The sequence below is a fragment of the Odontesthes bonariensis genome, chromosome 9 (assembly GCF_027942865.1).
Source record: "Odontesthes bonariensis isolate fOdoBon6 chromosome 9, fOdoBon6.hap1, whole genome shotgun sequence".
NCBI classification, from domain to species: domain Eukaryota; kingdom Metazoa; phylum Chordata; class Actinopteri; order Atheriniformes; family Atherinopsidae; genus Odontesthes; species Odontesthes bonariensis.
Window position 1 is genome coordinate 1,632,561 of NC_134514.1, and position 121,896 is coordinate 1,754,456.

Sequence of the window (121,896 nt, forward strand, 5' to 3'; positions counted from 1 at the left end):
CATCGCCGTCATGTACGTTTGGTGCTTCAACGTCTCCTAGAAAACAGACTGTTTGTAAAGGCCGAGAAATGTGTCTTCCATAAGCCTTCAGTTACATTTCTGGGTTACATTCTAGAGAGTGGGAAGGTGGGTTCGGATCCTGACAAGATCAAGGCGGTTCTGGACTGGCCCATCCCAGACAATCGTAAGTAGCTCCAGCGCTTCTTGGGCTTTGCCAATTTTTACCGCCGTTTTATTCGGAACTATAGCCAAGTAGCCGCACCCTTATCTGCACTCACATCTACTAAGAGAACCTTTACCTGGACACCAGAGGCTGATACGGCATTCCAAATTCTCAAGAACAGGTTCTCCCAGGCTCCCATCCTCACTCACCCAGCTCCGGAGAAACAATTTATTCTAGAAGTGGATGCCTCGGACACCGGGGTGGGAGCAGTTCTTTCTCAGCGCTCTGATCAAGATGGTAAGCTCCACCCCTGTGCCTTTTTCTCTCGTAAACTGTCTTCCACAGAGAGAAACTATGACGTTGGAGATCGTGAACTGTTGGCGATCAAGCTGGCCTTAGAAGAGTGGCGCCATTGGTTGGAGGGCACAGAGATCCCGGTTCAGGTTTGGACTGATCATAAAAATTTATCTTGCATATCATCTGCCAAACGTCTAAATTCCAGGCAATCCCGTTGGTCCCTGTTCTTTTCACGCTTCAACCTACATATCACTTTTCGCCCAGGTACTAAGAATACCAAGCCAGATGCCTTATCTCGTCAATACTCCCCAGATGAGACGGACAATAAACCCACTACCATTATTCCACCCAGTTATATAATTGGCTCATTAACCTGGGAAATCGAGAACCAGGTCCTGCAAGCCCAGAAGGACGAGCCAGATCCGGGTTCAGGTCCTCCCAACAGGACTTATGTTCCCTCCACGGTTCGCTCCCGCCTTATCCACTGGTTTCATTCATCCAAGTTCTCCGCCCATCCAGGAACTAGTCGCTCCATAGCTCTGATCTCCCGACACTATTGGTGGCCATCTCTGCACAGAGATGTTAGGGAGTATGTTCAAGCCTGCTCCATTTGTGCCCGAAACAAACCTTCACATAAACCTCCCTCCGGATTACTGCAACCTCTCCCCATTCCTAAACGGTCGTGGTCACACATTGCTCTGGACTTTGTCACTGGATTACCACCTTCTCAAGGTATGACCACTATTCTCACAATCATCGATCGTTTCTCTAAAGCCTGTCATCTTGTTCCCCTCAGAAAACTTCCGTCAGCGTTTCAGACAGCGCAACTGCTTGTAAAACACGCCTTCCGGCTTCATGGTATTCCTCTGGAGATCCTCTCGGACCGTGGTCCTCAGTTCACCTCTCAGGTCTGGAAACAGTTCTGTCTTGCTCTCGATCCCAAGGTTTCCTTGTCTTCAGGTTATCACCCTCAGACCAATGGTATCACAGAACGCATGAATCAAGAACTGGAATCCACCCTCCGCTGCTTCACATCGTCTAACCCCTCTGATTGGAGTAAGTTTTTACCCTGGGTGGAGTATGCGCACAATTCCCATGTCTCTGCCGCCACAGGACTATCTCCCTTTGTAGTCTCTCTGGGTTATCAGCAGTGTTGCCATAGTTACTTTGAAACAGTAATCTGACTACTGACTACTTCTTTAAAAAGTAACTTAGTTAAGTTACTGACTACTTGCTTTCAAAAGTAACTAAGTTAGATTACTTTTAGTTACTTTCAGCAGAGGCTGATTCCCCGCCCCTATAACATGAAAATGACTACCAGTTCTGCCAATACTCACTTTATTGACATGTATTTTAACCGGAACATCAAAAATAACACTGGCATTTGCAAACTTTTTCTTGAAATAGGCTTACATGTTTTTTAAATAAAAAAAAAAAATAAGACAGTCTTTCTTGACTTTACTTAAAATATAAAAAACCTCTTACGAAAAAAAGTAATACATAATACCTATATTGAACATCCCTTGAACCTGTAGTTGTCTAACATTAGAGCAGCAAGAAGTGGTTTTATGAAACAAAAACAGTATAAAAAAAAATCAAAATACTCTTTCTTCACTTCATTTAACTGAAATACTTATTACAAATTAAATGCTTTTTTGACTTCATTAAATCTAACTTAAATACTTCTTATAAAAAATAAAGTAGCGTTTCTTGACTCAATTTAACATAAACACTTCTTTTAAAAAAAACTAAATACAATAGACATTCTTGCATCTATCCATATGAATTACGGTAACACTTAAGTTATATTGAACATATTAATGAACCTGTAGTTGTCCCGCATCAGAGCAGCAAGGAGTGGTTTTACAAAACATCAGTCATTCACTCGCAGCGATGCAGACAAACGGACGGTCATAACAATATGACCTGCTGATAATTATGGGCCCAAGCCAGTATGACAGTCAAGTTTTTGACCGAAAAATGTCACGTTTATCTTGCTGTATCCACTCGTTGACCAATAAAAGTTTAAACAAACCTGATTGATCGTCAGACCCGTCGCTTTGCAGAAATGTTTGTGTGCTAGTCGCCTACAACTGCAGCTGTTACTGGATTACCCAAAGCTACAACTGACGAAGTATACATATAGATAAACATCCGTACACTCATTCAGATATCGTAGAAGATGTAATACAGTACAAAGACGTTAACAAGTCATCTTTGAGTCATCAATTGCAACCAGGTAACTAGCTAGCCCTCTCCATAGCACTGCCTGAAACGTAGGCTATATGTTATAAAGTTAGCACGAATAGCTAAACCCATCAACTATCGTCTGTGACAGGCACTGATGAAAACTGTGGTTTAGATTGGTGTATTTATTTAAAATGATTAGGGAAAGTGAGTAAAATGTAACAAATGATATCGCTGGTGTTTAACATTTTAGTGGGACAGATCATGTAAAATAACGAGTGACTTCAGGCGAACCCCGCTCCCGTCGCGGACACTGATATAACTCATAAGAAAACAAAATTATCCCAAATTATTTCAATACAAATGTATGGTTGTAATAATCGTGAATATATGTTGACAAAAGTCAAATATATGTTCCCCTGAAATGCAGAAATAGTAACGCACGATGTTTTAGATAAGTAACTTCAATCTGACTACTAGTTTTGAAATAGTAGTTGCGTTAGACTACTCGTTACTGAAAAAAGTAGTCCGACTACAGTAACGCGTTACTTATTAACGCGTTACCGGCATCACTGGTTATCAGCCACCTCTTTTCCCTTCGGATGAAAGAAGTATCTCTGTCACCTCTGTTCACCACCATATCTGTCGTTGTAAACGCATCTGGTCTAACACTATCCTCGCGCTTCAACACACAGTCAAACAAAATCAAAGATTTGCCAACAAGAAACGGACACTCGCTCCTCAGTATTCTGTCGGTCAGAAGGTTTGGCTCTCCACTAGGGACATCCCATTGAAGTCTATGTCCAAGAAATTATCACCTCGCTTTATTGGTCCCTACGAGATAACCTCCATCATCTGTCCCACTGCAGTCCGTCTCAGTTTACCAGCCAACCTTCGCATTCACCCTACGTTTCATGTATCACAGCTTAAACCAGTCCAAATCAGCCCTTTGTGCCCTCCGGCCAAGCCCCCTCCTCCCGCCCAAGATTTTGAGGGGCATCCGGTAGATTCAGTCCGGCGAATCGTGGACTCCCGTCGGCGAGGGCGTGGATGGCAATATCTGGTTGATTGGGACCGATCTTGGGTTCCCCGCTCTTTCATTTGTGATTCCTCCCTCATCACGGACTATCTGGCTTCGCTCCCGTCCACCTCTTCTCGGCCGCCAGGAGGCAGCCGTTGAGGGGGGGGTGATGTCAGGGTTCTGGCTGTTTTCTGTTTTGTCCTTGGCTGCTGCTTCCTTGTCTACCCTGAAGATGGCGTCTGGTCTCCTGCTGGGTTCCTGGGCAGGTGTTCTCCATCAGAGCTCATCAGTGGACAGCATAAAGGAGAAGCTGCTGCCAGGAACTCACCGTCAGAGTGTTGACTCCTATGGTACGTTCGTTACCTCTAGGCTAAACTCTAACCACCTTAAAATCAAACTTTGTTACTTACCTTGTTCCAGGTGATCCTTGCACACCAAGAGGGAAACCTTCCAGATGCTCGCTTTGCTATCTACCAAGCTACCAAGACGCCAAGTCCGGTTCTACCTCCAAGTCATCAGGACGCCAGCCCGGTTCTAACTCCAAGTCATCAGGACGCCTGTTATTCCTGCTTCCAGGTTTTTGCTAATAAAGACTGTTAACCTTCTCCCGTCTTCCGAGTGTAATCTGCATGTGGGTTCAAACTCTCGCGAAGAATATGACACCATATTGTTGTCCATTCTTTAGAGAGACTTTTGGATCTAATTCCAGGCCTGAATGAGCAGCTGGGTGTTACTGTATTTTTTATAAACAGTCACCACATTTGGTTTTATTCTTTTAAACATTCATAACATCCTTGTAATTAGATGTTTGTTCTTTTTTGGCTGATGCTGTGGGTCAGATGACCCCATCTATCTCCTGTTGCATTAATGCTAACAAGCTGAAACATGCTGGTGTTAAATGAAAAGCATTTAAATCAGTTTTAAACTGTTTTACACATCCTGCATCTGTTCCATCAGCCTGGCTTGGTAGTAGCAGACTGAGCTGAAAACACTGAACACACAACAAAGAGCCAGGAATCCTCCATCAGACAGGAATGGGACAGCCTTCCTCTGCCAGAGGCCCAGCAGCTGCTCTGCTCAGGTTTTCTCTGTTCTGTGGGACTTAAATGGGAATCCTTGCATCCTGTTTACATTTCACGCAGCATTACACCTTGTTGGAGTTTTAAAGTAATGAAGAGCGTGTCATGGTTGGTGGGTTTTTGGTTTTTGGATGTTTTCTGTCTCACCATTTACTGTTTTACTGTGGCAGATCCTCCTTCTTTAGTTCCCTCCTGTCAGTTTTACAGCTTCTGTGTCACACCTGGTTTTAATTACCGACTGCCTCACCTTTTTGTATTTTTGTCCTCTTTCACCCAAAGTCACACTCATTGAGCTCTGCCACACATATTTCTTACAAATTGCCTCTGAGCCCAGAGGTTGCCTCTCCATTTCCATCATAAAGGCCTAAAGTCATAAAAATTCATGAGAAAAATGATTTTAAAACTGCCATAAGAAACGAGCCACACATAGTAGCCGAATGAAAATTAGACCGCTGGCTTCTGCCGTCTCTTGGGGCGCTGATGGTTCAAGAATTATTTGGACACGACTTTTACTTTTCGAACAGCGACCGTTTGTTCGAGACAGTCGACTGCAGTCAAAATTATAGTGCAATTTTAAGAAGCCATAGTGAGCGTACATGTCAGAGACACAGACGAGCCGCACCTGCTCCTGTTACCGGGGCAACGCCTTGTTAGCCTGCTCTGTTCTAAGACTGATTATGAGGGCAGAGCCAAGATGGCTGCCCTGTTATAACAGCTTCATGTTATAAATCTGATCTGCTTTTCTCCTTTAAACTGATAGTGAGGGGAAGTTTCAAAATACCCACAATCCAATGGGAAAATGCATTGAAAAGCACTTAACGATTCTTCCGGTTTGATGGCGTGCTAGGTGGATGGTTGTCTCGTCCCTCCGTAAAATTCGGACAAATTTACTGCAATAAACTAAACTGTTTGACACCTACAGGAAGCAGAATAGTGGCTATAAACTCCTTGATGGCAGCTTCGCAAGGCAGAGGTAAAGGTCGCGGCAAACCTTCACAGCCTAAAATAGAATTCACTCCGGCTAAACAAAGTGGTTCGGCTACAGCTAACGCTAGCCCAATGGCGGAGAATAATGCTAACGTTGACGAAGTTGGAGGAACAACCACTCAGCCTATCCTTGAAGCTATCAGAGACTTAAAAACTGACTTCTGCACCAGGTTTGATGGAGTCCTGTCAGCAATTGACGGAGTGAGGAAAGACGTTGGTGAGTGCTTGGAACGCGTTAAGAATGCAGAGACCCGCATATCTGAGACAGAGGATGCTGTTAGCAGCCTCGTGGCCAGGGTACGCAACCTCGAGGATAAAAATAAAGTTATGGAGGACAAGATTGTCGACCTCGAAGCAAGATCTAGAAGATCCAACCTAAGGCTGGTTAACCTCCCAGAGGGTGCGGAGGGAAATGATGCCTGCTCTTTCCTCGAGGCTTGGATTCCGCAGGCTCTCGGCTTAACTTCAACTAACGCAAAACTAACCTTGGAGAGAGCACATCGTGTGGGTCCGAGAAGTGGAGCGTCTGCATCACCAAGAACACTGATCATGAAGTTTATGAACGACAGAGACAAGATGAGGGTTCTGAATGAGGTCCGAAACAAAAAGCAGATATTCTACAAAGACAGAGCAGTTCGGTTTTACCCCGACCTGGCGTCTGGGATACACAAGAAGCACAAGGCTTTTGACGCCGTGAGACAGAGGCTTCGCAGCATGGGAATAAGAAATGGAATACGGTTTCCTGCAAAATTGCTGTTAACCCACAACGACAACACACGGTCTTTTGATAAACCTTCTGATGTGGAGGACTTCATCAGAAGCATTCAACAGGAGGAAAGACGTGATGAGTAATGGGTTAATTTCTTTACTATACTGGTTAGCATAACAACTTAGCTTCTGTTGGCAGTCGGAGTTAATGTAAACAGTGTCTGAAAACGCTCATTTAACAGACAATCAAGTACGTGTTAATCTCTCTGTTTCAGCTTAAGACGTCCAACTTGGTTAGCGGGTCTCATAGTTGCACCTTAAAAAAAAAAAAAAAAAAAAAAAGTTTGTTAGAGTTACAGCTGGTGCAGATTGTAAAAGTTTGGCCGGGCTTTTTCTAAGGTCTGGCCGTGTTATGAACTCAATCTCCCATAAGGCAGCTGGGAGGATCTGGGTATATATGTACAAAACTGATACTACTTGGGCAAATACTTCTAAATAACCCGATCCATCTATTTACTACTTAGTATTTGTTTCTTACTTTTTTTCTCTTAATTATTTATTACTTTTCACTTTACTCTCTTACTCCCGTCACCCATTATGGTGCTGTCAAGAATGTGTAGTTTTTTATTTTTGCTTCCCTTTATACAAGGTACGAATAATAGTTTGGTTTTATTTCGTTATTTTTCATTTGACAAGCGGAGGGCGAGACCACCTATTAGCGATCGAGTGGACAGTGACGCCTGACCATTCCTCAGGGAGTGTGGTGTGGTCATCGAGTCTACTGGAGTGTACAAGTTGGGGGGGGGGGGGGGGCGTCCCAAGCTTTGGGACTCCGGGTTTTTGTATGTTGTTCAAGGGGTTCTTTATTGTTGTTTTGGCGGATCAAAGTCATTCCTTTTTACTTGATCATGAGTAGTCCACTACTAGTGAAATATTATGTCCAGTGGGGTAGCAATTAAAGTCACTTCCTGGAACTGCAGGGGATTGCAAAAACCCAAAAAAGTAAAGCAAGTAATGGGGAGATTAAAAGATATTCAGTCTAATATCATTTTCCTACAGGAAACGCATTTGGCAAAGAAGGAGGATTCTAGAATAAGGAGGAGGTGGCGGGGGACAGTTTTTTCGGCACCTTTCAATTCTCAGGCGAGGGGGGTCATGACTCTCATCCATAGGTCTATTCCACTGATTGTCACTAAGGTAATATCAGACAAATGTGGCAGATTTCTGATAATTCAAGGTACCCTTTACACAGAATGTCTCAATTTTGTTAATATTTATGCCCCAAATAACGATGACCCAAATTTCTTTAATAACTTGTTTCTGACCTTAGCATCACTTAATGGACAATACATTGTTGCTGGGGACTTTAATTGTACACTTGACCCCAACAAAGACAGATCATCACATTCAAACCCATCCCATAGCAAAAGCAGAAAAATTATTCATCAATTCATTAAGGATCTAAATCTGAGAGACATCTGGAGAGATAGAAACCCTGATGCAGCAATGTACTCTTGCTTTTCCAAAACTCACCATTCGTACTCACGAATTGACTATTTTCTTATTTCAGCCAGTTTAACTGGCAAAATCAAAGACTGTAATTATGACAGTATTCTAATTTCAGACCATGCCACAAATAACCTTATATATTTGGGTCCGGGACGGCGACATGACCCCCCCAAATGGACATTTCAACACAAATGGCTCCAGGATACAGAGCTAATAACTTTTCTTGGAAAACAAATAGACGATTACTTCATGATTAATACTTACGAGACATCGGCATGCACCAGATGGGAAGCCTTTAAAGCCTTCCTCAGAGGCCAGATAATTAATTTCACTAGCTCTAAATCTAAAAAAGCCAAACAAAAAATTCTGTTATTAGAAGCAAAAATTAGAAATATGGAGGACATTTCCTTTAAAAACCCCTGTTCTAAGATTCATCAAGACATTTTATTATTGAGAGCACAGTATAATGAAATTTCGGCTTCCAAGGCTGCTGCTAACCTTTTAAAACTTAAGCAAAGTTTCTTTGATCAAGGAGAAAAAGCAGGTAAAATCCTAGCTTGGCGCTTAAAACAACTTCAAGTTGAAAGATCTATTACCAATCTTAAGAATGAAAAGGGGAGTGCATCGCAGACCCGGTGGCCATAAATGATAAATTCAGGGACTTTTATGAAAGACTCTACAGCTCTGAAATAACTGGAGGACAGGTGGATGGGAGTTCATGGTCACTCTTAGATAATCTTAATTTTCCCAAACTAGAGGAGGGTGAGGGGTCAGCGTTGGGGGCTTGCATAACAGTAGAGGAAATCACGTCAGCAATAAAATGTATGAAATCTGGAAAAGCAGCAGGCCCTGATGGTCTGCCCATAGATATCTACAAAAAATTTGAAACAAAAATTAAAATTCCCCTCTTGGAAATGTTTTTAGAATCCCTTCGAAATGGGATACTTCCTCCCTCCCTGAGAGGTGCTCTGATTACTCTTCTTCCGAAACCAGGTAAATCTAACGATAAGTGTGAAAATATGAGACCGATCAGTCTCCTGAATTCAGACTTGAAGATTCTCTGTAAAATTTTGGCAAAAAGACTAGAACCTGTGCTTCCAAGTCTAATAATGGCAGATCAAAGTGGTTTCATGACCGGGCGTCATGGCTTTCACAACGTGAGAAGGGTCTTGAACATCTTACACAATCAGAGAGGGGCACCGAGCACGGCTTTTTTGGCATTAGATGCCGAGAAAGCCTTTGATCGGGTGGAGTGGACTTATTTATTTGAAATTCTTGGACGGTTTGGTCTAGGGGAGGGTTTTTGCAATTGGGTTAAACTTCTGTACAATGATCCCTCAGCAGAAATGATCACAAACAACAATATTTCGAAAGCGATAAAAATTAAAAGCGGCTGTAGACAGGGTTGCCCACTGTCCCCCTTACTTTTTATAATTGCAATTGAGCCGTTTGCCATTGCTGTGAGAGGACATAGTGGAATTACAGGTATAGGTATCGGAGATCTTGAACATCGTATAGCTCTTTACGCTGATGATGTCATCCTGTTCCTCAGTCACTTAGCTAGGTCTATTCCATCCCTCCTGAATCTCATTAAGTTATTCGGCAAACTTTCAGGCTATAAAATCAACAACTCAAAATCCTCCGTAATGCTTCTAAACTCGAAGGAGAGGTCGGATCCACCCACTTATGTTCGCCATTTTAGAACAGTGGACTCCTTTACTTACCTAGGTATTCAAATTGTTCCTAAACTGGAAAACTTAGTAGAAGCTTACTACAGCCCTATGTCGGCACATATTTCCAAATCTTGCATGGGATGGTCCGGTCTTCCTATTTCTCTGATTGGAAAAATTAATATACTTAAAATGAACATTCTCCCCAAACTTTTATATTTATTTCAGAACACCCCTCTGCCGCCTCCTCCAAACGTTTTCCCCAGATTGGAAAAAATTTTCAGGAATTTTCTATGGAATAATAGACGCCCTAGGCTTCGCCTGTCTTTGCTATACCTTCCATACGACAGAGGGGGGTTACAGTGCCCTAATTTGCGGTGGTACTTTTGGGCAGTACAGCTAAGAATGTTAATGTTCTACTTCAACACAGATGGATCACTGTCATGGAAGGATATTGAATCGAGCTCCCTAAATCTCCCATTTCCCAGTTATCTATACTCAGATGAACCTAAAAAACTCAAAAGATCATGTTCCAATCCTATAGTGAAAAACATGATTGGAGTCTGGCAAGAAGTCAGTAAGTACTTAAAAGTCCCCCCCTCCCTCTCTTACTTCAGCCCAATCTGGGGCAACAGCTCCTTCAGACCAGGGAGAGCTGATGCAGGTTTCAAATTGTGGGCAGATAGAGGGATAAAACAAGTAAAAGATATTTATGGTAACAATGGGAATTTTTTAACCTTTGAAGAATTAATTAGAAAATATAACATCCCTCGCAAACATTTTTTTAAATATCTTCAGCTAAGGTGCTTTATCAAAACAAACCATACCCATTTTATGTCTTGCCCTCCATTATCCATTCTGGAAAAATTGTTTACAAAAAATCCTTTTGTAAAGGGCATCATCTCTGTGTTTTATAACTTACTGAGGGACTTTTCCCCTGATTCTGCTGACTCTAAATTTATTGCATGGAAATCAAATCTACAGGGGGAACTATCACTGGAACATTGGCGTAACGCATGTAAAGCAGCCCACACAGGGACGTGTAATACTCGTCTAAGACTCCTACAATATAATTGGCTGATGAGGGTGTATATTACTCCAGAAAAATTAAACAAATTTAACTTGAATATTCCAGACACCTGCAATAGATGTGGGGTAGATAAGGGCACCTTATTTCATTGCATCTGGCAATGCCCAAGAGTGGGGGAGTTCTGGCAGGAGGTTAGACTGACTATACAACAGATTCTCTCAATTAGACTAGACCTGGAACCTAGGCTCTTTCTGCTGGGTCTTTACCCAGAGGGTTATAGGATTAAGCGCCATGAAAAAATGTTTATAAATATGTGCTCTTTACAAGCAAAAAGAACAATAGCTTTATCATGGAAAAGCTTTGGTAAACCTGCTATTGCTGTGTGGTTTAGGGAACTATCATCTTGTTTACCTCTGGAAAAAATCTCTTACACTCTCAAAGACAGACAGGAGGTATTCCATAACGTTTGGGGTCGCTTCATCAATTATATGAAGGACAATGACTTGTCACATCTGATGGACGGGCCTGGAACAGTATAGCAACTTCTGTATGACCCAGTTCTTTCTTCCCCTGCCCCTCTGGACTATACGATATAATATATCTTCTGTGGACTCATGAATATGCACCTTCATAGAGGAGGCTCTCCGACCGCCATGTTTGTATTTCAGTCTGTTGGTACTGTTGTACGGATCAAGTGTGTACTGCTTGAAAATTGGACCTGACGATGTATGTTGGAACACTTTATTCATTATTTTACTCTCTTGATCGTTGTTTTTTTGTTCTTGTATGTCTTTTTTTACAAAGAAAATTCAATAAAGATATTGTTAAAAAAAAAAAGAAAAGCACTTAACGAGGCCATTTTGAAAATGCCATAAAAGCTGCAATTTGAACAGGACCTTGATAAAAATGACATAACTGTTTACAGCACACCTGTCCTCTCCATTTTGGGACTCGCAGAGGTGCAAAATGCAATGGGAAAATTGATTGAAAAGCACTTAACGAGCCCAAAATGCCAGAAACTGCCCTATTTTGGAAGCCTCATAACTCAGCCATACGACATCGCAGAGACCTCATTCAAAGTTTATATGTGACAGGAGACTCTCAGCTTCAACTGAACTAAAGGGTTTGTTGATAGGGCGGGCAGTAGATTGGCACCCATCAGAATTTCTTCAGAAATTTTGTAGTTAACACCGACAGGTAGACGGGTCGTCGTCATGGGGACAGCATCTCGCTGCTTCAGTGTTTTTTTGTTCAACTTGTGAGACGAGCTGACGAATGTTTGGAGTGATTCATATAAACTGTTCTGCTGACATCCAATCAGAGAGAGCGTTCCTCAGAAGTGAGGGAAACCTGTGTGTGTTTGGTCAGTAAAAACAGGATGATAAGTTCCCATGAATTAGGGAATTTGGCTCAAAGAGCCAAACGGTTTGACTGAAGGAGCTGAAGTGGAGCATGAACGGGTTTATTTAATTGCTGAGGAGTATTTTATTCAAAGCAACAATGAACTTTAAGGCTCCAAAGTAAAGCTAAAAAAGCTAAAAAAGCTTAAAAAAAAAGCAACATAAAGTCCCAGCAAAGCCCAAATTGCAGCATAAGAAAAGTTCAAACAGACCAGAAGAAGTCCACATGTCTCTGCTTTGTCCCCTCTGGGCTCCTGTAGTAATATGGTGGGAGGGGGGGTGGCTCAGTTTTATATCTAATCATTCATAATTATATGAATGAATTGGATTATTTTATGAATAATTATGATTACAATGAATGGAATTCCAATTGGCTTGAATTGGACTTTATTATCTAAGTGCCTTGAGATGACATTTGTTGTATTTGGCGCTATATAAATAAAAATGAATTGAATTGAATTGAATTTCATTATTTTAATTCTACACAACTGCAGTCTGAATATTTCAACTGATGCAACAAACAAAAAAGCAGACTCTAAAGAACCAAGAATACAAATAAGAATAAATACATTTTCTGTTTCTGTTCAAAAATCTGAATTATGGCTTCACACATCTGTCTGTCTCCATGGTAACACACATCTGCACACACACACCAGGATAACCTGATCACAGAAACTGATCATGTGATCAGTAAATCAATCTGGAATCAATGCAAACCAACTTTCTGATCAACACTGTGAAAGAGTTTTTACAGCATCTTACTGTAAATAAATCTGTAAATAAATCTGAGTTCATTCAGCCAATAAATCCATAAACCCATCAGCAGACATCTGGTCCCTGACCCGGTCCCCTGACCCGGTCCCCGGTCCCGGGGGGATCACTCACCTGCTTCGCGTGTCCCGCAGCCACACACCAACACGCCAGAAGACCCAGCAGCAGCGGGAGGGTCCTCCGCCTCAGGCCGGCCGCAGGCTCCATACAGCTGCAGAGAGCCGCTGAGAACACACTGACTCCGGGCTGCGCTCCGCGGCTCAGTCCGCTGGAGGTCTGTGCAGGTAATCCTGGCCGCGCACCGCAGCCCGCGGAGGGATGGAGGCTCAGGGCGCTTATCGCGTGGGGAATCAAACCTGCAGCACTCAGCACGCGACTTCCGGTCCCGCTTATCAGAGTAAAAGCCCAACAGAAGGAAAGTTAAGGTAGAGCAACGCTGCCCTGCAGCCCGAAGGGAATCAGTTCTGTCCAGTTACTGCACTAAACGTTTAGTTTAAAAGGCTTTTTAGTTTGTGTTCCACCCCTCAGAGGCTCCGAGGACCTGGTGCCCCCCCTGCCTCATATGCCCCCCCCAACCTCAGCCCACCAGGGTCCCCAGCCTCATCTGCCCCCCCAGTGCAGCCCCCGAAGCGATTCCTGCTCGGCCATCTTTATTGGTCCCCCCAGGAGTTCCTCATCTGCCCCCCAGGTCCCCCCAGGTCCCCCCAGGAGTCCGTCGGGTCCCCCCAGGAGTCCGTTGAGTCCCCCCAGGAGTCCGTCGAGTCCCCCCAGGAGTCCGTCGGGTCCCCCCAGGTCCCCCCAGGAGTCCGTCGAGTCCCCCCAGGAGTCCGTCGAGTGCTCCCAGGTCCCCCCAGGAGTCCGTCTAGTCCTCCCAGGTCCCCCCAGGAGTCCGTCGAGTCCTCCCAGGAGTCCTTCGAGTCCCCCCAGGAGTCCGTCGGGTCCCCCCAGGAGTCCGTCGGGTCCTCCCAGGAGTCCTTCGAGTCCTCCCAGGTCCCCCCAGGAGTCCGTCGGGTCCCCCCAGGAGTCCGTCGGGTCCCCCCAGGAGTCCGTCGGGTCCTCCCAGGAGTCCTTCGAGTCCTCCCAGGTCCCCCCAGGAGTCCGTCGGGTCCCCCCAGGAGTCCGTCGGGTCCCACCTGCCTCGTCTGTCAGACTACAGCATGCCCTAAAGACATACAGACCTGCAGGACTCAGACCTTTCTGCCTCCAAAGACAAACTGAAGTCGGTATCTTTGGACCTGAGCGCTTCAGGGAGAAACTGGATCCAAATGTTACTGAAGCTCAAATCCTCCAAAGAAAAAGCTGTTTGCAGGAAAACTGTTGGTGATGCTTCTGCTCATCAGAGGATGACATCATCAGCCCACCTTCAGCACAGGTGTTTTTTTTTGGGGGGGGGGCAATGTTTCAGCTCATCTCTGGCCCCTTCCTTTGCTCTGAATAAACTGGATAAAAGAGGAAAACTTTAAAAGCTTTTACTCTCTCAGGACAGCCCGGGAGCGGAAGTGAGCCGCCGGTGTGAACGCGCACTTAACCTGGGTCAGAGTGCGTGCGTGCTAAAGACAACAGAGTGGAAGTGGAAGCTGTGCATGATGAGCAGACGCGCTCTGTCCGGTCCGGGTCGCAGGATTCTGTCGGGCTGTCTGTGAAACTGGACCTAAGCGGATCTGCAGGTAAGAACTCACCTGCGGGGTCCGGGGGTCGCGTGCCGGCGGGAATCAGCTGCTCAGAGGGTCGGTCAGGTGTGACGTCAGAGGGTTAATTACCGTTAATGAGCTGCAGAGGAGCAGCTGGGTGCTGCTCTTTAAGACTTAACAGGAGCTGGAACTTCGGTTTCAGGTCAGATGTTCTGAAGTGTTCAGAAAGCAAAAGTTCTGTGTCTGCAGCGCGTTAAAGTGCGCGTGCAGAGGGAGAATGAGCGCGCTCTGGCGTGAGTTTAAACACTTTAATCTGGTTAAACTACAGGGGGCTGCAGTGAGGACAGATCATGTGTTTACCCATGTGCTCCCTGTTCTGGTTCTGGACCTGTTCTGGATCTGTTCTGGTTCTGAATCTGGTTCTGGATCTGTTCTGGTTCTGGACCTGTTCTGGTTCTGGGCCTGTTCTGGATCTGTTCTGGACCTGTTCTGGATCTGTTCTGGTTCTGGACCTGTTCTGGATCTGTTCTGGATCTGTTCTGGTTCTGGACCTGTTCTGGTTCTGGACCTGTTCTGGATCTGGACCTGTTCTGGACCTGTTCTGGTTCTGGGCCTGTTCTGGATCTGTTCTGGACCTGTTCTGGATCTGTTCTGGTTCTGAATCTGGTTCTGGACCTGTTCTGGTTCTGGACCTGTTCTGGATCTAGTTCTTGATCTGGTTCTGGACCAGTTTTGGACCTGTTCTGGACCTGTTCTGGGCCTGGTTCTGGATATGGTTCTGCATCTGGTTCTGGACCTGGACTGGTTCTGGAGGATTGTGCTTTTAAACTGTGCATGAAGTAAAGAAAGTACTCTTTAAGGAGACAAGTCTGCTTCATGTCTGCTTCAGGTTCACGTCTGCTTCAGGTTCACGTCTGCTTCAGGTACATGTCTGCTTCAGGTTCACGTCTGCTTCAGGTACACGTCTGCTTCAGGTACACGTCTGCTTCAGCTTCAGGTCTGCTTCAGGTTCATGTCTGCTTCAGGTTCATGTCTGCTTCAGGTACATGTCTGCTTCAGGTACATGTCTGCTTCAGGTACATGTCTGCTTCAGGTTCACGTCTGCTTCAGGTTCACGTCTGCTTCAGGTACATGTCTGCTTCAGGTTCACGTCTGCTTCAGGTTCACGTCTGCTTCAGGTTCACGTCTGCTTCAGGTACATGTCTGCTTCAGGTTCACGTCTGCTTCAGGTACACGTCTGCTTCAGGTACACGTCTGCTTCAGCTTCAGGTCTGCTTCAGGTTCATGTCTGCTTCAGGTTCATGTCTGCTTCAGGTACATGTCTGCTTCAGGTACATGTCTGCTTCAGGTACATGTCTGCTTCAGGTTCATGTCTGCTTCAGGTACACGTCTGCTTCAGGTACACGTCTGCTTCAGGTACATGTCTGCTTCAGGTTCATGTCTGCTTCAGGTTCATGTCTGCTTCAGGTTCATCTCTGCTTCATGTCTGCTTCAGGTACATGTCTGCTTCATGTCTGCTTCAGGTACATGTCTGCTTCAGGTTCATGTCTGCTTCATGTCTGCTTCAGGTTCACGTCTGCTTCAGGTACACGTCTGCTTCAGGTACACGTCTGCTTCACGTCTGCTTCATGTTCATGTCTGCTTCAGGTACATGTCTGCTTCAGGTTCATGTCTGCTTCATGTCTGCTTCAGGTTCACGTCTGCTTCAGGTACACGTCTGCTTCAGGTACACGTCAGCTTCAGGTTCATGTCTGCTTCAGGTCTGCTTCAGGTACACGTCTGCTTCAGGTACACGTCTGCTTCATGTCTGCTTCAGGTTCACGTCTGCTTCAGGTTCATGTCTGCTACATGTCTGCTTCAGGTTCACGTCTGCTTCAGGTACACGTCTGCTTCAGTTACACGTCTGCTTCAGGTACACGTCTGCTTCAGGTTCACGTCTGCTTCAGGTCTGCTTCAGGTTCATGTCTGCTTCAGGTTCATGTCTGCTTCATGTCTGCTTCAGGTTCACGTCTGCTTCATGTCTGCTTCAGGTACACGTCTGCTTCAGGTTCACATCTGCTTCAGGTACATGTCTGCTTCAGGTACATGTCTGCTTCATGTGTGCTTCAGGTTCTGGACCAGTTTTGGACCTGTTCTGGGCCTGGTTCTGGATATGGTTCTGCATCTGGTTCTGGACCTGGACTGGTTCTGGAGGATTGTGCTTTTAAACTGTGCATGAAGTAAAGAAAGTACTCTTTAAGGAGAGGAGTCTGCTTCATGTCTGCTTCAGGTTCACGCCTGCTTCAGGTACATGTCTGCATCAGGTTCATGTCTGCATCAGGTTCATGTCTGCATCAGGTTCATGTCTGCTTCAGGTTCATGTCTGCTTCATATCTGCTTCAGGTTCATGTCTGCTTCAGGTACACGTCTGCTTCAGGTACACGTCTGATTCAGGTTCATGTCTGCTTCAGGTACACGTCTGCTTCAGGTACACGTCTGCTTCAGGTACACGTCTGCTTCAGCTTCATGTCTGCTTCAGGTACATGTCTGCTTCAGGTTCATGTCTGCTTCATGTCTGCTTCAGGTACACGTCTGCTTCAGGTACACGTCTGCTTCAGGTTCATGTCTGCTTCAGGTACATGTCTGCTTCAGGTACATGTCTGCTTCAGGTACATGTCTGCTTCAGGTACACGTCTGCTTCAGGTACACGTCTGCTTCAGGTACACGTCTGCTTCAGGTACACGTCTGCTTCAGGTTCATGTCTGCTTCATGTCTGCTTCAGGTACATGTCTGCTTCAGGTACATGTCTGCTACATGTCTGCTTCATGTCTGCTTCAGGTACATGTCTGCTTCATGTCTGCTTCAGGTACACGTCTGCTTCAGGTACACGTCTGCTTCAGGTACACGTCTGCTTCAGGTACACGTCTGCTTCAGGTTCATGTCTGCTTCATGTCTGCTTCAGGTACATGTCTGCTTCAGGTACATGTCTGCTACATGTCTGCTTCATGTCTGCTTCAGGTACATGTCTGCTTCATGTCTGCTTCAGGTACACGTCTGCTTCAGGTACACGTCTGCTTCAGGTACACGTCTGCTTCACGTCTGCTTCAGGTAAATGTCTGCTTCATGTCTGCTTCAGGTACATGTCTGCTTCAGGTACATGTCTGCTTCAGGTTCATGTCTGCTTCAGGTACACGTCTGCTTCAGGTTCACGTCTGCTTCAGGTTCGCGTCTGCTTCAGGTACACGTCTGCTTCATGTCTGCTTCAGGTACACGTCTGCTTCAGGTAGATGTCTGCTTCAGGTTCATGTCTGCTTCAGGTTCATGTCTGCTTCATGTCTGCTTCAGGTACACGTCTGCTTCATGTCTGCTTCAGGTTCACGTCTGCTTCAGGTTCATGTCTGCTTCAGGTACATGTCTGCTTCAGGTTCATGTCTGCTTCAGGTACACGTCTGCTTCAGGTTCATGTCTGCTTCAGGTACACGTCTGCTTCACGTCTGCTTCAGGTACACGTCTGCGTCTGCTACATGTCTGCTTCAGGTTCACGTCTGCTTCAGGTTCACGTCTGCTTCAGTTACACGTCTGCTTCAGGTACACATCTGCTTCAGGTTCACGTCTGCTTCAGGTACACGTCTGCTTCAGGTACATGTCTACTTCAGGTTCACGTCTGCTTCAGGTTCACGTCTGCTTCATGTCTGCTTCAGGTACACGTCTGCTTCATGTACACGTCTGCTTCAGGTTCATGTCTGCTTCAGGTTCACGTCTGCTTCAAGTACACGTCTGCTTCAAGTACACGTCTGCCTCAAGTACACGTCTGCTTCAGGTTCATGTCTGCTTCAGGTTCATGTCTGCTTCAGGTTCACGTCTGATTCAGGTACACGTCTGCTTCAGGTACATGTCTGCTTCATGTGTGCTTCATGTCTGCTTCAGGTACATGTGTGCTTCATGTCTGCTTCAGGTACATGTCTGCTTCAGGTACATGTCTGCTTCAGGTACATGTCTGCTTCAGGTACATGTCTGCTTCATGTGTGCTTCATGTCTGCTTCAGGTACATGTCTGCTTCAGGTACATGTCTGCTTCAGGTTCATGTCTGCTTTAGGTTCATGTCTGCTTCAGGTACACGTCTGCTTCAGGTTCATGTCTGCTTCATGTCTGCTTCAGGTTCACGTCTGCTTCAGGTACACGTCTGCTTCAGGTACACGTCTGCTTCAGGTTCATGTCTGCTTCAGGTTCATGTCTGCTTCAGGTTCATGTCTGCTTCAGGTTCACGTCTGCTTCAGGTTCACGTCTGCTTCAGGTTCACCTCTGCTTCAGGTTCACCTCTGCTTCAGGTTCACGTCTGCTTCAGGTTCACGTCTGCTTCAGGTTCACGTCTGCTTCAGGTTCACGACTGCTTCAGGTTTACGACTGCTTCAGGTTCACCTCTGCTTCAGGTTCACGTCTGCTTCAGGTTCACGTCTGCTTCAGGTTCACGTCTGCTTCAGGTTCACATCTGCTTCAGGTACACGTCTGCTTAAGGTACACGTCTGCTTCATGTCTGCTTCAGGTACACGTCTGCTTCATGTCTGCTTCAGGTACACGTCTGCTTCATGTCTGCTTCAGGTACACGTCTGCTTCAGGTACACGTCTGCTTCAGGTACATGTCTGCTTCAGGTTCATGTCTGCTTCAGGTTCATGTCTGCTTCAGGTACATGTCTGCTTCATGTCTGCTTCATGCACATGTCTGCTTCATGTCTGCTTCATATCTGCTTCAGGTACATGCAGGGCTGTAGTGGTCAAATTAGAGGTGGGTAAACTATGAATTTTTTGATCAGACAGACCGTGACGCGACGTGACGTGACGCGACGTGACGCGACGCAACGTGACGCGACACAGCACAAAGCAACGCAAGGTGTCGCAAATCTGTATGGCTGTCCTGGCCAAATTCCATGACGTTATCAGTTAAAGTCATATTAAATCAATGACAGTCAACAAATGTGTTTGTAGTGTGTAGTTTATTAAATTTCAAATTTCAACAGTAAAGAAAAGTATGTGTAGAGTAAGAACTATCTACAGTAGATATGGTGTGTGTGTGTGTGTGTGTGTTAGTATGCATGCTTTTTAAAGTAGTGCCCAGAGGGCCTCCTTGTCCGCTACGTCAGGTTCTGCCTTGCAGGGGCGTGTTCTGGGGTCCATGGCTCCCCTGTGCTTCACCAGCCAGGACTTCATTTCCAGGACACCAAATTTATTTTGGATTACAGTGAACCCTCGTTTTTCGCGGGGGTTACGTTCCAAAAAGAACCCGTGATAGGCGAAATCCGTGAAGTAGAAACCTTTTTTTTTTTACAATTATTATACAATGAAATACTGTATAATGCACTGAAACCAAAGAACAAAGCCTTTTTACAGGCCCAAGCATTTGTTTAACAAATAAAAGTACTGTATAAACGTTTTTTTTTTTTTACAAATAACTACTGTAGCCTACTGTAAAATAATCATTTTCATCATCAATACGAACTGAAGGCTTCAAATTGCGGAGATCAGCACCGCCCCACCGCGACCTGAGTCATTGGATTAGAACGGGAGAAAATTGATTGATTTTGAAAAAAAAATACAAAGTACAGTGGGACAAATAGTGACTCACGTGTATTTCACTGCTCTTCTGACTGAGCCGCTGCATCCTGACTCGGCTCTGTAGCGTTTTTTTCTTCTAAAGCCCGCGGTGCAGGTGTGTTTTTTTCGAGAGAAGAATATCGGTAGTTGTTGTCGCTCTTTTTTCTTCTGGGCAAAAATATTTATATATACCGACATGCCACCATCGATTATGTTTGAGAACTGTAATGAACGTGTACGTGTACATATTAAACCACAACATTATTGACACACAGGTAGAGAAGAAGCGGAGAGACTGTTTAGCCAATCAGAATGCAGAAGACAATGCACGATGCAAATCCGTGAAGCAGCGAGACCGTGAAAGGTGAACCGCGTTATAGCGAGGGTTCACTGTATTCCAACGGCAGATCACAAGGCGCAGGGAACTTTGACGTGCGTAATTGCCATTAGGAGCTGCGTAAACGCTATTTAGAGGTGGGTAAACGCTATTTAGAGGTGGGTAAACGCTATATCCTAAATTCCAGAGGTGCGTAAACGGCGTTTACGTGCGTTTACCCTCCACTACAGCCCTGGGTACATGTCTGCTTCAGGTACATGTCTGCTTCAGGTACACGTCTGCTTCAGGTACACGTCTGCTTCAGGTACACGTCTGCTTCAGGTTCATGTCTGCTTCAGGTCTGCTTCAGGTTCATGTCTGCTTCACGTCTGCTTCAGGTTCACGTCTGCTTCAGGTCTGCTTCAGGTTCACATCTGCTTCATGTCTGCTTCAGGTACACGTCTGCTTCATGTCTGCTTCATGTCTGCTTCAGGTACACGTCTGCTTCAGGTACACGTCTGCTTCAGGTTCATGTCTGCTTCAGGTTCACATCTGCTTCAGGTACATGTCTGCTTCAGGTACATGTCTGCTTCATGTGTGCTTCAGGTACACGCCTGCTTCAGGTTCACGTCTGCTTCAGCTTCAGGTCTGCTTCAGGTTCATGTCTGCTTCAGGTTCATGTCTGCTTCAGGTACACGTCTGCTTCAGGTACACGTCTGCTTCAGGTACACGTCTGCTTCAGGTTCATGTCTGCTTCAGGTCTGCTTCAGGTTCATGTCTGCTTCACGTCTGCTTCAGGTTCACGTCTGCTTCAGGTCTGCTTCAGGTACACGTCTGCTTCATGTCTGCTTCAGGTTCACGTCTGCTTCATGTCTGCTTCAGGTACACATCTGCTTCAGGTACACGTCTGCTTCAGGTTCATGTCTGCTTCAGGTTCACATCTGCTTCAGGTACATGTCTGCTTCATGTGTGCTTCAGGTCTGCTTCAGGTTCATGTCTGCTTCAGGTACACGTCTGCTTCAGGTTCATGTCTGCTTCAGGTACACGTCTGCTTCAGTTACACGTCTGCTTCAGGTTCATGTCTGCTTCAGGTACATGTCTGCTTCAGGTTCACGTCTGCTTCAGGTACATGTCTGCTTCATGTCTGCTTCAGGTACACGTCTGCTTCAGGTTCATGTCTGCTTCAGGTTCGCGTCTGCTTCAGGTTCGCGTCTGCTTCAGGTTCACGTCTGCTTCAGGTTCACGTCTGCTTCAGGTACACGTCTGCTTCAGGTACACGTCTGCTTCATGTTCATGTCTGCTTCAGGTACACGTCTGCTTCATGTTCATGTCTGCTTCAGGTACATGTCTGCTTCATGTCTGCTTCAGGTACATGTCTGCTTCATGTCTGCTTCAGATACACGTCTGCTTCATGTCTGTTTCAGGTACACGTCTGCTTCAGGTTCATGTTTGCTTCAGGTTCATGTCTGCTTCAGGTTCATGTCTACTTCAGGTACACGTCTGCTTCATGTCTGCTTCAGGTTCACGTCTGCGTCTGCTACATGTCTGCTTCAGGTACACGTCTGCTTCAGGTACATGTCTACTTCAGGTTCATGTCTGCTTCATGTCTGCTTCAGGTTCACGTCTGCTTCATGTCTGCTTCAGGTCTGCTTCAGGTTCATGTCTGCTTCAGGTACATGTCTGCTTCAGGTCTGCTTCAGTTACACGTCTGCTTCAGTTACACGTCTGCTTCAGGTTCACGTCTGCTTCATGTACACGTCTGCTTCACGTCTGCTTCAGGTTCATGTCTGCTTCAGGTACACGTCTGCTTCACGTCTGCTTCAGGTTCACGTCTGCTTCAGGTTCACCTCTGCTTCAGGTTCACCTCTGCTTCAGGTACACGTCTGCTTCAGGTTCATGTCTGCTTCAGGTTCATGTCTGCTTCAGGTTCATGTCTGCTTCAGGTACACGTCTGCTTCAGGTACACATCTGCTTCAGGTACACGTCTGCTTCAGGTACACGTCTGCTTCATGTCTGCTTCAGGTACATGTCTGCTTCATGTCTGCTTCAGATACACGTCTGCTTCATGTCTGTTTCAGGTACACGTCTGCTTCAGGTTCATGTTTGCTTCAGGTTCATGTCTGCTTCAGGTTCATGTCTACTTCAGGTACACGTCTGCTTCATGTCTGCTTCAGGTTCACGTCTGCTTCAGGTACACGTCTGCTTCAGGTACACGTCTGCTTCATGTTCATGTCTGCTTCAGGTACACGTCTGCTTCATGTTCATGTCTGCTTCAGGTACATGTCTGCTTCATGTCTGCTTCAGGTACATGTCTGCTTCATGTCTGCTTCAGATACACGTCTGCTTCATGTCTGTTTCAGGTACACGTCTGCTTCAGGTTCATGTTTGCTTCAGGTTCATGTCTGCTTCAGGTTCATGTCTACTTCAGGTACACGTCTGCTTCATGTCTGCTTCAGGTTCACGTCTGCGTCTGCTACATGTCTGCTTCAGGTACACGTCTGCTTCAGGTACATGTCTACTTCAGGTTCATGTCTGCTTCAGGTTCATGTCTACTTCAGGTACACGTCTGCTTCATGTCTGCTTCAGGTTCACGTCTGCTTCAGGTACACGTCTGCGTCTGCTACATGTCTGCTTCAGGTACACGTCTGCTTCAGGTACACGTCTGCTTCAGGTACATGTCTACTTCAGGTTCACGTCTGCTTCAGGTTCATGTCTGCTTCAGGTCTGCTTCAGGTTCATGTCTGCTTCAGGTACATGTCTGCTTCAGGTCTGCTTCAGTTACACGTCTGCTTCAGTTACACGTCTGCTTCAGGTTCACGTCTGCTTCATGTACACGTCTGCTTCAGGTTCATGTCTGCTTCAGGTACACGTCTGCTTCACGTCTGCTTCAGGTTCATGTCTGCTTCAGGTACACGTCTGCTTCACGTCTGCTTCAGGTTCACGTCTGCTTCAGGTTCACCTCTGCTTCAGGTTCACCTCTGCTTCAGGTACACGTCTGCTTCAGGTTCACGTCTGCTTCAGGTTCACGTCTGCTTCAGGTTCATGTCTGCTTCAGGTACACGTCTGCTTCAGGTTCACGTCTGCTTCATGTCTGCTTCAGGTACATGTCTGCTTCAGGTACACGTCTGCTTCAGGTACACGTCTGCTTCAGGTACACGTCTGCTTCAGTTACACGTCTGCTTAAGGTACACGTCTGCTTCATGTCTGCTTAAGGTACACGTCTGCTTCATGTCTGCTTAAGGTACACGTCTGCTTCATGTCTGCTTCAGGTACACGTCTGCTTCATGTCTGCTTCAGGTACACGTCTGCTTCAGGTACACGTCTGCTTAAGGTACACGTCTGCTTCATGTCTGCTTCAGGTACACGTCTGCTTCATGTCTGCTTCAGGTTCTTGTCTGCTTCAGGTACACGTCTGCTTCAGGTACACGTCTGCTTCAGGTTCACGTCTGCTTCAGGTTCACGTCCGCTTCAGGTACACGTCTGCTTCAGGTACACGTCTGCTTCAGGTACACGTCTGCTTCAGGTACACGTCTGCTTCAGGTACACGTCTGCTTCAGCTTCACGTCTGCTTCAGGTACATGTCTGCTTCAGGTTCACGTCTGCTTCAGGTACACGTCTGCGTCTGCTACATGTCTGCTTCAGGTCTGCTTCAGGTACACGTCTGCTTCAGGGACACATCTGCTTCAGGTACATGTCTGCTTCATGTCTGCTTCAGATACACGTTTGCTTCAGGTCTGCTTCAGGTTCATGTTTGCTTCAGGTTCATGTCTGCTTCAGGTTCATGTCTACTTCAGGTACACGTCTGCTTCATGTCTGCTTCAGGTTCACGTCTGCTTCAGGTACACGTCTGCGTCTGCTACATGTCTGCTTCAGGTTCATGTCTGCTTCAGGTCTGCTTCAGGTTCATGTCTGCTTCATGTCTGCTTCAGGTTCACGTCTGCTTCATGTCTGCTTCAGGTCTGCTTCAGGTTCATGTCTGCTTCAGGTACATGTCTGCTTCAGGTCTGCTTCAGTTACACGTCTGCTTCAGTTACACGTCTGCTTCATGTACACGTCTGCTTCAGGTTCATGTCTGCTTCAGGTACACGTCTGCTTCACGTCTGCTTCAGGTTCATGTCTGCTTCAGGTACACGTCTGCTTCACGTCTGCTTCAGGTTCACGTCTGCTTCAGGTTCACCTCTGCTTCAGGTACACGTCTGCTTCAGGTTCATGTCTGCTTCAGGTTCATGTCTGCTTCAGGTTCATGTCTGCTTCAGGTTAATGTCTGCTTCAGGTTCATGTCTGCTTCATGTCTGCTTCAGGTACACGTCTGCTTCATGTCTGCTTCAGGTACACGTCTGCTTCAGGTACACGTCTGCTTCAGGTACACGTCTGCTTCATGTCTGCTTCAGGTACACGTCTGCTTCAGGTACACGTCTGCTTCAGGTACACGTCTGCTTCAGGTATACGTCTGCTTCAGGTACACGTCTGCTTCATGTCTGCTTCAGGTACATGTCTGCTTCAGATACACGTCTGCTTCATGTCTGTTTCAGGTACACGTCTGCTTCAGGTTCATGTTTGCTTCAGGTTCATGTCTGCTTCAGGTTCATGTCTACTTCAGGTACACGTCTGCTTCAGGTTCACGTCTGCTTCAGGTACACGTCTGCTTCAGGTACACGTCTGCTTCAGGTACACGTCTGCTTCAGGTACACGTCTGCTTCAGGTACATGTCTACTTCAGGTTCACGTCTGCTTCAGGTTCATGTCTGCTTCAGGTCTGCTTCAGGTTCATGTCTGCTTCAGGTACATGTCTGCTTCAGGTCTGCTTCAGTTACATGTCTGCTTCAGGTCTGCTTCAGTTACACGTCTGCTTCATGTACACGTCTGCTTCAGGTTCATGTCTGCTTCAGGTACACGTCTGCTTCACGTCTGCTTCAGGTTCATGTCTGCTTCAGGTTCACCTCTGCTTCAGGTACACGTCTGCTTCAGGTTCATGTCTGCTTCAGGTTCATGTCTGCTTCAGGTTCACGTCTGCTTCAGGTTCATGTCTGCTTCAGGTACACGTCTGCTTCAGGTACACATCTGCTTCAGGTACACGTCTGCTTCAGGTACACGTCTGCTTCAGTTACACGTCTGCTTAAGGTACACGTCTGCTTCATGTCTGCTTAAGGTACACGTCTGCTTCATGTCTGCTTAAGGTACACGTCTGCTTCATGTCTGCTTAAGGTACACGTCTGCTTCATGTCTGCTTCAGGTACACGTCTGCTTCATGTCTGCTTCAGGTACACGTCTGCTTCAGGTACACGTCTGCTTAAGGTACACGTCTGCTTCATGTCTGCTTCAGGTACACGTCTGCTTCATGTCTGCTTCAGGTTCTTGTCTGCTTCAGGTACACGTCTGCTTCAGGTACACGTCTGCTTCAGGTACACGTCTGCTTCAGGTACACGTCTGCTTCAGGTTCACGTCTGCTTCAGGTTCACGTCCGCTTCAGGTTCACGTCCGCTTCAGGTACACGTCTGCTTCAGGTACACGTCTGCTTCAGGTACACGTCTGCTTCAGGTACACGTCTGCTTCAGGTCTGCTTCAGGTACACGTCTGCTTCAGGTACATGTCTGCTTCAGGTCTGCTTCAGGTCTGCTTCAGGTACATGTCTGCTTCAGGTCTGCTTCAGGTACATGTCTGCTTCAGGTCTGCTTCAGGTACATGTCTGCTTCAGGTACATGTCTGCTTCAGGTTCATGTCTGCTTCATGTCTGCTTCAGGTACATGTCTGCTTCAGGTTCATGTCTGCTTCATGTCTGCTTCAGGTTAATGTCTGCTTCAGGTTAATGTCTGCTTCAGGTTCATGTCTGCTTCAGGTTAATGTCTGCTTCAGGTTAATGTCTGCTTCAGGTCTGCTTCAGGTTCATGTCTGCTTCAGGTCTGCTTCAGGTACACGTCTGCTTCAGGTACATGTCTGCTTCAGGTCTGCTTCAGGTACATGTCTGCTTCAGGTCTGCTTCAGGTACATGTCTGCTTCAGGTTCATGTCTGCTTCACGTCTGCTTCAGGTACATGTCTGCTTCAGGTTCATGTCTGCTTCATGTCTGCTTCAGGTTAATGTCTGCTTCAGGTTAATGTCTGCTTCAGGTTCATGTCTGCTTCAGGTTAATGTCTGCTTCAGGTACATGTCTGCTTCAGGTTAATGTCTGCTTCAGGTTAATGTCTGCTTCAGGTACACGTCTGCTTCAGGTCTGCTTCAGGTACACGTCTGCTTCAGGTTCATGTCTGCTTCAGGTCTGCTTCAGGTTCATGTCTGCTTCAGGTCTGCTTCAGGTACACGTCTGCTTCAGGTACATGTCTGCTTCATGTCTGCTTCAGGTACATGTGTGCTTCAGGTCTGCTTCAGGTACACGTCTGCTTCAGGTTCATGTCTGCTTCAGGTCTGCTTCAGGTCTGCTTCAGGTTCATGTCTGCTTCAGGTCTGCTTCACGTACAGGTCTGCTTCAGGTCTGCTTCAGGTTCATGTCTGCTTCAGGTCTGCTTCAGGTCTGCTTCAGGTACACGTCTGCTTCAGGTACATGTCTGCTTCAGGTCTGCTTCAGGTACACGTCTGCTTCAGGTACATGTCTGCTTCAGGTCTGCTTCAGGTACACGTCTGCTTCAGGTTCATGTCTGCTTCAGGTCTGCTTCAGGTACACGTCTGCTTCAGGTTCATGTCTGCTTCAGGTTCATGTCTGCTTCAGGTCTGCTTCAGGTTCACGTCTGCTTCAGGTTCACGTCTGCTTCAGGTTCACGTCTGCTTCAGGTTCACGTCTGCTTCAGGTTCACGTCTGCTTCAGGTTCACGTCTGCTTCAGGTTCATGTCTGCTTCAGGTTCACGTTTGCTTCAGGTCTGCTTCAGGTTAATGTCTGCTTCAGGTTCCTGTCTGCTTCCGGTACATGTCTGCTTCAGGTACATGTCTGCTTCAGGTCTGCTTCAGGTTCATGTCTGCTTCAGGTTCATGTCTGCTTCAGGTACATGTCTGCTTCACGTCTGCTTCAGGTACACGTCTGCTTCAGGTTCATGTCTGCTTCAGGTTCATGTCTGCTTCAGGTCTGCTTCAGGTTCACGTCTGCTTCAGGTTCACGTCTGCTTCAGGTTCACGTCTGCTTCAGGTACACGTCTGCTTCAGGTACTTGTCTGCTTCAGGTTCATGTCTGCTTCAGGTCTGCTTCAGGTTCATGTCTGCTTCAGGTCTGCTTCAGGTTCATGTCTGCTTCAGGTACACGTCTGCTTCAGGTTCATGTCTGCTTCAGGTCTGCTTCAGGTTCATGTCTGCTTCAGGTTCACGTCTGCTTCAGGTCTGCTTCAGGTTCATGTCTGCTTCAGGTTAATGTCTGCTTCAGGTTCAGGTCTGCTTCAGGTTCAGGTCTGCTTCAGGTTCATGTCTGCTTCAGGTCTGCTTCAGGTTAATGTCTGCTTCAGGTTCATGTCTGCTTCAGGTTCATGTCTGCTTCATGTCTGCTTCAGGTACATGTCTGCTTCAGGTTCATGTCTGCTTCATGTCTGCTTCAGGTACATGTCTGCTTCAGGTTCATGTCTGCTTCATGTCTGCTTCAGGTTAATGTCTGCTTCAGGTTAATGTCTGCTTCAGGTTCATGTGTGCTTCAGGTTAATGTCTGCTTCAGGTTATTGTCTGCTTCAGGTTCATGTCTGCTTCAGGTCTGCTTCAGGTTCATGTCTGCTTCAGGTTAATGTCTGCTTCAGGTACATGTCTGCTTCAGGTTAATGTCTGCTTCAGGTTCATGTCTGCTTCATGTCTGCTTCAGGTTCATGTCTGCTTCAGGTTCACGTCTGCTTCATGTCTGCTTCAGGTTCATGTCTGCTTCAGGTTCATGTCTGCTTCAGGTACACGTCTGCTTCAGGTTCACGTCTGCTTCATGTCTGCTTCATGTCTGCTTCAGGTACACGTCTGCTTCAGGTACACGTCTGCTTCAGGTACACGTCTGCTTCAGGTACACGTCTGCTTCAGGTACACGTCTGCTTCATGTCTGCTTCAGGTACATGTCTGCTTCATGTCTGCTTCAGATACACGTCTGCTTCAGGTTCATGTTTGCTTCAGGTTCATGTCTGCTTCAGGTTCATGTCTACTTCAGGTACACGTCTGCTTCACGTCTGCTTCAGGTACACGTCTGCTTCAGATACACGTCTGCTTCAGGTACATGTCTACTTCAGGTTCACGTCTGCTTCAGGTTCATGTCTGCTTCAGGTCTGCTTCAGGTTCATGTCTGCTTCAGGTACATGTCTGCTTCAGGTCTGCTTCAGTTACACGTCTGCTTCAGTTACACGTCTGCTTCAGGTTCACGTCTGCTTCATGTACACGTCTGCTTCAGGTTCATGTCTGCTTCAGGTACACGTCTGCTTCACGTCTGCTTCAGGTTCATGTCTGCTTCAGGTACACGTCTGCTTCACGTCTGCTTCAGGTTCACGTCTGCTTCAGGTTCACCTCTGCTTCAGGTTCACCTCTGCTTCAGGTACACGTCTGCTTCAGGTTCATGTCTGCTTCAGGTTCACGTCTGCTTCAGGTTCATGTCTGCTTCAGGTACACGTCTGCTTCAGGTTCACGTCTGCTTCATGTCTGCTTCAGGTACATGTCTGCTTCAGGTACATGTCTGCTTCAGGTACACATCTGCTTCAGGTACACGTCTGCTTCAGTTACACGTCTGCTTCATGTCTGCTTAAGGTACACGTCTGCTTCATGTCTGCTTAAGGTACACGTCTGCTTCATGTCTGCTTCAGTTACACGTCTGCTTCATGTCTGCTTCAGGTACACGTCTGCTTCATGTCTGCTTCAGGTACACGTCTGCTTCAGGTACACGTCTGCTTCAGGTACACGTCTGCTTAAGGTACACGTCTGCTTCATGTCTGCTTCAGGTACACGTCTGCTTCATGTCTGCTTCAGGTTCTTGTCTGCTTCAGGTACACGTCTGCTTCAGGTACACGTCTGCTTCAGGTACACGTCTGCTTCAGGTTCACGTCTGCTTCAGGTTCACGTCCGCTTCAGGTTCACGTCCGCTTCAGGTACATGTCTGCTTCAGGTACATGTCTGCTTCAGGTACACGTCTGCTTCAGGTACATGTCTGCTTCAGGTTCACGTCTGCTTCAGGTACACGTCTGCGTCTGCTACATGTCTGCTTCAGGTCTGCTTCAGGTACACGTCTGCTTCAGGTACACGTCTGCTTCAGGTACATGTCTGCTTCAGGTACATGTCTGCTTCAGGTCTGCTTCAGGTACACGTCTGCTTCAGGTACATGTCTGCTTCAGGTCTGCTTCAGGTACATGTCTGCTTCAGGTTCATGTCTGCTTCATGTCTGCTTCAGGTACATGTCTGCTTCAGGTTCATGTCTGCTTCATGTCTGCTTCAGGTTAATGTCTGCTTCAGGTTAATGTCTGCTTCAGGTTAATGTCTGCTTCAGGTTAATGTCTGCTTCAGGTCTGCTTCAGGTTCATGTCTGCTTCAGGTCTGCTTCAGGTACACGTCTGCTTCAGGTACATGTCTGCTTCAGGTCTGCTTCAGGTACACGTCTGCTTCAGGTACATGTCTGCTTCAGGTCTGCTTCAGGTACATGTCTGCTTCAGGTTCATGTCTGCTTCATGTCTGCTTCAGGTACATGTCTGCTTCAGGTTCATGTCTGCTTCAGGTTCATGTCTGCTTCATGTCTGCTTCAGGTTCATGTCTGCTTCAGGTTAATGTCTGCTTCAGGTTCATGTCTGCTTCAGGTTAATGTCTGCTTCAGGTACATGTCTGCTTCAGGTACATGTCTGCTTCAGGTACATGTCTGCTTCAGGTTAATGTCTGCTTCAGGTTCATGTCTGCTTCATGTCTGCTTCAGGTTAATGTCTGCTTCAGGTACACGTCTGCTTCAGGTCTGCTTCAGGTACAGGTCTGCTTCAGGTACACGTCTGCTTCAGGTTCATGTCTGGTTCATGTCTGCTTCAGGTTCATGTCTGCTTCAGGTCTGCTTCAGGTACACGTCTGCTTCAGGTACATGTCTGCTTCATGTCTGCTTCAGGTACATGTGTGCTTCAGGTCTGCTTCAGGTACATGTGTGCTTCAGGTCTGCTTCAGGTACACGTCTGCTTCAGGTACATGTCTGCTTCATGTCTGCTTCAGGTACATGTGTGCTTCAGGTCTGCTTCAGGTACACGTCTGCTTCAGGTTCATGTCTGCTTCAGGTCTGCTTCAGGTCTGCTTCAGGTTCATGTCTTCTTCAGGTCTGCTTCATGTCTGCTTCAGGTACATGTCTGCTTCAGGTCTGCTTCAGGTACACGTCTGCTTCAGGTACATGTCTGCTTCAGGTCTGCTTCAGGTACACGTCTGCTTCAGGTACATGTCTGCTTCAGGTCTGCTTCAGGTACACCTCTGCTTCAGGTTCATGTCTGCTTCAGGTCTGCTTCAGGTACACGTCTGCTTCAGGTTCATGTCTGCTTCAGGTTCATGTCTGCTTCAGGTCTGCTTCAGGTTCACGTCTGCTTCAGGTTCACGTCTGCTTCAGGTTCACGTCTGCTTCAGGTTCACGTCTGCTTCAGGTTCATGTCTGGTTCAGGTTCACGTTTGCTTCAGGTCTGCTTCAGGTTCACGTCTGCTTCAGGTACACGTCTGCTTCAGGTTCATGTCTGCTTCAGGTCTGCTTCAGGTTCACGTCTGCTTCAGGTCTGCTTCAGGTTAATGTCTGCTTCAGGTTCACGTCTGCTTCAGGTACATGTCTGCTTCAGGTTCATGTCTGCTTCAGGTTCACGTCTGCTTCAGGTCTGCTTCAGGTTCATGTCTGCTTCAGGTTCATGTCTGCTTCAGGTTCATGTCTGCTTCAGGTTCATGTCTGCTTCAGGTTCATGTCTGCTTCAGGTTCATGTCTGCTTCATGTCTGCTTCAGGTACATGTCTGCTTCAGGTTCATGTCTGCTTCATGTCTGCTTCAGGTTAATGTCTGCTTCAGGTTCATGTGTGCTTCAGGTTAATGTCTGCTTCAGGTTATTGTCTGCTTCAGGTTCATGTCTGCTTCAGGTTCATGTCTGCTTCAGGTTCATGTCTGCTTCAGGTCTGTTTCAGGTTCATGTCTGCTTCAGGTTAATGTCTGCTTCATGTCTGCTTCAGGTTCATGTCTGCTTCAGGTTCACGTCTGCTTCATGTCTGCTTCAGGTTCATGTCTGCTTCAGGTTCACGTCTGCTTCATGTCTGCTTCAGGTACATGTCTGCTTCAGGTTAATGTCTGCTTCAGGTTCACGTCTGCTTCATGTCTGCTTCAGGTTCATGTCTGCTTCATGTCTGCTTCAGGTACATGTGTGCTTCAGGTTCACGTCTGCTTCAGGACATGTCTGCTTCAGGTTCATGTCTGCTTCAGGTCTGCTTCAGGTTAATGTCTGCTTCAGGTACATGTCTGCTTCAGGTTCATGTCTGCTTCATGTCTGCTTCAGGTTCATGTCTGCTTCCTGTCTGCTTCAGGTTCATGTCTGCTTCCTGTCTGCTTCAGGTTCATGTCTGCTTCAGGTTCATGTCTGCTTCAGGTTCATGTCTGCTTCAGGTTCATGTCTGCTTCAGGTTCATATCTGCTTCAGGTACATGTCTGCTTCAGGTACATGTCTGTACGGGGTCTAGTAAAGCTGGATATCAATGTGGGCGGGATTTACGGTTGTTTGTTAAGTTGCCTCTGCACTCAACGCCACGCAATAGGATGGCACAACAACCAAACGATGAAGCGATGAAGAAGGATTACGTAGTCAGCGCGACGGAAAGTACGTGGTGGAGTGTAGTCTGTCATAGAGGAAAGAATATCATTTTTCTTTCTGTGTTTTCAACACCAGCACTCTCACTGTTAATGTATAAATTGTACACGAATAATGTGGAAGAATGGAACTAAACGACAGTTGCCGTTTTTGCAAAAAGAATATGAGGATTTCTGGCGTCCTTGTAAATTCAGCTCATATCTTCGAAAGACAGAAAGAAAAACAAACAATTGCCGCGAGATTAACGCAGGTTCGAGTCCCACCAACGGAGCAAGCTGGTAAATTAAACTTTTACCGTACCCGGTGGGCAAAATTCCGAAAACGTCCTTTTTCTTCAAGAAAAACTTAAGTGCATTCATGTGTTCGATTTAAATGTATATTTAAATCTTCAGTCCCTGCCAAAGCCAACTCGAAAGACTGTTGGCTGGGCGCAGCCATTATTTACCTCTCTCTGGAACTACACAGTGAAGCGTCGCACCTCTGTCGTCACTAGGTTGCCCGGCCTCCGACCCCGCTCCTCACGATTTGATTGGCCCGATTAAGTTTCGATTTTCAGCCTCGTAAAACAACCACAACTGACTAGACTAGCCCGGGAGCAAATTCAATTTGCGGTCACTAGGGGCGTCTAGATTTCTAGGATATCAGACTGCAGCAGGAAGAGGAAACACCAACCAGCAGGGAGGATTATTCTGGGGAAACAGCCACAGAAGAATTTCCAGGAGGAAAACGTCATCGTTCAGGTCGACCATAAGCAGATTTCACAGACAAATAACGAGCACCAGAACGTTCATAAACAGGAACGCAGAGGTAAGCCTGAAGCTTAGAAAGGCAGAGCGGTTGTGCATCGCATGGAATTCAGATCGACCTGAACCAGAATGATGGGACAGGGCTCCTGAGCTGAAGCTTCACCTGGATGTCAAATGCCTCCTCCGTATCAAAGAGCCCATTTTCAACACGTTTTACTTCCAAAAATGCCTTAAAATGTTCCCTTAATGCGATATATTCCTTGTCCTTGCCCAAGAAAAAACTAAAATCTCCTCCAGGACTTCCTCACAATGACTGCGACAATGTTCAATGAAAGCTTGAGATGACGTTTTAAAGAAGATGAACCATCAAGAATGCAGTGAACAAATGTCAAATAAATAAGATCAACTGTGTCCTCTCCAGTGTTGTAGGGGTAAAAATAAAAAAAATCTGGACTGATAACAGTTTGGTGAAAGTCGGCGTCCTTCGGAAGATATTTAGATCACTCAAATCGGCGTTTATATCCAGAAAACAGAGAACAGGGCAGAGACAATACAGCCTCTGAATAAGGCTTTATCTGTCTTCATTTCACCGATACTTTAAGACCAAAGAAGGAATGAACGCATACTGTTAGCTGTTAGCTCAGAGCTGCCGTGGTGTTGTTATCCGGGGCTATCAGGGGACTTTCTACACATGCGTCTAATGGGATGACGTCATCGAAGCGCGACAAAGGCTGTGTTCGAAACCGCATACTTGCATACTCATCGATCAGACAGTATGCAGAGCGTTTACCCACAATGCATTTCGCTCCTGCTCGAGCCGAAATCAGCCGCCCTGAAGCTGATTTCTCTTAAGCTCTAAACTCTGTAAACTTTAGCAACATTTGAAACATTTTCAGGTGAGAAAGTAGTCGTTTAGATCCCCAACGTGTTGAAAACCTGACAAAATACCGGCTGTTTACAATTTTGTTCCCACGAATTCGGCGCTACTAAAGCTAGCCGCAGTGAGCTAACGCACTTCCGGTTATTTTCACAAAATAAAATACCCGTTGCCTTTTATCATAGGGAAAGCCATTACCATACAATTGGTGCTTTTGTTTTGAAAACAGGAAGTGAACCTACCCTCGTTGTAGCTAGCTTGAAACTGCCGTTTTGACAGGAAATGACGATCGGCGATGTCACGTTACGTTGCATCTTGGGTAGTTTGAGTATGAGTAGTAACCTCATGATGCATACCCAACATTTCAGAAAATCTAGTATGCATCCGGGAACTTAAAAAAAGTTAAAGTTAGTATGAGTAGTAGGAGAAGTATGCGGTTTCGAACACGGCCAAAGGCTGGAAAACTCTGGTCTGAAATACAGCACCGAGGCACTAATAACAGCAACTCCAGAGCAACAGAGGCCGGGGTCCAGCATACCGGACAGGACCCCAAGTGCAGGCCGTGAAAAGAGGCCTCTGAGACAGTCCAGCACGTAGCACTAAGGGGTAAGATGCAGGCAGGTACGGCACACATGGAACACCATAACCGAGTTGGGGAATGGTGTTCAGGAACATCTGGGCTGAGTTTGGGCTGGAAGTCCCACGGTCACAGTGGGAGATAACTCCAAAGGTGGAGAAAGAGCTGAGATCCTGTGGGACCTCCATACCAATCAACTGGTGATGGCTGACAACCGGGTGATGTCGGGGTCACCAACCGGGCGATGTGGGGGTCACCAACCGGGTGATGTGGGGGTCACCGAACTGCAGCATGGATAGATGTAGTGCTTCCAACTGATGGCAACGCCAAGAACAAGGAAGAAGAGAAGTCTGAATAATACCAAGGAGCACTTTTAGTTCCAGTTTGAGTTCCATCTGTTTCAGTCTCTGATCGATAACGATGAGGTTCCAACATCTGTTTCAGCCTCTGATCGGTAACAGAACGGGTTGAATAGGCGGCTGCTGCCATGTTTCCTGTTGTTCTGATTCAGAGCTCTGAAGGAAATGAGTTTAATCACAGGAACCTCTGATTTACAGCCGCCTCACACAGTTTTTTACACTATAAGGTGCATTTTCTTTATGAGCAGAAGTCATCAGTTTGTTTTTCTGTGACATGATACTGGGGTGCAGGGCTGGAAACTAAAGTTATTTGCTGCAGAATCTCAGCTTTGAGGGCGGTTTCAGTCCAGAGAACAGAGATTAGTGTTCATCGACTCAGAAGCAGATCAGTTCAAGGTTCACAAACTTCTCTGGTATTGCTTTAAAAACTCCCCGTCATCCTTTGTGTGGAGCACATGTCGTCTACCTCTTTGTCCTTCTGCCTTTTTCATCTCAGCCTCTCCTCAGGAGCTCTTTTTCAGGTTAAGATGCTTCTTGGATAACTTTTATCTTTACCGGGATCTGCTTTTTAATTTTCAAGGGAATGCCCACAATTCTTAGAATTTTCATAGGATTTTATCACCAGAAGCAACTCTTTGCAGCCAAGAATTCTTATGAATGCAAAGTCTGATCTCGCCTGAATCTGATTGAGCTGCTGAAGACAAAACTGAGGGCAGAAAAACCCAAACAAACCACAGGAACAAAGCAGCTGCAGACAGCTGCAGTAAGGAGCTGACAAAGGAGGAAATTTGCTCTGAGGGCACGGCCATCTTCCCACTTCATGTTCCACATGTGACAAAGCATTGAAGGAAATTCTTTATGGTTACGGTAATTTATCCATTTACATTCCAGCTCCTGAAGAAGGTTGTGCGTATCAGCTGTAACGCCTCCAATCTGAGTTCAAATACCCTCAAATTAAAGCGATGACTCCGGACTTTGAACATATTTCCAAATGACTTATAACAGCACATATCGTAAAATAATGTCCAATTATTATACTTTATAGTCTTTTTATTTCTAAATATACAAACAAATGAATAAATACTGATTAATTATAAATAACACAATATTTCCATTTCATTATATTGTAGGATTTGTGCTCCAGTGGCAGCCGGTAGCAGCAGCTCTGGGCAGATTGTCTCTTTTTGCATCTTCTAAAGATGCTTTTAAAACATTTTTCTTCTGTTTTGGATGCTGTGCTGCTGGAATGATTTCAGCTTGTAGTTCTGTCACCGTTTAACATCTGTGATGTCATGTGGGAGCAGCTCGCTGAGCTTTCCAAAGCCCAATTAATGCCTGGAATAAGATGAGTTGAAGAGGAGACGTCTAGGAGGCAGAAAGGGGAAAAAATGGAGAAGACAGGTGTGCTGTAGACAGCTATGTCATTTTTATCAAGGTCTGTTTAAAATACAGCTTTTAGAGCATTTTCAAAATGGCCTCGTTAAGTGCTTTTCAATGCATTTTCCCATTGCATTGTGGGTATTTTCAAACTTCCCCTCACTATCAGTTTAAAGGAGAAAAGCAGATCAGATTTATAACATGAAGCTGTTATAACAGGGCAGCCATCTTGGCTCTGCCCTAATTAGCAGTCTTAGAACAGAGCAGGCTAACAAGGCGTTGCCCCGGTAACAGGAGCAGGTGCGGCTCAAGGCGTTGCCCCGGTAACAGGAGCAGGTGCGGCTCGTCTGTGTCTCTGACATGTACGCTCACTATGGCTTCTTAAAATTAGACTATAATTTTGACTGCACTCGACTGTCTCGAACAAACGGTCGAAAAGTAAAAGTCGTATCCGAATAATTCTTGAACCGTCAGCGCCCCAAGACACGGCAGAAGCCAGCGGTGTAATTTTCATTCAGCTACTATGTGTGGCTCGTTTTTTATGGCAGTTTAAAATAATTTTTCACCTGAATTTGATGACTTTAGGCCTTTTATAATGGAGAGGCAATTTGTAAGAAATATGAGAGGCAGAGCTCAATGAGTGTGACTTTTGGTGAAATAGGACAAAAATACCTACGTTTTGAAGTAAAGTTTGTCCAGATCGGGCAGATATTTTGGACATAAGAGACATTTGTTTGAGGAATTGGTGCAGTATCGAATTTAGAGTGAGAAGCAGAGTGGGAGAGACACCTCGGCTGAGATGTAGTCTTCCTAAAACGTAAACTGCCATTGTGTCAAAGCTGTATAATGTATCAACAAACCCTTTGGTTCAGTTAAAGCCGAGAGTCTCCTGTCACATATAAATTTTGAATGAGGTCTGAGTTATGCTTTATGGCTGAGTTATAAGGCCTCTAAAATAGGCCATTTTGGCGCTCAACGAGCACCGATTTACATCGGCCCATTGTCACGATACCTGATCTCAAATTTTCTTCGATATCGGTACCAATATCCGATCCAAATATCGGATCGGTGCATCCCCAGATGTGTCATTTGACTTATTATTATCTCATAATATTGAAATTGATAAGCAGCTTTTCTATAAAAACTAAACCACCTGCGGCTGAAGCAGCCATGTTTTATGGTGATGTTTGTGTGTTCCAGTAGAGAGCAGGGTGGAGTATGTTGGTAATTAGGAAACCTTAAGGATGCTTTTCCCTAAACCCGATATTGTGATGTCAGTGTAATGTAACAACGTTGTTATAATCGTCTCCGTTAGCAACAGCGTCTGTGGCCCCAGAAAGCAAAGTAACCGATGTGTCCTGTGGTTTTCATGCTAGGTCAAGTCGGACGTCAGCACTGCCTGAGCTGGTTAACAACAGATGCTGTAATCCTGGACATGTCACTGAGAAGGAGCGTCTCTGCACTCCAGATGTTGAACTGCTGGCTGTGAGCTTCTGTCCATGTTGTCTGCTGAGAGAGTTCACCTGTTACCTGCTGACGCTGCGTGTGACATCATCAGTTACCTGCTGACGCTGCGTGTGACATCATCAGCTACCTGCTGACGCTGTGACATCATCAGCTACCTGCTGACGCTGTGTGACATCATCAGCTACCTGCTGACGCTGTGTGACATCATCAGTTACCTGCTGACGCTGTGTGACATCATCAGTTACCTGCTGACGCTGTGTGTGACATCATCAGCTAACCTGCTGACGCTGTGTGTGACATCATCAGCTACCTGCTGACGCTGTGTGTGACATCATCAGCTACCTGCTGACGCTGCGTGTGACATCATCAGTTACCTGCTGACGCTGTGTGTGACATCATCAGCTACCTGCTGACGCTGCGTGTGACATCATCAGCTACCTGCTGACGCTGCGTGTGACATCATCAGCTACCTGCTGACGCTGCGTGTGACATCATCAGCTACCTGCTGACGCTGTGTGACATCATCAGTTACCTGCTGACGCTGTGTGACATCATCAGTTACCTGCTGACGCTGCGTGTGACATCATCAGCCACCTGCTGACGCTGCGTGTGACATCATCAGCTACCTGCTGACGCCGTATGTGACATCATCAGCTACCTGCTGACGCTGTGTGTGACATCATGAGCTAAGCTGTTGCCAAGCAACAGAAACACCACCCCAACCCACTGATGGTGACCTCTGAAGGTTTCTACCACACCTTCCTCTCTGCTGCACTTCAGCTTTCTAAAAGTTTGTGAAATGATTTTTACTTTATTTTCTTTATTATATTCTTCAGAAGCTTCACACAGTGTTGTTGAACCTCCAGCTTCAAAAGCAAATCACAACGAGTTCTCAAATGAAGATGAAACAAAAAGATAAATTTATTAAACAAGTTAATGACGTGAAACTAAAACCAAAGAATCGATCAAATGAAGACTTGAACACGTTTCCAATCATGACTTTTGTGTCTGTTTCTAGTTATTTATTATTTATTTTAGTTTATTTATTTCTGTTTCATCTCATTTTTCCGACTGTTTGCGGTCATTTCTCTTTGATTCTCCCTCTGGTCATTTCGTGTCCATCTTTGGTTGTTTTTCCGCCCCTTGTCGTAATCATCTGACCTACTTTCCAACACCAACACCAGTAGCTACACAGGGGCCCCCCTGACCCCCGGGGCCCCTGGGCCTGTGCCCAGTAGGCTCACTCAGTAATCCCGCCATGACAAAGGGACTCGCTCTGTGTTTATTTAAAACTTGGAGCCGAGAATATCCAGTCTTGTTGTTTTTTAGAGATAATTTCAGCTTTTTGTCTGCTGCGGTGCGTTTCCATGTGGGGAACCTGAAGGTTTCTGTAGAGTTCAGGACATTAGGATCGTCCTCCGGTGGTTGTTCTGTAACTTACTGTTTGATCAGAGTAATCAGTGGTTCAGCAGGTGAAGACGTGCACAAACCTCAGATCCCCGTGCACAGACCTTAGATCCCCGTGCACAGACCTCAGATCCCCGTGCACAGACCTCAGATCCCCGTGCACAGACCTCAGATCCCCGTGCACAGACCTCAGATCCCCGTGCACAGACCTTAGATCCCCGTGCACAGACCTCAGATCCCCGTGCACAGACCTCAGATCCCCGTGCACAGACCTCAGATCCCCGTGCACCAACCTTAGATCCCCGTGCACATGGTAGTTCTGCAGTTTGAACAATCGGGACCTGAGAGCAGACCCAAATGTCCCTGCAGGCGGCTCATTAAAGCAACTTTAGTCTGAATTACCGGTGAGAGAAAAGATCTCATTGGTTTCTTCCCCATCCCCTAACCCGAGAACCGCCCAGGAGTTGGATTCCGTGGACTCGTCAATCCGCCTGCCGAACGATCCCGTTTAGAGGCTCTGCTGACGTCATGTGCACGCTTCGTATTTCGGCTCAGAACGTTTCCAACATGGCGGCGAGGCAGAAGCGCTCCAAAGTTTGGTTAAATTTCACCAAAAAGGCCAAAACTCGGGCCAGTTGTTATAAGTAGGGCTGGGCGAGTTAACTCGCTAATTATTTATCGCCGATAAATATTTTATCGCGCATTAATGCAGTTTTTTTTTGGGGGGGGGGGGTTTGTGCCTTTAATAGATAGGAAAGTTCAGAGAGAAGCAGGGGGCAGAGAGAGGGGGAACGACATGCAGCACAGGGCTGTGCGATGCGGGACTCGAACCGGGGGCCAGCTGCAAACAGGTCTCAAGGTGTGCAGCAGCACGGGGTGGTGGTTGTTTCTGAGTTTAGGCTCGCTCCCTCGTCCTTTACACTGAAACTCCTCCAGATTCCCTGAATGCTTCCATGATATTCTGCTCTGCAGAGGGAGAAATATGCAGATCCCTTCCAGGCTTTCTCTGAGGAACTTTGTTTTAAACACGTGTGGACAAACTGGAGCTCCTCTGAGCATCTCTGCTGCTCTGAGCCTCATCATGGAGGCTGCTGTAGGACCAGAAACAGTGTGTGTTTGTGTTTCTGCAGGACGACCACCGGCTCACTGACTGAGAACCAGCTGGAGGCGGAGTCAGAGTGACAGCGAAATGGGCGTGGCTCCGCTCACACCAGAGAGCAGGATGCTCCGGATCTCCCGCCGCTGCATCCAGCTCTGGTAAATAAAACGACGCACCTGAACACACCACATGTGCAGGGGTCCGACTGGAACTGAGACCCTGAGTGGACTCACTGTTAGCCTCTGATGGTGATGTAACACTGGGAGTGTTTGGATTAAAACCACCATTAAAATGATGGAAGGGAGGGATGAAGGTGTCCTCTGTCTCACCCTGTGTGTCTCACCCTGTGTGTCTCACCCTGTGTGTCTCACCCTGTGTGTCTCACCCTGTGTGTCTCACCCGTGTGCGTCTCACCCGTGTGCGTCTCACCCTGTGTGTCTCACCCTGTGTGTCTCACCCTGTGTGTCTCACCCCGTGTGTCTCACCCCGTGTGTCTCACCCCGTGTGTCTCACCCCGTGTGTCCCACCCCGTGTGTCTCACCCGCGTGTCTCACCCGCGTGTCTCACCCTGTGTGTCTCACCCGTGTGTCCCACCCTGTGCGTCTCACCCGCGTGTCTCACCCGCGTGTCTCACCCCGTGTGTCTCACCCCGTGTGTCTCACCCCGTGTGTCCCACCCTGTGCGTCTCACCCTGTGTGTCTCACCCTGTGTGTCTCACCCGTGTGTCCCACCTGTGTCTCACCTGTGTCTCACCCGCGTGTCCCACCCGCGTGTCCCACCCGCGTGTCCCACCCGTGTGTCCCACCTGTGTCTCTCACCTGCGTGTCTCACCTGTGTGTCCCACCTGTGTCTCACCTGTGTCTCTCACCTGTGTGTCTCACCTGTGTATCTCACCTGTCTCTCACCTGTGTGTCCCACCTGTGTGTCTCACCTGTGTCTCTCACCTGTGTCTCTCACCTGTGTCTCTCACCTGTGTGTCTCACCCGTGTGTCCCACCTGTGTATCTCACCTGTCTCTCACCTGTGTGTCCCACCCGTGTCTCTCACCTGTGTGTCTCACCCGTGTCTCTCACCTGTGTGTCTCACCCGTGTGTCTCACCTGTGTGTCTCACCCGTGTGTCCCACCTGTGTGTCTCACCTGTCTCTCACCTGTGTCTCTCACCTGTGTGTCTCACCCCGTGTGTCCCACCCTGTGCGTCTCACCCCGTGTGTCTCACCCGCGTGTCTCACCCTGTGTGTCTCACCCTGTGTGTCTCACCCCGTGTGTCTCACCCCGTGTGTCTCACCCGCGTGTCTCACCCTGTGTGTCTCACCCGTGTGTCCCACCCGTGTGTCTCACCCCGTGTGTCTCACCCCGTGTGTCTCACCCGCGTGTCTCACCCGTGTGTCTCACCCCGTGTGTCTCACCCCGTGTGTCTCACCCCGTGTGTCTCACCCGTGTGTCCCACCTGTGTCTCACCCGTGTGTCCCACCCGTGTGTCTCACCCTGTGTGTCTCACCCGCGTGTCCCACCCGGGTGTCCCACCCGCGTGTCCCACCCGCGTGTCCCACCCGTGTGTCCCACCTGTGTCTCTCACCTGTGTGTCCCACCTGTGTCTCACCTGTGTCTCTCACCTGTGTGTCTCACCTGTGTATCTCACCTGTCTCTCACCTGTGTGTCTCACCTGTGTGTCTCACCTGTGTCTCTCACCTGTGTCTCTCACCTGTGTCTCTCACCTGTGTGTCTCACCCGTGTGTCCCACCTGTGTATCTCACCTGTCTCTCACCTGTGTGTCCCACCTGTGTCTCTCACCTGTGTGTCTCACCTCTGTGTCTCACCTGTGTGTCTCACCCGTGTGTCTCACCTGTGTGTCTCACCCGTGTGTCCCACCTGTGTATCTCACCTGTCTCTCACCTGTGTCTCTCACCTGTGTGTCTCACCTGTGTGTCTCACCCGTGTGTCTCACCCGTGTGTCTCACCCGTGTCTCTCACCTGTGTCTCTCACCTGTGTCTCTCACCTGTGTCTCTCACCTGTGTCTCTCACCTGTGTGTCTCACCCGTGTGTCCCACCTGTGTATCTCACCTGTCTCTCACCTGTGTGTCTCACCTCTGTGTCTCACCTGTGTGTCTCACCCGTGTGTCTCACCTGTGTGTCCCACCCGTGTGTCCCACCCGTGTGTCCCACCCGTGTGTCCCACCCGTGTGTCCCACCCGTGTGTCCCACCCGTGTGTCTCACCCTGTGTGTCCCACCCGTGTGTCCCACCCGTGTGTCCCACCCGTGTGTCCCACCCGTGTGTCTCACCCGTGTGTCCCACCCGTGTGTCTCACCCGTGTGTCCCACCCGTGTGTCCCACCTGTGTCTCACCTGCGTGTCTCACCTGCGTGTCTCACCTGTGTGTCTCACCTGTGTGTCCCACCTGCGTGTCCCACCTGCGTGTCTCACCTGCGTGTCTCACCTGCGTGTCTCACCTGCGTGTCTCACCTGCGTGTCTCACCTGCGTGTCCCACCTGCGTGTCCCACCTGCGTGTCTCACCTGCGTGTCTCACCTGCGTGTCTCACCTGCGTGTCTCACCTGTGTGTCTCACCTGCGTGTCTCACCTGTGTGTCCCACCTGTGTGTCCCACCTGCGTGTCTCACCTGTGTGTCTCACCTCTGTGTCTCACCTGCGTGTCTCACCTCTGTGTCTCACCTGTGTGTCTCACCTGTGTGTCTCACCTCTGTGTCTCACCTGCGTGTCTCACCTGCGTGTCTCACCTCTGTGTCTCACCTGTGTGTCTCACCTCTGTGTCTCACCTGTGTGTCTCACCTGTGTCTCACCTGCGTGTCTCACCTGCGTGTCTCACCTGTGTGTCTCACCTGTGTGTCTCACCTCTGTGTCTCACCTCTGTGTCTCACCTGTGTGTCTCACCTGCGTGTCTCACCTCTGTGTCTCACCTGTGTGTCTCACCTGTGTGTCTCACCTGTGTGTCTCACCTGCGTGTCTCACCTGTGTGTCTCACCTCTGTGTCTCACCTGTGTCTCACCTGTGTGTCTCCTGCAGGTGTCTCCTGCTCCTGTTGCTCCAGGCTCCCCTGGCAGCTCTCGCGGTGAGTCCATTCATCTCATGTTGATGCTTCTGTTAGATCATGTGATCATTGTGTTCCAGCATGTGATTGGTTCAGTCTCATGATGTCATGATAAGCAAAGATTATGGATACAACATAGATAAAAGACTAAAGTCTGCAATAAATGAAACGACTGAAATAAAGATTTCCTATAAATTTACTTCCGGAGCATCTTGACTAAAAACAAATGTTTTTATTCTGTTTTGTGGAACAAATAAAAGACAAATGGAGGATCTGAGTGAGCGTCCAGCAGAGATTAAACTGATAAAGTCTGAAAGCTTTAGGCAGCCAGTGCTTACGGCTCAGGGATGCAACACATCTTCACTTTTCATTGGTTTTTGTTGAGGTTGCCAGCAGAATTGTTGTCAGACTGAAGTATTTTCTGTGCATCATTTCTCTTCATTATCTTTGGACCGACGGGACTTCACACTTAAACGTGATATCTACATTAATGACAGGAAATGACGTCTCAAACACACAGAGTGATGTTGGAAAGCTGCAGTTAACCAGATCGTCCCGACCGCAGAGGCCCCGAACCCTAACCTGCACACACTTACTTCAAACTAATCCCAACCACCTAAAGTTGATCCAGATCCACTAGAATCTAAAATTTATTCACGTTTTGAAAAATTAATTTTACTAATTTTTCCCAAAAACGTTCTTATCCCAAACTTAGACCCCCGATCTTCCCTTTTTTTATACCTTCCCCTCCCACATACCCTAACCCTAAGGGTTAAGGGACCATAGCCCTGACCCTAAGTCCCCCACTCCATGCCACGTTTTGAAATATTCATTTTAATCATTTTTCCCAAAAAAAATTTTAATAACTGGGTACAGCCCTTACTGTACAATCTTTCAACTTAACCCTAACCCGACATTCAAAGCCGATTCATTTCACAACGTAAAACCAAGGAAAACGGGAACTTAACCAGTAATTATTTTAAATTTTTTTCTATAACAATGACTTTCATAATTTTCACATTAATGGGCTTTTTGTGGAAGAACTGCAGGCCGACTTTGGCTTCAGGAGACGTAAAAGTTGAGGTCATGGAAGGGTTAGGTAGCAGGTTCGTTGGGCAGAGGCCCCTGCAGAGCTACTGTGTGAGGGGTCAGAACCATGGTTTGATGTTAAAAACAACAGTGAGAATTTACTAAAGAGCTGGACACAGTTATCTGTGGTTGTTTTGAATGTATTTATGGGAATTTTAAAGAATCACATGGTGGGATTTAGGAGAAAGAATATAGGAGGAAGATGTTATCAGAGCATTTTAGCCACAATTATCACGATGATACATGTTACATAGTCGGTACTTATTTTAAATACTGTCACAAAGAAGATGAGAATGTTTAAGGCCAACTGACCACCGTTTCTGTGCCTAAAGGCTCTAGCATGGTTGCCGCGTCTGCTCGCGCGAGCGGTGTTGATGACGTCACGAGTTCGTGCCCGCCATAGGACCCTATATAGTGGCGCAAGTCGTTGCGCGCCAGTAGTTGCAATTTTCTCCGTCACAGAGGTGGCGCTGCTACGTGAAGGTTACCGCTACTCTACAACCACGAAAGTGGAGAAGAAAACAATGCCGCTGTCAAGAGCAGGAATACTGTAATTAATGATACTGCTGCAGTTTTCGGATCATTTTAAGTTTTTAATTCAGTTAATAGAGGTGAAGGTTTGAAGCCCCCGGCATCAACAGAGTCTCTGCCCTCTTCTTTGCCTTCACGTATCTGTCCCGTAGCTTCTTCCACACATTCTTACAGAACTCTCCCTCTTTCCCCAAAGTTCTGCCAATCTCTGTGCACCAGTATGGGGAGTTTACGTGCTCCCTGTGCTGTTTCACTGCAGTTTCGTACAGCTGCCTGTACAAACGCACCTCCTCACTGAGCCTGGTCTCACATCGGTCCATCCGGTTCGTTGTGCTCGGCGCCGCCAAGTTACAAAAATCGACTGGTGCACGACAACGCGCTGCGCAGTCTTTTCAAGGGAAGCGCCAGGCCTGAAACGCCATTTTGACGTCACGGTCCACCACCGCCGTGACAGACGCGGCAACCATGCTACCGCCTTAAGACGTCGACATTGTCACCGGTGTTGTCTCTGGTTCTGAGATCTCTCAGAGGACGAGTGTGTCACATGAAAATGTCCGTTAGGCGCTGGGATTCAGGTTTATGTTCTTATGTCCCGGAAAAGTCTGCAGAGGCTCCAGCTCGGACACAGGCCACACTCACAGCTGCTGTTAGCAACATGTTTTCATGGTTTTTGTTAATCTTTAATCTCTTAATTATCAGCGGAATCTGGACAAAGATCAACAGATAAACAGCCTGTATATTAAAAAACTACTTCCACTCCTGATTGACTATCATCACAGCCTATTCTGCCTGAGTCAGCACTTTACATCAGAGTTCATTCCTTTCTAACCTGTTACTGTCTGATTTATTTCTGCTGTTTGTTGAACAGATTGTTTTAGATTTGCTTCACGAGCCAAAGGAAACCGAGCCAGTGTTCCACCTGATAAAGTCAAACTGAAACTTTCTTACGTGTCTTAATGATTTCTTTAAGATAAACCACAGGAAGCCATCAGATCTGCTCGTGCTGTAAACGTGCAGCAGTAATGTTGGTCAGATTATTGATGAACTCAGGATTTGGTTTCTCCTTCCAGCCGTGTTGCTTTCAGGACCAAACGGGTCCCTCCAGACCTGTGGTTGGTGCTAACTCCACCCATTTTACATGAAGTCACCATATATCCAGAGTCAGAAACCCTAGGTTGGCTTACTGGGTTGATAACCAGTTGTAGTGCCGCTGTTAGTGAGTTAAACCAGTTAACCAGAGGACCACCTGGATATGTTGGACGGGCTTTGTAGTGTAGGCTGGTCGGCTTGTTTGGGTGACTTCACACTAATCTGCTCTGCTGCTGGTAGATTTCTTTGAAAATGAGATCACCTGCAGAACTGCCCACTCCCGTCGGTACTGGTTCTTGTTAGAATGCGTTGGTTTGCGAGGCGTGAGGACACGAATGCGGACTTAGAAAAACAAGGCTTGATTTATTAATCACAAAAACAGAACAAGGTTAACATAAGGCGCGGCTGAGCCGGATGAAAACAAAACATGACTAAAGCCCTATTCGAACAGGACTAGTTCAATGGGGGGACGTATGGTAATGTTGGTTAACCAGACGACGCCAGGGAGAAGAAATGACCAATTCGGACGGGACAAGAAATCCCTGTAATATTCATCTAACATGGGAGGAGTTGTTGGTTACGCACAACCGTCACATCCTGGATGCCATGCACGTTTTCATCTCACTTCCGTAAAACCCATCTGTAAACAGACGTGGCGCCGACCATGCGTGCTTGCAAGCAGCGCTTCATCCAGAACCTCCATGTTTGCAAACAGACACACCTAATTGTTTCTCTCTTCAAAAGGATGTGACGACATATTCCGTACTTATTACCGAAGGTCACATTCGCACGGGATTAGTATTACCTATGGTAGATACTCCGGACCGTTTCACAGGAGGTAGAATTCTCGGCAAAGTTTACCGACATACTCCGCTATCTTTACTGACATGGCGCGTTCGGACGGGACTAGATTTCCCGGTTATTATTACTTTACCCCAGGTCCCCCCATTAAACTAGTCCCGTCCGAATAGGGCTTAAGACAAACAGAGAACATGACTTGGAAAAAACAAGACTTGACTTGACTTGGCGTGGCGTGAAAGGTATATGTGCATGGCGGAGGGATCTCACCATGACTGAAAGCAAACAGGGAACCTAAGTACTGTTGGGACTGATGAGAGCAGCTGATGAAAACGAGTGCAGGTGACGTGAATGAAACTAATGACCTGAACATGGGAAGTGAGGGAAAAGCAAATGGCAAAACTTAACTGAACATGGACTAGAAAACTAAAGACTAAACACCAAAGCATGAGAAACTAAAAACATGGCGCCAAACCCCATGTTCATGACAGTTCTGGCTTGATATGTTTGTCATTAAGCTCATTAAACCATCACAATGTTTATGTTTATGCATTTGGCAGACGCTTTTATCCAAAGCGACTTACAGGAAGGCAGGTAGAGTAACGGGGGTCTTGCCTAAGGACCCCTACTGGAGGTAGTACCTTTCAAGCAGGGGATGTGAACCCAGGTCACCCAAATGAAAGGTGGCAATCTTACCACTACACTATCCAGCACCACTGAATATAATGAATGAGTTGTGTTTGGTGTTTGTCCACACAGACGGGGATCCCGTCCACGTTGGACCAGGTCCAGGCTGCATTCGTAATGCGTTGGCCTCGGCCTCCGTTTGCTGGTCCCGTCCTGTTTACGAGGGGGTGGGGCCTTTTATGAAGAGGTTAATTTCTCATGGACCATCCAAGTTTCAGGAAGTTGAAGAGTTCAGGTTGGTGTTGGTGAGGTCAGGGGTCCCTCAGGGACCAGATTTAGGTCCTTTTAGTTTTTCATTGATTTACAGAGAGATCTGACAGCTCTGAGCAACAGACGATGAAAGATTGGCCGAGACCAGATGGGGGATGATGGTGAGCTGATCCAGGATGGATAGATGATGTAGAGATGATCCCGCGGAGGTGGAGAATGTTTTTCTTGGCTCTCGCTGTCACGTTGAGGTCGTCAGGTTCAGTCTGTGTGAAACGGCAGCAAAACCAGCCAATCGGCTGTTTGGCTTTCTGCTCAGCCAATCATCGGCAGTATGGCGTCGCAGATGGAGGGATGATGGAGGGATGGATGGTGATTAATAGAGGATGTTAGAAGCTGGAGTGAGTGCAGATGGAGGGTGGATGTTGTGAGCAGACAGCAAGCGGAGCAGTGATGGAGGATAAACGGAGGCTGGTGTTCTGACTGCAGATTAAAGCGATAGCACATTCCTGCTCATAGCCACGCCTCACTGATAACCTCGTTTACACAACGCCGCAGGAATGCGGCTGCTACACAAACACTGCTGCATGCTGGGAACGCATCGTCTGGGGGCCTACGGAGAGAAAAAAAACACAGCCAGTGCATCAACAGGGATAGTGTGGGACACCGGGGGGGGGGGGGGGGGGGGGAATACTTCATGGAGTACTTTTTATTCATAAAATGATTATTTAATTAACTCCTCCTGAATGTCCATTAGACATTTCCAGCACTGGTTCCCATGACAACACTCCCAGCAGAATGTTAGTGGAACGTTTTTGTGTGACGTTCTGAATGAGACGAGCCTTAAGTTTCCTTTTTACGTCCCAGATCTCTGACATCACCACCACTATGGGGTAATATCAGGACTTTACTGGAAGGTGTGTCAGAGATACTTGTGTGTGATCATATAATTACTCACTGAAACGGCGATTTGATGAGTATCAAAGTACGATTATTAAAACGATTTCTCATTTGAGGGAGCGAAAAGATAAGTAACTGAGGGAGTATAAATGGGAGTAATTGGTTAGATTCCATCATTGGTTGTACGGACGCTCAGAGGACAGAACATCTGTGGGAATAAAGAGAAGAGGTGTGGTGGATGTGGTGCTTTTTTTGTGTGTGATGGGTTTCCATTAGAAAACACCCGAAACAACCCATAATGAATAGTACTCCAACATAATCCATTACCTTTTAACATTAACTTTTAAGGTAAACACAAGAAACTTGTGCTAAAGAAAAAATGGACCAGACTCAGTGACTAATTCCCTATAATCCCTATAATATAGATCAGTGAGCAGTGCTGACCAACATGTCATTGGGGTCATCAGGTGGGAACCTCCTTTCATCAGTGTTTCGTCTAGTTGGGCCCGCGACACCTCCAGGAGGCTAGACAGTGATCACTGGCGTCCCAGAGTCACTCCCTAATGCCAGCCATCACTGCTCCTCACACCACAACAACCATCTTTTCTTCCACCAGCAGCATTATTATCAGCTACATAGAAGAGGTAAAGATAAGTAGGAATGGGATACAAACCCTGGTTCGGGTAGGGGGTAGAAATAGAAGAGGTAAAAACAAGTAGGAATGGGATTCATACCCTGGTTCGGGTAGGGGGTAGAAATAGAAGAGGTAAAGATAAGTAGGAATGGGATACAAACCCTGGTTCGGGTAGGGGGTAGAAATAGAAGAGGTAAAGACAAGTAGGAATGGGATACAAACCCTGGTTCGGGTAGGGGGTAGAAATAGAAGAGGTAAAGATAAGTAGGAATGAGATACAAACCCTGGTTCGGGTAGGGGGTAGAAATAGAAGAGGTAAAGATAAGTAGGAATGGGAGACAAACCCTGGTTCGGGTAGGGGGTAGAAATAGAAGAGGTAAAGACAAGTAGGAATGGGATTCATACCCTGGTTTGGGTAGGGGGTAGAAATAGAAGAGGTAAAAACAAGTAGGAATGGGATTCATACCCTGGTTCGGGTAGGGGGTAGAAATAGAAGAGGTAAAGATAAGTAGGAATGGGATACAAACCCTGGTTCGGGTAGGGGGTAGAAATAGAAGAGGTAAAGACAAGTAGGAATGGGATACAAACCCTGGTTCGGGTATGGGGTAGAAATAGAAGAGGTAAAGATAAGTAGGAATGGGATACAAACCCTGGTTCGGGTAGGGGGTAGAAATAGAAGAGGTAAAGACAAGTAGGAATGGGATACAAACCCTGGTTCGGGTAGGGGGTAGAAATAGAAGAGGTAAAGATAAGTAGGAATGGGATACAAACCCTGGTTCGGGTAGGGGGTAGAAATAGAAGAGGTAAAGATAAGTAGGAATGGGATACAAACCCTGGTTCGGGTAGGGGGTAGAAATAGAAGAGGTAAAGACAAGTAGGAATGGGATTCATACCCTGGTTCGGGTAGGGGGTAGAAATAGAAGAGGTAAAGATAAGTAGAAATGGGATTCAAACCCTGGTTCGGGTAGGGGGTAGAAATAGAAGAGGTAAAGACAAGTAGGAATGGGATTCATACCCTGGTTCGGGTAGGGGGTAGAAATAGAAGAGGTAAAGACAAGTAGAAATGGGATTCAAACCCTGGTTCGGGTAGGGGGTAGAAATAGAAGAGGTAAAGACAAGTAGGAATGGGATTCATACCCTGGTTCGGGTAGGGGGTAGAAATAGAAGAGGTAAAGACAAGTAGAAATGGGATTCAAACCCTGGTTCGGGTAGGGGGTAGAAATAGAAGAGGTAAAGACAAGTAGGAATGGGATTCATAGCCTGGTTCGGGTAGGGGGTAGAAATAGAAGAGGTAAAGATAAGTAGAAATGGGATTCAAACCCTGGTTCAGGTAGGGGGTAGAAATAGAAGAGGTAAAGATAAGTAGAAATGGGATTCATACCCTGGTTCGGGTAGGGGGTAGAAATAGAAGAGGTAAAGATAAGTAGGAATGGGATACAAACCCTTGTTCGGGAAGGGGGTAGAAATAGAAGAGGTAAAGATAAGTAGGACTGGGATTCAAACCCTGGTTCGGGTATGGGGTAGAAATAGAAGAAGTAAAGATAAGTAGCAATGAGATTCAAACCCTGGTTCAGGTAGGGGGTAGAAATAGAAGAGGTAAAGATAAGTAGGAATGGGATTGAAACCCTGGTTCAGGGTAGGGGGTAGAAATAGAAGAGGTAAAGATAAGTAGGACTGGGATACAAACCCTGGTTCGGGTAGGGGGTAGAAATAGAAGAGGTAAATATAAGTAGGAATGGGATACAAACCCTGGTTCGGGTAGGGGGTAGAAATAGAAGAGGTAAATATAAGTAGGAATGGGATACAAACCCTGGTTCGGGTAGGGGGTAGAAATAGAAGAGGTAAAGATAAGTAGGAATGGGATTCAAACCCTGGTTCGGGTAGGGGGTAGAAATAGAAGAGGTAAAGATAAGTAGAAATGGGATTCATACCCTGGTTCGGGTAGGGGGTAGAAATAGAAGAGGTAAAGATAAGTAGGAACTCACCTAAACAGTCCTATAATCACTAAAAATGCCAGCAAAAACAAGGCCATACAGGCCAACTCACCTAAAATGGCCGCCTGGTTTCAAAAGGCTCACATGGGCCACACCCTCCACTTAAATATCTTGAACTTCTTCTTTGCTTCTTCCAAGAGTCTGTTTACCTTAAGTGCTCCCCCTGCTGTGCCCCCAGCTGCTATTGCTTCTTCTAATCCAAATCCACTGACTGGACTTTACTGCCTCATCTGACACTTCCTTCACTATTTTCCTCACACTCTGTCCACTTACACCCAGCTCCCTCAACAATGAGACAACAGACTTTGCAACAAATCCTCTACATCCTACTTCCACTGGACAGATCCTAACCGTTATTCTAACATTAACTGTTAACGGAAGTACTCACTGTGAAATACTTTTTGATTTGTGGACTTTGAAGCCTCGTCATTTGGTCGTTGTTCCCAGAATAACTTTGCATTCTCAGCTTCAGTTCTCAAGTCTTTACTCAGTTCTTTACTCTTTAAAACCGTCTGCAGTTTGCTTATCGCCCTGAGGTTGGTGTTGAAGGTGCCACCTTCCCCCTTCTTCAGTGGACAAAGCAGGCAGCACTGGGAGGATCATGTTCTTTGATTTCTCCGGTGCTTTTAAAATATTTATGTGAAAGCTTCACAAGCTGATCAGCATAATGGACAATGCTGCATGCCCTCCACATAAGACAGAGATAAAACAACAAAGTGTGTTCAGTCAGAGGCTTCTTCAGCTTAGCCACAGGAAGGACCAGAACAGGAAGTCAGTTTTCCCTTATAAAATGACGCTTTATGACTATTTGTTCTTACATTTTTTGTTTATTTATTTTTTCTTTTTGTTAATTGTATATTTACATTACGTTTATTACATGGTAATAATGTAATTTAATCCGTGGTGATTGATTTAGTTTCATTCCCTGTATTCTGACTATTTCCTCAGTTTAATCAGTTTCTTGCTGCCATCTGCTCACCTCCGACTTACTCGTTAACTTCTCCTGGTTTTCCTTTGCTTCTTCAGCCTGTCGGTCTGTTCATTCTTTGTTTCCGCTGCTGATCCTCGGCAGAGGAAAGTCTTACCTCCTGCATCATCGTGACACTCTGTGGTCGTGTGGTTCTCAGTTTTGTTGTATTTTATCTCTGCTTGTTGTTACTTTTTCTTTTTTATTCTCCTCTGAAAGGCTGCTTTCTTTTCCAGATGTTTCCTGTCTTCTGAAACCTTGTTGTGTCTTCTGTTTGGTTATCTTGTGTGTTTTATAGTGTTCTTAAAATGTTTTTCTGTTGTCTGTTTCACCTCAAACAAACATGCTTTATATATTTTACTCTACATGAGCATACACATGTGTGTCTGGTGTGTTGAATAACTGACATGAATTGCAGTTTGTGGTTTATGTCTCCAGGTTTGATTCGGATCTGATGAACATCTGTGCCCATTCAGGCTGTTCAAAGAGTGTCTGGCTCAGAAAAAATGGAGCGTGATTGTCACTGACAAGATCTGCGAACAGGCAGTCAGCTGTCTGCTTCCTGAGAAGCTGAGATGTCTCTCTGTGTTTACATTCCTCACTGTCTGAAAACAGCAGCAAACACTAAACTCGCTCACCTTAAATATGAGCACGTGCACGCTCCTCCAGGTGCACTGCCCAGACCTCTGTTGTCCCCAGAGAACACTGATGTAGCCCGAAACTCCGGTCCTCCAGCGTCCATGCTGGACCAAACACGGGTCAAGTTCATCAGCTCACACCATCGCCACATTTTACCACATTTTACCACATTTCGCCACATTTCGCCACATTTCCCCACAATTCGCCACATTTCGCCACATTTTACCACATTTCGTCACATGTCGTCTCATTTCGTCACATTTCGCCACATTTTGCCACATTTTGCCAGTTTGCCACATTTCGCCTAATTTTGCCAAAGTTTGCCACATTTTGCCACATTTCGCCACATTTTGCCTCATTTCGCCACATTTTTTTACCACATTTTCCCTAATTTTGCCATTTTGCCACATTTCGCTAGCCTGGCGACGCCATCCTACGTACTTCCGCCCAAAGATTTTGGCTCCGCACATAGTCTGGCCCAACCCCCCTACCTCGGTTCGCTCAGTGTTTTGCCAATCAGCAAACAGTTGCGAGTGGTGACGCAGAACTCACGCGCGGAGTCCATTGTAGTCCATATAATTATAGTTCAACCGCAGCGGAAATAAACATGGCGACGGAAGAACGCTAGAAGCTATCCATGAAGTTGTCTCAACTCTGGAGAGCATTACACAATTAAAACAAGAGCAAGAGGAATGCCTCGTCAATTTTGTTAGTGGCAAGGATGTCGTAGCTCTCCTTCCAACTGGCTTTGGGAAAAGTTTGATTTATCAAATGGTACCGGTATAATGAAAGCGGATGTGGGAAGCGTGATTCGCGAGCTAGAGCCTCGCGAGAGTAAGCATGAACCTCGGCGCATAACCTACGTCCTTTCTAAACATTACTGATTGGTTAAGGGAACTCCAATGAATTTAAGTTGCTGAGTAAGGTCCCACCCTCCATGGAAACGGATTCCTCTTGGGTTTTTCCAGACTGTTTGACGGAGTCAACAGTCGGCTTTCGCCCAGGCTAACATTTCGCCACATTTTGCCTAATTTTGCCAGTTTGCCACATTTCGCCACATTTTGCCTAATTTTGCCAAAGTTTGCCTCATTTCGCCTCATTTCGCCACATGTTGCCTCATTTCGCCACATTTCGCCACATGTTGCCTCATTTCGCCACATGTTGCCTCATTTCGCCACATGTTGCCTCATTTCGCCACATGTTGCCTCATTTCACCACATTTCGCCACATGTTGCCACATTTCGTCACATGTTGCCTCATTTCACCACATTTCGCTACATGTTGCCTCATTTTGCCACATGTTGCCTCATTTCGCCACATGTTGCCTCATTTCACCACATTTCGCCACATGTTGCCACATTTCGTCACATGTTGCGTCATTTCGCCACATTTCGCAGCTTCAGATGTTTTCAGATATCACCAACATGAGCACTAATTGTTGAGTTTTTTAATGATGGGATTTTCTTAAACTAGAGGGTTGCCCGATGAGGCATTCAGTACATACACCTCTGTGAACATGTGTCAGATATCACGGTGCCAGTCGTTGGGCCATCTGAGGTAAACTCTGCAGGAGCATGGTTACATATTGAAAAAGATACACAAATAACCCGACTACATGTGTTAAGGAGGCTTTAAATACTCCAGGTTGATTCTGCAGGGAAACTAAAATGAATTCTAAAATGTGACTTTAAACCTCTTGAAAATATTCTCAGTGTATCAAAGATAAGCTGAAAGCTGTAGTTGTGTCTGACACACCTGTATGTTTGTGATGCTTCTGTCAGTGAGGGATGACATCTGTGATCCAACCCGTCATGGTGGTTTACTGCTGTGAATGATATTTGGATCTGGACTTGCACTCCAAAGCTTTGGGATATTACTGAACTAAATCCTTGTTTCCTGATGCTGTTGTAACAACTGCTTTAAGCTCTTCTGCAGCCAACCCAGGACGGGACAGACACATTTCCTTCAAGTCTAAAGTTGACTCTCAAGTTAATTTTAGTGGCAGTTACCTCCCATCCGGGTGCTTCCTGAACATTAAAATGTCCTCAGTTATGGGAAGCCTAAAGGTTCCCATATGAATATTCCTCTTTATACCATCTCCTAAGCTGTATCCATGCTTGTAGTTTGGTTTTCTGGTCCAACCCAAAGCAGAAATGAATCTTTGTTCACACGGTTTTGTTTTTATCGAAGCGACAGAAGCCTGACAGACTTACAGATGAGTTCAAACCCTGGTTGGACAGCTTATCTGATGGTTGATGGCAAAGCTGTGACAGGATGAAGGTTGGATTCAAGCAGGCCCCATATCGTGCTATTTAACAACTTTTAGGACATATTGAAGTCAAAGTAGAGCCGATAGTGTCTGTATTTCAGACACAAACTAAGATGCTGACACCTGGACTGAATCAGTTGTTCAGGGAACAACAGAAGAGCTCATCCTGACATTAAGAACACATTCGGTACGTTTTTACGTCTTTGGTCAATGCTGTTGCTGTTTCATTTAAATGCACCATACTGTGTTCAGAATGGATCGTTTGCTTGTGCACAGCAATGTTCACGTGACTGTGTTCACACGGTTTCAAATGAACAGTATTATAACTGGAGACATTTTAGAAAATGAATAATAAGAAGTGTTTGTGAATAATGTTAAAATCCCAGAGAAGATCAGTCAGTTTTAACATCAACCGGCGTGGAATCGGTCAAAAATGTCACCAAGATGCACCTTCCATCCAAAATGGCCGCCTTCCCGTGTACGTGGGACCATGGCGGCCTGAGACTTTTTTGTGCGTCTGGGCATGATGAATGAGTGTACCGAATTTCGTCGTCCCACGCGAAACTAATCCTATTGCATGGACCATTTTTAAGCATCGTAGGGGGCGCTACAGAGTCAATGAGCGACTCCCAAAAATATAAAGTTTAGATTCTTTCATGTCGTCGACTGGCAGGTGGTGCTCGCAAAATTTCAAGAGTTTTCGAGCACCTTTTGCAAAGAATAAGAAGATGAAGAAGAATAATAAACCTTACAGATACAATACGGTCCTTGCAGTTTCACTGCTCGGTCCCTAATTAAAGGGTCCACACCAACTCATATTTCACATCCAGTCATTAAACTACATAAAACAGCAAAAGGTGTCCTTCATGGCAGAAATGTGTAAAAAGGGGACATTCAGGAACAACCGGCTCTGTGATCCTCCTCCTTCACTATTACCGCTCTGTCTGCAGTCTCTGTCTGCAGTCTCTGTCTTCCCGGATAGTCTTAAAGCTGAGCAGAGAGCTGTTAGAGCTGTTCCTGCAGCCAAGTCTCTGCCTGATATTCCTGCTGTGTCCTCATCAGGGCTCCAGAGATCTCACATTTCCCCTGATGATCCAGGATATTGTAGAGGAGCAGTTAAATATATAAAGTATAAAATCACAACTCCATGTTTGCTAAGGAGGTGAAATATATCTAAACTCACCTGTAGAAAAGAAAATAATAGCAATCATTTGGCCTGATTTAGACATTTTAGCTTAATCTCTGGAATCAGCCGTATGATGTCATGAAATTACCTGAAACGCAGGGCCGTAACCAGGATTTTTCAAATACCGAGGTCAAATATTGCGATAAATCTTATTTGACAAAAAAAACATCCTAATATGTTGACTTTTTAAAATACAGTGTGGAAATGTGAATAAACAGAGGTAAATCACAAGCCCATCAAGGAGGTGAATATGTAGGTGAACAAGTTTATTATAACAATGTGATCACAAAAGTAGAGTATTTGAGTGAGTGAGTGAGACTCAGTTCTTCCCCTTTCTTCCTCTACTGACTCTCTCTCTTCAACTCCCTCCTTCTCATCCTCTCCTGTGTCATCTGTTTTAAAATATCATCATCAGCATCACCATTAATATTATTGTTATTATTAATATTACATTATTATTATTATTACTATTGTCACCATCATCACCATGCATGTGCATGACCCAGTAAAAGATCAAATGAATGAGTTGGGTTATTGGTCTAACCGATGTGCAAAATTTCAGACACCATTGGCAATAAAATCCAAATGGTTCATTAGAAAAAATGCAATCATTTTACCTTAGTAACTGGTTGAATCCACCCACTAAATTAACATCGTAGAATGTGCCAAACAGACCACAAGATGTTGGCTGTATTTTAGATGAATAGTCTCAATTCAATCCATTCACTCAACACAGAGAAGACAGAGGTATCATGCTGGGCCTGACAACTAGCTAAATGCTGGTAAAACTTGGCTTCATAATGCACCATGAGCAGCACAACTAACCTCAAGATTGTGTCATATGAGAGAGTACACGGGGTATTTCATTCTGTTATTTTGCCCCGTGTGCATCATCAATTGTTTTAAGTAAAATGAAAAATATAAGTTTCTATTAGTCGGCTTTATTTACATGTAGGAAGCCATATAGCACTGAACTAAACTGTAGCTAGTGAGGCTGAATGAGCCACAGTTGGCACAAAACTGTCAAGCCCTGATTAAAAAAAAAAAAGTTAGCTTAACAGCCCAAGCCGTGTCACGATTCCCAACAATTCCATTACAGGTCGCTACTTTTTTTTGGAAAATCGAATTGAGAGAGAGATTTGTGTGCAGTGTGTTTGTGCCGACTGGAAAACGAAATCCTAACCAAGGGGCTTTGTGACTGTTGCTTGAAATGCTGAGGACAACGATCTAGCATCCTCCTATTCCTAGCCGCGCTTTGAACGCATATGAACATTATGAACTGTCACTCATTCTCACTGGCGATTGGCGAAATGAACTCACCTCCTTCTCTCTTTCTTTTCCCCTGGCCAGCTGGCTTTCCAAAGCTGAGTTTAGTTTGTTTAGTAGATTTCTTCATCTTGCTTCCATTTCCCAGCTGACTTTCGCGTCGAAGCTGTGTAATATGATAAACACGTTTCCAATGGCGGGTGGCGTAAAAAAGAAAAAAAAGTCGGGTGGCGTTTTTCCGCTCAGTTTTAAAATATAACGTGATGATAAAGGGATTATGTGGACTTTATTTTCAGAAAAACAAATGAGAATGCATGCTGATCTTTCCACCAATCAAAGTCAGAACGATTTTCATCTTATATTAATTTGACATTTCTCTGAATAAAAAAAATAAAAAATAAAAAAAATACAAAAAACACCGGGGAAAATACCGAGGTCATGACCTGTGTGTCCTCAATGCTGGTTACGGCACTGCTGAAACGCTTTAAACTGATCTGAAGTGAGTTAAGTTTTTATGTTTGTGTTATTCCTTCTGACCTTAAAGAGATTTTAAAGTTTCTATTACAAAGTTGGTTTCATAAAAAAAGTGGTCTCAAGTCTCAAGTTTGATTCCCAACGAGACGATTTCTATGAAAATCAATGTAATTGATTCAAGCTGTTATGATGTCATTGTGATGTCACAGTGATGTTTGTGTTCTGGCGGTTTCAGGGTGACCTCACGGAGCCGTGCGGCGGGCGGAACTGCAGCGTATGCCAGTGTTTCCCAGCCAAAGGAGCCAGGGTGAGACTCCGCCTACAAATGCTCACACACACACAGCAGCCAATCACAGCACGGCAGCAGTTTCCTCTGTTGGCACACCTGTGACGCCTTTACTGTCTGCTCGTAAAACACAAGCCCCACAACGAGGAGTTGCTGGGTGGAGGAGTGCCGGAGAGGAATGTGTTGGTGTTAATTTAGCTGATGTTTACCTTTTCCTGATTCAGCAGATTCCACACACACCTAAACACAACACTGGCTTTCCATCACATTCGTGTCCTCACAGCAGTGTCCTTAAACTCTGAGCTACTGTTTACAGAAACATCTTTGAGATAATGTTCATATAAACACAAACTGACCTTGTGAAGCACTAAGTCCGGCCGCATTGCTCCGAGTTTGGTGAGTTTTTATCCGTGTTTTGAGGTTTCACATCAGAAAGGGGTTGATAAAATCAGCAAAATCCCCCAAAAACTTCTCAGTTTGACTAAAGGCTGAGTTATACCTCTTTTAACTGCCCTTGCGCTTGTGTTAATGGCTCGAGACGTTTATGCTTCATTTAGCTTTGCCGGTGCTTGCGTGTGCTGCGTGGCGATTCACCGCCAGGACAGTTGGTGGAGCAGCGGGTTTTTTCAATGACAAGCCTACTACGATGAGAGGAAATTTACCGCCAGGACCTCTTCAGCAAGTCTCTCTTCAACTGGATTCATCATAGACATAATATATATAATATATTATATATATTATGTCTATGGGATTCATGCTTCTTCTTCTTCTTCTTCTTCTTCTTCTTCTTCTTCTTCGCTTTCTACCTTGGCGTTTGAAAACAGCGGTCTTTTATTAGGGGATGAAACCGGAAGATGAACACGCCGCCAGATGTGATGTAGATAGTGGCTTGTGCTCGTGTCCAGAATGGCTACTCTATAGCTCTGCTCGCGTCTTGCGCGAAGTTTAGAAAATTGAGGTGACACACGCAAGCACGCAAGACGGGGCTTGCAACCGCGCCAGGGCTTGCGTTGCGTGTTGCGTTACCGACTATAAACCAGGCTCTAAGTCTTTCTAAAAAAAGAGTTAATGCTCATAAGGAGAGATTGTCAATGTTGCTGCCACGTTGCTGCCACGTTACTGCCACGTTACAGCGACGTTACAGCCACGTTACTGCCACGTTACAGCCACGTTACAGCCACGTTACAGTCATTATACTGCCATGTTACAGTCATTATACAGCCATGTAACAGCCACGTTACAGTCATTATACAGCCACGTTACAGCCACGTTACAGCCACGTTACAGTCATTATACAGCCACGTTACAGTCATTATACAGCCACGTTACAGTCATTATACAGCCACGTTACAGCCACGTTACAGTCATTATACAGCCACGTTACAGTCATTATACAGCCATGTAACAGCCACGTTACAGCCACGTTGCTGCCACGTTGCTGCCACGTTACTGCCACGTTACTGCCACGTTACAGTCATTATACAGCCATGTAACAGCCACGTTACAGCCACGTTACAGCCACGTTACAGCCACGTTACAGTCATTATACAGCCATGTAACAGCCACGTTGCTGCCACGTTGCTGCCACGTTACTGCCACGTTACAGTCATTATACAGCCATGTAACAGCCACGTTACAGCCACGTTACAACCACGTTGCTGCCACGTTACAGCCACGTTACAGCCACGTTACAGTCATTATACAGCCACGTTACAGCCACGTTACAGCCACGTTGCTGCCACGTTACTGCCACGTTACAGCCACGTTACAGTCATTATACAGCCACGTTACAGTCATTATACAGCCACGTTACAGCCACGTTACAGTGATTATACAGCCACGTTACAGCCACGTTACAGTGATTATACAGCCACGTTACAGCCACGTTACAGTCATTATACAGCCACGTTACAGCCACGTTACAGTCATTATACAGCCACGTTACAGCCACGTTACAGTCATTATACAGCCACGTTACAGCCACGTTACAGCCACTATACAGCCATGTAACAGCCAGGTTACTGCCACGTTGCTGCCACGTTACTGCCACGTTACAGTCATTATACAGCCATGTAACAGCCATGTAACAGCCACGTTACAGCCACGTTACAGTCATTATACAGCCATGTAACAGCCACGTTACAGCCACGTTGCTGCCACGTTACTGCCACGTTACAGTCATTATACAGCCACGTTACAGCCACGTTACAGTCATTATACAGCCACGTTACAGCCACGTTGCTGCCACGTTACAGCCACGTTACAGTCATTATACAGCCACGTTACTGCCACGTTACAGCCACGTTACAGTCATTATACAGCCACGTTACAGTCATTATACAGCCACGTTACAGCCACGTTACAGTCATTATACAGCCACGTTACAGTCATTATACAGCCACGTTACAGCCACGTTACAGTCATTATACAGCCACGTTACAGCCACGTTACAGTCATTATACAGCCACGTTACAGTCATTATACAGCCATGTAACAGCCACGTTACAGCCACGTTGCTGCCACGTTGCTGCCACGTTACTGCCACGTTACAGTCATTATACAGCCATGTAACAGCCACGTTACAGCCACGTTACAGCCACGTTACAGCCACGTTACAGTCATTATACAGCCATGTAACAGCCACGTTGCTGCCACGTTGCTGCCACGTTACTGCCACGTTACAGTCATTATACAGCCATGTAACAGCCACGTTACAGCCACGTTGCTGCCACGTTACAGCCACGTTACAGCCACGTTAGTCATTATACAGCCATGTAACAGCCACGTTACAGCCACGTTGCTGCCACGTTACTGCCACGTTACAGCCATGTAACAGCCATGTAACAGCCATGTTACAGCCACGTTGCTGCCACGTTGCTGCCACGTTGCTGCCACGTTACTGCCACGTTACAGCCACGTTACAGTCATTATACAGCCACGTTACAGCCACGTTGCTGCCACGTTACTGCCACGTTACAGCCACGTTACAGTCATTATACAGCCACGTTACAGTCATTATACAGCCACGTTACAGCCACGTTACAGTGATTATACAGCCACGTTACAGCCACGTTACAGTGATTATACAGCCACGTTACAGTCATTATACAGCCACGTTACAGCCACGTTACAGTCATTATACAGCCACGTTACAGCCACGTTACAGCCACTATACAGCCATGTAACAGCCACGTTACTGCCACGTTGCTGCCACGTTACTGCCACGTTACAGTCATTATACAGCCATGTAACAGCCATGTAACAGCCACGTTACAGCCACGTTACAGCCACGTTACAGCCACGTTACAGTCATTATACAGCCATGTAACAGCCACGTTACAGCCACGTTGCTGCCACGTTACTGCCACGTTACAGTCATTATACAGCCATGTAACAGCCACGTTACAGCCACGTTACAGCCACGTTACAGCCACGTTGCTGCCACGTTGCTGCCACGTTACTGCCACGTTACAGCCACGTTACAGTCATTATACAGCCACGTTACAGCCACGTTACAGCCACGTTGCTGCCACGTTACAGCCACGTTACAGCCACGTTACAGTCATTATACAGCCACGTTACAGTCATTATACAGCCACGTTACAGCCACGTTACAGTCATTATACAGCCACGTTACAGTCATTATACAGCCACGTTACAGCCACGTTACAGTCATTATACAGCCACGTTACAGCCACGTTACAGTCATTATACAGCCACGTTACAGTCATTATACAGCCACGTTACAGTCATTATACAGCCATGTAACAGCCACGTTACAGCCACGTTACAGCCACGTTACAGCCACGTTACAGTCATTATACAGCCATGTAACAGCCACGTTGCTGCCACGTTGCTGCCACGTTACTGCCACGTTACAGTCATTATACAGCCATGTAACAGCCACGTTACAGCCACGTTGCTGCCACGTTACAGCCACGTTACAGCCACGTTAGTCATTATACAGCCATGTAACAGCCACGTTACAGCCACGTTGCTGCCACGTTACTGCCACGTTACAGCCATGTAACAGCCATGTAACAGCCACGTTACAGCCACGTTGCTGCCACGTTGCTGCCACGTTGCTGCCACGTTACTGCCACGTTACAGCCACGTTACAGTCATTATACAGCCACGTTACAGCCACGTTGCTGCCACGTTACTGCCACGTTACAGCCACGTTACAGTCATTATACAGCCACGTTACAGTCATTATACAGCCACGTTACAGCCACGTTACAGTGATTATACAGCCACGTTACAGCCACGTTACAGTGATTATACAGCCACGTTACAGTCATTATACAGCCACGTTACAGCCACGTTACAGTCATTATACAGCCACGTTACAGCCACGTTACAGCCACTATACAGCCATGTAACAGCCACGTTACTGCCACGTTGCTGCCACGTTACTGCCACGTTACAGTCATTATACAGCCATGTAACAGCCATGTAACAGCCACGTTACAGCCACGTTACAGCCACGTTACAGCCACGTTACAGTCATTATACAGCCATGTAACAGCCACGTTACAGCCACGTTGCTGCCACGTTACTGCCACGTTACAGTCATTATACAGCCATGTAACAGCCACGTTACAGCCACGTTACAGCCACGTTACAGCCACGTTGCTGCCACGTTGCTGCCACGTTACTGCCACGTTACAGCCACGTTACAGTCATTATACAGCCACGTTACAGCCACGTTACAGCCACGTTGCTGCCACGTTACAGCCACGTTACAGCCACGTTACAGTCATTATACAGCCACGTTACAGTCATTATACAGCCACGTTACAGCCACGTTACAGTCATTATACAGCCACGTTACAGTCATTATACAGCCACGTTACAGCCACGTTACAGTCATTATACAGCCACGTTACAGCCACGTTACAGTCATTATACAGCCACGTTACAGTCATTATACAGCCACGTTACAGTCATTATACAGCCACGTTACTGCCAAGTTACAGCCACGTTACAGTCATTATACAGCCATGTAACAGCCACGTTACAGCCACGTTGCTGCCACGTTGCTGCCACGTTGCTGCCAAGTTGCTGCCACGTTGCTGCCACGTTGCTGCCACGTTGCTGCCACGTTACAGCCACGTTACAGTCATTATACTGCCATGTTACAGCCACGTTACAGCCACGTTACAACCACGTTGCTGCCACGTTACAGCCACGTTACAGCCATTATACAGCCATGTAACAGCCACGTTACAACCACGTTGCTGCCACGTTACAGCCACGTTACAGCCATTATACAGCCATGTAACAGCCACGTTACAGCCACGTTACAGCCACGTTACTGCCACGTTACAGTCATTATACAGCCATGTAACAGCCACGTTACAGCCACGTTACAGCCACGTTACAGTCATTATACAGCCATGTAACAGCCACGTTACAGCCACGTTGCTGCCACGTTACTTCCACGTTACAGTCATTATACAGCCATGTAACAGCCACGTTACAGCCACGTTACAGCCACGTTGCTGCCACGTTGCTGCCACGTTACAGCCACGTTGCTGCCACGTTACAGCCACGTTACAGCCACGTTACAGCCACGTTACAGCCACGTTGCTGCCACGTTACTGCCACGTTACAGCCACGTTACAGTCATTATACAGCCACGTTACAGCCACATTACAGTCATTATACAGCCACGTTACAGTCATTATACAGCCATGTTACAGCCACGTTACAGTCATTATACAGCCACGTTACAGCCACGTTACAGTCATTATACAGCCACGTTACAGCCACGTTACAGTCATTATACAGCCATGTAACAGCCACGTTGCTGCCACGTTGCTGCCACGTTACTGCCACGTTACAGTCATTATACAGCCATGTAACAGCCACGTTACAGCCACGTTACAGCCACGTTACAGCCACGTTGCTGCCACGTTACTGCCACGTTACAGCCACGTTGCTGCCACGTTACTGCCACGTTACAGCCACGTTACAGTCATTATACAGCCACGTTACAGTCATTATACAGCCACGTTACAGCCACATTACAGTCATTATACAGCCACGTTACAGTCATTATACAGCCACGTTACAATCACGTTACAGCCACGTTACAGTCATTCTACAGCCATGTTACAGCCACGTTACAGCCACGATACAGCCATTATACAGCCACGTTACAGCCACGTTACAGTCATTATACAGCCACGTTACAGCCACGTTGCTGCCACATTACTGTCACGTTACAGCCACGTTACAGTCATTATACAGCCACGTTACAGCCACGTTAAAGCCAAGTTACAGCCACGTTACAGTCATTATACAGCCACGTTACAGCCACGTTACAGTCATTATACAGCCATGTAACAGCCACGTTACAGTCATTATACAGCCATGTTACAGTCATTATACAGCCATGTAACAGCCATGTAACAGCCACGTTACAGCCACGTTACAGTCATTATACTGCCATGTTACAGCCACGTTGCAGTCATTATACAGCCATGTTACAGCCACGTTACAGCCACGTTACAGCCATTATACAGCCACGTTACAGCCACGTTACAGCCAAGTTACAGCCACGTTACAGTCATTATACAGCCATGTAACAGCCACGTTACAGCCACCTTACAGTCATTATACAGCCACGTTACAGCCACGTTAGTCATTATACAGCCATGTTACAGCCACGTTACAGTCATTATACAGCCATGTTACAGCCACGTTACAGCCACGATACAGCCATTATACAGCCATGTAACAGCCATGTAACAGCCACGTTACAGCCATGTAACAGCCATGTTACAACCACATTACAGCTATGTTACAGCCACTTTGCAGCCACTTTTCAGCCACGTTACGGCCACGTTACCGCAGCCCTTTTAGAGACAGCCGTTCCACTTCCTATTCGCCCCATTATAAAAAATTTGGCCGCAGTTCAGTTGAGTTTCTCTGGGGGCGCTGGCGAGCGAGTGCAGAATGACCATTTTCCATAGGGCTGGCGCTAATAACTCAAAAAATGTCCCCGCTAGCGGCTGAAACCTGAAAATAATACTGTGATTTCTGACAGAGGGATGTGGATTTATATTGAAAGTACAATAACCTGGGAGTTATAGCTTTCTGTTTTCTTACAGGTCTGGCATTTGCGAGTCAGTATCAGCTAGCATCTAGCTAACGGAATCTGAAGAACGCACGGCAGATTACGACCGGCTGCTTTACGGCACTCGTCCACTGTGCCAGAGTGCTAACCTGTAGCTGCTAACAACAACCAAAGCTAAACCAGAGGCTATTCAGAGAGCATGTAAAAGGGCTGTGCTGAAATCTGTAACTATTTGAGCTAACACCTCTCTGCTAGCTCAGCGCTAGGACTGACCATGCCGTAAAGTGATGCCACATGCGTGACGTCACTCGGGATGCAATACTGACAATAAAGGTGTATTTTAAACAAATCTAGTGAGTCTAAAAAATCAAACCAAGTGCCGTTTGAAAGGATAATTTATCCTGCCTTTAGGAAAATTAAAATGAAAAAATATAAAAAATTATATCCAAAGCAATGGCTGGATCTAAGGTGGATTTCATAGTACCACCATAGAGTTCGGCGTGCTCTGCACTGCTTCGTTGGCGCCCCTAGAGTGCAGTACCACCCAGAAATAGCCGCCAGTTTTCCCTCTCCTCATAATAGAGACTCTCTGACGTTACTGCCAAGTTACCGCCTTGTTACAGCCATTATACAGCCATGTTACAGACATGTTACAGCCGTTATACAGCCACCTTACAGCCATGTTACAGCCATGTTACAGCCACGTTACAGCCACGTTGCTGCCACGTTACTGCCACGTTACTGCCACGTTACTGCCACGTTACAGCCACGTTGCTGCCACGTTGCTGCCACGTTACTGCCACGTTACAGCCACGTTACAGTCATTATACAGCCACGTTGCTGCCACGATACAGCCATTATACAGCCACGTTACAGTCATTATACAGCCATGTAACAGCCATGTTACAACCACGTTACAGCTATGTTACATCCACTTTGCAGCCACTTTTATGCCACGTTACAGCCACGTTACTGCCAAGTTACCGCCTTGTTACAGCCATTATACAGTCATGTTACAGACATGTTACAGCCGTTATACAGCCTTGTTACTGCCATTATACAGCCATTATACAGCCACGTTACAGCCACGTTGCTGCCACGTTGCTGCCACGTTACAGCCACATTACAGTCATTATACAGCCATGTAACAGCCATGTTACAGTCATTATACAGCCATGTAACAGCCATGTTACAGCCATGTTACAGCCACGTTACAGCCACGTTACAGCCACGTTACTGCCACGTTACAGCCACGTTGCAGCCACGTTGCAGCCACGTTGCTGCCACGTTGCTGCCACGTTGCAGCCACGTTACTGCCACGTTACTGCCACGTTACTGCCACGTTACTGCCACGTTACAGCCACGTTACTGCCAAGTTACAGCCACGTTACAACCATATTACAGCCACGTTACAACCAAGTTACAGCCAAGTTACAACCACGTTACAGCCACGTTACAGCCACATTACAACTAAGTTACAACCACGTTACAACCATATTACAGCCACGTTACAACCAAGTTACAACCACGTTACAGCCATGTTACAGTCATTATACAGCCATGTAACAGCCATGTTACAACCACGTTACAGCTATGTTACTGCCACGTTACAGCCACGTTACAGCCACGTTACTGCCACGTTACAGCCATGTTACAGTCATTATACAGCCATATTACAGCCACGTTACAACCAAGTTACAGCCACGTTACAGCCACGGTACAACTATGTTACAACAAAGTTACAGCCACGTTACAACGTTACAACCAAGTTACAACTACGTTACAACAAAGTTACAGCCTTGTTACAACTGTCACAACCACGTTACAATTATGTTACAGCCACGTTACAACTACGTTACAACCTTGTTACAGCCACGTTACAACCTTCTTACAGCCACGTTACAACCTTGTTACAGCCACGTTACAACCAAGTTACAACTATGTTACAACAAAGTTACAGCCTTGTTACAACTGTCACAACCACATTGCAGCCACGTAACTGCCACGTTACGTTACAGCCACGTCACTGCCACGTTACAGCCACGTTACTGCCACGTTACAGTCATTATACAGCCACGTTACAGCCACGTTACAGTCATTATACAGCCATGTTACAGCCACGTTACTGCCACGTTAGTCATTATACAGCCACGTTACAGTCATTATACAGCCACGTTACAGCCACGTTACAGTCATTATACAGCCACGTTACAGTCATTATACAGCCACGTTACAGCCACGTTACAGTCATTATACAGCCACGTTACAGCCACGTTACAGTCATTATACAGCCACGTTACAGTCATTATACAGCCATGTAACAGCCACGTTAGTCATTATACAGCCATGTAACAGCCACGTTACAGCCACGTTACAGTCATTATACAGCCACGTTACAGCCACGTTACAGTCATTATACAGCCATGTAACAGCCACGTTAGTCATTATACAGCCATGTAACAGCCACGTTACAGCCAAGTTACAGCCACGTTACAGTCATCGTACAGCCATGTAACAGCCACGTTAGTCATTATACAGCCACGTTACAGCCACGTTACAGCCAAGTTACAGCCACGTTACAGTCATCGTACAGCCATGTAACAGCCACGTTACAGCCACGTTACAGCCACGTTACAGCCACGTTACAGCCAAGTTACAGCCACGTTACAGCCAAGTTACAGCCACGTTACAGCCAAGTTACAGCCACGTTACAGTCATCGTACAGCCATGTAACAGCCACGTTAGTCATTATACAGCCACGTTACTACCACGTTACAGCCACGTTACAGTCATTATACAGCCATGTTACAGCCATGTTACAACCACGTTACAGCTATGTTACAGCCACATTACAGTCATTACACAGCCATGTAACAGCCATGTTACAGTCATTATACAGCCATGTAACAGCCATGTTACAGGCACGTTACAGTCATTATATAGCCACGTTACAGCCACGTTACAGTCATTATACAGTCATGTAACAGCCATGTTACAACCACGTTACAGCTATGTTACAGCCACTTTGCAGCCACGTTACAGCCACGTTACAGCCACATTACAGTCATTACACAGCCATGTAACAGCCATGTTACAGCCACGTTAGTCATTATACAGCCATGTAACAGCCACGTTACAGCCACGTTAGTCATTATACAGCCATGTAACAGCCATGTTACAGCCACGTTACAGTCACGTTAGTCATTATACAGCCATGTAACAGCCATGTCACAGCCACGTTACAGTCATTACACAGCCACGTTACAGCCACGTTAGTCATTATACAGCCATGTAACAGCCATGTTACAGCCACGTTACAGTCACGTTAGTCATTATACAGCCATGTAACAGCCATGTTACAGCCACATTACAGTCATTACACAGCCATGTAACAGCCACGTTACAGCCACGTTAGTCATTATACAGCCATGTAACAGCCATGTTACAGCCACGTTACAGTCATTATACAGCCATGTAACAGCCACGTTACAGCCACGTTAGTCATTATACAGCCATGTAACAGCCATGTTACAGCCACGTTACAGTCATTATACAGCCACGTTACAGCCACGTTACAGCCATGTAACAGCCATGTTACAGCCACGTTACTACCACGTTACTACCACGTTACAGCCACGTTACAGTCATTATACAGCCACGTTACGGCCACGTTACTGCCACGTTACCGCCTTGTTACAGCCATTATACAGCCACGTTACAGCCTTGTTACAGCCATGTTACAAACATGTTATAGCCGTTATACAGCCATGTTACAGCCACGTTACAGCCGTTATACAGCCTTGTTAAAGGAAAGGAAACAGATGGATGGTACGTGTGTGTCTTTGTGCACATTGTCAGGACCCAGCTGTTTCCTCCAGATGTTGGTGTCCACAGCAGAGTGGGTGAGTTGTGATCCAGATGTTCGAACAGCTGTGAAGCTTTAATGAGGATCAATGGCCTTAATGATTATTTTAGTCTGAGCCATTCAACCGGCTGATGTAGCATCACATGAGAGTCAGTTTGCCATCTCTACAATCAGCTGATCGAGTTAACAACACCAGCGACATGTCAGGCTGTTGTCCAGGCGACAGACCTGAACCCACCTCCTCTGAGTGTGTGTGTTTTTACAGCTGGGGGCAGCAGACAGGCAGAGAGGACTGTGAGTCTGTGTCTGTCTCAGTGATTTCACAGCTGAGCAGCTGCAGAGAAAAGAGGACTAACAGAGATCCCAGTTGTCACATCTCATCACACAGACACAGACACTCAGAGCGCACATGGTTAGGGTGGATAGGAACTGATCAGCCACGTTACTGCCACGTTACTGCCAAGTTACAGCCACGTTACTGCCAAGTTACAGCCACATTACAACCATATTACAGCCACGTTACAACCAAGTTACAGCCAAGTTACAGCCAAGTTACAGCCAAGTTACAACCACGTTACTGCCACGTTACAGCCACATTACAGCCACATTACAACTAAGTTACAACCACGTTACAACCATATTACAGCCACGTTACAACCAAGTTACAACCACGTTACAGCCATGTTACAGTCATTATACAGCCATGTAACAGCCATGTTACAACCACGTTACAGCTATGTTACAGCCACGTCACTGCCACGTTACAGCCACGTTACAGCCACGTTACAGCCACGTTACAACCATATTACAGCCACGTTACAACCAAGTTACAGCCAAGTTACAGCCACGTTACTGCCAAGTTACAGCCACATTACAACCATATTACAGCCACGTTACAACCAAGTTACAGCCAAGTTACAGCCAAGTTACAGCCACGTTACTGCCAAGTTACAGCCACATTACAGCCACATTACAGCCACATTACAACTAAGTTACAACCACGTTACAACCATATTACAGCCACGTTACAACCAAGTTACAACCACGTTACAGTCATTATACAGCCATGTAACAGCCATGTTACAACCACGTTACAGCTATGTTACAGCCACGTCACTGCCACGTTACGTTACAGCCACGTTACTGCCACGTTACAGCCACGTTACAGCCACGTTACTGCCACGTTACAGCCACGTTACAGCCATGTTACAGTCATTATACAGCCATATTACAGCCACGTTACAACCAAGTTACAGCCACGTTACAACTATGTTACAACGTTACAACCAAGTTACAACTACGTTACAACAAAGTTACAGCCTTGTTACAACTGTCACAGCCACGTTACAACTATGTTACAACCTTGTTACAGCCACGTTACAACCTTGTTACAGCCACGTTACAACCAAGTTACAACTATGTTACAACAAAGTTACAGCCTTGTTACAACTGTCACAACCACGTTGCAGCCACGTAACTGCCACGTTACGTTACAGCCACGTCACTGCCACGTTACAGCCACGTTACTGCCACGTTACAGTCATTATACAGCCACGTTACAGCCACGTTACAGCCACGTTACAGCCATGTTACAGCCATGTTACAGCCACGTTACTGCCACGTTACAGTCATTATACAGCCACGTTACAGCCACGTTACAGTCATTATACAGCCACGTTACAGTCATTATACAGCCATGTAACAGCCACGTTAGTCATTATACAGCCATGTAACAGCCACGTTACAGCCACGTTAGTCATTATACAGCCACGTTACAGCCATGTTACAGCCATGTTACAGCCACGTTACTGCCACGTTACAGTCATTATACAGCCACGTTACAGCCACGTTACAGTCATTATACAGCCACGTTACAGTCATTATACAGCCATGTAACAGCCACGTTAGTCATTATACAGCCACGTTACAGCCACGTTACAGTCATCGTACAGCCATGTAACAGCCACGTTAGTCATTATACAGCCATGTAACAGCCACGTTACAGCCACGTTACAGTCATCGTACAGCCATGTAACAGCCACGTTAGTCATTATACAGCCACGTTACAGCCACGTTACTACCACGTTACAGCCACGTTACAGCCAAGTTACTGTCACGTTACGGCCACGTTACTGCCAAGTTACCGCCTTGTTACAGCCATTATACAGCCATGTTACAGAAATGTTACGGCCGTTATATAGCCTTGTTACAGCCATGTTACAGTCGTTATACAGCCTTGTTACAGAAATGTTACAGCCGTTATATAGCCTTGTTACAGCCATGTTACAGTCGTTATACAGCCTTGTTACTGCCGTTATACAGCCTTGTTACTGCCATTATACAGCCACGTTACAGCCACGTTACAGCCACGTTGCTGCCACGTTACAGCCACGTTGCTGCCACGTTACAGCCACGTTGCTGCCACGTTACTGCCATGTTACAGCCACGTTACTGCCACGTTACTGCCACGTTACAGCCATGTAACAGCCACGTTACGGCCACGTTACCGCCACGTTACGGCCACGTTACCGCCTTGTTACAGCCATGTTACAACTATGTTACAGCCATGTTACAACCAAGTCACAACCACGTTGCAGCCACGTTACGTTGCAGCCATGTTACAGCCTTGTTACAGCCACATTAAAACCACGTTACTGCCACGTTACTGCCACACAACTGATCAGGCTTATTGATGGAACTGATCAGGTTTATTGATGGAACTGATCAGGCTTATTGATGGAACTGATCAGGTTTATTGATGGAACTGATCAGGCTTATTGATGGAACTGATCAGGTTTATTGATGGAACTGATCAGGTTTATTGATGGAACTGATCAGGTTTATTGATGGAACTGATCACTCTTATTGATGGAACTGATCACTTTTATTGATGGAACTGATCAGGTTTATTGATGGAACTGATCAGGTTTATTGATGGAACTGATCAGGTTTATTGATGGAACTGATCACTCTTATTGATGGAACTGATCACTTTTATTGATGGAACTGATCAGGCTTATTGATGGCACTGATCACTCTTATTGATGGAACTGATCACTCTTATTGATGGAACTGATCACTTTTATTGATGGAACTGATCAGGCTTATTGATGGCACTGATCACTCTTATTGATGGCACTGATCACACTTATTGATGAACTGATCAATCTTATTGATGGAACTGATCAGGTTTATTGATGGAACTGATCAGGCTTATTGATGGATCTGATCACTCTTATTGATGGAACTGATCAGGTTTATTGATGGATCTGATCACTCTTATTGATGGAACTGATCAGGTTTATTGATGGATCTGATCACTCTTATTGATGGAACTGATCAGGTTTATTGATGGATCTGATCACTCTTATTGATGGAACTGATCACACTTATTGATGGAACTGATCACTCTAATTGATGGAACTGATCAGGCTTATTGATGGAACTGATCACTCTTATTGATGGAACTGATCACTCTTATTGATGGAACTGATCAGGTTTATTGATGGAACTGATCAGGCTTATTGATGGAACTGATCAGGCTTATTGATGGAACTGATCAGTCTTATTGATGGAACTGATCAGGCTTATTGATGGAACTGATCACTCTAATTGATGGAACTGATCACTCTAATTGATGGAACTGATCAGGCTTATTGATGGAACTGATCAGGCTTATTGATGGAACTGATCAGGCTTATTGATGGAACTGATCAGGTTTATTGATGGAACTGATCAGGCTTATTGATGGAACTGATCAGGTTTATTGATGGAACTGATCAGGCTTATTGATGGAACTGATCAGGCTTATTGATGGAACTGATCAGGTTTATTGATGGAACTGATCAGGCTTATTGATGGAACTGATCAGGCTTATTGATGGAACTGATCACTCTAATTGATGGAACTGATCACTCTAATTGATGGAACTGATCAGGCTTATTGATGGAACTGATCAGGCTTATTGATGGAACTGATCAGGCTTATTGATGGAACTGATCAGGTTTATTGATGGAACTGATCAGGCTTATTGATGGAACTGATCAGGTTTATTGATGGAACTGATCAGGCTTATTGATGGAACTGATCAGGCTTATTGATGGAACTGATCAGGCTTATTGATGGAACTGATCAGGTTTATTGATGAACTGATCACACTTATTGATGAACTGATCAGGCTTATTGATGGAACTGATCAGGCTTATTGATGGAACTGATCAGGCTTATTGATGGAACTGATCACACTTATTGATGAACTGATCACTCTTATTGATGGAACTGATCAGGCTTATTGATGGAACTGATCAGGCTTATTGATGGATCTGATCTGGCTTATTGATGAAACTGATCACTCTTATTGATGGAACTGATTAGGCTTATTGATGGAACTGATCAGGCTTATTGATGGAACTGATCAGGTTTATTGATGGAACTGATCACTCTTATTGATCAGACATCAGTGTAATAAAAAGCTAACATTGTCTTCATCAGCAGCTGTTTGACATGTTATTAATAGATTTATTCTGAAAAAGATCAGATATTTAACTTTTTAACGTTAGTTTATTGGTTGAAATGATGATGAATATGAAGAGTAAACATTATTTAGCACCACACCGTTTTAAATAATGAATATTTATAGATGTGTGATGTTTCTAACCTGAACATCAGGTCGTGGGTCACAGACTTCTGTACTCATTAGCTGCAGTGTTGTTAATGTTGTGAGAGGAACCTGCACTTTGTGGCCTATACATACCTGATCCAGGTGACTTCAGAACATTCACCTGCTGCAGATACAAAAACAATGTGAGACAGTCTGCAGGTGGCGGAGGCAAGAAACAAACTGATTGGTTCCACCTCACCTGCCCAGTCCGGACACGCTTTGGTTTTCATGTTCCTGTGAGGCCTCATTACCCTCCAGATATTTCTGCCTCCACACTGAACTGTGGAGTTTGGCTCCTCTGAACTAACGCCCTGAGGTTAGATTAGAGCTGAAGCTACACCCTGTCATATGACAGCGTAACATGCTGCTGATGAAGCAGTTTCAGCTTTAAACTAAAAGGACTTTATGGCAGCCACAAGCAGGGAGGAACAATAAGGAGTTTCAGAGTCTCTGGCTGATGGAGAACTTCTTTGTTCAGAGGAAGTCTGACCAACTATCAGGGCAGTTAGGGCTCAGTGGTTAGAGTCGGAAGGTTGGCAGTTTGATTCCCTCTCTCGCCACTCAAAAAGATTGGTGAAACTGATAGCTGGAGGGGTGTCAGTCCACCTCCCTGCCACGGCAGAGGTGCCCTTGAGCAAGGCACCGTACCCCCATGCTCCCTGGGCGCTGTGATCGGCTGCCCACCGCTCCAGGTTGGCATCTGTCTCTATGAGTGCCCACAGGTGCCGACCTGGAGCGGTTAAAAGCCGAGGAGAAGTTTTGTGTCTATGACAATAAATCTGGTCTTAATCTTAAAGGGACAGTTCGCCTCTTTAAAGGGACAGTTCGCCTCTTTAAAGGGATAGTTCGCCTCTTTTGACATGAAGCTGTATGACATCCCATATCAGCAACATCATTTCTGAACATCTTCTTACCCCCTGCTGCGTCCTGTGAGCAGAGTTCCAGCCTCGTTTTGGTGTTGATGAAGGTAGTCCGGCTAGTTGGCTGGGGTTTAAAAAATAAAGCGTTTTGCTTCTCAGAACAATATGCGTTCAACAGAGTAATACATTTGCATCACAAAATGGTTCTCCAGGAAAAAGTCAGACCTTTCCTTTCCTTTTGTTTCCTTTCCTTTTGTCTCCTTTCCTTTCCTTTCCTTTCCTTTCCTTTTGTTTCCTTTCCTTCTCTTCCCTTTCCTTTCCTTTCCTTTCCTTTCCTTTCCTTTACCTGCTGTGCAGACCGAAGTGCAGACCGAGCAGTCCCCTGCTTCCGAGCAGCAAACAGCGTAACAGGCGCGGCTGTCGGCAGCAGGCAGTGATACGGGAGAGAAAATAGGGCCAAGAGATTGTGAGCTCTGACTTTTTCCTGGAGAACCATTTTGTGATGCAAATGTATTACTCTGTTGAACGCATATTGTTCTGAGAAGCAAAAGGCTTTATTTTTTAAACCCCAGCCAACTAGCCGGACTACCTTCATCAACACCAAAACGAGGCTGGAACTCTGCTCACAGGACGCAGCAGGGGGTAAGAAGATGTTCAGAAATGATGTTGCTGATATGGGATGTTACACAGCTTCATGTCAGAAGAGGCGTACTATCCCTTTAATGTTAAATTGCTAGTGTTTGTGTATTTCTTGTCAGGGCGAAAAAAGGGTATAAAAATCCTTCTTTGAGAATTTTTAACCAAAATGAAGTTAATCTTTAATGATTTCAGTGATTAGATTTAGCTGCTGTCTTCTGTTTTTAATGTGGGACAAAAGGCAACAACCAGGACTTAAAGTGTAATACCCCTGAGGGGCCACTAGGGGCCGGATCCCACCTGTGGAACCTCCACAGTCAGACGGACGGTACTGAAGTGAAGACACACCTGTTGGTTTAGGTGTCTGTCAGCCAGAAGATCGATAACAGTTCATCCTTCTATCTTTCTGATGATGATGATGATGATGTAAAGGATCATTCTGTCTGACTGAGCATCAAACAGTCTGACACCACCTGTTATCCTGTGTCTTTTTTTTATTTTTAAAACTTCCTTTCATTTAAAAATTACACATGAAACATTTCAATATTAGACGCCAGGGTATAAAAGAGGTCACAATAAAATATTCAAGTGTTCACAGATATCAACAGTCTTAATCGCTTTCTGGTTGTTTGAGAATTTAATGGAGGTCATATACTGCCTGAGCTCACCAAGAAAGGCAAGAAAATGTTTTTTTTTCATGAATTTACATTTATGGATATGAAATTTTGCCTTTTTAAAATGATGAGGTTGATAATAAAAGTTATGTTGGCTTTTTCTTTGGATTTGTTATTGTCAGGGAGCCCAAACAATACACTCCAAGATGAATTGAAGTCACCTGTTGTCCTGTGTCACATCGCCCTCATGTGGTCAGACAGCGTCATCACACCTTCCTGCTCTGCCGCCCCCTGCAGGCCACATGTTTTATTACAGCCTCTGTCAGAATAAGCAGTGTTCAGGTGTGTTTGTTCCTTCAGTTTGAGCTCTGCTGCAGCTGGAAACAGCTGCTTCATGGAGGAGGGATGATGTGCATACAGATGTTGGTCGGCCTCTGTTTGTCATAGCTGGATTTAAAAAGAACCTTTTGGGGTCACATGATACTTTATATCTGTGTTGATGCATATCAGTTGGTACAATGGAAATGTTCCTCAGCATAAATGGTTCTTTGGTGTTCTGTGAGGTTCTGTGAGGTTCTGTGAGGTTCTGTGAGGTTCTGTGAGGCTCATTCAGATAGTATCTGACAGGATCTTCAGCACCAGTTTGCTGGTCTCAGCAGTTTCAGAGTTTACGATACTGGTTTGGTCTCTTTTTGTTCCCGTTTGTTTCCATCAGATCATGATAAATGTGATCTGGCTCAGTTCTGTTGTAATGTTGTTCTATGGATTTAGATGTGAAATATTCAGCATTTTCAGACTTACTTTTATCAGGTTTTGTTGGGTTTCATTGAATTACGTTTATGTGACATTTTATCTGGTTCTAACAGTTGTATTGATCAACTTGTTTTTAAATGTTCTGATAGCGGGCTTTTGGGTCATCAGTGATTTTAAATTAACTCGAGGTGTGTTTGTAAAGTTCTGTTTCTGTGGCGTCCTGTTCAGCGAGTCTGGACTTCAGCCCCCTCGCAACCCTGAATAGGATGATGGAAAGATGCTCCTTTAGATCCGTTAAGTTCTGCTGAATGCGAACCAGTTAGTATAGTTTTATGTCAGAAAGGTAGAGTTGTGTGAGGAAAATAGTGAAGGAAGTGTCAGATGAGGCAGTAAAGTCCAGTCAGTGGATTTGGATTAGAAGAGGCAATAGCAGCTGGGGGCCAGCAGGGGGAGCACTTAGGGTAAACAGACTTTTGGAAGAGGCAAAGAAGAAGTTCACGATATATAAGTGGAGGGTGTGGCCCATGTAAGCCTTTTGAAACCAGGCGGCCATTTTAGGTGAGTTGGCCTGTGTCGCTTTGTTTTTGCTGGCATTTTTAGTGATTGTAGGACTGTTTAGGTGAGTTTGTCTGTCTATACTTTCATTACACCCTACCCGAACCAGGGTTTGAATCCCATTCAAGTCAATTCTTATTGAATAATTATGATTACAATTAATTGAATTCCAATTGGCTTGAATTGGACTTTATTATCTAAGTGCCTTGAGATGACATTTGTTGTATTTGGCGCTATATAAATAAAAATGAATTGAATTTAATTGAATTCCTACTTATCTTTACCTCTTCTATTTCTACCCCCGACATGGCAGTATAATGACTGTAACGTGGCTGTAACGTGGCTGTTACATGGCAGTATAATGGCTGTAACGTGGCTGTAACATGACAGTAATGTGGTAGCAACGTGGCTGTAACGTGGCTGTATAATGACTGTAACATGGCTGTATAATGGCTGTATCGTGGCTGTAACATGGCTGTAACATGGCTGTATAATGGCTGTAACGTGGCTGTAACGTGGCTGTAACGTGGCAGTAACGTGGCAGCAACGTGGCAGCAACGTGGCTGTAACGTGGCTGTAACGTGGCTGTTACATGGCTGTATAATGACTGTAACGTGGCTGTAACGTGGCTGTAACATGGCAGTATAATGACTGTAACGTGGCTGTAACGTGGCTGTTACATGGCAGTATAATGACTGTAACGTGGCTGTAACGTGGCTGTTACATGGCAGTATAATGGCTGTAACGTGGCTGTAACGTGACAGTAATGTGGCAGCAACGTGGCTGTAACGTGGCTGTAACGTGGCTGTATAATGACTGTAACGTGGCTGTAACGTGGCTGTAACATGGCTGTAACATGGCTGTATAATGGCTGTAACGTGGCTGTAACGTGGCTGTAACATGGCTGTATAATGACTGTAACGTGGCTGTAACATGGCTGTATAATGACTGTAACGTGGCTGTAACGTGGCTGTAACATGGCTGTAACATGGCTGTATAATGGCTGTAACGTGGCTGTAACGTGGCTGTAACATGGCTGTATAATGACTGTAACGTGGCTGTAACATGGCAGTATAATGACTGTAACGTGGCTGTAACGTGGCTGTTACATGGCAGTATAATGACTGTAACGTGGCTGTAACATGGCAGTATAATGGCTGTAACGTGGCTGTAACGTGACAGTAATGTGGCAGCAACGTGGCTGTAACGTGGCTGTAACGTGGCTGTAACATGGCAGTATAATGACTGTAACGTGGCTGTAACGTGGCTGTAACATGGCTGTATAATGACTGTAACGTGGCTGTATAATGACTGTAACGTGGCTGTAACGTGGCTGTAACGGCCTGTTTTATAGTGTTTTGTTAGTTTTTAACTGCTTTAATTGAATTAGTTTAAGTCAGGTTAGTGAAGGTTGTATCAAATTCTGTCCGGTTCTATCCAGTTTTACTAGTCTGTAAGGTTCTGTCGTGTTCATCAGTCTCTTTATCTGAATTTATTAGTTCCAGAAGGTCTCTCTCATCACATTCTTACAGATTCTGTTCATTCCTCTCTGGTCTTATGATCTTATGTTAACAAGTTCTGCTCAGCTCAGTTAAGTTCTGTTTGTTTCCATCGGGTCCAGTCAGGCTCCACCAAGTCGACTTAAGGGTCTCAATCCAATCATATTTGTTTCTGCCGGGTTCTGTGATGATCTGCGTCAATAGAATAAGTTCTAATGTTCCACAGCCTATTCTGTCAGCTTCTGTTGGAGATTAGGATGTTGGGGTTCTTGGTTTTTGGAGGTTCTCCATGTGTTTGATCAAATTTCTTCTCTTTTTTATGTTCTGATGGGTCTTGTCAGGTTCTGTCCAGGTTCTGTCGGGTTCTTCTTTATTGCAGCATTTTCTGTAAAGTTCTCATCTTCTAACGGTGATTGCACTCTGCAGGGACCTCCAGGTTTTCTGGGTCAGCAGGGCCCTCAGGGGCCCCGGGGATTTCCAGGCCCTCAGGGACTTCAAGGACAGAAGGGCCAGAGAGGAGATGAGGGGCCAACAGGAGCTCCTGGACTTAAAGGCGATGTTGTGAGTAAATCTGTTTCTGTTTAAAGCCAAGATGGCCAACACTCTCTTGTGTTTGCTGGTCTCAACCAATCACAGCTCTCTGAGTTGTCACATGCCGTCTAATAATCAGATTATTGGCTAAAGTACAATCAGACTGAGTTATTAAGGGTAATTCTCCTTGGATATGTGGCGGTGAATGAATGGGATCAGAGGCACAAAGCGTGTCATACCCCGGTATGATAGGTGGCGCTGTACCCATTCCAGCTGTTGCTAATAGAGCCACTTCCTGTTGACCTCTTCAGCACCAACAACAACAACAAACTCAGGCATTGGAGAAAGATGGAGAACGCAGAGCCAGATGAAGCTACGTCCCTCTACATTTGCTCTGTGATGAGCTGCTTGTTGCACAAACTCGATGCCCAACGGAGCATTCTCCATCGCGTTGTTTGTTTCTTTCTGACGGCGACAACAACAGGAATATCGTCTCCTTTGACTTCCGGGTCACGACCCCAGGAAAACATCTGGAGCATGCGCAGAACGCAAAGTCTGATTCACCACGAGCTTCAGCGTCTACAAGCAGGTTTAGAGTGACTTTCAGCCCAGTTATCTCGGGGTCTGAATCCGATCCAATCCAGTTCTTAGTCAGATTAAGGTGTCTACATGCACTTAATAACTCAGTCTGATTGTAATTTAGCCAATAATCCGATCCTTTCAGGATGTTCCATGTGACCCCATTGACTGGAACACCTTAACGTTCGGCTTCTTTTCTGTTTGTGGTTTCAGGGAACCATCAGCGTTAAAGGTTTCCCGGGTTTGGACGGAGTCCCGGTAAGAAGTCACCGCCTCTGTCACCGTCTGGATTCTGATTGGTCCTGCAGAGAAGCCCTGACTTCACATCTGTTTGTGTGTTCAGGGTCACCCGGGACCTGCTGGAGGGCCTGGTCTTCCAGGTCTGGATGGGTGTAATGGAACCAGAGGAGACAGGGGATATCCCGGGCTGGCAGGAGAACAAGGATCTGATGGAGAACCGGTAAAAAACCTTAGTAACAAACAGAAGTCGATTTTAAAAAATGGAAAATTTTAGTTGGAGTCATGGCTCCAACTAAAAAAAAAGAGCTCTTTTGAAGTTTATGGGAGTATTGGTAGTCTTAGTATGATGTCATCACCAGGGTCCACCAGGACCAAAGGGATATCCCGGAGATCCATCGGTGACCATCATACAGTACCCCGGAGTTCCTGTAAGTACAGCTAAACTGCAGCAGGTGAGCATCAGCATGTGGGAAACATGAGGCTAATCTCAGTGTTTGTGACCCACAGGGGGACGCTGGGCCCGGTGGACTTCCTGGTCTGCAGGTGAGTGAACAACACAGACGGAGGTTTTCAGCTTCCCTTTTCCTTTGGTGGTCAAACAGTCTCCCATCCCCGTTTGGTGACTCACATGATGCCTGAGAAAGTGGCCCACTTTCTCATTAATGGTTTTGGTGGTTCTGCTTTAGTTCTTTCTGTTTGTTTACAGGGTGAACAGGGTCTTCCAGGTCCGGTGGGAGCGTTCGGTCCTCAAGGGCAGGACGGGGTCAATGTGAGTCACGACAAACCAGAAACACACGTCATATTGCTATGATTGAGTTTAAGTTGTTCACAGTTACATGATTATGAATGTTTGAACATGCTTATAAACTGAGAGCAGCCTGAACATGAATATAACCCTAAACCTAACCCTAACCCTCACCAGCCACAACATTAAAACCACTGACAAGCAAAGGGGGTGACATCGGGCCTCATGCAACAACCGTTCGTACGCACAGATTTGTTCTTAAATCGTGCGTACGAGTGATTTAAGAGAATTTGAGCATTCACCAATCTTTTCGTATTTTACGTTTTCTTTCAGGTACGAACAGAATTTACGAGTGATCCAGAGCTGTCGTAGGAGTTCCCTAAAATAGTCCGCACGATTTTTTATTTTTTTTTTAAGCCATTTTCATATCAAACCATTTTGTCTTTATTTCGGTGACATTACGAACTACAGGTGACACAGAATTAACAGCACTCGTTATAACTTCCCATTTCTTGGCTTTAGCAGGTCCCGTAATTCCACTGCTGACTGCTAAAAATGACAGATTTTCCTTTCTGGATCTCTGAAAGCAGAACTTCAGTCTCAGAGCCCGTAAAGTTGTTCTTTTTGCGCCTTGATGCCATTCTCATGACTCAACACTCAACACTTCCTGGCACAGGAGAGAGGAAGCACAGCCTTATATGGTATCATTTAGGCGTGGAGTATGCAAATCTACTATCCTCGTGCACTTAAATTCATCATTTACGCAGGTCGTTTACACACTTTTTCCCAAGTTAAGAGCGTTTGTTGAATCTGACGTGGCGTGTTCGTACGAGACCTTCGTACGAAAAAAGTGAGAGAAATTTAGAATAAAAATACGAAAATGTTCTTGCATGAGGCCCATTGTTCTCCTAGGAAAAGCTGCATCCTGGTACTCAGATGTGACTCTGACAGTAAAGAACAAGAGTCTGAGGTGTTCACCCGTCCTCCAAACTCAACAGATACTGCGTGGAACCGGCCCAGTGACAGCATCGTATGTCCTGCTGCTGGTAAAATGTGCTGATTCATGTTCTGCTTTGTTTCAGGGTGTGCCCGGTCAGCCTGGTTTGAGAGGTCCACCTGTAAGTAAATATGACTGTAATACTGTTCAGGAAGTGGGCTTTAAAGTTAATTCAGTTCGCTGATTCTTTCTGTAAGTGATTCAATCAAAAAGTTGTGCAGTGAAACATAATTTAATGAACCAAAATGGTCGAAATTGAGTAAAGATGTGAGTACAGGGACCATCAGAACCATCATTGTATCAGTTACTGTGAGAATGCTTTAAGGCATTCTCATTATTAAGTTCCTGTTTCTCTTTATCATTATTATTCCGCGTGTTTTCGGCACCTAACTACTTCTGCATACTTTCAGCTATTTCTACAATATTGGTATCAAAACGTTCAGCTCTTTCAGCACATTCCTGCCATAATCTTTGGTGTTTTTAAGATATTCAACTTTTATTCAAATTTTCCCGTCATTCAAATGAATGGAAACTACTTTCAGCTCTTCCAAATCATCTCCCTCTTTCCAACCTAACTACTTCTGCATGCTTTCAGCTAGAGACACCATTCAAACTTTAAATGGGTCACAAGACATTCAGCTATCACCAATTGTTTCAGCTTTTTCAAATCTTCAGCCAATTTTGAAATATGACAGTTTAAAAAACATGAACATTTTGCACCTTCTTGGTTTTTATGAATGAGCACACAGTTGAGTGCATGCTGATAAGTTTAAAATTTTTCAGGTTTTTTCAAACAAATTCCTCTAACTTTCATACAGTTTAACTTAGAGAAACTAATTATACCTTAAGATGTAGGAAAATTGTCCTCTTTCAGCCAATGTAACTACTAAAGAGCTCACATTTACAGAATGTCAGCTATGAGCCTTGAACCGAGATCAACCTCTCAAATTCTCTGACTAACTCCAATGTTAAATTTGGTAGTACACAACAATCACAAAATTCCTTCAACCAATACTTTGGCAACAGTTTTTACTGCTAAAATTTTCACTATTTTCAGCTTTTTTAGCATGGTCAGCTATCCCCATTCAGCTCTTTCTAGTTGAAATCTCACAGGTGCTGATGTCTGTGTGTTTCAGGGGGAAAGAGGTCGATCCCTGCCCGGACTGAAAGGAGACGAGGTAAGAATACCACGGTACGCTGAGGCGCTGTGGCTTCCCTGTGGCCACGCCCCCTCAGTGACATCAGAGTCAGAAAATGGCTCGATCAGAGGAGCTGTTCAATGGTTTTGTGCCTGAATTGGCCCCTGGTGGTTAGATCCCTGCTCTGTACAGCGGGCACATATGTGGACCCGTGAAGCAGCCTCAGAACCACATGGTGGAGGCATCAAAGTGTAAACCAGAATAAGTTGCAGGTGACCAGAAACGGGTTCTGCCAGAGAGAATGTTTCCACATTAATCCCATAAACGTGATTCCTGGTGAATTTTAGGGGAACAAACGGACAGATTGCATCATAACTGATGACATTCAGGTCAGTGCATCACTGAACTACAGGTGTGAAGTACCGACTTCACTTCATCCACTTTATTTATTTAGGAGAACCCCAGAATTCCTTCGTCTAAAGTCGAGTGAGAAACAAAGACCGGCCTCTCTCAGGTCTTCTTCTTCAGAATGAGGTTCTGATGACAGATTAACCTCGGTGCTCTGTGTGATCCACAGGGAGAACAGGGTCCCGACGGGCCCCCGGGGCCCTCTGAGTACGTCAACCCACCGGAGGACCTGTACATCAAAGGGGATAAGGTGGGTGAGACCATTTTATTCTGCCAGTTCTGCTGTTAAACTGTACGGGTTCTGTTGTGGTTCTGCCGTTAAACTGTACGGGTTCTGCTGTTAAACTGTACGGGTTCTGCTGCGGTTCTGCCGTTAAACTGTACGGGTTCTGTTGTGGTTCTGCCGTTAAACTGTACGGGTTCTGCTGTTAAACTGTACGGGTTCTGTTGCGGTTCTGCCGTTAAACTGTACGGGTTCTGTTGTGGTTCTGCCGTTAAACTGTACGGGTTCTGCTGTTAAACTGTACGGGTTCTGCTGCGGTTCTGCCGTTAAACTGTACGGGTTCTGCTGCGGTTCTACTGTTAAACTGTACGGGTTCTGCTGTGGTTCTGCCGTTAAACTGTACGGGTTCTGCTGTTAAACTGTACGGGTTCTGCTGCGGTTCTGCCGTTAAACTGTACGGGTTCTGCCGTTAAACTGTACGGGTTCTGTTGTGGTTCTGCCGTTAAACTGTACGGGTTCTGCTGTTAAACTGTACGGGTTCTGCTGCGGTTCTGCCGTTAAACTGTACGGGTTCTGCTGTTAAACTGTATGGGTTCTGCTGCGGTTCTGCCGTTAAACTGTACGGGTTCTGCCGTTAAACTGTGCGGGTTCTGCCGTTAAACTGTACGGGTTCTGCTGCGGTTCTACTGTTAAACTGTACGGGTTCTGCTGTGGTTCTGCCGTTAAACTGTACGGGTTCTGCCGTTAAACTGTACGGGTTCTGCTGTGGTTCTGCCGTTAAACTGTACGGGTTCTGCCGTTAAACTGTACGGGTTCTGCTGCGGTTCTGCTGTTAAACTGTACGGGTTCTGCTGTTAAACTGTACGGGTTCTGCTGCGGTTCTGCTGCTTTGCTACAGTTCAAATCATTTATGTTCTTTTGATTCTAATCTTGTTGGTTCTAGAGCTGAACTAGTTTAATCTGTGGTCCAAATGTTGGACTCTGTTGGGGCTTTAGCTTCTTATGACTGGTTCTATTGGTCCCGTTTGTCACTTTAATTTGTTTCTGTAATTTGAAACTTTGCCATTTGTTTTTGTGGTTCTAATTTTGGATCAGAGATTTGGTCCTTTTGATCCTAATGTTTGGTTCTGTTTCCTTCAGTGCTGAGCGTTTGGTTCTGATATGAGGTTCTAAGCATTTGTTAACAGGGTTCTAATGTTTGATCATAATGGGGAGTTTAAAAGACGGCCATATTGGTTCCAATGTTCTAATATTGGGTTCTAACTTTAGTGTTTAGGGATATATTTAAGGATTCTTTTCCTTTGGTTCTGACATTTGGCTCTAATATTGGGTTCTAAGATGGAGGTCAAATATCGGGTCTTAGTTTTAATAATAGATCCCAGCTTTGGTTCCTTTTCTTGGGTTCCACTTTGAGGAATGCAAACTCTTCATGCTGAGTTCTGTTGGTTCTTTGTTATGTGACATCCTAACATTTGTTTCCTTCGGTTCTGATGTGCTGTCAGTAGAACGTGTTCTTTGGGTCGTAATGTTGGGTTTGGTGTTTTACACATGCTGAGCTGCTGAAAGGAGCGGTTCTAATGTTGGACTCTGATATTCTTTTCATCATTTCCTCGGTTCAGATGGTGGCAATGCTAAGCTCTATGGTTCTAACGTGAGGTTCTAAGATTCTGGTTTGGATCTGTTGATTCCGTCATTTGCTTCTAATGAGTTTGAAGTTGTTTTTTTTTTAGTTAGTTATTTGTTTATTTGGGACAGGATTCTGCATATTAATAAACATACGATGTAAATATGCCAGATTTAGCTCCAAGGCTAATTTCCATCTGCAGTCCTGCTGTTCACACTAAAATCAAGAAAAGGCAAAGACAGAAACAGGAAACAAGAAAACAAAACGTTCAACATTCCATATCACTTAACCACATCACAAGATATACAACAAATGACCTGTTATGGTACGAATACCATACCGAAAAACCATATCCACACAATTTTGTCGCACAGTAGTTTCAGACATTAAAATGCATCTGATTGGCAAATAATGTTTTACCCTCCTATACAAGTATACATTTATTAAAGTGCATTTATCCTAAAGTGCTATTTTTAAAGTGCACGGAATAAAGTGCCAACTAATTTTAAGAATTACAGATTACTACCAATTTATTTTTAGTATTGCATGTTAAATAAAACTAGCCTTCATGTTTACAGTCCTGGTTATCTGTAAGCCATGTTTTTAGTTGTTTCTTATAAGCTACCTATGTTGAGTTTTCCCTTATGGCCAACGGAACTGTGTTCCATGTAGAGCAACCAAAGACTGATAGGACCTTCTGTGCAAATGCCGTTCTCCTAAACTGTACCTCACAGTTTCTTTCGGTTCTAATCTTATTTTTTTTAAGTGTCTTTGTTGGGTTCTAATCTGTTTAGTGTACAGCTGGGTTCTAATTTTTGTGTCCATTGGTTCTAAGGCTGGGTTCTGATGTGATACTCTTACATTTTCAGGGTAATCCAGGCATTAAAGGAGTACCTGGACCTCAGGGAAGTCCGGTAAGTTTTGTCTGATCAAACCTTCCAGAGACCGGGTTCTCCTGAATGTGGGGTTCTGCTCAGAGTTTAGATTTGTAGGTTCTGTACCGATGAATCAGAATGTCTCAGGTGGATCTGATGAGGCGGTTTTTGTGGTTTCAGGGTCTGGATGCGCCTCCTGGGATCAAAGGAGAAAAGGGGATAGTGGGATTCGTTGGAGACCGAGTAAGTTCTGCTGATTGGTTCCACAGAAGCTCGTCGGGTTCCAGTTTTTAACTTTCAGGTTTCTGATGGCGTCGGCCTTCTTTTCAGCCGCTGTTGTGTTTTTGGTTTCAGGGTTTTTCAGGTCGATCCGGTCAGACTGGAAGGACGGGCAACAAGGTGAGTGAAACCACAAACTGGTTCCCGTTAGGGTTGCAAAGGGGTGGAAAATTTCATTTTCATTTTCATTTTCAAAAATGCCAGTAGGGGGCGTTGTCTCAATAGCCATGCAGTAAGCAGTGTGCTCTGTACATGTGAATGAGGCGTGGCATCTGTATGTTTTAGTCAAGATTATGCTAAAATATACTTTCCTCAACTATATTTAAGTTCCCGAGAAGAGTCAACCTTCAATTTTGAAAATTCCCAGTTTATTCGCATAAATTCACGTTAATTCCCTTAAATTCCCACCAAAAAGTTTCCGTCTTTGAAAATTTGGGGAATTTTGCAACCCTAGTTCCCGTCTGTTGTTCCTCAGAGGTTCTGGTCGGGATCCTCTGGTTTCTAACTGAGGGTGTTTTTGGGTTTTCAGGGGATACAAGGAAGCCCGGGCCTCCCAGGTCTGATTGGACGAGAAGGTCCGAAGGTCAGTCCGGTTTGGTTCTTGTTTTCCTCTTTGACGGGTTCGTCTGTAAAGTTTCAAAGTATCAATACAAGGAACCGATTTTCCTGAATCCAAAAGTAAAAACTCCGTCCCGATTGGACTATTTTTATTCGTTCTTTGAGACGAGCTTCTCTTTTCCTAGGGCATGCAGGGAGACCCGGGCCCTAAGGGCCTCCCCCGAAGCTTCGACATCACACAGAAAGGTGCAGACTGATCGATCAGCTCATTGATTATCACAGTTTTGGACTCTCCACTTTGATATGATGTCATTACTCCGGAGACCGTGTCAGGCAAACTGTTTCTGGTCTTTCAGGTGATGTTGGGGACCCAGGGGCCCCTGGACAGAGTGGCCCTCCAGGAGACAGGGGGATGATGGGAATGCAAGGCCCACCAGGAGCTCCAGGGAGGTCGATACCAGGTGAGTGCCAGCAGCCCGTGAGCAAAGCAGTGTTAGCCACATGCTTCATAAAGCAGTAGGAAAGCCTCAGCTGTCTCCACCTGCTGGAAACACTCAGTCACTGCACCCTGACACAGAAGTCATTGGCTGTGTTCGAAACCGCCTACTACATACTGCATACTACATACTACATACTACATACCTTGAACTTCCATACTACATACTCCTCGATCAGACAGTATGCAGAGCGTTTACCCACAATGCATTTTGCTCCTGCCTGAGCCGAAATCAGCCGGCCTGAAGCTGATTTCTCTTAAGCTCTAAACTCTGTAAACTTTAGCAACATTTGAAACATTCTGAGACCATGGTCTTCGGCCGGAAAAGGGTGGAATGCTCTCTCCGGGTCGGGAATGAGATCCTTCCCCAAGTGGAGGAGTTCAAGTATCTCGGGGTCTTGTTCACGAGTGAGGGACGAATGGAGCAGGAGATTGACAGGCGGATCGGTGCGGCGTCTGCAGTGATGCGGGCTCTGCACCGGCCCGTCGTGGTGAAGAAGGAGCTGAGCCAGAAGGCCAAGCTCTCGATTTACCGGCCAATCTATGTTCCTACCCTCACCTATGGTCACGAGCTGTGGGTAGTGACCGAAAGAACGAGTTCCTACCCTCACCTGTGGTCACGAGCTGTGGGTAGTGACCGAAAGAACGAGTTCCTACCCTCACCTGTGGTCACGAGCTGTGGGTAGTGACCGAAAGAACGAGTTCCTACCCTCACCTATGGTCACGAGCTGTGGGTAGTGACCGAAAGAACGAGTTCCTACCCTCACCTGTGGTCACGAGCTGTGGGTAGTGACCGAAAGAACGAGTTCCTACCCTCACCTGTGGTCACGAGCTGTGGGTAGTGACCGAAAGAACGAGTTCCTACCCTCACCTGTGGTCACGAGCTGTGGGTAGTGACCTAAAGAACGAGTTCCTACCCTCACCTGTGGTCACGAGCTGTGGGTAGTGACCGAAAGAACGAGTTCCTACCCTCACCTGTGGTCACGAGCTGTGGGTAGTGACCGAAAGAACGAGTTCCTACCCTCACCTGTGGTCACGAGCTGTGGGTAGTGACCGAAAGAACGAGTTCCTACCCTCACCTGTGGTCACGAGCTGTGGGTAGTGACCGAAAGAACGAGTTCCTACCCTCACCTGTGGTCACGAGCTGTGGGTAGTGACCGAAAGAATGAGATCGCGAATACAAGCGGCCGAAAGGAGTTTCCTCCGCAGGGTGTCTGGGCTCTCCCTTAGAGATAGGGTGAGAAGCTCGGTCATCCGGGAGGGGCTCGGAGTAGAACCGCTGCTCCTCCACATCGAGAGGAGTCAGATGAGGTGGCTCGTGCATCTGGTTAGGATGCCTCCTGTTGCATCTGGTTAGGATGCCTCCTGGGGCATCTGGTTAGGATGCCTCCTGGGGCATCTGGTTAGGATGCCTCCTGGGGCATCTGGTTGGGACGCCTCCTGGGGCATCTGGTTGGGACGCCTCCTGGGGCATCTGGTTAGGATGCCTCCTGGGGCATCTGGTTGGGACGCCTCCTGGGGCATCTGGTTGGGACGCCTCCTGGGGCATCTGGTTAGGATGCCTCCTGGGGCATCTGGTTAGGATGCCTCCTGGGGCATCTGGTTAGGATGCCTCCTGGACGCCTCCCCGGTGAGGTGTTCCAGGCCAGTCCCACTGGGAGGAGGCCCCGGGGAAGACCCAGGACACGTTGGAGAGACTATGTCTCTCGGCTGGCCTGGGAACGCCTCGGGGTCCCCCCAGAAGAGCTGGAGGAAGTGACCGGGGACAGGGGCGTCTGGGTTTCTCTGCTCAAGCTGCTGCCCCCGCGACCCGATCCCCGGACCAGCGGAAGATGATGGATGGATGGATGGATGGATGGATGGACGAGAAAGTAGTCGTTTAGATCCCCAACGTGTTGAAAACCTGACAAAATACCGGCTGTTTACAATTTTGTTCCCACGAATTCGGCGCTACTAAAGCTAGCCGCAGTGAGCAACGCACTTCCGGTTATTTTCACAAAATAAAATACCCGTTGCCTTTTATCATAGGGAAAGCCATTACCATACAATTGGTGCTTTTGTTTTGAAAACAGGAAGTGAACCTACCCTTGTTGTAGCTAGCTTGAAACTGCCGTTTTGACAGGAAATGACGATCGGCGACGTCACTTTACATTGCATCTTGGGTAGTTTGAGTATGAGTAGTAACCTCATGATGCATACCCAACATTTAGGATAATCTAGAATCTAGTACTTAAAAAAAGTTAAAGTTAGTATGAGTAGTAGGAGTAGTAGGAGAAGTATGCGGTTTCGAACACAGCCATTGATTAATTGTTCGAGTCACTGTTTGATGCTATTTGAATTTAAGGTGATATGACTTAAGGTGGTATGAATGTCCTCTGATAGGCCAGCTATGAGTTTATGATCAGATTTAAAGTGGTATGAGAGGTTTGGTGCCAGATTTTAGGCGATATTACGATCCTAAGGTCCAGTTTAAGCAAATATTAAGTCAATTTAAGGTGGTCAGAGGGGGCTGCAGTCATATTTAAGGTTGTATTAGAGTAATATGATTTGAAAGTGATCTTTTTTTCATATTTATGATAGTACGGGGGTCAAATTGTTAGATCTAAGCTGGTATGTTTGTGATTCGGCCAGATTCAGGTGAAGGAAGGTGCTACTGTCCGATTTAAGCTGGTTGTTGTTGGGAATGATAGCGTGTGTCACATTCTCTGCGGTTTTCTTCAGGACCACCAGGTGTTATCGGTCAGAAGGGAGTTGCAGGATTCAAGGGGGAGAAAGGAGATCTGGGTCAGATCAGTTCAGAGAGACCAATACCTGGAGAACCTGGAAAACCAGGATCCCCGGGCTCCAGAGGATGCAAAGGAAAGCCGGGGATGCCAGGTACCAGATAAAACGTTTTCCATGCTGTGGAAAGAAAGCGAAAATGTTTTCACGTTAATCAATGAAAACTGCTGCTTGTTCTCCACAGGAAGTTATTGTCTTCCTGGGTTTCCAGGACTGAGTGGAGATCCCGGTCTACAGGGGAGCCAAGGGGCCACCGGCTTCTTCGGGATTAAAGGTCAGTATGTGGTTTAATGGTTTAAGTTTCATTATAACATTCCAACATGCTGGTGAAACCGGCTTCAGGTTCCTTATTAATAAAGTCTCTGAATAAACTCACGTTTTCTATGCAAACGACAATATGTTTTATTTTCTTTAAGTTTTACACTTATCAGTAATCAATCATTACTGATAAGTATAATCCTTATTAGATTTGTTATTTGATGACGTCTGAATCTCTGCACTCATCTTAAGGCAGACATCTGGATTCATGATGTCATGATGTAATGATTTTATGATTTTATGAACATTACAAAATATGAAAACCTCAACATGAATGTTTTAAGGAATTCGGTTAGTTTCCTCCTATTTGTTTTTACATTCAACTGAACTTTAAAGGTTTAAAGAATTTAAATGAATAATAAATGTCACTAATCAAAGAATCAGAATCTGTGTTGAAGCTAAAAAAAATGAAGACAGATGACATTATTAACGTTCATTTTTGAAGAAGCCTCTGACTGAACACACTTTGTTGTTTTATCTCGGTCCTATGTGGAGGGGGTGCAGTGTTGTCCATTATGACCACCTTCTCATAGTCTCGCTAACTGAGGTCTGTTTGTCAGGTAGTCGATAATCCAGGTGGTTGTGGAGGCATCCACCTGCTGCTGCTTACAGAACGGTGCAAGCTGAATTGTATTAAAAGAATTGGAGAATTCAAAGAACATGATCCTCACAGTGCTGCCTGTTTTGTCCAGATGAGTGGGCTCACTGAAGCAGGTAGATGGTGGCATCTTCAACACCAACTGGGAGTTCCTCTTGTTTGATAGATAGATAGATAGATAGATAAGTACTTTATCTTTATTTCATCCCAATTTGGGAAATTGTGTGTTGCAGCAGCATACAGTAAAAGATATGTAAACAATTAAAGTAAAAACAAGCAAATAGATTATAATAAAATAAATATAAAATAAATAGTGAATAAACATTAGCTATATGTCGGCTTCTTCCCACAGGTACATACTCCTCGTTTGAACTGCAATTGTTTACGGTGGAGTTCGCAAGTCCTGTGTTGTGTGCAGTTGTATATCGCCCTCCGAAATATAATAAGGGCTTTATTCAACACCAACCCCAGGGCGATAAGTAAACTGGAGTGGGTCCTGAAGGTGTTCCCTTGCTCACTGAGGTGACTCTAGGACCTTCATGATGTTGGATGATGCAGGTACCAAAACAAGGCAGGCTAACAATATCTTTTCCGGAATCACTTTTCCGGTTTAGCTCCTTCCTCTCAGAACAACAACGCCGCCATTTCTGAAAGAGTTTACTGTGTGCCGGGCAACATTTGGTCAGAATTATTTGCATTTCAACATCAACGAGCTCCAACTCCAACAACAGTCTTTCTCTCTCGGTCGCCATCGTTCACTGTGAGGAACGGAGCCGGAAGGTGAACAACCAATCAACCACTTTCACCATAGACGCCAGATTGGGTCGTCTAGCGTAGCGCCGCCTACTGATCGGGAGGTGAACTGCCTTGGGTATCCGACAGCCCGACGGAGAACTTTGAAGATTTAACAGCCTCTTCGTGACCACGGAGACGGATTGGCGGATAGCGACGGAGTAACATACCGAGGCCTTAAGGCTGAAGAGGTGCGGTAGAATCCCACATAGTTCTGCTCAGGTCTTCAGAACCCTGGGACTGACACCATCCAGACCTGCAGCCTGGTTCTGGTTCAGTCTTTCCAGCTGCTTCTTCACCCGACCGGCTGAAGGTGGAGGTAGAGGTCATGATATTAGAATGTACTCCACCTGCTTTACATCGTTGGCCTTGGAGGTTGATGACCTTGAGGAGCTCTTGTTTGAAGTGTAAAGAAGGGTCCCCAACACGTTCCCCTGAGGAACTTATATGATTGTTTTGTTCAGTTAAAGTTGTAATAGTTATCATCAATATATAACAATAAATTAATTTTGCTGTATTATATTTCTTGTGTGACACATTTCCATTGGGAGAATAGGTTTATATTAAAATGAGTTTCATTTGCCAAGGCCATGATGTTTAATAATATGGACATTAAAGCGGCAGTCGGCAACTTTTTTTTAGTCATATTAGCTTGAACTGTCATGGGATTCTGGAAGTAGAATATTAAATAGGCTGTTTAGGAAAAATAACGAAATCTGTAGCTCCCTCTGAAGCCTGTAATCATGCTTGCAAAAACCGAGCGCTCCCGGCTGTTTTTAACCAATCAAGTTAGGGTGGAGGAATCCTACCTGTCAATCACAGCTTGTGCACACGCTGCTGAGCGTGAGTCTGCCCCAGCTTGTGTGCGCTCACACTGGTGTGAACTCACGTGCACAACCTCGTCCACAGAGGGGGAGGGGTTGGGGGGGCGATTCAGAGCTTGGTAGAGGTTGGGGGAGGGACCTGAAAGTTGTGTCAGTTCGAATTTTCCGACTTTAGACTCGGTATTTTGAAAACTTGCCGACTGCAGCTTTAACAACCATGCTAAAATATCCAGAATGTCTTTCGGAATTTTGAGGTTCTGAGCCTGTTGATCGCCACCTAGGCCTCGCAGTGAAATCATCACAGATCCAATGATTTTGGTTGGATTTTTGGGGGAATAACTGATTGCCAATGAAGTAAAGAGGAAAATATTGGAAAAAAGTGGAAAAACGGCTGATTTCTTTGTAGCCTGGCGACGCCATCCTACGTACTTCCGCCCAAAGATTTTGGCTCCGCACATAGTCTGGCCAAATCCCCCTACCTCGGTTCGCTCAGTGTTTTGCCAATCAGCAAACAGTTGCGAGTGGTGACGCAGAACTCAAGCGCGGAGTCCATTGTAGTCCATATAATTGTAGTTCAACCGCAGCGGAAATAAACATGGCGACGGAAGAACGCTAGAAGCTATCCATGAAGTTGTCTCAACTCTGGAGATCATTACACAATTAAAACGAGAGCAAGAGGAATGCCTCGTCAATTTTGTTAGTGGCAAGGATGTCGTAGCTCTCCTTCCAACTGGCTTTGGGAAAAGTTTGATTTATCAAATGGTACCGGTATAATGAAAGCGGATGTGGGAAGCGTGATTCGCGAGCTAGAGCCTCGCGAGAGTAAGCATGAACCTCGGCGCATAACCAACGTCATTTCTAAACATTATGATTGGTTAAGGGAACTCTGTTACTCCAATGAATTTAAGTTGCTGGGTAAGGTCCCGCCCTCCATGGAAACGGATTCCTCTTGGGTTTTCCCAGACTGTTTGACAGAGTCAACAGTCGGCTTTCGCCCAGGCTAATTTCTTTGCATTAAATTGAGCCAAAATCATGTAGAAATGTATTTTAAGAGTTATAATTTCATTGGATGTTGTCTCCATATGTGTTCTGTGCATCTGGAATGCATTTATGGACAGCTTACCCCAACCCACTGAGGATTTGTGGAAAATTGTAATTTTCCAACATTTTCTATCAAAAAATGAAGGGTACATACACTAAAATGGCCAAAATTTTTTTTTTTGCGATGTTTCCGGCAGAGCAGACCCTCTGATTATTGCTTCTTAGGGTCAAAGTGAACATAAAAAACACAAATAAAAAGTATGGCAGACCATGTCAGGTCCAACCCTTTTTTGAGACTTTGGCTCCCCGACTATTATATCAACATTAAAAATGTACCTGTGTGTTCCAGGTGATCCTGGCGCCTGCGCCTGTGGCCCTCCGGTGGAACTGAAAGGCCCTCCTGGGCCTATGGGTGAGTTTGGGGCTCCAGGGTTCCCCGGAGACCGAGGGGCCCCGGGCATTAGAGGTGAGAAAGGCTCACCCGGAGACGGAGGCGTGACAGGCGAAGAGGTGAGTGTCCCGGGCAGGAAGGTCAGAGACGATCTCGGTGAGCTCAGAACTGAACGTGTTGGTGGTCGTTGTGTTTTCAGGGTGCGGCCGGATATCAGGGGGTCAAAGGGTTCAAAGGTCAGAAGGGAGATTTTACCGTGGTGAATGTTAAAGGTGAGTCCAGTCCTTCCTTCCTCTGTGGTCTTACATGGAAATGATTTAAGACTAGGGCCGGGCAACGATTAAAATGTTTAATCTAATTAATCACATGATTTCCCTGATTAATCCCGATTAATCACATTTGTACGCAGAATCCAAAAATGAATCCAAAAGTAGCGTATAGCTTTTAGCATTTAGCTTTATTTTAAATGTGCTGCCATATGAATGAAAGTGCCATAACATTTGTTGTGCAAACACACTTTTAACATCAGCATCTTTCTGTAGTTTTTATGTAGAAGCCTCGCTCCACTGTCTGTTTCCTTGAATGACTTGCTGCTATCAGTTGTGTGTTTTGCCTTTAAGTGATATTTTAGACTGGAACTACTACGCTGAGAAGACAATTCAACTTGGCAGTGTTTACAGATGACTTTGGTTCTGTCGACTCCGCCGTCTGGAAGAACTTTAAAATGAAAATGGCCGAGTAAAAGTTCCGTACCCTTCTCCATGTTTGGTGGATCCGCCGATTACTTTCTTTTCCTGTTCCACAGCAGACAGCAGCAGACTTTTACAGAATAAAAGCATGTGAGCAACAGACTTTTACAAAATAAAAGCCTTTGAGCAGCAGACTTTTACAAAATAAAAGCATGTGAGCAACAGACTTTTACAAAATAAAAACCCAGTTCGAGTCCCGCATCGGACGGCCCTATGCTGCGTGTCGTTCCCCCTCTCTCTGCCCCCTGCTTCCTGTCTCTGAACTTTCCAATCCATTAAAGGCACAAAAGCCCCAAAAAACTTTTTTTTATTATCACTTTTGATTTAGAAAAAAAAATAAAACCTAAAAAAAATTAAAAATAAATGCGCGATAAAATATTTATTGACGTTAAACAATTAGCGAGTTAACGCGATAATAACGAGTTAACTCGCCCAGCTCTATTCAAAACAAATGGAAGTCTTTACTTAGAAACCTGTTTGTAGTTCATATGATAAATGATCCCGGATATAAAAGTAATATTTGACCTCATGATAAAATGCATCCAAACGTAGATGTGCTTCTTACACCCCATAAATACTGAAGCCGGTTTAACTGATTTGAAGCTTTACTGACTGATGGCTGAAGGAGGCTTCAGGTAGATGAATTAGTCACCTGGGTGTTAACGGTTGTTCCCATTCTGACGTTTGTCTCCAGGTGAGAAGGGAAACAAAGGCCAGCTGGGCCCTGACGGCAGAAATGGAGGCTCGGGAAGAAGTGGACCCATTGGGGCTCCAGGGGTCCCTGGAAACCGTGGCTCCCAGGTCAGTTGTACCCCCACACCTGAGTCACAAGAGATGTGTGGAGGGGGAATGTGCTGCAGAGGTCTGTAAAGGAAAGAATAAACACTGATGGGTTGAGCATCAGGAGGACGAGTTTAATTCTCAGAAGCTTTTTTACAGCTGAACTGAGCATCTAATCCAGTGATACTCACTATTTATTTCACAAGAGCCACAGAGCAAAATCAAGGGCAGAGCCATTTTTACGACAATATACTAAAGTCCCCTTTTGCAAATATGCATTTCTACATATAAAACATCCCATAAAAAAAGAAACAACACAGCCAATACATTTTTAATTCAGACCACATTTACTTTAATACTGGGATGAGCGGAAGCTGGCATGCATGTCCTCGACTTTCTTCATGTTGTATTTGTAGTTTGTTGTTGTAATCATAGTGAGACATTCAGGATGAGCATGGTTTTTGTGCTGGTTTTTGCCCTTTTTTAATTAAAAACCGATCCATTGTGCCTGCATCTCGCGCTGGCTAAAGGAGCTAGCGTGCTCTGGCTAAAAGAGCTAGCGTGCGCTGGCTAAAGGAGCTAGCGTGCTCTGGCTAAAAGAGCTAGCGTGCGCTGGCTAAAGGAGCTAGCGTGCTCTGGCTAAAGGAGCTAGTGTGCGGTGGCTAAAGGAGCTAGCGTGCGCTGGCTAAAGGAGCTAGTGTGCGGTGGCTAAAGGAGCTAGCGTGCTCTGCGGTCAAGTGTGACGGAGGTTTAAGCGGGCTGCGTTGCCAGGTTTAACAGTTCCCCCTTTAGGAAACACCATTAAGCCTTAAATAATACTTAATAAAAATACTTAATGCAAAAGTATAAACATACTTCAAAAGTATAAACATACTTAATACTGTGCAGTATTCGCTGTATGTTATTTGAAAAAATGTATTGTTATTGTTACCATATTGTTATAAGCTACTATGCGAATGCGAGCCGCCAATTAAAGCTTGAGGAGCCGCGCAGTGAGTATCTCTGATCTAATCTAACACACGTGAGATGTTCACCTTTGTAAACTTTCTCTCAGTAAATTCTGCATCTCTCTCTGTCCAAACCCACTATCTGTCATCGGTTCGAACAGTTAAGACTCACGAACAGACTCGGAACTGAGAGACTACCAGGATAATATCGGTGACTTTGTTCTGCCTGTAGGGGGCACTCCTCACCCTCTCGTCTCTACTTTTGTTCCTTTTCAGGGTGAGAGTTGCATGAGCTTCCCTGGAGACCGAGGCTTCCCAGGACCTCCAGGACCACAGGGTTTAATGGGACCTTCAGGTGATCGGGGACCAGGTGTGGTCGGAGCCGTGGGGGAGCGTGGGCTCCCGGGGGACCCGGGACTCATAGGGTTTCCTGGCTTTCCGGGGCCAAAGGGGGTCAAAGGTATGGATGTGAAGCAGGCTTTAGATTAGGTGTAGCAGCGTCTCCACGGCTGTGGACACGGGGGGGCTGAGAGTCCAGAGTTTTATTCATCTGATCATCTAAAGTCTGCTGAACAGCAAGGAGACGGAATTTATGAGCTTCATATGTTTCATGAGTTTACTTGAAAGTGAGCCGACATTTTCTGAGCTGCCATCAGTGGCGGCTCCTCCATAGGGGCGATTTGTGCGACGCACTACCAAACACGGAGGGGTTTTTTTTGTTTTTTTTAATCTAGTTGCTAAGGTGGGACTGATCTACTGCAGGCAAACTGGTTGTATATGTCATTATCCAATCAGATTAAGGTCGCGCCTGGTGTTGCTACGCCCATTTGGGGCGATTTCTGTCAGGGTCGAATTTGCACCAGGAAGCTCCCATTGACGTGAATGGTACGTCAGTTTTTTTCAAAAATCCTGCTCCCAATACATTTTCTATGAGGGTTTATGTGCTCGCACAAACGACGTGCTTTCGTCATACGTCTGCTGCGCGGGACCATGAACATTCTATCAAGAAGATGGCGAGTGTCGAGTGCAACAATGCGGTAGTGTTTCTGACAGAAGTACCCTTTAGTCGTCGTACTAATGTGGAGAAGGAAGTTTGGAAGAATTTTGCGGGATTTGATGAAACCCAGGGCTCCACCAACCCTGGTATTTTTCGAGGTAGTATTTGATGTAGCTAAATAACCTTTTGTGCTCAGTCATTGACTTTGATTTAAATCTTTTATATAATGTTGACAATGATAGCAGAATGTATAATGACACATTCATTGTTAATGGTGCAGTATTATATTTAAAAAAGAGAGAAATCTCACATAAGTAAGCTGCACTTAACCATGTTTGACAACTGGTTATGCTTTTCTAAGTCATATTTTCCAAAACTTCAATAAACACTTGACTTGGATTTATATGCTGTCATTTTAATTACATTCTTTAGAATGAAAATTGAATGAATCTTATCATTAAGAGCTTATGTGTTTACTTATCTCATAGAATCCTGGAACAATATGAGGAAAATAAATAAATAGTGGTTAAGGTGTAATATTAACTGATTGGCAAATTATTAACTGTCAAATGTTTTGCTTTGAGGGTTTCACAATGTAACTTCCCTAGTTTGACACTTTTAACTAGTTCAGTGTTGCCATTTGGTGGACAAAAGAGATATTGCCTAAAATTGATATCTGATATCTGAATTTATAGGCACAAACACGTTAGGGAAATGGTCTTGTTACCTAGACAAATATACCTCAGTCCTGTGGACTTTTATGGTACTTATGGACATAACGGGGGAAATTGCACTACCTAAAGAAAATGTCAGGAGCCGCCACTGGCTGCCATGAATGAACTCGTTGATTCCCACAAGTGGAAAAGTGTCCTTCCTCCACCCACTTCCTGTTTTGAATTGAATTCTAATTGGCTTGAATGGGACTATACTATTTAAGTGCCTTGAGATGACATTTGTTGTATTTGGCGCTATATAAATAAAACTGAATTGAATTGAATTGTTTGACTCCTCCTCCTCCTGCAGGCGCCACGCTCCCCTGTGTACCCCAGAACCCCGGCCCCCCCGGAGAGGTGGGAGCCCCTGGAATGAATGGTAAGCTCCACCTGTCACACCTGTCTGTGGGACCTCCTGTTCACCCGTCTGACCTGCACCCCACCTGTTCCCAGGGTTCCCAGGTCCTCCCGGTGCGCCCGGTTTCCGAGGCATCACGGGACAGGACGGCCTGAAAGGAGACGGAGGAGAGCTTGGACTTCCAGGAATACCTGGACGACAAGGTTCCAGAGCACACCTGCCACATGTGCATCACACCTGTAGAGAACGATGGGCTTTACCAGGAACTAATGACAACCTGGAGCCCTGGAGCTCAGACAGACTTTACCGTAGAAACATCATTTAAAGTCCAAACAGCTCACAGGAAGTCAGACTTTTACCCTCTGAATCTGTGTTTTTCTATCTTTTAGGGTTTCTGCACATTCACTCTTTAACTTTTATAAAGTTTTGGGGATTTTCCCACAGAATGTTCAGGTTGGAATGTGGTGATGTCATGAACTGAACTTCCTGCTTTAAACTGCTTTCATGTTCAGAGTTTCAGCTCCACGTGTAGAATTCATCCATCAAAACATGGCGTTGCTGTCTACTCTCAGGCTGTGTTCGAAACCGCATACTTCTCCTACTACTCATACTAACTTTTTGAGTTAGTACGCGAGTTTGAGTAAGCGAGAAGTTCCCGGATGCATACTAGATTCTCCTAAATGTTGGGTGTGCATCATGAGGTTACTACTCATACTCAAACTACCCAAGATGCAACGTAACGTGACGTCGCCGATCGTCATTTCCTGTCAAAACGGCAGTTTCAAGCTAGCTACAACGAGGGTAGGTTCACTTCCTGTTTTCAAAACAAAAGCACCAATTGTATGGTAATGGCTTTCCCTATGATAAAAGGCAACGGGTATTTTATTTTGGGAAAATAACCGGAAGTGCGTTGCTCACTGCGGCTAGCTTTAGTAGCGCCGAATTCGTGGGAACAAAATTGTAAACAGCCGGTATTTTGTCAGGTTTTCAACACGTTGGGGATCTAAACGACTACTTTCTCACCTGAAAATGTTTCAAATGTTGCTGAAGTTTACAGAGTTTAGAGCTTAAGAGAAATCAGCTTCAGGCCGGCTGATTTCGGCTCGGGCAGGAGCGAAATGCATTGTGGGTAAACGCTCTGCATACTGTCTGATCGATCAGTATGTAGTATGTAGTATGTAGTATGCGGTTTCGAACACAGCCTCATTCTCTGAAATCACCCAAACCCCCGTTCACTCCCATTATATCTGAGCTCTGACTTTTATCTTCACATTTGGAAGTAAATTTATTATTATAGGCATTAGACACACATATTACTCTGTTGCCAGACTCTTATTATTCTCCCGTTTCCGCCCTAACGTTGGGCGCGCTACTAGTCTGGCAGCGATGGTCCGACCGGCATACGAAGCACACCGCTGCGTGCGCATCGATCGTGAATGGTGTGCTGTTATGTTTGGCTCTCATTAGTCTAAAGGAATTCCGGAAAAATGGGAAAAGTTGGAAAATTGTGAAAGGAAAAATCAATTGAAAAGCACTTAACGAGCCCCAAAATGCATTTTGAAAATGCCATAAAAGCTGTATTTTAAACAGGACCTTGATAAAAATGACATAACCGTCTTCATCAGACCGGTCTTAGGAATTTTGAGACTCGCAGAGGCCCGAAATTCAATGGGAAAATCGATTGAAAAGCACTTAACGAGCCAAAAATGCCAAAAACTGCCCTGTTTTGGAGGCCTCATACCTCAGCCATACGACATCACAGAGACCTCATTCAAAGTTTATATGTGACAGGAGACTCTCAGCTTTAACTGAACTAAAAGGCTTTGTTGATAGGGCGGGCAGTAGATTGGCACCCATCAAAATTTCTTAAGAAATTTTCTATTTAAAAATAGCATGGTTTAAGAATTCATCCAAAACAACTTGTCTTGTCTTATCAAACAGGACGCCCAAAAGTATGACCGTCGTTCTAAATAAACACTCAGAGATAATAAAGGACTCTGTAAACTTGGCATTCCAGCGGGCAGCAGCTGCATTGGCACCTTTACCTTCAGCTGATCTGATCTTTGCATATTTCTTCTCCTCGTCCCGCAGGACCTCAAGGTGTTTCAGGAGATACTGGAGAAGAAGGAACCGAGGGCTTCAGTTATGCTGGAGAGCCAGGTAAAATCCCACTGAGAGTATCATAAGCCCTTTTTCCATCAACGACATGATTCGCTTTAATTTGATGCGCATCAGAAGTTAGTGCGATACATGTGATGGAAAAACGGTTAAATCGCTAGAACGCCTGTTTTGTCGCATTAAATCAATTCGCTCGAAATAGGTGGTTCAGGGCTAAGTTGTATCGCTACAGAAGTGATGGAAAAGGTTTATGCGATTCAGACTAGCCACGCATGCGCAGATGGTATTGGTAAAGCGCGAGGATTCGAATGTTGTTGTTGAGCCGCTCAGCCGCCCCATTTCACCTATCCTGTCGGTATCAAAACAGCAGCAACAACTAGAAACAACAATGTCCGATGTTAAAAGAAACAACTGGTCGAGAGCAGAGACTCTGCTTTTTATAAACACAATTCGGGTGGTCCTGAAGCAGCATAATTAATTCTCCCCTCGCTCTCATCCTCCTTCTTAAATTTCTGACGGCTATTATAAGCTGACATAGCAGCACTAGCAGCATGTTTAGTCCTATCCTACGGTCCATAACTCTAAATAAGTAACTAGCCTAATAAATAAAACGAAATCCGGTGGTGAAAAGGTACGTATAGCCTTGAAAGTTATAGCAACTGTTATAACAGGAGGCTGACAATAACAGCGCGAGCAATTAAATTCCCGCTACCGAGAAATTCTAATTCGCTACAATTTGCCACTTTTGTAATGGAAAATCATCTGGTCGAGTCAGAATAATGCGCATCAGCACGTTCCGGTGATGTCATTTTATTTCGCTAGAATCGTCCTGTTTGATGGAAAACCAACCGAACGCATCTTGTATCGCAACAAAGTAATGCGATATAACTTTTAATTCGCTACAGAATCTGATGGAAAAAGGGCTATAGATATTTAGAATATTTAGCTGGGTTCTGGACCAGACTGAATCAGAATCAAACTGTATAGAACTTTGGTCTTTCGGCATCTACAGAGCAGAATATTGAGGACAGATTCAGGGAGTCTGGAGTTTTCTTTGAGTTTCTGGAGTTTTCTTTGAGTTTCTGGATTTTCTTTGAGTTTCTGGATTTTCTTTGAGTTTCTGGAGTTTTCTTTGAGTTTCTGGAGTTTTCTTTAAGTTTTCTGGAGTTTTCTTTAAGTTTTCTGGAGTTTTCTTTGAGTTTTCTTTGAGTTTTCTGGAGTTTTCTTTGAGTTTTCTTTGAGTTTTCTGGAGTTTTCTTTGAGTTTCTGGAACACGGCCCAGTTCTCTGGACACCAGCTCAGCTCAAATGGACAGAAAGACAGTAGACACGTGTTCTTTGGGCAGATGAGTCCACGTTTCAGCTGATTCTGGGAAAAACTTCTGAGAAAGAGCATCCAGGCTGTTCTCAGCTGCCTGCAGCCCACATCTGTCCACATCTGTCTCCTGCTGAACATGTACGGAGCATCATGAAGAGGAGAACCAGACAACAACAACCAGGGACTGCTGAGCAGCTGGAATCTGGGATTCAGCAGGAATGGACCCAGATTCCTCTAAAAAACTGCAACAATCAGTGCCCTCAGTTCCCAAAGCGTTAAGAAGGGTCGTTAAAGGAAGCTGATGGAGCAGGATGGGAACTCTGGAGCAGCTTTTACTGAGTGTTGATGCTTCAGATTCTACGTTTGGTTCTAAAGACGGTGAAGCTGGTCAGAGGAGACTCTGAGAATAATTTCTCTGGACTTATTTCTGTTGAATAAAGCTTCAAACTAAACAGAAGTTACAGATATATGTAAATTAAGCTTATCGTCCAACATGTTGATGTTCTATCATCACGACTTAAGAACCGTGTGAAGTTGGAGAACATTACCGCTTCGTAGAGCCTCTGTTGTGTGAGACAAATAAAGCTGTTTGCCATCTGGTTTCTGCAGATTGTGCAGCAGAAGTAACGTGTCTTAGGAGAAAAGGAAGGGGCCGAGGATGCACCCCTGAGGCACTCCACAAACCAGAGGCAACCATTAGTGACATTAAAACTCCCGTTATGGAGATTTGAGTAAAATCAGTCGAAAACAGAGATTTACGATGAAGCCTGAACTGTTTCAGTCCATGAAGTGCTTTTAGATGTGAGTTCCTTCTGTTCTCTTGAGGTTCCTGTGTTCTATTTACAATGTGTTTGAATGTGTGTACCAGGCTTCCCAGGGCTTCCAGGTGCTCCTGGACTCCAGGGACCACATGGGGATTGTGTTGTTGGGCCCGAGGGACCTATAGGCCTCCCAGGACTACTGGGGACTCCAGGACCTAAAGGAGTCCCCGGCCCTCCCGGCAAAGATGGAGCACCAGGTGATGTACTGGAGATGTTGAGCTGAATGAATCAATCCATAAAGTGAAATATTGTTTTAGTTTCTCTTCAGAAACTTTGATTTAAAATGTAATAACTGTGTCGCAAACACAAGGTGAACAAAGAAGAAGTGAATTACATCAGATATTCTCAGTTATTTACTGTCTGTGCAGGTGTCCAGGGTCTGCCTGGAGGGCCTGGTGTGAAGGGCCAGAGAGGAGACGATGGGGCCCAAGGTATAGTTGGCCCCAGGGGGCCTCCACCTGAGCAATGTGATGCTGGAACATTTGGTGCAACTGGCCCCGCTGGCCCTCAGGGGCCCAACGGGCCAACAGGTGCTCACTCCTTTGTTTTGAATCATTCACCCAATGTTACTGATTCAATTTATTTTAATTACGGGTGCCAATGCCGAAGGTCTTAGACACACATATTACTCTGTTGCCAGACTCTTATTATTCTCCCGTTTCCGTCTTGAATTTCGGCGCGCTAGTAGTCTAGCAGCGATGGTCCGACCGGCATAAAAAGCACACCGCTGCGTGCGCAATGACCTCAATCGGTGTGCTATTACGTTTGGCTCTCATTAGTCGAAGGGAATTCCGGCAAAATGGGAAAAAGTGGGAAAATTGTGAATGGGAAAATGCATTGACAATGAGAAAATATGGCAGTTTTTGGCAGTTGGCCTTATAACTCAGCCATACAGCATCGCACAGACCTCATTCAAAGTTTATATGTGACAGGAGACTCTCGGCTTTAACTGAACCATAGGGTTTGTTGATACATTATACAGCTTTGACACAACGGCAGTTTACGTTTTAGGAAGACTACATCTCAGCCGAGGTTTCTCTCCCACTCTGCTTCTTACTCTAAATTCGATACTGCACCAATTCCTCCAACAAATGTCTCTCATGTCCAAAATATCTGCCCAATCTGGACAAATTTTACTTCAAAACGTAGGTATTTTTGTCCTCTTTCACACAAAGTTACACTCATTGAGCTCTGCCACACAGATTTCTCACAAATCACCTCTGAGTGCAGAGATTCGTCCCTCCAACTGACATTCCGCCCATTATAAACGCCTAAAATCACAAAATTAACGTGAAAAAATTATTTTAAAACTGCCATAAAAAACGAGCCACACATAGTAGCCAAATGAAAATGACACCGCTGGCTTCTGCCGTCTCTTGGGGCGCTGACGGTTCAAGAATTATTCGGATACGACTTTTACTTTTCGAACAGCGACCGACTCAGCCATACGACATCACAGAGACCTCATTCAAAGTTTATATGTGACAGGAGACTCTCGGCTTTCTGAGAGTCAAAATTTCTTCAGAAATGTTATAGTTTGTACTGCCCCTTTAAACTCTCAGTCTGACTTCATCTTGCTGTCATTCAGGTATTTTGGGGGTGAAAGGTGAGACCGGGGGTGAAGGTCCTCCAGGTTATGGTCCACAAGGCCATGTGGGCAAACAAGGCATTCCTGGATTTCCTGGCCACCCTGGGCTCCAGGGGCCCCCTGGACCAAGTGGAGACTCGGGCCAGCTGGGGCCCTGCGGTCAGAAAGGTGAGACGCTGTCACCAGCACACCTGTGGGGAAAAGTAATCTGACAACACCGTTTCACCGAAATCCTGCTTTTAGGCGTGACCGGGCCCCAGGGCTGGGAAGGCATTCCAGGGGTCCCAGGACAGGCTGGGACACCTGGAGACCCAGGCAGGAAAGGGAAGACGGGGCCCATGGGACAAGACGGAGCTCAGGGATGTGAAGGGCCGAAGGGACAGAAAGGTAAAAACAGAGTGATCCTACAGTGTTGGGTCATTAGGTTTACTCAGACTGCAGGATTACTGGTCCACTCCCCATACCTAGGAGTGGACCGAAACAGCTTAACCTGAGGCTAATGCTGCTCTGATCTGTTCCCTGCAGGCTGTAAAGGGCCCCAAGGGCCTCCAGGAGACAGCAACTGTTTCCCCATCAAAGGCCAGAGTGGACAGCAAGGGCCTAATGGCCCTAATGGATTCCCTGGAGAAAGAGGTCAGAGTGATTCTAACACCATAGAGACAAGTGCCGTAGGCCAGTGGTTTTCAAAGTGGGGGCCGCCAGGGGGCGCTAGGGGGGCCTCAGAAAATTGGAGTGAAGATAAGAAAAAAATAAAAATAAAAAAATAATTTTTATTTTTATTTATTTATTTTTTTTTTTAAACATCATTGTAAACAATTGTCACATTTTTTTAATCAGTGTTGTAAAATACGATTTATAATAATATATCATATTGAAAAGTTATTTGTCATGCTTGTCTTTCTGATTGGCTGCCAGTCAAAACATGGTAGACCTGGCGGTTTGCGCTTGTTCTCAAGCTGCTCTGCTCCTCAAGCTAGCGTGTAGCTAGCTTAGCCAAAATGGACAGATTTTTGACTTGGAAGAGACTGAAAGAACTGGCCGACTAAAATCAGAAAGTATGAGGCAATATACATTAAGTTTGGCTTTACAGCCATACAGAAAAATGGCGTCCTCTGTCTGGAGACCCTCTCAAATGAGTGTTCAAAACCTTCGAAACTTCAGCGTCACTCGATACAAAAACATCCGTTAGAGTCCGAAAAAACGGTTGACTTCTTCAGACGTAAAGAAGAGCATTTAGTCAGGCTGCATTCACACGGCGAGCTGCTGTCCTTGAAGAAAAGAAAGAAAATACGTTCTAAAGTTGATGTTTCTTTACATATTTTGTAGCATTGTCTGTGGTTTGCAAAGGAGGCCAGAAGCTGATACTGTTTGGGGGGCCTTGTCATGGAAAAGTTTGGGAACCCCTGCCATAGGCTGATGTCAGAACCATCACTTAGCTGGTTCCTAGGTTCACTTGCTGCATTTAAAGACCCAGGGAACGTAGGACATCTCTGTTTGGGCTCTGGACTGACCTCCTGAACGATTGCTGAATAAAACTCAGTTTCAGTTACAACAAAATGAAAATAAAAAATAAAAAAACTCGTCTCTACATACTCGGGATAGGTTTCTACTTTTCCTTTTGGGCTGTGAGTCACTGTAATATGGATATCTTGTAATTATGGGTGCCAATGCCGAAGGCATGAGACACACATACTACTCCTGTGCTGGATTATTGTGAGAATGCTGTTAAGGCCGCAGAGGCCCAAAATTCAATGGGAAAATCGATTGAAAAGCACTTAACGAGCCAAAAATGTCAAAAACTGGAGGCCTCATAACTCAGCCATACGACATCACAGAGACCTCATTCAAAGTTTATGTGACAGGAGACTCTCAGCATTAACTGAACCAAAGGGTTTGTTGATAGGGCGGGCAGTATATCGGCACCCATCAAAATTTCTTCAGACATTTTCTTCACAGTATGAACAGAAGTCCATTTAATGGACAGATGGAACCCTGTGGACACACTGGAATATCTATGTACACAATGTGACTGCTGTTGTTTGAATTCATACGATAATGAGTGAAACCTACATTTATCAAAGCCTACCTGCCACACAGTCAGCAGCATACAGTCGTAATTCAGATGTGTAAAAGAAAGGGTGGAAAATCTGAAAAGATACTAATCAGTTTGAGTCGAGGAGAGTCCGGTTATGCTGAGTCAGTTTTGACATACTGATGACTGGTCAGGAGCTCACTGCGAGGGTTAGAAATGCAGAGGGTACCCCCAAAGCTGGTCACATAACAGTGATAAAACGTATGTAAAATGTATATAGAGTCTATTTTAATGTGTATTTGATCATCTTAAGATTGTGTTTTTTGAGCCTTTTATCTTTTAAGTTAATTGATAAGAGAGGTAGTTCAGAAGAAGAGTGAAGGAAGTCAAAAAGACGACCAAAGGAAGTGAAAACAGCAGCAAGATTGGACTTGGAAGTTAGAGTCCACTCAAAGTGCTCCATGCTTCAAAATGCACGAGTGGATGATCTCACTTCCACATTTGTTATGGTCTTTGCCAGGAATACGCCTCAAACTCTAGGAATGATTCCTGGAGTCCATGCTGAAGGGTCATTTCTCATGATGCTCTCAGGATTATGTAACTGATCAGTCTCAGTCTGAGCCTCCACTCTGTACCTTTTAATGTCAAAAACATCTTTTCTCCACAGGAAATAAAGGTGCGCAGGGCACTACAGGAATACCTGCGGACACAGGCTACAACGGGCCCCCGGGCATCAAGGGATCCATAGGACCCCTAGGACCGTTTGGGAAACCAGGATATCCAGGATCACCTGGAAGTAAAGCGCCCCCAGGTTTCCCTGGCTTCCCCGGCGAGAACGGAGACCCTGTAAGATTAAAGCTGTTTTCAGATAAAAGCATGATGGGAAATGTTCAAGAGCTGATGCAAAACCAAAGTAATAAACTTAGTCCATCCATTCATCTATCATTCATCCATCCATCCATTTTCTATACCCGCTGAATCTGTCGGTCAGGTCGCGGGGGGGCTGGAGCCTATCCCAGCGGTCAATGGGCGAGAGGCGGGGTACACCTGGACAGGCCGCCAGTTAGTAATACTCTTAGATACTAAAAATAGTTCAAATTTAGCCGTTTTTGAGCCCCGTCCCAAACTACTTTATCGAATTACTCAAATCCATCCATCCATCTATCTTTCATTCATTCATCCATCCATTCATCCATCCATCCATCTATCATTCATTCATCCATTCATCCATCCATCCATCCATCCATCTATCATCCATCCATCCATCCATCCATCCATCATCCATTTATCTATCATCCATTCATCATCCATCTATCATTCATTCATCCATCCATCCATCATTCATCCATTCATCCATCCATCCATCTATCATTCATCCATCATCCATTTATCATCCATCTATCATCCATCCATCTATCTTTCATTCATTCATCCATCATCCATCTATCATCCATCTATCATCCATCCATCTATCTTTCATTCATTCATCCATCCATCCATCCATCTATCATCCATTCATCCATCCATCCATCTATCATCCATCCATTTATCATTCATCCATCCATCCATCATCCATCAATCATTCATTCATTCATTCATTCATTCATCCATCCATCCATCCATCTATCATCCATTCATCCATCCATCCATCTATCATCCATCCATTTATCATTCATCCATCCATCCATCATCCATCTATCATTCATTCATCCATCCATCAATCATTCATTCATTCATTCATCCATCCATCCATCCATCCATCCATCATTCATTCATTCATTCATTCATTCATTCATTCATCCATCCTTCATTCATTCATCCATCCATCCATCATTCATCCATCATCCATCCATCCATCTATCATTCATCCATCCATCATCCATTTATCTATCATCCATCCATTCATTCATTCATCCATCCATCATTCATTCATCTATCATTCATTCACGGACAAAAGGAGGGAGAAGGAGTCTTTTGGTCAGAGATGAATGTTTATTCTGTTTCACCAGCGAGTTGTTTGATTTGTCAGCTTCTGGATCTCATCATCAGATTAAAATCTATAATCAATTCCCGTCACATCAGCAGAAAGTTATATTTCTCAGCATGCTTTACAGAGCTGCTTTAAAACATTTAAGACCCACAGTTTTCTTTAGTTCAGAAACGTATCGTGTTGAGAAACATTGATCTTTTCCCATCTGTGGTTCCAGGGTGACCCAGGGTGTCCGGGGAAATTGGGAGAACCTGGCATGCCAGGATGTCCAGGACCTAAAGGTACAAAGTCACTTAGCCACTGTGACTTAGTTCCTGCTCTTTTCCTGCGGAGGTTTCTGTGTAAAGTGTGTGTTTGTGTTTCAGGCGACAAAGGAGAGTCCCTCAGCTGCGGAGGTCCGCCTGGAGACCAAGGACATCCAGGACACATGGGGCTCCCAGGTGACAATCTGGCTCTGGTTGTGCAACTGTAACAGGTTCTGGTCTTTTAAAAGATGTGACACACACTACACATATATGAATGGGCTTTTTTTCTGTCCTAGGCATTCCTGGACCTCTAGGATATCCTGGAAAGCAAGGTTTTGTTGGGGCTTCAGGGCAGAAAGGGTGCAAAGGAGACCCAGGCCTCCTTGGAGTCCCTGGTGAACGAGGTACAGAAACCCACCTTTACTGGAGATATCAGTGGTACACTGGAAAAAATCTAAATCTTACCAAGTATATTTGTCTCATTGAGTATCTCATTACACTTAATATGAGACACAACTGCCTAACAAGCACCATTTCAGCCAGATATAGGGACTTGTTTGGAGGCAATACATCTTGAATATCTTGTCAAGTGAAAAAGTCTTGAAAACAAATTGTTTTGAGTCACATATCATATGAAACAAGCTTTTTTTTACATTTGAAGAGGTTTTTAAGCTAATTTCAAGATCACTTTTATCTCAAAAGTCCTAAATATCACATTTTATTTCAGGAAATCTTGACAAGCAGATTTTCACTAGTTCCATTGGCAGATTTTTTTTTTGCTTATTTAAAGCAAAAACGTCTTTTATTTGTTGTTTTTTTACTTATTTTTGGAGGGGCATTTTTTTCCAGGGTAATGAGGAAGAAAACCATTTGTTGTCCATAACTCATTCAGTTCCATTGTGTCTCCATCAGGTGTGATCGGTCCCCCGGGCCCTAGAGGTCATCCGGGTGTTCCAGGTCTTTCCGGTAAAGCAGGTGCTGATGGACCCCCAGGACATCAGGGTTACCCTGGACTGAAAGGTCAGAACCTGCCGTCACGTCAGCTGTGATGAACTTTAACCTTTAACATGCTAACTGAGGCCCGCAGAGTCTGAGATGCAGCTCTTGGGTTTCTGACCTTGGGGTGACCTTTAACCTTTAACATGCTGACTGAGGCCTGCAGAGTCTGAGATGTAGCTAAAGCAATATATTGGCTTAAGATGTCGCTGCTCCGTAGTTCTGAATGATGTTGTTGTGTTAGGTCCTCCTGGACCGCTGGGACTTCATGGACTGGATGGACTGAAAGGGGTGAAAGGGGACATGGGCACCAGAGGTATGAGACACAAAAACAAATATAAAGTATGCTGCAGACCAAACAAAATGTCCTGATGAACACATGCCTGAGGAGGGTTATAACAACAGGGTTTATACTGAGAACATTTGATTTGGTTCTAGGTGTCCCTTTTTTATTTAGTCTGGTTCTTAAAGAATCAAGAATACTGACACTAAATATTTCCTTCTCTTCAGGTCTGGGTGTGCAGGGTCCTCCAGGGGTCAAAGGTCACCCGGGACATAAGGGTCCTCCAGGCCCCCCGGGTCCTTATGGTACATCCCAGCCTGGACCACCGGGACCCAATGGTCCCCCAGGACCCAAAGGTCTGCACCACTGTGAATTCCAACAGCATTCTGTGTCAGACCAGCAGGGATTCAAACCTCCAAATCAGACTCTGTGTTTGTCAGTAATGTGTTTGCTGTGTTGTTGTAGGACCACAAGGATGTTCTGGACCTCCAGGTCAACCTGGACCAGACTGTAAAAACCCAATTCCAGGGCCTTGTGGAGATCCTGGTTGTCATGGCCAAGATGGAGACCCAGGTCAGTATTTAGTCTTCTGAGTTAGTCGAATTTAACAGACGAATACACATATGGCCCGCTGACATTGATGGCATTGATGTCTCAGGATTCCCTGGTGCAATGGGTGATCCGGGTCCAAATCCCCCAATTCCTGGGGATGCTGGGGACAATGGTTCTCCAGGGCCCCAGGGACCAAACGGACCAAGGGGAAATCAAGGGCCACCAGGACCGCCAGGCAACCCTGGAAACCCTGGAGCAAAAGGTTGGACTGTTTCTGTGACATTTGAACTGTTCTGAGGGGTGTTCTGCCTCAGGTAATGTCTGACTGATGCAGATATGAATGATACGGGACCTCTACAGGAAACTCATCTTAAACTGGGATGGTGACGGAAACTTACGAGGAATGAATAAGTCCAATGAAAGTGTGTATGAAGGATGCTTTGGCTTTGACCTTCTTCATCCCGTAAATATGGGAATGCCACGATGCTCATACAGTAAAAATGCTACTGAGTGCAGCTGAGTGCAGCTGAAACAGTGAGGAAATCAATACAAAACTCAAGTCCCGGACCAATTACCTGCTTGGATGAACCAAAGTCACCATGAAACTGCAGCTTTTTATGCTGCATCAGCATCCTTCAGTTTCAGCTTGAGTCAGAAGCTTTAAGGTTTTAGGCTGTGTTCGAAACCGCATACTTCTCCTACTTATCCCACTACTCATACTAACTTTTTGAGTTAGTATGTGAGTTTGAGTCAGCGAGAAGTTCCCGGATGCACACTAGATTCTCTGAAATGTTGGGTATGCATCATGAGGTTACTACTCATACTCAAACTACCCAAGATGCAACGTAACGTGACGTCGCCGATCGTCATTTCCTGTCAAAACGGCAGTTTCAAGCTAGCTACAACGAGGGTAGGTTCACTTCCTGTTTTCAAAACAAAAGCACCAATTGTATGGTAATGGCTTTCCCTATGATAAAAGGCAACGGGTATTTTGTTTTGTGAAAATAATCGGAAGTGCATTACTCACTGCGGCTAGCTTTAGTAGCGCCGAATTCGTGGGAACAAAGTTGTAAACAGCCGGTATTTTGTCAGGTTTTCAACACGTTGGGGATCTAAACGACTACTTTCTCTCCTGAAAATGTTTCAAATGTTGCTGAAGTTTACAGAGTTTAGAGCTTAAGGGAAATCAGCTTCAGGCCGGCTGATTTCGGCTCGGGCAGGAGCGAAATACATTGTGGGTTAACACTCTGAATGCTGTCTGATCGAGGAGTATGCAGTATGCAGTATGTAGTATGCGGTTTCGAACACAGCCTTATTCTATTGAAATGAACAAAATTTTCCCTTTAGGAGTTCTCCAGCAAAGAGAGAAATGAAATTGCTGTAAATATTGATCAGGTTAGGTTTTCTAAAGTCATATATTTTATCTTTAGACTTATATAATCCCAGAATTTGTTATTGTTTCTCATTCTTCTTACTGTGTTGTTCCTCACCTGTTGGATCGAGGAGTAAACGCACGTCTGTAATCTTTGTGATCAGGTATGAAAGGAGATCAAGGTTTTATGGGAATGCCTGGTAATAAGGGTTCAACAGGGACTCCTGGTCCCAGGGGGTCTCACGGACCAGATGGATCTGACGGACCAGTGGGACCAAAGGGGGAGAAGGGCAGAGTTTCCACCTGTCCCCCTACCCCACCAGCACCACCGGGCCCTGAAGGACCACGTGGCTCCCTTGGTCCACCTGGAGATCCTGGCCTGCCGGGAGAACCTGGCCGACCAGGACAGACAGGTGAGAAACAGATGGTGACGGACTTGATTTGGTTTTCTGCATCTGGAACCAGCTCGTTTACCAGCTCTGTGATGTGAAGTTTTACAGGTAAAAAAGAATAGGATAAGATCACAAAACATTGCAGCTCGTCATCATGATTGTTGATTTCAGGGAGGAAGGGGGATGCCGGGTCTGACGGAGAGGAGGGCTCCCTTGGGCCCTCGGGTACCAAAGGAGACGAAGGAGAGCCGGGCCTGCAAGGGGTGAATGGAGTGGTGGGAGACAAAGGTGAGACCCCCATCCAAACAGCCTTTACTGAAGTAATTGAGATAGTCTGAGATAGTCCGATCCCTACTGATGGTACTGGATGGTAGAAGAGAAGCTTCCAAAGACTTCAGCCTGTTTCAGTGTTTAAATCATCAAACTTTAAATCTTTGGCTTTGTTTCCAGTCAACTCAGCATTACCACTAACATTAGATAGATAGATAGATAGATAGATAGATAGATAAGTACTTTATTCATCCCAATTTGGGAAATTATTGTGTTGCAACAGCGTGCAGTATAAAATATATGTAAAATTAAAGGAAAAGCAAGCAAATATAATAGAAAAAAATGGAGAAATAAACATCAGCTATATACAAATCTACAGGATGAAAAGTAGGGTAAATAATAGTAATAATAATAAACATCAGTAAACTAAATAAAAACAGATTTGTACATTAAAGTAACATCTGTGTGAATGTATGTTGGTGATCTAACCTGCTGTCATGGGTTTGTGTGTTAGGTGGTCGTGGTCCAATGGGTGACCGGGGTCCTCCTGGATCAGGCCAAAACTTGAACATGGGATTCCTGTTGGTGAAGCACAGCCAGTCGAAGGAAATTCCCAGATGTCCACTAAACATGAATGTCCTCTGGGTTGGATACAGTGTCCTCTACCTGGAGGGCCAAGAGAAGGCTCACACTCAGGACCTGGGTATAGATACTTATATACACATAACTGCTGTTCCTATGCTGTTATTATATAGATTTTGGCTTTGAGTCTGTGCTTCTGCCAACATCTTCATCACCAAAATCTCTCGTCATCAAACTCCAGCCCAGCGTTGACCAATCAGAACGTGTTGCTAGTTATTTATGATCTGTTGTTTTCTTGTTCCTCAGCTTTTAACTAGTTAAAATGTGCAAAACTTCCTGCAGTCTCACAGCCACCTTCCCTTCTTACAGTCCAGGCTGTGGGCAGAGCCCCAGGATACCCATTCCAGACTGGGTCCTGTGGTACTTTCCCCACCAAATATAGGGCTCTACCATGACTAATATGTCACACACCCATGTGTCCATATTGGTTCTCTGGATAACCACAGTTGGAATTTGAGCCACCTTTAATGTTTAGGAGCTCTGGTTTGGGCAATGACACAAAGCGTTAAGGGTTGGTCTATCCCAGCAATACATTGCATCGGTTCAGCTAGTCATTAAAGCCCCGTTTCCACTATGCAGTCCGGTACGGGTCGGTTCAGAATGGTTCGCTTGTTTCAGTGTTTCCACTACCACGAAACCGTACCGGTCCCATGGAACCCATTACCATTTTTGTAACCCTTCTGATTGGGGTACCAACACAGGACCGGTTCCCTTGGTCCTTTCAGGCACGCACTCCGCCCACCCCTGAGGGTCCCCTTTGTACATTGGGAACGCAAAGCTGACCCTAAAGCGACCCGACCCGTACCGATACGAAGTGACTCGAACTGTTCTGACAGTGGAAACTAGGCTTATCACACTAAGACCCACTGGATGGATGGAAAGGTCAGCCGTTCCTGATCTCAATGGTTCAACCAGCAGCTCCTGAATTTGTAGTGCGCCTGTATTTAGACTCAAAACTCTGTATTTAGCTCACTGCAACAACTGGTTGTAGTATTAAATGTAGTATTAATCACTATAGCCACTAATTTGTAACACTGTGGTATTGATAGTCCGACCGGAGGGGGTGATGCGCTCCTGTTTGCTTTTTTTATCTTGATTCAATAAGAGTGAGCTGAATGTTCAATAGAAACATAGTATTGAGTGTGACGTCCGACTTAAGCTAGCAAACATGGTCTCTAATGGCGCCTGATGGAGGTGGACGGTCCTTGGCTTCCTGGATTCAGATGCCCAGGCTTCCACAGAACATTTCCCCCATTCAAGGCCTTTGCCTGCGATGAATACAATGTGGCAGCTACTGCTCTGAGACTGGCTTTTTGCGGTGAAATCCCCCACTGAAGCCTCCTTATTCACCATATGACTGCATTCCTGGCAGCCTGCTCCATGCAGCCCATGGACTTGACATCAGGGGTGTTGAGGACAGGTTTGGTTCCTTGTCCTCTTACTCCTGGTAAAAACATACCGATTTCGCTGTGGCTGGTACCCAGTTGTTATCCTGCCTCGTGAAAAGTCATGAAGGAACCATACAGAAAGTCAAAGCCCTACGATCACGGCGCATAAAGTGAGGCTAATTCTCCACAGAACCCCCATTTAACGAGAGTATAGCCTCCACTGGTTTCTTACCTATATATATATATATATATATATATATATATATAGATAGATAGATAGATAGATAGATATAGATATATATATATATATATAGATATAGATATAGATATATATATATATATATATATATATATATAGATATATATATATATATATATATATATATATATAGATATATATATATATATATATATATATATAGATATATATATATATAGATATATATATATATATATATATATATATATATAGATAGATAGATAGAGCCTCCATCCCGATCATCTGGCTCCAAACCACTGCAGTTAGATACTGGATAGTGTAGTGGTAAGATTGCCACCTTTCATGTGGGTGACCTGGGTTCACATCCCCTGCTTGAAAGTTACTACCTCCAGTAGGGGTCCTTAGGCAAGACCCCCGTTACCCTACCTGCCTACCTGTAAGTCGCTTTGGATAAAAGCGTCTGCCAAATGCATAAACATAACATAACATACAACCCAGATACTGCAGATACCACTGCTCACTGGTTTGCCCCTAACTCCTGGAGCCTGTACCCCATCCCATGCTTAATAATCCCAAATCAGAGCTTTATCAATGAGCCAGAATCTCCATCTGAAACCTGGAAGTTGATTTTTTTCTTTGTTAAAAATATTTGTAAGTCATTATGATTTAATATGTATTTCCAGGTCAGGCGGGCTCGTGTGCACGTGTCTTTTCCACCATGCCGTTCTTCTCTTGTGACATGAACGCCTGTTCTTATGCCAGTCGGAACGATAAATCTTATTGGCTGTCGACGTTGGAGACGGTGCCTGACTTGCCTGTGGAAGGTCCCTCCATCAGGGAACACATTAGCCGTTGTGTGGTCTGCGAAGCCCCCTCGACACCCGTCGCCCTGCATAGCCAGAGCTTTGAGCGGCCAAGGTGCCCCCCCAACTGGGAGACACTGTGGACCGGATACTCCTTCCTCATGGTAGGCACCGGAGACGCAGAAGTGCTTGATTATACGGCAGTGAATGTGTTTTTAAGATGCCTAATGAAGATGTGATTTCCTGTGTTCGTGGCAGCATACAGGTGCAGGTGACGAGGGCGGGGGCCAGTCTCTGACATCATCAGGTAGCTGTCTGAAAGACTTCAGGGCGCAGCCCTTCGTGGAGTGTCAGGGTCCTCGAGGGACCTGCCACTATTTCGCCAACATCTACAGTTTCTGGCTGACCAAAATGCCGGAGAGCAGCCCGTTCTCCGACGGCTCCTCCGGCACGCTTATGGACGCCCGGCGGCAAATGCAGAACATCGCGCGGTGCAGTGTCTGCATGAAGATGTGAGAGGGAGGAGGTCCTCTTCCTCTGGCATGAAGGAGGAGGAGGCAGAGTTTCACCTCCTCCTTCATGAGAGGAGTGGGGCGATGTTTCACCTCCTCATGAAGAGGTGAAGCTTCCCCACCATCAATCTGAACAGGAAGAGACCTTTTTTTCTGTGAGGAGAGGCCGCCATGTTCAAGATTACAGTTGCCAATCAGTCAGTTGATAATCAATCAATCCCGATCAAACTTATTTACAGCAGAGCAGCATTAAAGCACCACAGCAGATTATGATGAAACTTTTTTGTAATGTTTAATACATCAGTAAATGATTATTGATCCATAGCTGAGCTGCTGTGGGAATTATGGCCTGAAATTAATTAATTTGGAGCGGCACATAAAACACTTTCAGTTTGAATCTCAAATGGCTTGAATCTCCAACAGTTTGAATCTGAAATGGTTTGAATCTCAAACGGTTTGAATCTTAAACAGGACCAATATGCTGCTTTCACTTGCATATTGTAAAGCTTTAAGGCGCCAGCGTTGGACAAAATACTAACTTAGAAATAAAAAAATAAAAAACAGGTTTCTAAGCAAAAGTGCAACCCAGTGTCCCAAAAAAAGATGTGGATGTTATAAATATAAATGTAAAGAAATATCAAATAAATGCAGTTAAAAGATATTTCAGTTAAAATGTAAAAAATGCAGAAATAAAAAGTAGCACAGAAGGTGGGACAGGGCGGTGAGCTGAGAAGTGTTATTCAGGCCAGAAAGAAAACAAGTGTCAGAGCCACTTATCCCTGAGTCAGCACCATCATTAGAGGCCAAACGATGTCCTCCATCTTTGGCCTGAAGGTGCAGCAGTCCAAACAGAAACTCTTAAATAGGTGAACTGTTTTCCAGCCTTCTTTTATAAGCTTTGCCAATCTTTTATCCAGATTTTTTTTACTCTAAACTTGTTTCTGGCATCAAATTGAGTTGAAGAAAAGGAAAAAAAAAATCAGAATTTCTCAGTTTCAACATTTGATGTTTTTTTTGTATCACATTAAAGATTTTAAATGATTGCTTTGTTTTTATTTTTACACAGCTCCCTAAACGTACAATGGAAATATATTAAACTGAGAAAATGACCATATAAGGTGGTAAAATAAGATGATACGAGATTAAACTTCCTCCACTGGGCTTCCCTCGTTAGCTTGCTCGTACATGCATTATTGACTTAATTCTGGCTTCCTTCACATTAATTTTATTCACCCCAGTTCATTTATGAGTCATCTCAAGGCACAAAGTCAACAAGTTCAGTTCAAATCTGAGTGAAATACTGCCCAAACCATGTCATTTTAATCAAATTCAATTCAATCTCCCATCCAAATGGGAAGAAATGATATTAAATGTGCTCGATCAACCGTAGGAACTCCAGACTGAGAGCACTTCACTGTTTCTGTTGGGAAAATACCGAACTGAGACCTTTTAGGTACGATTAGTCAGCACAAGAATGTTACATTCTGTTCAGGATTTAACAGCAAGTGAAGTGAAGACGAACTAAAACAGGAGAAAAACTATCATTCCTGCTAATGTTAGCTTAATTTGGATAAATTGTCGGCTTTTCAGAGAGTGAAAGAAGATTTGACGAGGACAGAATCACAATAATCCTTCCTGAAACTAATCCAGATGTTCCTAATCGTGACAGTGTTGTGTTTTCTGTTTCTGTGCCACGATGTGCTCGGAATTCTGAATATTTTCAGATTATTTCGGTCATTGTCGAATAGATTGAATATAGGTCTATAAAAACTTGTAAAACTTTGGTTTAATGACATTAAAGTGTTGATTAAGAGGAAGAGGAAACTTTAGAGTTTCCATTTAAGCTGTCGCTCTGTTGACATTATAACAAGCTGCGAGTAAAAGGTTGGGAAGCTGCCCTCTGATTCTTTAAGTCTGGTCACAACATTCTCTGATTAATCTGTTGTCATGAAATCTTCTCTCAGCTATGTTGTCATTTAATATAAAGTCAAAATGACTGGATAGGACAGGGCTGTGAGGAAATATGACTGACTGGGTTACTTTCTATGCAGATGATGTGAACGAACAGGTCTTTGCACATGTTGAGAGAAGCCATTTGAGTCTAATAGATGATTAAAGGTGATAATTAGGCTGTTGTATATGTTAAAGTTTCCCACTCTAATGATTTTATGGAGTATACTTTGTGTTTTCCAATCTGGATGCTGCCAGTGTTTGGCCTCTGCTTCGAGAAAAAAGTGGAGTTGACTCATTAAGGCCAAAATGAACCAGGGGGGTCATAAATTGGAGTAAATAAACTAGTCATATATTCTCCCTCTGACTTCTTAAAGTTGCTGGACTGAAACAATCAAAATCTAATAAGATAAAGACATTTTGGGGGCTTTACCTCTTTGCTAAATTTGTCACAGTCCTGCTGGTCTTCACAGTTCCTGCTGTTTTACGTACGTTTTCTGTTTTTGCGCTCTGTTGAATTCCAGAAAGTGAACTTGAACACAAGGCTAATTAGCCTAGCTTGGCGGATGAACTGTGACATGCTTTTTATAAGGTCGAACTTGCTAAAGTTAAGGAAATAAACTTGATGAATTAGATGTTTTTGTTGGTCAGGATGAACCGGCTCGAGTCTGAACTCAGATGTATGTTCATGGTGAGGGTAATATTCTCAAGTGTCATGATCATGGTTTAAAAGTTTAAAAGTGTTGTCATGACATTCCTTTTCTCATTGGTCGTGGTTGTTGTCACGTGTTCTTGTCACAATCTAAAACGATGGCCGGCTGATATGGATAAATGTTCATTTTAACGGTATTGTAAGACTTTTTCATTTTGGGAAGCTGAAATTTGTACAACGATACAACCCTGAGGATCACCATGAGTCGCTATTGACTAGAAGTCTCTGGTGGGGCTGTAGATCACATTAGGAAAACCACTATTATATAGTATTTATATATAAATATAAATATATATGGTATGTTTTGGAGAAGCATAACAGACTTAAAGGGATGCAGAATGTGGAATATTTCCAGAAGATTTTAAAAGTAGATTTTTCTGTCGTGGTTCAACAACCAATGTTGACGTAGTGTTACATTTATTTCTGTCACTTCCAGCAGGGGGCAGTCACCTGCTCTGTCATCCCAGAATAATGTAATGAGATAAGTCTGCTTGAAGTTGCTTCAGATCTTTCACTCCCGAACGCCAGACCTAAATCTAGGTCTTGACCCGCCTCCTTTAAGCTAAAGACGTTAGCATATTTAGCACTGGTCCTGTTTACGAGATGAGGCCCGACAACTGGCAGCAACGTCACCAAGCTCACTTTAAATCAAACGCCACATGACATCATGACCTTTTATTTCCTACATACAACGTCGGCTCATTTAGCTTCTTTTAGTGTTTTTATTATTTACGGTCCTGATTGAAAAAACGTAAACATTATGAAAATGGAAAGTGATGTCACATCCTGTGACAGCTGATTGGCTGCTGTGATCTTCTCTTCAGAGTTTTAGCCCCTCCTCCAGCCCCTCCCACAGCCTAGAGCACCAAAATTTGAACTTCGCTCCGATTGGTCAGCCGATAAACGTTCCGACTGAGCTCAGATTCGCTCTGATTGGTCAGCCATTGCAGTGACTGCGTATCATTGGTCGGTCAGTATTTTGTGACTAAGTAGGGAACGAGCGGTGTGAGAAGCTGTGAATAATTTTAGAGCTTAAGCCTTGTTTTCGCACCGAACATTTTCGGAGCTCCTCCCTCAGAACACCTTATTTCATGTTCTTTATTCATGTTTTTGAGTTTCAATGTAAAGAGTTCCAGCTCAAGGTTCATTAACGCTTAATAGACGAGTAGTGACACCCACAGAACCAGAACTGGACTAAACCGGGACGGTTTCAGAACCAGGTGCTGTATTTATGTCCCACGTTTGTTCTTTTCTCTGTTTTTGTTCTTCTCAGAGATAACTTTAGATTCTTCAGCATCGTACAGATGCTGGAAACATTTACACTATTCATCTTTGAACTAACCTTTGGTGAATCTGCTGTTGGGGCCTGGTGGAATTTGTCTGCTCTGGTTCTGGTTCTGGTTCTGGTTCTGGATCATTCTTCCTTCTAATTTGTAAATATGTTTGAACTCAGCTGTTTTATATTATTACTGTAAATGTCATCAGAGTATTTATTTAGTCAGAATTTAATGTTGGTGCTGTTTGATGTTTCATTTGTTCAGATCTCCACCAAATCTCCCACAAAAAGGAAACTTTCTCAGGTTTTAAACTGCATTTTAAAACTAATCAAACTGAACTTTTTGTAATTGGGTTTAATTGTGCCATATAACGTGATGTCATCACAGTTTCTTTTATGTGGTTTTGTTAAAATTTGAAACTTGTTTCTGATGTTAATCTTAAAATCGAAAGAGTAAACATCCCAATATGACTGGGATACAGTTCCCATGGAGGAGCAGGCCCTGTGTCTTTGTTCACTTTTTATTGTATTTAAATTTGTCTTTGGTATCTTAATCTCTGTAGGAAGAAACTTCCCACTAACATTTTACTCTCTGTGGATGGATAACTCTTCAATAAATCGCATTAAACCTTCACCCAGACTCTTTGTTTTAGTCTATGAGGCTGACATATTTTTAATGATGCCGTCCCAAAAGCCGCTGATGACAGCCTGGATGCTCTTTCTCATCAGTTTTTCCCAGAAGCAGCTGAAACGTGGACTCATCTGCCCACAGAACACGTGTCTACGACCCATCCTTGTTGGAGAGACTGAACCTTTGGTGGATGCTCCTAAGGAAATAATTACAAAATATCTGGGAAAATGAGTAAACTAGTCCACAAAAATATAGATAAATCTGTAATATAATACTTAAACATCTGGGGAAAAACTGTAAATAATGTGAAAAATATGTAAGCAGAAATATACGAATTGTGCCAAAAAAACTGGTAAAGTATAAGAAAAAAAATCTATGAAAGACTAAAATATTTAAAGTATTATTAAGATATCCCAACAGTTAAGGTTTATGGAAACTAGGGCTGGGCAACGATTAAAATCTTTAATCTAATTAATCTCATGATTTCCCTGATTAATCACGATTAATCGCATTTGTACGCAGAATCCAAAAATGAATCCAAAAGTAGCGTATAGCTTTTAGCATTTAGCTTTATTTTAAATGTGCTGCCATATGAATGAAAGTGCCATAACATTTGTTGTGCAAACACACTTTTAACATCAGCATCTTTCTGTAGTTTTTATGTAGAAGCCTCGCTCCACTGTCTGTTTCCTTGAATGACTTGCTGCTATCAGTTGTGTGTTTTGCCTTTAAGTGATATTTTAGACTGAAACTACTACGCTGAGAAGACAATTCAACTTGGCTGTAAATGCAGGAGTTTTTTTTACATTTTATTTTGAAATACGGGCTTTAATGTTGAAACAAGTAAAACAGGAAGTAGCGTCGGTTAGCTCAGCCGGTGAGATTCACACAGAGACCGCTGAGCTCCTGTAACGGTGATGTTACCTGCTGGTTATGGGTGCCAATGCTCTCATTAGTTAAAAGGATTTCTGTCAAAATGGGAAAAAGTGGGAAAATTGTGGATGGGAAAAAGCATTGAAAAGCACTTAATGATTTTAGAGGCCTCATAACTCAGCCATACAGAATCACAGAGACCTCATTCAAAGTTTATATGTGACAGGAGACTCTCAGCTTTAACTGAACCAAAGGGTTTGTTGATACATTATACAGCTTTGACACAACGGCAGTTTACGTTTTAGGAAGACTACATCTCGGCCGAGGTGTCTCTCCCACTCTGCTTCTCACTCTAAATTCAATACTGCACCAATT

At 45.1% G+C, this 121,896-nt stretch overlaps 2 protein-coding genes across 4 annotated transcripts in view; one reads left to right on the forward strand and one right to left on the reverse strand.

The window, feature by feature from the left end:
* col4a3 (collagen, type IV, alpha 3) overlaps positions 1–13,124 on the reverse strand; it is a 71,022-nt gene extending 57,898 nt beyond the window's left edge. Inside the window, exon 1 of the mRNA XM_075472726.1 lies at positions 12,937–13,124. Within this exon, the coding sequence (XP_075328841.1) occupies positions 12,937–13,029 (93 nt within the window). The 5' untranslated portion in view covers positions 13,030–13,124. The remainder of the gene's footprint in view (positions 1–12,936) is intronic.
* Positions 13,125–37,997: 24,873 nt separating this feature from the next.
* On the forward strand, positions 37,998–120,651 carry col4a4 (collagen, type IV, alpha 4). Of its 3 annotated transcripts, none has more exons than XM_075472727.1 (47): positions 37,998–38,251; positions 39,999–40,125; positions 42,989–43,034; positions 57,979–58,050; positions 78,982–79,116; positions 79,879–79,923; positions 80,009–80,125; positions 80,265–80,333; positions 80,413–80,448; positions 80,612–80,674; positions 81,733–81,768; positions 82,784–82,825; positions 83,364–83,444; positions 85,911–85,955; positions 86,097–86,159; positions 86,271–86,315; positions 86,725–86,778; positions 86,939–86,999; positions 87,110–87,214; positions 89,971–90,126; positions 90,215–90,304; positions 93,953–94,113; positions 94,194–94,266; positions 95,438–95,544; positions 96,747–96,930; positions 98,491–98,559; positions 98,634–98,741; positions 100,630–100,698; positions 102,842–102,991; positions 103,163–103,324; positions 104,383–104,550; positions 104,626–104,769; positions 104,908–105,015; positions 107,082–107,260; positions 108,622–108,685; positions 108,770–108,844; positions 108,946–109,053; positions 109,562–109,669; positions 109,890–109,961; positions 110,156–110,284; positions 110,394–110,501; positions 110,587–110,742; positions 112,017–112,265; positions 112,416–112,532; positions 113,029–113,217; positions 115,448–115,731; positions 115,826–120,651. In XM_075472727.1, the coding sequence occupies exons 2-47, from the start codon at positions 40,058–40,060 to the stop codon at positions 116,081–116,083; spliced, it is 5,028 nt and encodes a 1,675-aa protein (XP_075328842.1). In that variant the 5' UTR covers positions 37,998–38,251; positions 39,999–40,057; the 3' UTR covers positions 116,084–120,651. The 3 variants fall into 3 exon arrangements, with proteins under 3 accessions (XP_075328842.1, XP_075328843.1, XP_075328844.1); XM_075472728.1 differs by having other exon boundaries at positions 37,998–38,206; XM_075472729.1 differs by lacking the exons at positions 37,998–38,251; positions 39,999–40,125; positions 42,989–43,034 and adding an exon at positions 48,863–48,958.
* Positions 120,652–121,896: the final 1,245 nt, after the last annotated feature.

What these genes read in the sequence shown, in the direction of transcription:
- col4a4 (XM_075472727.1), top strand. Translation starts at nt 40,058, where the DNA reads ATGGGCGTGGCTCCGCTCACACCAGAGAGCAGGATGCTCCGGATCTCC. An exon ending in GTGGACTTCCTGGTCTGCAG is followed by an intron (nt 80,449 to 80,611) that starts GTGAGTGAACAA and finishes GTTTGTTTACAG; the next exon opens with GGTGAACAGGGTCTTCCAGG. An exon ending in TGTACATCAAAGGGGATAAG is followed by an intron (nt 83,445 to 85,910) that starts GTGGGTGAGACC and finishes TTACATTTTCAG; the next exon opens with GGTAATCCAGGCATTAAAGG.